The sequence below is a fragment of the Pogoniulus pusillus genome, chromosome 8 (assembly GCF_015220805.1).
Source record: "Pogoniulus pusillus isolate bPogPus1 chromosome 8, bPogPus1.pri, whole genome shotgun sequence".
Lineage (NCBI taxonomy): Eukaryota > Metazoa > Chordata > Aves > Piciformes > Lybiidae > Pogoniulus > Pogoniulus pusillus.
Window position 1 is genome coordinate 24,336,926 of NC_087271.1, and position 101,732 is coordinate 24,438,657.

A 101,732-nucleotide genomic window follows, 5' to 3' on the forward strand; every position below is an offset into this window, starting at 1 on the left:
GCTGCTGCTGTGAACTCACCTGGCACGGCGTGGGGGTTGCGATGTCCCCGTCCCGCTGCTGCTGTGAGCTCACCTGGCACGGCGTGGGGGTTGCGATGTCCCCGTCCCGCTGCTGCTGTGAACTCACCTGGCACGGCGTGGGGGTTGCGATGTCCCCGTCCCGCTGCTGCTGTGAGCTCACAACCACGTGCATGGCCCTGCTGTGTCCTCACCTGACACAGCCCCGCCAAGCACGGCGTTGGGACCACCAGATCGCAACTCGAAGAGGCAACGAGTGATGTTAAGTTCCCGGGGGGGCTTCACACTCACGGCAGATGCTGCAGTCACGGTGGGGGTACCACTCCCCTGCCCTTCTCAGGCACTGGGCAGCCGTGCTGGGCACTCTACTTGGGACGTTCTGGCCTTGGGCAGCCCCACGGTTCTCAAGTTCCCTCTGCCACCCACTCCCAGTACAACCATGGTTGAGACATCTTGTCTTTACAGGCCAATGCTGCTCAGATAGGTATGTCTCCAAAATCCAAATCTACAACTTTCTGGGACAAAACAAGAACAGGTTGCCCAGAGAGGTGATAGATGCTCCATCCCCAAAAGCATTGGAGACCAGGTCGGACAGGGCTCTGAGCAACCTGATCTAATGCTCACCGCAGGGGGACTGGACTAGATGACTTGTAAATGTCCTTTCCAACCCAAAGCACTTTATGATACCGCAAAATAGAAGTAGGCAGAGGTGGGCACAGGGGAACAGCTGTGTGAGATGGTTTGCAAAGGAAAAGCCAAAGCTCCACAGGCTGTCCCTAACTGTTGCACAGGAAGACAGGCAGGAGACAGGCAGGGTGATGGCAGAAGAGGACAGTGACAGCCGTAACAGATGCCAGTGCTGGAGCAGGTCAGCAGAGACCTGCCACTGCCTGAGGGCTGCCAAAAGTGCTTTTCTTTAGAAAGACGCTTTGAAATAGGGCTGGTTTCCCATGGAGGGAGGGCTGCGACAGGCAGCCAGACAGAACACAAGGGGATGCTGTGACCCCCAGCCTGACTGTAGGTGTGGTCCTTGCCCGTCTAGCACACCTTTGTGGCTGGGGGTCTCGTCAGGCCCCTCCCCAGCATCCACACTGTGCACCTTCAGATTGTCATCAAACCAAGGAGTGATGCAGGAAGACAGAGAGCCATCTTCCTGCAAGAGCAGGGAGCAAATTCAGGCTCTGGGTGCTCTGCACACTCCACCCCATGCCCAACTACCCCAAAACGCCCCAGCAAATTCCCTGCTGGCCCGTAATGATACATTTCAGCAGGATGAAGTCAGCTTCACTGGGCTCCAGCCAAAGCCCAGTGGTATTTGGGGGAAACCGTCCACCCTTCCAGGCACCCTGGGTATTAATGCAAGCTGTGCTGAACCTGGGGGCTGTGATCCTTTCCCCCTTGCTGCCTGCAGCCTCAGCCTTTCTTCACAGCAGCTGCTCATCCACTGCTGCCATCAAGTCACTCCCTCTCCTGAAAGAGGACAACTGCTCCCTAAATGCAAATCAAGACCCTCATCATACTGCCTCTCTCCCTAAACTTACCCCATCCCAACATGACCCCATTCACTACATGCATTTCTCCTACCCTGAAGATGAATTTTGTCAAATCCTTAAACATTTGCTGTCGTTCCAAATCATTCCCAGCCAAAGGGAAAACCAAAGGACAAGCTCCACTCACCTCCCCAGTGCCTGGGGTTTGGCCGCTCCCCAACATTGCCGATCAGAACCTCATTAGGAAGCCAGGGCTGGATTTTCCAGCTCTCCAGGAAGGCCTGGCCTGACCACACAGGACAAGCCCAGTGACATTCCCATCCCTCCCAACTGGCAGTGCCTTGCTACCTCCTCACTGTCCCCATCCCCACAAGTATTCTGGCTGGACCCTGAACATGAAACTCCATCCCTGGAGGTGTTTAAGGCCAGGCTGGATGAGGCTCTAAACAGCCTGATCCAATGTGAAGTGTCCCTGCCCATGTCAGGGGAGTTGTAACTAGATGATCCTTGTGGTTCCTTCCAACCCTGATTCTGTGATTCCTCAGGGTGCAGGGATGCCTCTCACTGGGGTGTGGGTACCACAGCTCCACTCCAGTGACTTGGCCCTGAGAAGCTGAAAGCAGGAAAGTGGCCATAAGTTGTCACCTCTGAGATCCTCTGTCCCCAGACCAGCTGCCAACACATACGTGAGGGAGCCCAGGAGTCAGACAAGTCTGGTGTCAGGACTGGGCATGATGGCTGCACCAAGCACCCCTCTCTGGCCTTCTCTTCAAAGAAGAACTGCAAGCTCAGCCCCTAGTCTCATGCCTCTTACAGCATGTGTTCACATTTTGAGGGTTCAAGTGCTGAATTTCCACCTTGCTGATGACCCTGGGCCTTGGTATCCTCTGGTTAATGGCTAGGCTCACCACAGGCATGGCTTCCCTTGCACCAGGACCTTCCTACTTGGGGCTCTAGCAGAGCACACTGCTGGGTACTCTGAGGAGGCATTTCGAAGCAGACACCCATTCGTCTATACAGGAAAAATAGCCTGCAGTGCTAAAAAGTGCTTAGGAATAACAAGGGGGTACCTAAACTGCTACCTCACACCAAGCAGGTCATGGGGCACCCTGGCAGCCCTCCTGCCAGCAGGGCTTCCTGGAGCCTGCTCAGCCCCCTGCATGAATTAGAAAATACTGAGGAGCCTGAGCAATCCAGCAGTGGAGAGGTCAGGTGGGTGCTGAGCTGAGCTTGTGTGACTTAATGCCATCCATGGAGACTCAGCTGGGCACAGGGGACATCCCCACCATGCCTCTGTTTCCCCTTTTGGGGTTAATAAGTAGCCTGGATTGATGCAATTGCAGGGTAGCCCCAGCCAAGTGATCCCATGCAAAGGGCTTTCATGTGTTTGTGACTGGTAGCATCTGTCCAGCTGTCTGTCCAGCTTCCAGTCACCTGGAGAGTGCTGTGCCAGAGATGAACCTGGCTTCAGACTTGCAGACAGGAGTTAGTGAACACTGCAAATTTGTGCTGAATTCATTGCTTGCCATCTCCTGGCAAGGAGAAACAAAAATCTACAGGTGGCTGAAGTTTCTGACATCTCAATAATGAAGTATTTCAGTTCTCGGCTTAAAAAGGACTCAGAGAGTCTTGGCTGGAGAGATGGGGAAATCACCCACGGCCCCACCCTGGGAGGGACCAGGCAGTGGGACCACAGATTTCGCCATGGCTGCAGCTTCCACTCTGGGGGAAATCTTCCTCATTCCTGTGGCTATGTGAAAAACCACAACTCGAGTCCAAAAAACACAGAGCTGTCCCACCTGGTGTCATGATCTGTGCCATGCAGCGCCTATGGTGTAAATATGGGGCTGCAAGCATGCTCCAGCAGTGCCTCCCCTGGATGAGAGTCCCTCAGGGTAAGGATCCAGGCCTGTGCTTTATGTAGCTGACTTTAATCATGATGCTGTTTCTAGCTGTGTGTTAATAGGAACATTAAGGAGGGGCTTGATGTCATCTCCTCTCCCGTGCATCAGACTGGGCTTCTTCCCGTGTATTTACCCACCACACCATGCCTGTCCTGCCACTGGCCACCTGCCCACCTCCCTCCGGATAACATTTTGCTTCTCACATCTGTCTAGGCTGGCTAATCCCTCCCGAATTAATTAACAAGGGCCATGCCGAAGCACCAGCTGCTGTAGAGCCGTGCCGGGTGGGTTCGGGGATACGGAGAGCTGCGCTGCGGGTCACATCAGGACAGCTCCATGCCTGAGTGCTGATGCTCTGGGGGCTGCTGCAGGCACAAGCAGGGCTGTGAAGCTTTTGTAGTTGTTTCACCAGAGAGGAAGACCAGGGGCATCTGCTGATGGAGCTCTCATCTTCTATGTGTCGGGGTGTGGGACCTGGCCCATCTCAGTGCCCAATGCCAGGGTGACTCAGTGCTTGCTGCCCAGGGAGATGATGGTGAAGAGCCGTTGTACCCAGTGCCATGCCTGACACAGCAGTCTCTCTACTGGCAACTGCTTTGGTAGCTCCTGGTACCTCCTGTACTATGAAGCTTCAGCTCTGCAGTGTTGCAGGAAATAGCCCCAGCAACAGTCCTGGGCCATGCTTTGAGCTCTTCTTTATGTTACTCATTTTTCCTCCAGCATCTCCCTCCCAGGGTCAAGGTTTGCCCAGCCAGGCAATGTGGCTGCACTGGCAGAGTGTGGCTGTTGGAGCAAGCAGGTCCCAGCTTCCTGTGATCACCATGCTGGGGAGGTTGTTTGAAAAAAATCACAGAATGATAGGGGTTTGAAGGGACCTCTGGAGATCATCTAATCTAACCTCCCTGCTAATGCAGGTACACTTAGATCAGGTTGCATAGGAATGCATCCAGGTGAGTGCTTAAAGTCTCCAGAGAAGGAGACTCCGCAACCTCTCTGGGCAGCCTGGGCCAGTGTTCTGTGTTCTGTCACCCTTGAAGTAAACAAGTTTTTCCTGACACTGTGTTCCAGTTTGTTGTCACTTGTCCTATCACTGGGTGCCACTGAGAAGAGCCTAGCCCCATCCTCATGAGCTCCACCCTAGATATTTATATGCTTTGGCAAGGTCCTCTCTCAGTCTCCCCTTTTCCATGCTAAAAAGCCCCATGTCCCTCAGCCTCTCCTCGTAAGAGAGGTGCTTCAGTTCACTCAGCACTTTTGTGGCACTCCATTGGAGTTTCTCCAGCAGTCTCCTGTCCCTCTTGTATTGTTCCCCTATGAGGAGAGGCTGAGGGAGCTGGGGTTGTTTAGCCTGGAGAAGAGGAGGCTCAGGAGTGGCTTCATTGCTGTCTACAACTACTTGAATGGAGGCTGTAGCCAGGTGGGGGTCAGCTTCTTCTCCCAGGCAACCAGCAACAGAACAAGGGGACAGTCTCAAGTTGTGCCGGGGGAGGTACAGGCTGGATGTTAGGAGAAAGTTCCTCACACAGAGAGTGATTTGCACTGGAATGGGCTGCTCAGGGAGGTAGTGGAGTCACCATCCCTGGAGGTGTTCAAGACAAGACTGGCTGAGGCACTTAGTGCCATGTTCTAGTTGATTGGATAGGGATGAGTGACAAGTTGGACTAGATGATCTTGGAGGTCTCTTCCAACCTGATTGAGTCTATGATTCTACTGGGCAGTCTAGAGCTGGACACAATACTCCAGGTCCAGCCTCACCAAGGCAGAGTAGAGGGGGAGGAGAAGCACTTGACTGTTCCTAAAACAAAACCCAGAGACCAGAGCTCACTCCTTGGCACCCAGGGAGAAAAGCAAGAGAGGGAGTTTTCCTGTTCCTAAAGAGAAGAGAAAGCAAGCATGGCCCCCTCCAAAGCAGAGAAACAGAGATGAAACCACAAGAGCCAACTCTGAAATGTCAGTGGAAATCAGATATGGTTTCTCTCTGATTTCTCCAGCTGGGAAGGGCTCAGCCTGGTTTCACAGCCTCACTCCAGCTGGGCATGTTAACAACTGTTTATGCTCTATTTGTTCACAGATGTGTGGATAACTTGCCCAGGCTGATGCCAGGAAACATGGGGCAAGCACGGCCGGCACATCTCAGGGCTGGGCAGGATGGTGCTGAGCAGCCACCAAAGCAAAGCAGAGAGCAGTGGTGCTACCCCTGTCACTTTGGGAAGACCAGGATGGGCAGCTGAGGTGAGTGCCTACCAAGCAACCCCTGGAGACTCTCCTACCGAGTGCTGTCCTTCCAGACGGGAGAGGAGAGGTGACTGCAGCCCCTGGGGACTCCATCAAGGAGGCACTGTTGCTCTCCCACTCTAAAGTCCTCCTGGGCTGTACAAATGGCAAGCAAAGGAAGGCTTGAAGGGGAATGTGGCTTGCGAGGTTCAAGGATGCATTCTCCTGCACACCACACAGAAAAGCAAAGTCAAAGCTCTCGTTGCAATGAGTGCTGCTCATTAAGCAAATGAGGAAGGATCTGTAGCTAATCAGGGCCTGACAGGCAGCTCCTCTGCTTGCTGGAGAAATAGGCCTGAAGCATCTTTTAGGAACAGGCGCTCTGAGGGCTGGGGGATGTCTGGAGGCAAACACTGAGCAGGGGCCCTGGAACAGGAGCTGGAGAGGGCTGAGGTGATGCTCAGCCAGCCTCATCTGGTGAGGGAGGATGGGGGACAAGGGGACTTGTCTCTAGCAGGAGATTGTATGTTTGGGGTTTGGGTCCATGAGGTAGCTCGGAAGGGGAAGATGTCTGCTACCTGGAAGATGGGATCCCACAGCCTGGGAAGTGGAGATGGTGGTTACCATGCCAGGGTGTTCCCCTGCCCCAGTGTTCACTTCTGGCCTGTATGTGGGATTTATCCTAGGACAGAATGAATGGTAATATCAGATGGTGATGTACCCACCAGTTTCCCATGCTCTAATCCTCTCCCAGGAGGTGAACACCTCATTTTTCCCCAGGGAGACCCTAAGCACTCTACCACTGTGCCCAGAGCCCCCATGGAACAGGCTGAGGAGACTAAGCAGGGCTTTAGGCACTCAGCAAAATCCCTTTACCCACAGTGGGGCACAGGGGACACAACTGGGGCAGCCCTGAGCAGGAAAGCACAGCCTGGGGGAGGACAGTGTCTAGCTGTTCGCAGCGAGCCCTGGCCCCACCGTGCCAGCTGCAGCAGCAGCACAGTGCCAGCAGAAATGGGATGAGGGAGAGGAAAATCTGAAAGCCAGCAGCTGGGCTGGGTTTGGGCTGGGGAGTGGGGGCTGTGTGCTGGCCAGGGAAATACAGCAGGGGTGAAATCCCTCAGGATGCTGCTGCCCTGCATGATAAGGCCATGCACTTCATGGAAAGGAAGGACATACTTGCTGAAATTGTGGGTGACAAGGGCCATACATCTCCTGGGTTGCTCTACTGGCATCTGTGCCTCAGTTTCCTCATTTCCAAGCCAAGCCCTTCCCCAGTACCTGGGGTGTCTCTTTGGACTTTATGCCACCCTGCACTGCTCCAACTCTGGCCCAGATTTAGCCAGCATGCATTTTCTCAGAGCTTGTGTTTTAGGTACCATCTATTTTTAGGATTTCAAACTTGCAGCAAAGTCAAGGAGCAGCTGCCAGTACAGGGAAGTCAGCACAAGAAGCAAGGATAGAAAAAGAACCCCAAGCCTCTTCACCTCTGGGGAAAAAAAAAGTCAACTGCTTTGTGCCTCATGAACAATCAAACACTGAGACAGCTCATCCACACCCCAATGTATCTAGCTCTGCTGAAACTCACCGAGACAGGACCCACCTCAGGGGTGAGGCACTCCCAGTGTGGGTGTCTCCCAGCTGGAAGAGAGCTGAGAACTGATGCTGTCATCACATGCAATGGCATTGGTGTTGCCACACGCTGGTAATGCATGTATCCCTGCTGTGGCCCCTTCCACATGAGTCCTGCCAACCCCTCCCAAGTTCCACCTCACTGTATTTCAACTGTGTTACTTTTCCAGGAGCCTTTGTTGCATGCAGAAGCTGGCTCAGTACTGCCCTGCACTGTTTTGGGGGATGCCCAGCCCTTACCCCGGGCCTGGGGAACATTTCCGTGCAAATGCTTCACAGTGGAGTAAGGAACAGGAGCATCCTTGAGCTGGGATTCTCCATGGCAGCTCCCGCCTGTCCTGTCCGTTCTCTAGCCTCTGTAGGTGAGTGGGCTGGGCGCTGGGGCAGGGAGAACTGACTGGTATGAGGGGGAGAGTGGCCATGGGGTGCTGGTCCTTCCCTGTCCTTTAGCATCCCTAAGGATGCATTGGCTCACCTATCCACCGAGGCGGCAATCTGGGAGCAGAGATGCTGCATCTGGGGATGAAATCATCCACTTACTCCTACAATTCCCCCACACACCTCTTCCCCAGCAGTCGGGTGCCCCCCCTTCCCCGCCGCGATGCGGCGGGGGGGAGGGGGGGGGGGGCCGCTCGGCTACCGGGGAGCGGGAGGAGGGACGCTGACATCACCGGCGGAGCGCGGCTCGGCAGGGCCGGACCGGCTCCGCTCCGCTCCGCTCCGCTCCCGTTCTCCGTTTCCGCCAGGGAAACCGCCGAGCCCGGTAAGGCTGGAATGGGCAGCGGGAGGGGTCTGGGAGTCGGGTGGATGGATGGACCGACGGACGGCCCCGCGGCTGCTGCTATCGTCCCTCCATCTGTCCCTCCATCCCGCCATCCCTCTTCCACGGGGTCCTGCGGGAAGCTGGGGGACAGTGGGTTGGCAGTAGCAAAGCCATTTCCCCCCCCCCCCCCCCCCCCCCCCCCCATGAAGATCTCTTTCTCGGATGAATATTTCAAAATACACACATAAAAAAATAAAAGAAAGAAAAAAAGGAGAGAGAGAGAGAGAGAGAGGGAGAGAGAGAGAGAGAGAGAGAATACACTAAAAAAAAAGAAACCCACGAAAATTCTACATCTTCATCCATCAGCTCTGTGCAGCAATGCCAGGCGAGAGCTGCTGGAGGGGAGCTGCATGTGGCAGGAGGTTTCTCAGCACATATGTCTATTTTAAAAGCCCATGGCGTGATCTCTTGCCCTACTTTCCAGACTCTTGCTGGTACTTTCCTTGCAGGCAGCGGCCAAGCCCAGCTGGCAGGAGCTCCCCAGGAAGCAGGAGCTGATCGAGCCACTGGGCACTCCCCAGTTTTGGGATGGTGGGATGAGAGGATGAGATGGTGGGGCAGGGGTTGAGAGAGCAGTTTGGTCGCTACCAGGCTGCCTTTCTCTCTAGCAGAGAGAGGGAGGTCCCCAGTACCATGCGGATTGAGACCAGGCTGAGAAGAGGATGGCACATTTGCATCCAGCACCCCAATTAGCCTCATTTGCTCCCCTCCATTTGTCTCTGCAGTGAAAAGTCTCCCAACTCGCACCTGAGCCAACCCTGACGAGCCCTGGGCACCAGTGTGGCTCAGCAGCAATTTTGGGGCTGGAGGCATCAGGAGCTGCTCTCCAACGTGAAAATTTTCCAACCCTGAGATTTCTATTCTGCTTTCGCAGGGAAGGGAGCACTCCCATCCTCACGACACCGCCCCAGCCTGGGCACACCTGCCCTGTGCTGGCACCCCGACCCCCTGATGCCGAGCTGGCTTTGGGCAGCGTGATCCACAGCACGCCATCACCATGGCCTCCTCAGATGGGCTGCAGTACCGTGCTCTCTATGAGTACAAGAAGGACCGGGAAGAGGACCTGGCACTGTGCCCTGGGGATGTGCTGACGGTCAGCAGGGCCGGGCTGCTCAGCAGCCCCGACTACAAGGACGGGGACGAGCGCAGCCCCCAGGGTTGGCTCCATGGCTTCAACGAGCGCACCAAGGAGCGCGGCGACTTCCCCGGCACCTACGTGGAGTACCTGGGTCCAGCACGCGTTGTCACCACTGCCACCAAGGCCAGGCCACGGCCCCTGCCCCCACCGCCCGCCGGAACTCCCACACCCTGGGGTGAGTGCTGGGGCAGCAAGAATGTAGTAGCCCACGGGTGGGCGTCCCCTGCAAGGTGGCGAGGGTGGTGTGGAGCCCAGGTGGATGCTTGCATTTGGGGTGGCTCAGTGGAGATCTGCTCTCGGGGATGGAGATTCATCCCCAGAAGGAGGAGCTGTCCCGGGAATTATCTGCCCTGGTGCATCGAGGCAGCTGCAGAAGGGGCAGAGAGTGTCCAGGGTGTCCCCCTGACTTTCCCCAGCAAATACACTGCAGGCATCGCTCCTTGTCTGTATCCCGGGCTGGATGCTGTGCCAGCGTGGGCTGTCCAAGGGGGGTCAGCATCCATGAGAGCACAGAAGAAGACGCAGGAGCTCTTTGGTTCTACAGGGAAGAGCAGCAAGCCCCATGATGGTCCCTGGGGACCCTTTTTTTACAACTGCACTTCTCACCACCACTGCGGCACCTGATTCCAGCTGCTCTCAGTGCCCGGGTGAGAACTGGCCTGTGGCCAGCTCCTGGCCTCACTGTCACTTTGTGCAAGCTGGGATGGGGGACAAACTCAGCAAGCAATAGGTTTGGTCCCTGGGCACTCCTCCACCCCCAGGGGTCTGCAGCACACTGCTGGGTGAGCTATTCACTGGAACTCTTCCTGGCATGGGGTCCTCCGACCAATTCTATGCTGAGATCTGCTGAGCTTGTGCAGGTAGTTCTGCCCTCACCAGTGACCAGCTGCACTGGGGCTGGGAGTGGTTTCACAGCAGTTCTGTAATGTACCCAAGCCAACAGAAAAGAGCAAAGAAAGAAACCCCTCTTCCAGCCAGACACAACCTGGTGATCCCAGCCAGAACCATGATTCTCTGCTTCCCTGGGATGCGATGGAAGAGAAATGGCTGCTCCACGTGGGTTTGGGGCTAGGACAGCAGCAATGCCTATAGCTATGGCTGCCCAGAGCCCACCTGGCTGCTGGCATGGAGCCTCAGGCACCCTCTTCTCCCAGTCTGGCACCAAGGCACAGTGTTAACTGGAGAAGCTGTTTCCCTCCTGGATTGGCTGGGTGTTGGAGGTACTTTAGTCTTTGATTTAGGGGCATACCCACTGATGAGGAGTCCATCTCCTTCCAAAATATGGTTCAAGGCCCTGTTGCCACCATGATTTAACAGGGACTACCTGGCCCCTGAGCTGATCATGGCAGGACTCAGCTGGTGTAGGGCAACTCTTTTCCCTCAACACCAGCCACTACCACATGTGAGGCTGCCATCAGATCCTGCTATTCATCCCACTCAATAGCATGAGAAGGATGCTGGGTCCCCTGTCCGCCTCCCCTCTCCAAAGCATGGGTGCTCCTCCCTGACAACAATCTGAGTGCACCAAAGTAGCTGCAATCCCAGCAGCACTGGTGAGGATCAGTGAGCAGCTATGTGCTGCCTTTGCAGGAGGGAGGAGATCACTTTTTGGGGGTGCTTATCACACCATCACAGAATTAACCAGGTTGGAAAATACCTCTGAGATCATTGAGTCCAATCTGTCACCTCACCCTTCTAATTAACTAAACCGTGGCACTAAGTGCCCTGCCAGACAAGGTGTTTGAGATCTGAAGCTCACCAGCACATGCGGAGTCCTCTGCCTCTGGCCATTTGGCAGGCAGAGCCCTAGCAAACTCAGTGCTGTAACGTGGGCAACTAGGGTCAGTCACACCCCAAGGGCTCTCCAGCTCTGTTCACCAGGAAAGAACGACAAAGACACCTTCTTGCTCTTGCCCGTTGCTCTTGCCTTGTGCCTGCCTCACACAGAGGGTGGCATGAGCTCCTCTCTGAGGAGCCAGGAGATGTGCTCAGGGGCCCCTGACCACTGTGAACGTGGCAATGTGCCACAGATGGAGACACATCCCTATCTACAAGAGCAGCCTGGCTGGACACCTAGCCCATGTGGAAGGTCTTGACCCTGCATGCACTCCCAATGATCTCCAGTGAAAAATACACAAAGCTGAGATTCTTTGTTCTTTGGGTTTGGGTTGGTTTTTTTTAATAGGGAAAACCCCACCAAAACCAGGTTCTGGGGTAGCCTGGGGAGGGTGCTCCCGTCTGCAGGACATGCTTTGGTCATGGCCTTGTGTCCAGCCCCACTATCCAGGGAGAGAGAGTCATTGGACACTGGAATGGACTGCCCGGGGAGGTGGTGGAGTTGCCGTCCCTGGAGCTGTCCAAGGCAGGATTGGACGTGGCACTTGGTGCCATGGTCTGGCCTTGAGCTCTGTGGTAAAAGGTTGGACTTGATGATCTGTGAGGTCTCTTCCAATCCTAATAATACTGTGATAATTTGGGTGCTGCCTCCCCAGTGCTGTGCCATGGGGTGCCCATCCATGGGATGCTTTTCCTGGGGCAATGCCAGAGTGTGCAGGTGCCTTGGCAGGGAGACATTGGTGTCCCATGACTACATCTTTCTGCAGCAGTGGAGCAGCATGTACTGTTTTATCTCGGTTTAAACCCAAACCTCCCAGCTGGCAGGATTTCCCTTAGACTATAAATCTCCAACTTGCTCTTGGAAGAAAAGGGACTTTTTTCCCCCCCCCTTCTTTTGGAAAATTCTTCAGATGCTGTTCCCATTCCCAAATGGAGGTTTTGAGGCACATTTGTTTTGGCTGTCCCAACTGCTTCTTCTTCTGCAATAGCATTACCCCATCCTGTGTGTCCTCAGTGCTGGCTGGGGACCCCAAGCAGAGTGAAGCCCTTGGAGGAACCCTAAACAGGAGAGAGACACTGCACTTCCCAGCTGTGTGCTGCAGCCAGGGCTGGTTCTGCAGGGTGGAATGGTCTTTTGTCAATTAAATAATATCCTAACGATGGTTCTGCAGTGGATTTGAGTCTCCAGGGGACTTCCCAGAAACTTAGTGGCTGTTTTGCTCCTACCTGGTGTCTGGGAAAGTATCACTGCTGCAAGGCATCACCTCCATTTGACCCAGGGTTGGAGCCAAGCTGCACATCAGGATGGTGGGGTCTAGCCTGGCATTCCACAGGGACAGGATGGGTTAAAGCTCCAACCTGAGCTTGGGGCCATTCGTGATGTTTCCAGGAAGGAGAAACAGATGGCTATTTTTTGCCATTGCTGCCTTTCACCAAACCATTGCCTTGGAGGCTAAAATCCAGTTTTCCCTGAATAAGAAACACACACCACACCCCCCCCCCATATGGTAGGAACATTTTCTGTGGGCTCCCAACCACCTGCTTGACTTTAATCTCTGAAATCTTTCCCATTCTGACCCAGTGCAGCTGCACAGCTCCATTGGGCAGTGGAGAGTCCCCTCTTGCCAGGCTAACAGACCACAGCCATGCCTGTGGAGCAGATCGGCCACCTACAAGCAGGATGCCTGCATCCTTCCCTGCTCTCCAGAGAACACCAGGACATCACCACGGCAAAGATGAGAGCCTGGGTCCCACCCACTGCAGACAGATTGTGTTTGTGCAAAAGGTCAAAGGCAGTGTGGCCCTGTCCATAGCCCCTGATTTTCTCTTTCACTCCTTAAAGCTGTTACGTTGACTTCACACGTAAGCTCTCTGCCTTCTGCCAGGCAGCAAAACCCAAAGGCAGAATGGGCTTAACAAGGCAGCTGACCCAACTGGAGCACACCTTCCTGATGGGGAAAGGTCACACTCAGGCTTTATTTAATTTGCTATCATTTCCTTTTTGTAGCATATTCCAGCAGGATTGATCCACTTGCCACATCAAACAGGCTGATGAGCCCTTGGCACATCAGCCTTTCCTGATGCTGTCTGCACCTCTGCAGCCATATGCAGCTCTGATGAGCTGCAGCCAGTGGCAGCCCCTAAATGTCCCCTACCCCGGTCTGCTCCTGCCCGCTTCCTGCTCTTGCCTGTTGCCTTACTGGAGGAGTTCAAGGCCACTAATAAGAGACAGCAGTTGCAGGGGGAGGGTAAATTCCAGTGCTGTCAGGGTGTCTGTCAAGTATAACAGAGGTGGAAAACTTTATCAGCCAGGGTCATAGGGAGGGAGAGATGAGCAAAGTGTGTCCTGGGCTAGGGAGAGCTGCTCTCACTCCTGCCAGGGAAGTTGCTCCTCTCTGGCAGTCTTTGGTGTGATGTCCTTGGTATAAACCCCAGGAGCCAGCAGCAACTGAATATTTGTGCCATGAGAAGCCTGGCCCACGCTTGGTTGAAGGGCTCCTCAAGGACTGCTGGAAGTTTGTGCTAGCCAAGATGGTGACTGAGTGCTCCCTGGGCTTGTGCTCAACCCTATTGTAGACAACAGAGAATCCAAGTGGATGAAAGCTTCAGGGAGTCGTGTTTGTGCCAGGTGTGAATCTGATGTCCCAGCTCCTGCCTGGTGCTGCTAAGGGCTACGGATGATGAGAGGAGGCAGTCTCCATGGTGTAGGAGAGGTGGGGAACAAGTTTTGGCCTGAAGGATCTCCACACTCAGGGTGGGATGCTTCCTGTGGGCAGGGCATGTACCCAAGTAACTCTTTACATCTCAGCAAGTTCCCAAGGCCCTGATGGTGACTTTTACTGCAAAAAGAGGATAAAATAAGGGAGAGGTTCTCCAAATTGGATGTGCATGAGCTGAAGTGTGGGTTGTAGCTGTGCCAAAGCAGCAGCTTGATCATGTCCTGGGGCAACCAAGGAAAGAAGTTGGAACCCCTGCAGGCAGGAATTTCCAAGCCCATCTCCCTGTCTTTTCTTCACAGGACAGCCCGGGCAGGCAGATCTGGCTGAGCACCCCACCCTCCCCGAGCAAGCGCTGCCAACCGTGGCCAGGCTCATCGAAGCACTGGAAAAACAAGGTACGAGCAACTGCAGTGTCCCTCCACAGGGCGTACCTGGTGACACATGCACACGAACACCCTTGCTCTGTGCCAAGATGCCCCAGGAGCATTGATAGAGTCAAACCTCTCCCCACACACCCCAGTACCTGCACAATGTGGGCAGGGTGAGGGAATCTGGAGTCCCTGCCTGATTCCATCACGTTGGAGGGAGGATGTGGGGCTCAGAACTGACCCCTCTCTTCTTGCTCTTCCCCAGGTCTTGACAGTGAGATGCTCTACAGATCCACCCCTGGTGTGCTGGGGGATGCTGAGCTGAAGCAGGCTCTTCTGACAGGTAAGTCCACAGTCAAAAAGAGAGGCATGGACGTGCTGCCACCTGGGCATAGCAAGGATGGGTTACTGATTCTGACCTCTTTGTAGCCCTGATGACAGCTCTGCCTGCGTGTGAGCCTCTCTCCACTCCCCCCAAACTCCAGTGTGATGCTGCTGAGCAGGATACAGATGTGAGGCTGTGGCTCTTCACTAGAAGCTTTTTTTTTTTCGTAGGGAGAAAATCTTTTATTTTTAAATCCTGCGGGGTCCTATTTGAAAAAAACAGGACAGAGAGAAAACCTCTTGTGGGTGCAATAGGGAAAAGGAAAGCAGGAAGACAAATATCGTTTCTTAAGGGAATGTACAACGTTTTGCAGGGCTGAGGTGGAGGAGGGAAACGACATCTCCCCCCCCCCCCCTAAATTCACGACTGGGATGGCACGGGGGCGTTGGAGACGTGATGGATCCAGGGTGCCGCTCAAATCTGGGGCGGCGGGGAGGAGGCTGACTCGATCATCCCCATCCTCCTCCCGGCCGCGGTGCCCAGAGGGCGGCACTGTGGCACCAAGCACAGTTCGGCCCTGCACCGGACGGTCCTGGCACGGCGTCCTCCTGCCCCGCCTGCCCTTGGTCCCAGCATCCCGGGAGCTGCCGGCCGGGGCACGGCGCGGGGGGAGCGCGGCGGCTTTGCCAGCGCCGGGAGCCGGCGGCAGCCGGGCGGTGTTGCTGGGGAGAAGGGCGATGATGAAATCGCTATTTTAAGCAGCATGACCTCATCGCTTTCCCCGCGCACCGGGAGCCGAGTCCTCGCCGGGCGGGGGACGGGGCTGCGGAGACGGGAGAGAGGGAAGGAGGAATGGATGTATGGATGATGGATGGATGGATGGATGGATGGATGGATGGATGGATGGATGGATGGACTGATGAGAGGAGGGGACGAGCAGATGCTGAGGGTCCTGGACTGCTTCATCCCCGCTGGCCAAAGAGGGCTTTGTTCACCAATGAGTGATTGCGGTGCACCCCACCACCCTGCTCTCCTCTGCCTGCAGAAGCCCCTGCTGCAGTCTGGGGAAGGCAGGAGCAGCAGGATGCACAGCCAGCCCAGATTTCCCAGATGATCTCTGGAGGAGGTGAAAGCATCCAGAGAGCTATCCCTGCGGCTGCCCTGGGCACTGATGCCCAGGCTGGGCAGAGGCAGCAAGAACAGCATCAGAAGGATGCTTTGCTTTCTGAGCACGCAGGAGTTGTGAGTCCTCCGGCCTCCCTGCGCAGCTGGTGCAGCATCCCCATCAGGCACAGGGTTCCCAGCAGCTCCGCAGCGGTCACCTCCAAAGTCCTGCCCAGCCTCAGGGTGCTCCCCAGCCCAGAAGCAAATGCCACTGGCTTTGCCAGAGCCTAGGCTGAAGCTCTGGGCAGCTGCTTGAGTCCAGTCAGGTTTTCACCTCCCACTGCAGAAGCCAGGGAATACCATCATGCTTTTCAAACCATTTGAAAGCCCTCAAAAATTCCCAACAGTACCAAGTGACTTGATGCTCCCAAGCCTCCCATCTTCTCTAGGACCTAGATAAGCTCTTTCATTTGACAGTTCAGGGAGCTGGCCCTGTACTCAGCAACACTGAGCTGGGCAAAGGCAGAGCTCCCAGGAGCTGGCTGAAGGGTGCATAACATCCGTGCATTTGCTAGCTCTCAAGTGGATGATATTCAGTCCTGCCAGAGGGATGCTCTGCAAACAGGATGGGGATGATGTTCCTGCCAGGGCCAAGCATTCCAGCAGAGCCCAGGTTTGGCAGCCTGCTCCCCTCTCAGCCTCCTGCAGATCAGAGACCCAGCAATGCCTCCCAGGGGCACTGCTGGAGCCCAAGTCATGCTGGGGAGGGCAGGACACCATCTCTACTTTGGCTCACACACAGATCCTTTCATTGCCTTTGGTAGGATAAAACACCCCTGCCAAAAAGATAGGTGTTTGCATGCCCCATGTGCGAGGTGGCAGAGTAAGGATCACATTTCTCTTCCTCCATGGTCCACTGCCTCCAAGATCCTGTCTCTGCTAGCAGCCTGCCTACAAAAGTCAAGCTCCATCTTGGGAAACAGGGAGAAATCAGAGCCAGGGCTGGAACCGAACCCCATCTTGGTTGGGAGGAAAACTGGGTTCCCACCGGAGGTTTCAGCTTCCCTGTGAATACCCAAATCATGCTAGCATTTGGCAGTGGTGGCAGGAAAACTGCTAGAGAGTGTAAGCAAAAAGGAGCAGGGCCTGGTAAAGTTTGGATGTCGGTTTTCTAACCCTCAAACGTTAACATGTCAGAGAAAACAGGGTGTTTGCTACACTGAAAGAACATTTGAACTTCTGGTGGGAAGGAGATTTCTCTGGGGACAAGGAACCATGCAGGTCGGAACAGTCTTGGTTGTCACAGAATCACAGAACATTAGAGGTCGGAAGGGACTTCCAGAGATCATCCAGTTCAATCTCCTTGCCAAAGCAGGATCCCCTAAGGTAGTCCACATGGGAATGCATCCGGGTGGGTTTTGAAAGTCTGTAGAGGAGGACACTCCACAAACTTTCTGGGCAGCCTATTCCAGGGATCTGTCACCCTCACTGTAAAGAAGTTTCTTCTGTTGAGGTGAAACCTTCTGTGTTCAAGTTTGTATCCACTGCTCTTTGTCTTGTTACTGTGCACCACTGAAAAGGGCTTGGCCCCCTCCACTTGACACCCACCCCTCAGATATTTATAGACATTGATCAGATCCCTTCTCAGTCTTCTAAAGACTAAACAGCCCCAGGGTTCTCAGGCTCTCTTCACAGGGGACATGCTCAAGTCCTCTAATCACCCTCATGGCTCTGCTGGATTCTCTCTAGCAGATTTCTGTCTCTCTTGAATTGGGAGAACCCAGAACTGGACACAATACTCCAGGTGTAGTCTCACCAGGGCAGAGTAGAAGGGGAGAAGAACCTCCCTAGACCTGCTGGACATACTTCTTGATGCTTCCCCGGATAGTATTGCTCTCTTGGCCACAAGGGCACACTGCTGTCCTGGGGAGCAATGGTGTTCCTGGGGCCAGGTGGCACAGGTGCCCATCTGAGTTGTGCCCTTCCCTGTCTTCAGCCCTTTTGGAGCCCTGACCCATGGGAAAGTTGGCCTGAAGAGGCAGCCAGTGGGTAAAGTGCAGACCAAAGGATGGTTTGGCTCACAGCTGGCTTTACGCTGGCTCCAGAGGAGAACTGATTGGTTTAGGACACTCAGTGCTCAATTCAGACCCTTATGCCTCAAAAGGCAGGCAGGACCATGCACATCACTGAACACGGGAGTCAGAGTCACGTTGCAGCACCAAATGGGGACTTAATGGAAAGCTGCAGCCCCACAGGGAGCTGAGGGGACTTGCCAAAGGGTTGTGGGCAATCGGCCAGTGCCCTACTGCAGTTGCAAGGGAAGAATCAAGGGCAGAAAAGGGGGAACAAAGTAGTGCCTGGGGATACAAGCCCTTCTAGAGCCCAGAGGTGATGTCTTCTCACCCCATGCTTGCTCAGGGTCCTGCCCAATCCTGCCCTACTCTGCCCACACATCTCTTCCTCCAAGGTATGCCAGGTAGCTTTCTCCTCACAGCTGCCACTGAACCTTGAGACTTTTCTGGTTAGTGGCAGTGGAGCCATGGCTGGGCTGGTTGGCACTGAAGCCCTTTGGAGCTGAGGGACCCAAGCTGGGGGGAGGCTTGGCATGGAGATGGCTGCCAAGTCCTGCACATAGTGGCCAGGCAGTGCTTTGCCACCACTGGCTAGGGATGGTCTGTACCCTTATCGCTCCTCTCTGGTGTGGGACAGGGCACAGTCACCCTGCAGGACCTACCCCATGGCACAATGAGTGCCCCATATGGCTTGAATTAAGGGTTGGACTTGATGATCTGTGAGGTCTCTCCCAACCCTGATGACACTGTGATACTGTGCTACTGTGAACGAAGCTGGACCCATCCAGCGCTGAAACCTCCCGGATTTTAGATAACCCTGCCTTAGTCTGGGGTTCAGCTGCAGACATGCATACTGAAATCCTTCCCCAGATACAAGTCTGTTGTTGGCAGGGCCAGACAGAAGCTGCCTGCACCCCAGGGTGCCAGGGCGAATCCAGCAGCAGCAGCAGGAGGCGGATTGGCGCCGGTGTCTCCGGGCGTGCCATGCCTGCGCTGCCGCTGCCCTCCGCCGTGCTCTGATGCCGGCCCCGGCGCGGAGCACTCTGCCTGGAGACGCGCTCACGTGCCCAGCAACTAGGTCAGGCCCCGGTGGGGATTAGCGAGTGGTGCTGGTGGGCGCCGGGGATGCACCGGCGCTGATGGAAGCTGCTGCTGCTGCTGCTGCTGCTGGGCAGAAAGGGCTGCCATGAAGTGAAGAGCAGCCGGGGAGACCTCACGCTGCTCTTCCCCACCCCCCACCCCCCGCATCATCGTGGCATGGATGTCCAGGGAGGAAGTGCTGCCCCATCTTCATCCCCAGGGGTGCCAGAGGGGGTTGGAGGCAGCCGAGGGCTCCGATTTCCCCGCGCCAAGCACCACACACCTCAGCACCACGACTTTACAGCGGCGCCCCAGTGCCTGCCGTGCTGCTTGTTATTTATGCCTGCAGTGGAAAGAAGCCCCATGTCGGCGAGGAGCATGAGCTCATCTCTTATATTTGGTGGTGACGAAAGAAGGGTAAATAAACGGCGGCAATGCAGACGGCCCTGCCAGACCCAGAAGGGTGAAGGCGGGGGAGAGCTTTTGCCATTCCCTCTTATACCTAACTGGGGAAACTGAGGGAGGGAACTGCCCTCAGGAAGCTGAGGTAGGGTAAAGCAGCCTCTTGAAAGGGGATCTCAGCACCCCTGCTCTTGCTGAGGGCAAGCCACGGGTATGCTGAGGTGAAATCCAGATGAGAAGGTGTTTGGGGCTGAAAGGAGCCCACTCCGTGCACGGGCAGGGGGGTGTCAGGGCAGCTGCCAAATTCCCAGCACAAGCAATCAGCAGGCTGGGTGAGAGATGTTCAAATGATATTGAGTCAAAGTTGGGGAAATGCTCCCTGATTTAGTGCACAGTTTGCCAGCAAACCACCACTGTGGGATGCCCAGGAGCCTCAAATTCTTAGTTGTTTCTGGGGGATGTATAGGTGCTGGTGCAGGCAGCACCCACTCAGATGGAAAGGTATAGACCTCAGAACTGTGCAACAAGGACATCATTGCAGCACCAGCTGATGATTAAACCTAGAAAGTCTGGAAGGAACACGGAGAGTCCCAAGTCAGTATTTAACTCACCCTTAGGTATGGGTAGTTTGGGTGCCACTCAACCACGGGAACCAAGCATCTGAGAGTGTCCTGCTGCAGCAGCACTTGGTGCTCACAGTTCAGCTTAGCCTGCAGGGCTCCCTGCTGCGAGAGGGGCCACGGGTGCTGGGCAGAGGCTGCACCCTATTGCTCACATACGGGCACATTCAGGGAACAGCCAGTTACCAGGACCCTCTCAAGCCTTTCCTTCAAACAACACACCCTGCCTCCACCCCACCTCTTGGCTAAACATCCTCCGCATTTACCAAAACTCCGGGCTTACTCACACCTCTCCAGCTGTCTGCAACCTCCAGGAGAGGTCCTGGTGTTTCCTGCCCAGCCTGACTCAGCCCAAAGCCCTGGCATTCCTGTGCCTCTGCTGAGGTGCAGGCTCTGGTTTCCCAGCGGGAGGAGGCTGGGAGTACCCATTGCTTTTCCTCTTGGGCCAGTGATCAGACTGTGCACCCTCTCCTCAGCCCCAAATTTATTCCTGCTTTTCACCTACCACCTGCTGGGCCCTGGCCACTTGCTTGTTCTGCCACCAGGTTAGCAAGCAGTTTGTGTGCTGGAGTGTGTTGGGATGGGTCAAGGTTGAGGTTTTGGGGTGCTCTGCTTCGGGTTGTGGCAGGCGGATGGAATTCCTTTGTCATTCCCCCGGGAGGGGACAAGAACATCTGGAGAGCAGCAGGAGAGCATTGACTCATCCTGCAGCATCATTAACTTCTTACAGCTGGTTATCATCTCCCTCTGATAAGGAGAGAGCAGCATTGGTGGGGTCTGACTGGTGGTAATTGACTGGGAAGGCTCCAGCGTTAACACTTCCCCAGCTGCCAGCTTTGCATCCCCAAGCTGCTGGGGTGCAGCTGGTGCCAGGGAGCAGTTCAGAGCACCCCTCAGCCATGCTTTCAGCTTAACTGGGAGCCCAGCACCCCATGGTGACTCTAGGGACAGAAAGGGAGCTGGGGCAAGATGATGCCACTGCATTACCAGGAGGATGGGTGCCACAGGCTAATGGCTATTGCTAGCCAGAGTGCCAAGGAAAATGGTGCCATCAGCAATCAGTCCCTGTTCAGAGAGGGCAAATCCCCCTGGTCTCTCCATCACGCCTCTCTCTGGATGTGAAGATGTTTTCGAGTCTGGCTTTGAAACCAGCTGAGCCTTCCCTTTGAACACCCCCCAAGCCCAAGCCTAATGATGCAAACGAGCTAATTAGGCCGCAGCGGAGCCCAAGGCTGATCGCCTGGGGCCAGTGCCCGGCAGCAGCCCCTTCACTGCACTGAAACAGCTTGCGGCTGCTCTCCCCAATCCGTGTCAGCATCCTTAAGGAGAGTGACAGGTCCCTGCAGAAAGCTCCGTGGCAGGCAGGGAAGCACAGACGGGCTTGCTCGAGGCAAGAAGGGGTTTGAGGTTTGCCTGGTGCATCTCTCTGTAATGCAGCTACTTGCTCAAGCAACAAGACTCCAAGACTCCTCAGCAGCATCCCTCAGTTTTAGCCATGCACTGCAGGTTTTCAGCCTAAAATGGGGGTTGGAGCATCTCATGAGATCCCTGACCCCACTGATCCCCTGCTGCCCAGTTCGAGCCAGCTTGCCAGCCCGCTTCTCCAGGGCAAGTGCTAGAAAAAACACAGGGAATGGGATGTCATCCCCCTCAAACCCTAGTAGAAATAACCCTTTTTGCCAGCTGAAAAGGTTCAGAAGTGTGGCTGGGAGATGGAAGCATCAGCGCCAACCAGAATGGAGCAGGGGTGCAGCAGTCAAGAGCTGGCACAGCCCTGCCCATGTCCACAATGCCAAGGGCAGAAAGGTCCATTAGGCGATGGTGTGACATCAGGGAGTGCTAGGAAGGCAGCACGCACCTTTGCCCTGGGTTGTGTTTGGCCACACTGGATTGCTGCCCACCCTGGTGCAGTGGCATCTCTCCTGGCTGTCCCCACACTGCCACAGAGCACAGTTCCTGGCCAGACGGGTGCTCGCTTCTGAGAATGAGGTAGTGTCTCCAGCGGCTGGGTTAAAGGCTCTGCTTCGGGCATTGGCCAATCTGTTCTCTCTCTGTTCTCCAAGCCAAATGGTATAAGGGACCCACCATGACTTCTTGTTCCCAAGAAGGCAGAGGAAGAGGCAGACAGGCTCCCAGGCTGCCTAGTCCACACTGGAGACATTCTAAGGAGAGAAGATCAAGGTGGAGGTGCTCAAACCAGATATTGCCAGCAGCTGGGGAGCTGCTCCCCATCCCAGCCCCACTAGCAGAGTGCCTACCAAGACTTGCCCTAGGAAACTGCTGTTCTCTGCTCTTCTGGGTCTATCTCCTGAGAAGGGAGTGCAGCTGCACCTGACCAGCTGAGATGGTCAGAGCCTGGGATGGGGTGGAGACTGGGGTGGAAGAAGAAGCATCTCCCAGAATGGCACCAATTTTGGTGAAGCTGCATTTGGGGATAGAGACCCAGAGAGAGGAGGGGAAGGGGGGCCATAGCAGGCCCACCTTCTTCTTCCCAATCACGACACACTGGACCATTTGAGGCCTGCCATTCCATCTTTAAGGAAGTGCCAAATTTGCTTGTTTGGGTTTTTTTTATATCCTCATTTAGAAGAAGTGAGGATCTGAGTTTCCACAAATGACCCCTTTCAAACCATCCCAAGTATCTTGGGCTTTTTTTATTACTCCCTCCCCTCAAGATTTCTCCTATGCAGAGAATTTCAAAACATTGTGTTTGGCTCCAGTTCGAATCAAAGCTAGATTTTGAAACTTCCAGATCTCTGCAAAAGGGACTATCACCCTCCAGGCAACCACCTCCTGGCCCAGCTGGGCTGAAAGACCTCCAAGACAAACTCATGAGGCAATACTAAGGGATGCTGAAAGGGTTCTTACCCCTGGACCCTGGTGAAGCAATGTCCCCATGCCAGTCTGACCGCAGGGCTCAGACAGATCATCGTGGGACCGTGGGAATGCTATCTCCATCCTGAGCCCAGGGCTCAGCCTCCCCCGGGTGCTTTGCCCCAGACTCTGGAACATCCTTCACCTTCTGCTCTAGAGCAGCTGCCATTCAGGGCTGGGAGAAGTGATGCTGGCTGGGGCACATTCGGAGTGTTTCTGGCTCAGTGAGGGTGGTGTGGGCAACCCACATTGTCTGGGGACCATAACCTTGGTCCGTGGATGCACTTTTCAAAGCAGCTTATCCAGGGCATGTGGTGCCTGGCCCTGATAGCTAGAGGATGTCTGGGGCAGCTGCTTAGCCCATCCCATGGTGGTACCTTGTAGTTGAATTCAGTAAGTTCCTCTGCCCTGTGCACTGGATGTATAATGTAAGTGAATGTAAGAAACAGTGCCTCATGCTCTCCATGGCCATGTGGAACTCATGGTCAGTGGAAAATGGGACAGGAATATTTTCAGTGGGGGTTGACAGTGAAATCATGGGCTGCCATGACCGAGGGATGGGGGCATGAGTGAAGAAATCAATATCCATGTTCAAAGGAAGGTCTATACAAATGAAAGGGCTCCATGTCCCATGGTGGAGGGGCAAAGCCACAGTCTAAGGGTTCCTGCTGGACCTTTCCCTGCAGATGCCTCAGCTGTGGACATGGACCTGTATGATGCTCAGACACTGGCAGAGGCCCTGAAGTGGTACCTCCAAGAGCTCCCATCACCCCTGGTTCCCCCAGCTCTCTACAATGACTTGGTCCACATGGCTCAAGGTAAGCACAAATGGGCTTCCCACACACTTGGGATGTTTGTGTGGCTGGAGGACCTTTGGGAAGCTCCTAGAAAGGCTCTCCAGCATCACCAGAGTGGCTCCTGACCCCGTTTCCTGCCCAATGTTTCACTAAGGGCAGATCCTGAGAAGGAGACAAGGACAAGGAGCAATGGATATAAGCTGCAGCACAGGAGGTTCCACCTCAACACAAGGGGGAACTTCTTTACTGTAAGGGTCACAGAGTACTGGAACAGGCTCCCCCAAGAGGCTGTGGAGTCTCCTTCTCTGGAGACTTTCAAGGCCTGTCTGGATGCACTCCTCTGTGACCTAAGCTAGATTGTATGGTCCTGCTCTGGCAGGGGGTTTGGGCTCAATGATCTCTTTGGGTCCCTTCTAACCCCTAACATCCTGGGATCCTGTGACTTCTAGGAGCATCCCCCTACACTGGAGCAGGCTGGCAGCTTTTGAGAGATGCTCTGGGAAAGACACAGCTTCACTGTGGCTGCAGCATGGCCCTCTCCCACTGCAGTGCCCAGAGGAGGAGATGCTGTCTGCTGGGACAAGTAGCTGCCAAGGCTGGGTGATGTTGGCCCCAGAAGAAAGTGCTATTATAACATTTTGGCTCTCCTGCTAGGGAATCTTTTACTGTAATCTCATTAATGCTTGGCTTTTTATGGGCACAGAAAATTGCCTGCCTTTTCAGCTTAGTGCCATTAGGAACTGGCTTTAGGTCCCTGCAAGTTTCCAGCCTCTGTGCAAATGTAGGAGACCATCAAGGTTTGGGGTTTGGTTTTGTGGTTGTTTTTATTTTCAAATAAACAGGGCAGGCTCTGTAGCCAGGTCAGCAGAGTCCACTCTTCATCCCAGGGGGCAGCCTGGACCAAAATCCACCTCAAATGAGTCCTCACAGAGCTGCTCAGCCTCTCCAAAACCCAAGGCCTCACAGGCATTGCCAGGTACACGCCAAGCCCTTGCCCACCATCTTGGAGAGGATGAGGACTCCTTGCCACCTTCGAAACCAGGATTTCCCCTTTTGCAGCTGTCAATCTCTGCCATATCCTCCATCCCCTGCCCTAAGCCAGATTAGCACTTGGGCAGATCATGCTGTTGGCTGCCTTAAGAGGCACCAAAAGATCACTTGTGGACAGACCAGTGTGGTCTTTTACTGCTGTGTCCTGATGGGAAAAGACCATGGCCTCTTTGTGGCCTCTAACAAGGCAGGAGAGACACAGGGAGAAGATGAGGAATAATTCACACTCCATCCTCCCTGCCCTGTGCAGAGATACAGAGACAGAGAAATACCCCTGGGGCCGGTGGCACAGAGATGCTGCCTTCCCCTCACCCTTTGGAGAGAGGAGAAATCAAAGGCTGCCTCACTTCCAAGGATAAAAACGCAATTAGGAAGCAATTAGCTGGGTTGCCTCGTTAAGCAACTTCAAAGGGAAGCGCCTTTCCCTGTAGCCTGTGCCGGAGTGGGCTCTGCTCCTGGCACAACGGGTGCAGGAGGAGGAGGAGGAGGAGGAGGAGGAGGAGGAGGAGGAGGAGGAGGAGGGGGCAGGAACAGAGGTGAAACCGGTGGGGATTTTTCTGGGGCTTAAAAAAAACCCTTCCAGGAGATGGTGCTGGGTTTTGGCAGCCTGCCCTGCAAGCAGGCTCCTTCTGCTCCACTTGAGGCTTGCAGGCTGGAAAAAACAGCAAGCTGACCACCTGCAAAAAGAGGTGGGGAAACATCTCCAAATCCCTGCTTTAGCCGTGGACATTCCCCCTGTGGCATCCCTTGGGTGCAGAACGGTGCAAAAAGCAGCCAAGTGGGCTGGGGGAGCCCTGGGGCGAAGCTGAACATCCTGTAGGGACAGTTTATTGGTTACAGGGGCACACAAACACCCTGTCACACTCCCAGCTGGGTTGCAGACCTGTTCAGGAGGGGATCCTGCCATCCCTCCAGCTTTGGTGCACCTTAGCCCCAGGTTGGATGCCAGAAGCTGGCTGGGCATCAGCCAAGCCTCAGCCCTGGTGCAAAGAGCCACTGGGAGCTGAGTCAGCCCCATGCCGAGCCAGGCTTTGAAGCTGCCTGAAAGCAACGCAGCCCTGGGGACCTCCGTGTCCTCCACAGATGAAAGGGCCTGGCCAAGGCAGGGATGCAGGATGGTTGTTCGTCATGCTTGGGGCAGGGCTGCAGTCCCAGGCCACTGAGCTCACAGCTCACAAGACCAGCAAGCCTTGGCCAAGGCTGCCAGAGGGCACTGAGGATATGGGGAGATGCTGGTGCGAACACTGCAAGACCCTGAGGCCCTGGCAGCATCTCCATAATGTGCATGCAACACAATCAGGTGTCTGCTTGTACTGACATGGGCAATCCAAACATCACTGGAAGTAGTTGCCCCCCGACCAGTCCTTCCTGCTGCTGCAGTTCAGAGGGCCAGAAGCTGCACTGGGAGGGCTGCACAGACCTCTCTGAACCCTGCTGGTAACTTTCAGCCCAGGTGCAGCTTTTTTCCTCCTAAACCTCCTTTTGCCTCCCAGCTTGCTTTTTCTGCAGGGAAGGGCTGAGCCTTTGAACATAGCTTTAAAGTTAGCAGATCTTTCAGCTGTTTTCCCCCCTCTGCTTTGCTCTGCCTTTTCCATGACTTTGCAGGACAGGGCAGAGCTTGGCTCTTTCTGTTCTCCTCCACTGAAACAGCAGCAAAGAATGCTTAGGTGCAACTCCCGACAGGTGAGCAGCTCAGCCCCTTCACACTCCCTCTCTGGCCGTGCTGAGAAGGGGAGTGTGCTTCTCTTACCCTACAGTCTGACTGGGGATGGGGCAAGTGGGTAAATGGGACTGGCAGCTTTCAGCAAGAGGCAGATGAGGCTCTGCATGCCCTCTGCTCCTTTGAGTAGCCACACGTGCCACAGTCAGACTGTGGGGAAGGGATGAGCTGCAAAGAGTCAGTAACAGCTTTGAGGGGAGAGGTTAAGGTCACAGAAACACAGAAGCATCCAGGTTGGAAAAGATCCTCAGGATCACCAAGTCCAACCTATAACCCTACTCAGTAAGATTCATCTTAAACCATATCCCCAAGCACCACGTCCAAACCACCCTTAAACACATCCGGAGTGGGTGACTCCACCACCCCCCTGGGCAGCTCATTCCAGTGCCTGATCACTCTCTTAGTGAAAAACTTCTTCCTAGTGCCCAATCTAAACCTACCCAGTCTCAGCTTGAGGTCATTCCCCCTTGTTCTGTCTCCAATTACCTGTGAGAAGAGACCAGCAGCAGCCTCTCTCAAGTGTTTTTGTGGCTCTATGGGGAGTAAAGAACTGACACAGCTCATGCCATGTGTGCTGGCAGTTGCCAGTGACAGGCAAGCAAATACCCAAGCCTCCTGAACTGACATTTCTTCCTCTTCTACTCTGCTGTAGAGAGCCCAGGCTTGGAGGAGTGTGGCCAGCGAGCCAGAGCTCTGCTGGCCCCCCCAGCCCTGCCGCAGCCCCAGGCACTGCTCCTGCACCAGCTCATCCACCACTTCTGCCGCCTCTGCCAGGGCACTCGCAGGAGCCGCCTCTCACCCCGGCTCCTTGGGGAGCTCTTTGGAGAGCTGCTTCTCCGCCCCACAGCAGCCAGGTGAGGTGCCCCTGCCATGCATGGGACAGGGTGGGCAAGAGAGTGATGTCTGTAGCCAAGCATGGGCACACTGGACCCAAACCAAGGGGGTTTTGCTGGAGGCCAGCCCCACCAGTGGCTCAGCCCCAGGGTCTTCTGAAAGGGGAGACAAGAGCTGGGAGCCCCCATCCCAACTGTAGTGCTCTGATATAACATTTGTTGCCATGGTGACCAGGCCCGGGGCTGGGATACACAGCACCACCCTAGTCCCACAGGAGTGGATGTGGGGTGGTCTCCCCAGGTGGGCTGAGCTGCTAGAACCCTCACAGACAGCCCTTTTCTTCTCACAGCACTGAGGCGAGCCCTGAGCTCCGTGCAAGGATCCTGGAGTCTCTCATCATGGCCGACGAGGTGGCAGAGGTGCCAGCAGCCCCTGGTAAGAGATGCCCAGCTGGCAGTGGAAGGGGGTGGGTAGTGGCAGTAAAACTTGAGGTGGTGATAGCAGCAGGTCACAGGATGAACTCAGTGGCTGGTGTGGTGATGGGAAGGTGCCTGTGTCCCCGTGGCAGTGCTCAAGCTGCTCTGGCTCCCTGGTCAGGCACAGTTCCCATATCTTTGCTGCCTTCTGAGGGCTTTTCTTCGTGGTCCCTCAGAACGTTTGCAGCTGTTTCCTCGTTCAATGTCTGTGTTGTGTGTGGTGTGAGTGGGTGCCACTCCCCCATTTCAGGGAGCTCAGCAGACCCAGTATTCCTGGTCAGGGGCTGCTGTGGAGCTTGTTTCAGTGAGCAGGGACGCAGAAAACAGTACCAACACTACCATGAACAGGTGGCATGCTGCTTGCTACAGGGTTGGGTTTGACTCGAAGCTAGTGTTTGTGTGTGTGGAATTGCACCATGTCCATCAACACACTGCTGCTTCCTCCATGGCATATTCCCGGGGTGGGGTTGAGGACAAGCACTTGTCCCCCACCTCTCCACATGTGGGCAAGGAGCAAAGAGCAAGAAGAGTGTATTTTTCTGTGGATGTTAATGACTCCTCCCAACCTTCACCCCCAAGACTGCAGTTCTGCCCCTTTTATCACCAACACAGCATTTGCCTCCAACACCTCTTTGTTCTTTATTTCTCCTTTGGTGGTGAAAGTCCCAGTCCTCTGCTGGCCACCTTCTCCTGCTGTGTCCCACTAGCTTGGTGACATCTCACACCCCATCGGTGTTCAGAACCAAGGCACATGCTCCTTGCGCCCTCTGCAGCACTTCAGGAATGGGATGCAAGTGGTCTGTCCAGGCAGGGAGGGATGTGTGAGGGAGGGTGCTCAATGGAGCACAAACTTCAGTCCATCCCTGTGGCATCCCATCTCCAGGCAGCTGCTGAGATTCAACTGTGTCCCCACACCAAGTTTCCCAGTGTCCTGTGAGGCACAACTGCTTCCAGCCCTCCTGCTTGGAGATGTGTCAGCGTTGGTCCCAGGGAATCTCCTTCTATGATCAGGTGACCCGCTTGGTGGATGTGGGGAGGCCTGTGGATGTGGTCTATCTGGACTTCAGCAAGGCCTTTGACACTGTCCCCCACAGCAAACTGCTGGCTAAGCTGTCAGCCCGCGGCTTGGATGGCAACACTCTGTGCTGGGTTAGGAACTGGCTGGAGGGCCGGACCCAGAGAGTGGTGGTGAATGGTGCCACATCCAGCTGGCGGCCAGTCACTAGTGGTGTCCCTCAGGGATCAGTGCTGGGCCCCATCCTCTTTAACATCTTCATAGATGATCTGGATGAGGGCATCGAGTCAGTCATCAGCAAGTTTGCAGATGACACTAAGCTGGGGGCAGATGTGACTGAGCTGGAGGGCAGAAGGGCTCTGCAGCGGGACCTTGACCGCCTGCACAGATGGGCAGAGGCCAATGGGATGGGGTTCAATAGCTCAAAGTGCAGGGTGCTGCACTTTGGCCACAACAACCCCATGCAGAGATACAGGCTGGGGTCGGAGTGGCTGGAGAGCAGCCAGACAGAGAGGGATCTGGGGGTACTGATTGATACCCGCCTGAACATGAGCCAGCAGTGTGCCCAGGTGGCCAAGAGAGCCAGTGGCATCCTGGCCTGTATCAGGAGTGGTGTGGTCAGCAGGAGCAGGGAGGTCATTCTGCCCCTGTACTCTGCACTGGTCAGACCACACCTCGAGTACTGCGTTCAGTTCTGGGCCCCCCAGTTTAGGAAGGACACTGAGATGCTTGAGCGTGTCCAGAGAAGGGCAACGAGGCTGGTGAGAGGCCTTGAGCACAGCCCTACGAGGAGAGGCTTAGGGAGCTGGGGTTGTTTAGCCTGGAGAAGAGGAGGCTCAGGGGTGACCTTATTGCTGTCTACAACTACCTGAGGGGTGGTTGTGGCCAGGAGGAGGTTGCTCTCTTCTCTCAGGTGGCCAGCTCCAGAACGAGAGGACACAGCCTCAGGCTGCGCCAGGGGAAATTTCGGCTCGAGGTGAGGAGAAAGTTCTTCACTGAGAGAGTCATTAGGCACTGGAATGGGCTGCCTGGGGAGGTGGTGGAGTCGTCGTCCCTGGGGCAGTTCAAGGCAAGGTTGGATGTGGCACTTGGTGCCATGATCTAGCCTTGGGCACTGTGGTAAAGGGTTGGACTTGATGATCTGTGAGGTCTCTTCCAACCTTGGTGATACTGTGATACTGTGATACTGTGACTCCTTGTGATCTGTCTGGGTCCTTGTCATCACTCTGCCTCCCTGGGGAGTGGCCTGGCCAGGCAGGATTATGACTCTTAATATTCCTCACAAATCAACCCATTTAGACTTGTTATTTATTGCTCTTCCCTGAGCTCTCTGCCCATGAGTTAGTTGAGATCTGCAGGTTTCTTCCACTCTCTGGTCCAGGTGTTAGGCAGCCGCAGTCTGCTATTCCCCGAGGTCTCTGCTGCCACCTCTGGACCCTATATTGTCACTGGCTGCCTGCACCTCAAACTGAGCAGAGAGGCTGGGGAGCATTTCGGGCTCCTCATGTCCTTTCTGAGTTAAAATCTCCTCTACAGATACACCCTCACACAGGCACCCAACAAGCGTGGGGCAGGGCACGGGGCACCTGGGCTACCCCACAGGCTGCCATGCTGCAGGACTTCAACCAAGCCCTGCCACCTGCCCTTTCTTTGTACCTAAAAACGAGGACGTTATTACTTGACTGTCACCACATTAGGATGTTGGGAAGCTTAATTAAATGCCTGCAAAGCCTTTTGGAGAGCTGCAGATGAACGAGGCTCTATATAAAGTGCACAGAATTATTATTAGCAGTGGGGTCCGTGCCCCGGCCCTGCTCCCATCACCCTGGCCCTGCTCCCCCGTGTCCCGGCACCATGATGATTTCTCTGTGTGTGTGGAGTTGTGGTTTCATAATTACAGAAGTAAAGCAGCTATAAATACCCTGCAACAACACGTCGGGTGTGCAGGCAGCACAGGAATAGGAGCCGGTAACTGACACGGAGGAAACCGCAGTGTGACCTCATTCTGACTCAGGCACAAATATACCTTGTGGGAGTGGGCAGCTGGGGGGCTTCAGGGGGGGATCACTTGGGAGCTGCAGGAACAGTGGCTACTTTGGCAGCAAGGGTCATATATTGGGTGAGTTTTGAAGCCATCTGCTAACCCTGGGGAGCTTCCTGCGGGGTCAGAGTCTCTCCTCTCCCGTGTGTCCTTGTGGCTGATAGTGGAGAACTTGGACGTGAAAATTGTCAAGTCCAAAAAGTGTAAATTATGAAACTTGGCTCCTGGAGGGACTTACTTGGGCAGATTCACTGTCGTGGAGTTTGCAGCATCTGCTCCCCTAGATGCTTCTCCTGGGGGTCTCTGCAGCTGCCTGCAAATGGGTTGCAAAGGGTAATGATGTGAGATGGGTCTGTGACGGTGTTTGAAAGCAGTTTCCAGCAACTGTAGGATACAGCAGTGGGGTCATGCTGGAAGCATTGGTTTGTGTTGGGTAATGCCATGGATCGGTGTGAAAGCTGGGACAAAGCCCATGCAACCACATCCAGGCTACCTCACCGTGCTGTGCTCTCCAGTACCTCAGTGCTGGGCAACCATCCCAGCCTGGGGGCATGGGGACATCCCCCAGCTCCACGGGGATCTAGGAGAGGGGCACACAGAGCAAGCACCAGAACCCCGGAGCCTGAGGCGGAAGGGGGACAGGACTGTTTCCTGAACTGGGTGAGGGGGCAGGGGAAAGCAAAGGGAAGAAGTGATGCACATACCAGCTCAGCTGAAGGAAGATGACTTCATCTCCTTTTCCTCTCCTGGTGCTATTTATAGCCACTTTAATTTACTCCCCTTTGCTTTATTATCTCTCTAGCAAGCCGTTAGCCCTCAGACAGCAGGATGCCTTTACTCACCACACAACACAGACCTCTGCAAAAAGAAATTAAAACCAAAACCAACCAACCAAAAAAAAAAAAACCCAAATAACAAAAGCAACCCCCCAACCCCTACCCCCCCAAAAAACAAACACCCAACAAAAAAAAAAAAAAACCAAACAAACAACAACAAAAAATCAGGTGCAGAAGGCAGGGAAAGGCAGTAGAGCACTGGAGACAGGAGCATCACTGTCCCATGGCATAGGTTTCTGGATAAAATTAGGTGATTTGGGCTCATTCTAGGCTAAATATTTGGACAAGTGAGATGTCCCCTTCCTCCTCCAGAGGAATGGCTAAAGGTGACAGGACCAGTGGTGCCAGAGTCCCCTCCTCACTGTGGGCTGCTGTTCTTCTGGGCTGTGATGAAGCAGACATCCTTTAGTCCCCCAGGATCCTCAGCCCTGCCCCACTTTGAGAGGTGTGGGTGTAATGTCAGTGGATGGGGGTCGGGGTCCAGCACCCAGCCCTGTTCTATGGAGAAACTGAGTCATAGTCCCCATGTGGAAACAGCCAAATGGCTTCAAAATCCAGTCCTGGGGTGGGGGCAATGTTGGTCCACAGATGTTCAGCAGGGATGGAAGCTAGAGGGCTGTGATGGCGTTGGTGGTGGGATGATATCCCATGATATCTCATGGCATGACACACTGGGTACTTCCCAGCCCTCTGTGACAGCATTGCCACATTATAACCAAATTAGAAGTATCTGGCTTGGAGGGTTTTAATTAACTTTTTTTCCTGTTTATTTTCCTCTGAATCCAAGGGGAAAATCATATCCTCTTTCTTTCCCTGGCTCATGTGTCAGCGTGTCATGGTGAAGGTTGTAGATGCAGATATGCAGGGGCTCAGAAGGGATCAGAGGGCTTACCAGGAGGGGCCAGCCCTGGAAGGGGTGCAGACCTCCACCTGCCTAGGATGCTGAGGACAGTGTCTGTACACTGCTCTGCTCAGCCTGGTGAAACAGGGTGCTCCAGTTTGCATGTTTCAGCCTCTTGGGGCTGCTGATGGAGAGATTACAGGGCAGGTTAAAATAGCCAGGTAAAACCCCAGCCCCTAGGTAGAGAGCAGCATGGGGAGGCTGTGGCAGAGTCATGCCAAGACACCTGAGTCCACTTCCCCTAATCTGCAAATAATACAGAGAAAACAAATTAACAGTGGGTAAGGGGAGGAGGAGGCAGGACGGAGGCAAGAGAGCCAGAGCCTATAGTGATGTGAGATATGGAAAGTGGCTAAAAATAACAGACCCCTGAAGGCATGGTGAAGAACATGATGGGAATTCATGCTCCTGCCATTCCAGAAGGCAGCCTTGCGCCTCCCCAGCTGCTATGGCAGTGAAGCAGCCCAGCCCAGTGAATCCGGAGAGGGAAAAGCCTCTGAGATGGGCAGCAGCAGGGAGACAAAAGGTGTAGAGCCAAGTCTTGGAGCAGGGAGTGATGCTTCTACCTGCAGCAAGGTGCCTAGCTGGGAGGCAGCCACTACCTGACCCACTTGCATGCAGCTGGCAGGCAGTGGGATGCTGCTGGGAGACCCCAGAGGTGCTGCCTGTGCAGCTAATTTTAGCCCATGTTCAATTAATCATGGAGCAGGAGGGGACTGTGGCATCACGGCAAGCCCAGCCTTTGCCGGTGCCTTTGCCAGTTCCTCTGCCTGCCCCCTGCTCACTGATAAGGCATCTTGGAGAAGCAGGGCCTGGGGCATACCCCACCTCATGATTTTGGTCTGTGGAACTAGAACTGACACTGTGCCACAGTATTCTTCGTCCAGCTGGCTAGGACAGCCCCAGGAAGAATATCCCATGGCAGCCTAGCAACAAGGGGATAGGAAGCCACCCTCAGCATCTCCTTGTGCTTCAGTTTTCCCTCCTAGCTCACAGAGGTGCCCTTTTCAGGTTGGTCTGTACTGCTCTGGAAAGGCATTTTCCTGGAATGCCAGGGCTCTGGGATGTGTTCCTGAGGAGAGGAACAGTGACACCCAACAAGGGATGTTTCAGTCAGTCCAGACTTCTGCCACATGCCCTAGTGGCAGCTTCTGGATTACCAGATCTGGCACCTTCCCATCCCCAGGCTCTGCAGGTGGCTGTGGCCAGGCCATGGCAAAGCTGCAGCAGGAGCAACTGCATTGCTCAGAGACTGGCAGCTTCCTTGGGCCAAGAAGGGACCCTGGCAATGCCTGGTGATAGAGGGTGACAGGGCCTCTATTCCTTCCTTCTCAAGGCAGCCACAGCCCTGCTCTACCAGTCCCAATGTCAAAAGCATGGCATGGTCCAGCCCTGCTCTGTGACAAGGGGAACAACTCCTGACGGAAATGCAGCTTGGCTGGGATTGAAACCTTTTTCCTCCCTGCACTGCATGGCCAGAGCTGATAATGGGCTGGATAACCCCAAGCATTGTGTGTGCCACCAGCCCATGACCTGCCAGAGCTTCACTGCTGCAGAGGAAATGCTGTCCCTCAGCCAGCCAGGATTCAAAGGGAGCCTTGGTGCCTGTCAGAAGTGGGGTGCTGAGGCTGCCTTGTCTTGCTTTCTTTTTGCCAGCATACCAAGTTTTGGAATGTTTCCATCGGGTCCTCAGAGGTGCAAGCCCAGTCCTCTGTGGCAGCAGTGCTGGCCAGCTCTTGGCTGTATGGCTGTGAAAGGTGCCAGTCTGGAAAACCTAAGAGCTCAGGAAGGTTGGCTGGCACAACCAGGGTTTGCAGGGCTCTTTGGACAAAGCTTTGTCCCTGGGATGCCTCAGCTGCCCCAGCAGGCAGCTCCCAGAGGCCAGGCTGGCTAAGCAAACACTCCCCACCTCGGATGCAGCCACCAGTTTGGCTGTCTCAGCCCGGCCAGTGCCGGCTCACTCCTCATGCCAGCTGCTTGCCGAGCCAAACTGCAGAGTGCTGTGTGCCAGCACACGTGTCCCAGCTCCTGCCCTCGGACACTGTCTGGCTTGGAGTCACTTTCTGCTGCACTGACAGGCTAAAAATCGCCATCAGCTTCACAAAAGAAGACGGGAAGGGTGATAAAGTGCCAATCACACCCCCAGTCACAGACAGTTTTCTAGCGTGGCACCAGAGCCAGCAGCATCCTCTTTTGAGTGGTGGCATTTCTGTCCCCTGCAGCCTGCCTGGCAGCAGCCAGGCAGCAGCATGTTGCCTTGCTGCCCTTTCGGTCAGGAGATGCCAGAAAAGGGCAATGCTGCCCACGGGGGTTTTAATGCTGGAACAGGAAGGCTAAAGGGTGGCTGATCCGTCTGCGATCTCACCAGCACCCCTGCACTCTGCCTCCCTTGAGAGCTCCCCTAGCTGTGCTCCAGAGGGGTGGGAGGAGGCAGGCTGCTTCGCACACAGGAGCGGCTCTGGGCAAAGGCAGGATTTGTGCTTCCCCGAGGGAAAACGAGCCACGGGGGCGATGGCAGGGCTGTGCCAGCAGCTGAGCGGGGGACCAGGGTAAGTGGTAACTGTTGGCTGCTACCCGAGAGGGCAGGCAGAAATGCTCTCACAGGCCTTGCCTGGCTTTAAAATCTATTAACATCATTTTGCCATTCGAGCCGAGAGCCGCACAGGCAGCAGAAGCGTTCGGCACGGCTCAGATCAGAGCAGGATTTCAATTACAGTAATCAAAGGTGACACAGATAAGAAACCCCTGGTCTATGGAGCCATGACAGCTGTCCTCTGGCTCAAACCAGCACCCATCCAGAGCAGTTCCATCAAAACCACTGAAGTGGTACTAGGGTAAAATTGGATTGCGAATCCATTTTCATCTACCGTGGTGGAAAATGGTTTCCCTGTGCTCTTTGGGGAAGAAAGACACCTTGTTAGGGGGAACAGCAAGAGAGGAAGGTGCCAGGCGTGCAAGAAGGGACATTGTCCCCAGCGAAGGCACTGATGGCTGCTCATGAATGATGGAAGCAGCAGGAAGAATAGTTTGGAATGCTGGAGTGTCTCAGCTGAACCCCCTGCTTTCCTCTCTCCTCTTCAGCCCAGTCCTGCAGGGATGAGTTTGGCTGAGGTAGAGATGTGTTCAGCTTGGTTCCAGGCTTCCTGGAGGATGGGTAGCCCTGTGAGCACTTCTATATCCATAACACTCTAGGCTGTACTGCAGGATAGACACTCTTGGCAGTGTGGAGGAAAGAAAGCCTAGGGAGAGGGTCCCTGAAGGGCAGGAGATGGCATATTCTCTCTCATCCTTGCAAATGCCTGGCTTGGTCCTTTTGAGAAAGGTCACAGGCACACTTCTAAGTGGTGCCTGTGCCAGTGGAGGCACAGAGTGCCCCAGTCTGGAGTATGCCCAGCCTTTCCCAGCAGCTGGGAATGAGACTTACAGGGTGATGCCCAGGGAAATTCGCTTTCTGCTCTGGTCTCTGCCGCTGCTTTAATGTGCCCCTGGACACCTCCAGACACTGATTTTGCCTTCCATAATCTGGGGATGCAAACCTCTTGGGTGGCAGCAGCAGAACCGTGCACAGTGTGCTGGATGAGCTCCCCCACCTGCTGCCTCCAACCCCCTCACTACTTTGGGCTCCCACCCCCAGCTACTCCACGGACCCACTGGTGACTGCCACAGCCCTGTGGGACCTGTGATGTGGTCGAGCCATGGGGGCACCCCCTGGGTCCCATGCGTACAAGGGGCCCTTTCTACCCCTGTCCCAGCATGGTGGGGGCCAGCCAAAACACAGCGACTCTTTCTGTGCCCGCTGGCCCGGATCCAGCCTGGCCAGGTGTCAACTGCCCCCCCGGTGCTCCCCAGGGAGTGCGAGCCCTCTCCGGAACACTGCGGGTTTGTGCAGGGCAGCAGGTCTGAATGGCAGGTCTGTGTGGCCAGGGCTGCAGGCAGGGAGGGAAGGTGAGCCGCTTGCCTCATCTGTTTACCTGGAAGCGGAGATGGTGGCCAGGCCCGGCTGTGGCGGCCACTTTCATGCTGGAGCTAACAGGATGGGGAGTGCCGCGCTGTGCCCATCTCTGAGCAGCCTGCAGCATGCCAGTGATGTGGGCAGGGACTTGGTGCTGCTTCTCTCCCTCTATGTGCCAGCACAGCAGTGGAACTTTCTGTCCACCACAGCTGGGGAGCTGGAGCCTGGGGAGGGACATGGAGATGGGGCACAGGCCATCAGAGAGGTGGACCATACTGCTCGTCATCATCTGCCTTGCAGCATGACTGTACCTCAGGGCTCTGCAGAGTCACTCTGCATGTGTCCCCATGCTCACTCTGTCCCTATCTTGGCTGCATGCCCCCACACTGTCCATGGGTGTCCATCCCTTGCATTGTGCCCCTAGACTGGCCACAGATCCCTGCCCTGGCTACCTGTGCCCATATTATCAGTGATCTCCACACTGGCTGCATGTCCCTGCACCATCCTTAGCTCTCTGTACTGGCTGTGAGGACCCACACTGGTTGTGGATGTCTATAACAGCTGTCTCTGCAAGCAGGCTCTGAGTCTCCACACCAGTAGTGTCCCCAGAGGGACATGTGAGCCACTTAACTGCTCCAGAAGAGAGGGGGCATCCACGCAAGCTGTGAGAGTTTTGTCTTTGTGTAAGCCAGGACTAGTGGCCACACAAGAGCTGCTGAGGAGGTAAAGAGTATGACAGCATCTTTGTCAGCACCTGGATGCACAGAGATTAACAAAGCTGGCTCACTGTCCCCAGGGTTCAGGTTGCCTTATTTGTGTGCATCAGTTCCTACCCAGCCACTGCTGGAGCTGCTCCCCAGCCCACACAGCTAATCCCAGAGCCTGCCAGATAGGGCAGTGACACAGAGCTGTGCCATGACCTGCTCTGCCCCGTGGGCTGGCTGATGCTGGAGATAACCAGAGGCCCAAGGCAGAGGTGCTACTAGTTTGGCATTCCCAGGCTCTGGCAGTAGTATGTGCAGGGTTGAGGGGCAAGTGCTTACATTGCCTCTTATCCTGACCTCAAGGCTCAGTGACCTGGCATCTGGGGACGGATGCAAGTGGTTGAGAAACTGGAGTGCCCACAGAGGCTGGCATCTCACCACACAGCCCAAGCACTTTGTTGTCCCCAGGAGACACGGGGCTGGGGCTAGACTACTGGACCTCACACCACACAGACATGGCTGCAGCATCTGTGCTCAGCATCCTTGGCTCTTCCCAAGTACCAGGAGGACCCACAAGTCTTGGCTGCCCGTCCCCAGCTCTGTCGGCAGGGTGCCTTCCTGCTGGCCTCTAAAGCCCCTAATTACCCCATCCTGCATTGGCTCTTTATGCCCTGGGGTGGGAGGAGCATCCGGGGCTGTGCTTCGGCAGAATCCCAAATTTCCGACCTGGCATGCACAGCACCATGGCAGCGCCTTTATTTTTTCAGCTGCTTCCCTGTTTTCTTTGCAGTTGGGCTCTATTGCTGGGTGAGGGTGATCGCAGGGATGACACGGGGAGGGCTCAGCACACCGCTGAGCAAACAGCTTGCAGTGTGGTGCCCAGCCCCAGCACCTCGTGGTGGCCTGCCCTGTCACGCACACACATCTCAGATGACTCTAACTGTCCCTGGCCTTGGCACACCTAAGCTCTCACATGGGCTGAGGATTAAAGCCATAGGGTAGATGGCCTGGTGAAGGCTTTTGAAGGTGACAGTGGGGAATTACAGCAACGGCAGCCCCCCCAGGGGAGAGAGTGGTGTCAGGACTGCGCAATGCCTCATGATCCCTGTGTGTATGGGGTTTGGAGGACTGAAACTCTCAGTGAGAGGATTCTGGTAGCACAAAAAGCACCAGCCCAAGCTGGCCCTGCTTGAACAGCCTCACTGGGCTGCTTTGGGAGCAGTGGCAATAATTGAGAGGCTGCACATTTCTGAGAGGAGCTCTGCTCTGCAGCCTCTGACATCTGTTTCTCCAAGAGCCTTAAACTGAAACATCTGGAATGCTTCAGAAAGAGAAACCTGAGTGTTTTGGGGTCCAGAACAATTCAAGAGATCCAAGATAAATTCATGAGCCATCAGGTTTGACCTAAATCTGGTCTTTTCAGCAAGAAAGCCAAAAGCACTTATCCAAGTCATTTCTCCCAGCTTTTAGTGGGATTAGAACCTGTGCTGGCAGGCGTCCCTGCATGCCAAGCACATCCAGCCCCTGAAATCCCTTTGCACTGGCCACAGACTCCATCTCAGCATCTCAAAGCTTGTTGCTGCCATCACTTCCAATTTAGACCTTCTTGTGGCAGAGACTGGATTAGAAGCATTTCGCAGGGTGGCACTTCCTATCCCCAGGGAGCCAGCACCGGCACTTCACTCTTCCTGCTCACCAGCACTGAGGAGCACCAAGGAGCCTGAATTACTGCTTTCCAAGAAGGGTGGATTTGCTTTGCAGAAAGATAAGGGCTAGGGAGCAGTTGTTCTGCTCTGCTGAGCCTTTTGCCATCTGGAACAGCTTTGGGGTTCTTTCTGGATGCTTCTTCCATGGCCTGTGTTGGCAGAGTTGGGAGAGGGACAGAAGTATTGTTCAGACCCCTAAGGAGGGAAAGTGCAAGGGGATGGTGCTGGGACTACATGGGTTTGCCCCTGCCTGCTGGGGTGAGGGATAGTCAGCCTGGGCAAGTAGAGAGCTAGTTTAGGGAAAGGCTTGGGACAAAACCCACTGTGCCCATCATGGAAGTTCCCCTACCAGTGCATTCATGGGGCATGCCTGCTCTACCTGAGCTGCTGCCTGCCAGTCCTCTTGGCAAGGTGGTGACTGTGAGCTCCTGCTGCTGCTTTTCCTGTCATGTCCTCCACACCAGAGGTGGTGAAAGTCCTATCTTCTTCATCCTCCCTCTTTCCCTCCTGGGGAGAAAGGTAAAAGCGAAGAAGTCAGTGCCAGGGCTGGATCACTCAGGGTCTAAAACAGTGGGGGCTCTCCCCAGGCCCCACAGAAGCTGAGGAAGAACTGAATCTCTTGAGCATGGTGCTCCTTCCAGCTAAAACACAGCTACAGCTGTGCCCAGAGATGGGCATCAACTCCCCCATCTCTCCATGATTGTGAGCTGGTCATGCCTGTGTCACATGTTGTGGTGCCCTGGTTCCAACCAGCTGCTTGGTGCTTCTGCACCAAACATTTCTTATGCAATGGCTTTGATTTGGTGTCCCCAAGACTGACACCCAGATCGAGACCATGCTGCCACTGTACCAGCCTCAGCATCCAGCGCTTGAAACCACAACCTCTCGGTGAGCATCCTCCCCAGAGAGGCTGCTCTCTGCAATTAATCCAGGCATGGTTTATGCTAACGACTCTCCCCACTTTAAATTATAAATGGCCCTTGGCATGTGTGCACACAAACACACATGCGTGCACAGAGATCCTTTAAGGCCATCATTAGCTGTAATTAGTGGGATCTGTCACTCATCTTTGGCAGTTACCGACGAGCCCTGAGTCAGAGGAATCTGTCGGCAGATAAAATAAACACGGTTTCAAACAGTTTGGAGATAACAAGCCCTCATTAATCAGACAAGCCCCAAAGGGAAGCGCTTGGAAAAGCAGCAGCTTCTCTGCCGTTGCCAAAAGCAGGTCTGGGTGGGCTCCGTGCTGGCCCCCGCCCTGCCCAAACCACCTCTCCAGTGGGAGCAAGGGGCGGGATGCTTGGATGCTTTCTCACTTGGCTGATTTCATAGCAGAGCTGAGGTCAGAGCCAGTTAGCTTGGGCAAGAGGTCTGAAAACTGGTAAAACCCACCCAGAAGGGATCCTGCATGACCCCTCTCTGGGTGAAAGCAGCTGAGGCAAGATCTGGCCCCAGGGTGCAGGCAAGGACAATGCTGATGCAGGATCTCAAAGCTGGGTGCAGATGAAGCAGCTCCAGCATAGCAGGATATGGGGAAGGGGCTGGTATGAGGGACATTTCCTAGGGAGCAAGGGGACTGGGAAGGTTTCTAGCTGTCACAGCTGCAGCTAAATCACAGCAAATAGGAGGGGAATGGGACACAGGAGGGTGGATTATATTACAAAGGAGAAGTCCATCATGGGGTATTTGCAATAATCCGCTTAGATGCACAGTAGCAGATTTGGAGTGCTAAGGGAATTGAAGGCGTTGTGACTTTGCAAGGCTGCATCAGATCTAGTTAAGATGCCACTTAGGACAGTACATCCCATCCTGCCTCGCAGCCCCAGGAGACAGGCACATGGCACCCAAAGCCCCTGCAAGGCCACCCCAGCCCCATCACCCTGCAAGGCTATCCCTGCTCCACCAGGGAGGCACCCAAGGTGACACTGGCTGCATGGGTGACAATGTCCTGTGGCATCTCCCTGGGACAGGAGGCATATTTAGATGGTGCCAGTCCCAGAGCATGGAGACACAGGCTGGACTAGGTGCAGAGCAGAGGACTCCCACAAGGGGCCAAGCCTGCAAAACGGTGAAGGAGGTGTAACTGCTGTTCAGGGTCCAAGAAATGCTTCACTCTGAAATCAGCTGCCTGGCAAAACGGCTCAGATGTGGGGATGCCCAAGAGGGAGCTGCACCTCCACAGCCAAGGGATGGGAACCTCTTCTGAGGACATGCATGTGGCCTTTGAAGCTCAGCTGGGGCTAAGACCCCAGCATGTGGGACTCAGCAGGCCAGGATGGGGTGTCACAGGCTGTTGCATGGAGGTCTTGGTACCTGCTTTGGGGAGGAGCTAGGGGTCTGCTCTGAGGACAGATGGCCCCATCTGCAGGAATGCCAGTCAGGTTGCTCTGCCCCTTGAAGGCATGAGCTCATGAGCTCCACAGCATGGCCCGTGGTGACTCCTAGTTCCACAAGCTACAAGGTCCTCTGCTGGAGTCCACAGTCTGCAGTCTGCATGAGTAGGAGTGTGGGCTGCCCAAGCATCATCACACCACTCCTCTAAGCTGGGCTGAAAGCTCAGCCCCAGAGAAGCCAGTTCAGCCAAAGAGTGCAATTTCATCCCAAAAGCTTTGTCCCAGGCAGGCATTCCCCCAGCACACCACTCTTCCAAAAACAGATGGTATCCACCTTGGGTAGGCACTTCCAGACTGCACTCATCCAGAGAAATTCAGCCTGCAGTAGCCCTGCAAAGCCAGACCCAGCAGCAGGCTCTCAGAGCCAGGCAGCATTGCCGGACACAATCCTGGCATGGAGCCACCACCTTGTCCATCCCTTTGCTTCCAGGGAAGACAAGGCTCAGGAACAAGCCCACAATGTCCATGACTGTGTGTCATATTAGGCCACAGGATTGCCTGCCCCTCTCCTTGTACTGAGCCTGTGCCCTCTGTTCCCCTGTGACTCCACTGCAGTGTCACACTCCATGCAAGGGCTCACTCCTGCACGTTTAACCACTGTCCCCAGCTCCCCTGAGCATTAATCCAAGGCAGGATTAAGGTTAACAAGCTCCTGGAGCCACCCAGCACTCATGCCTGCCAGGATAGACCACTCTGTCCCCAGAGCGGGCACGGTGCCCTGCTGTCACCCTGGGTCTTGCTGCTGTTGCTCTTGAGTCCACCAACCTGTCCTCTGCCACAATGCATTTCACTAGGACTGCAAGGCATGTGCTTGTCTGTCACTGAGCTGGGGTCCATGGGCTATCCCTGGCATTTTGGAGACTTCCATGCCTCTGTGATCATCTTTTTTGCTCCCTGCAAGTCCTGGGTGGGGATTGGGGTGGGTGTCATCACCTCCCGCCACTTCTTGCCTTGACCCTGTGCTCTAGGTGCTTGTTCCTAGATAGCTCTGGGTTTGTGACTAGTGTAAATGTGTGAAAAAGACCTTAATCCCTGGTAAGCCCTGATCCCTGCCTACCTCATGCTCCCCATGACAGCCCTCCACTCCAGCCATAATGTCTGAGGAGAGGGCATCTGTGCACTCTCCAGCCCTGGGGACAAGGGACCCTGTCCAGGGCACCCACAAACTCTTGGGGCTGGTGTGCAAGTGCTGGTTAGTCTTGCCCAGGGAGTCCTCTGTCATCTGCAGGGAATGGTGGGACAGGACCCCCAGAGATGATTCCACCATGCGATGGGATGACCAGTCCAGGGAGGGTTATAGATGGAGCTGCAACCTTCCTGCATCCACTTTGGTGCCACCAGCCTTGAAATGGGGGGTTTAGAGAGAACCATGTAACTGCTACCTATTCTTACATAGTTATGATTTTCCTTTATTTCAGTTTTGTGTTCAGTGAACAGAGGACTCAGCCACCTAACACCTGTTCTCCCCTAACCCCTGTCCCATTTGTATACAGGGGTATCCCTAGGGCATGGAAGTGGAGCATGCCAGGATGTCACACCCTGGCTTGCAGGGTGACAAAGCCTTGTTTCTGCCCCCTGCCCCATTTCCCCAATGCTAGGAGCTTCTGCTGCCTTCACCTGCCCTGACCAGCAACCCCATAGATGTAATCCCCTTCCTGCTGCACCCACAGAATCAGAGGCTGCCAGTGTCAAACCCATCCCAGAGAGAAAAGGGCACCGAGCACGTGTGTGTGTGTGCTAATAAACCCTAATGACACCCTGGGGAGAGGAGGAAGGCAACAGGCTCTCCCCAGTCTCTTGGGTCTCTAAATAGGCAAAAGGAAAAATCCCTGTTGGCAAAAATGTCTCCTATACTTATAAGAAGCAAAGACAATGCTGGGATAGAGGCTGAGCTTTTAACCAGCCAGATTACACTTAGCAGGAGCATTTACCTCTGCCTCTAATCCGCCTGCCACAAAGACGCTAACTCCTTCCCAGATTTAACTGCAAGGCTTGAACTCTTCCAAGAGAGAGTTCAGTCTGAGCTGGTGTTGGAGGGCTCTGGGGCCCAGGGTCAGTGCTTCCCCCAGGCATATCAGGTTTGGGTTGGATAACATTTTAGCCACAGACTCAATTTTTTTCCTGGCAAGCTATTCCTGCAGGTAAGATGGGCAGGAGAGGAGCAGGCAAAGGGAGTCCTTTGGTCCCTGGGAGCTCAGGTCTCATGGCTTCAAAACCACAGCCTGTGCCAAGTAAAAATCTGGCCACTTCTGAGCACATATAACTGCTGATTATATGCAGAGCAGAAGTGAGACTCTGAAGGAGTCACCTGGCAGGCACAGCTCCACTTGTTTTCAGCTGTATTTCCTGCAAAAATAGAAATCATCTTCAGTCAGTGCTGAGTGGCCAGGGCAGGGTTGGTGAAGGCTGCTGCAGGACATGACCACACTTTTCACACCTGTAGTCACTGTCTTCTGATTCCCCCGAGTCCTCCACCCCAGAGCAGCCACATCCTCCATCACCTGCTCTGGATCAGGCCCATCAGTCCTCAGATGCCAGATGATCCTCTGGTCTCTAGATGCACGCTGTTGGGCACCAACATCATGGCTACATGTGAGCAGGATGCCATCCCATGCAAGAGGGATCTGTTCCTTTATGAGTATTCCCTCACAGGATGCTTCATGTCCGTGCCAGGGAGAAGAGAGACACAAATGGTGGCCCTTGGTCCCACAGTACACTTGCAGGGCACCCCATGGCGCAATGACCCTGTGCCACTGCTGGGAGCTGCAGTGCCCTGTTAGGGGATTTCAGTGGGAGTCTTTGGGGTAAGGAGAAAGGGACACGGTGCAAGCTGACATCACCAAGCTGGCTGGTGTCGGGCAGCACGTGGCTCTGGCAGCGCCACTGGCACAAGCATCTCTGCGGCAGCTCTCAGCCTGGCGGTGAGATCTGCCAATGAAGATGGCCCAGCTGGGAGAAAGGCCAGGAGAAGGGCTGGAGTGGCTGCCAGCACTGTCACAAGCCTGGCTCTGCACCCAAAGGGCCGCCCACCCTCCATCTCACCCCATGCCGCCAGCACTAAGCCCTGAGTGCCAGGTCAGCAGGCAGAGCGGTGAAGGAAGCATGAGTCAGGACAGTAAAGCCAGGGCTGAAACCTCCCCTGACTTCTGGGAATCCAGCAGTATCAGCAATTTCCCTCCAGGTGTGACTGCAAGGGAGGGGACAGGGAGTCCCCCCAGCCCTTGCACAGTCTCCTTCCATCTGGAAGCACCTCCCAGGGTGCAGCAGGGTGTGAGCCTCCAGCACAGCCCAGTCCAGGGTGACTTGGGTAGCCACTGTGCTGCCACCATTGTGCTGGCACCACCTCCCCAGCACCAGCTCCTCGCATACTGGCCAGAAGCTGGGTGAAGCCAGGGGGTTCCCTGCCAGCCAACAGCACCCAGCTTGGCCTCAGCATGCCTTTGTTCAGCTACTCAAGTAGTTTCTGCCATAGCCACGACTTCCCCTGCCTCTGCTCCATTAGCACAGCTGGCTGTCCCAGTGTTGCCACAGTGGAACCACTATGTGGGGCTGGGGGTCTCCAGGGCATGGCAGCAGAGGTAATTGCTCTATGCAGAGTTAGTGTTCCCAGCATGGCAGTTGAGCATTATTTTGGGTGACAGAAAACACCTGGCAAGCAAAAATCCACCCCAAGTGTTTCTGAAATTGCACTGCTATTTGTGCTGGACTAGAGGGTGCCAGGCCACAGCTGACAGTGATTGGCTGGCCACAATGTGATCCCAGCCCACAGCTGCACCAGCAGGGTAAGACGGAGGACATCAGTCCCCAGTGGATCCCAGCCCCACTGAGACATTTGCTGACCTTTGGGATGTATCTTGGGGCAACTGGCTGCTCAGGCCACAGGGGCCTGGCAGGGACCGTGTCCATAGGGCTGGAGTGGCAGGTGGAGCTTGCCTCTCAGGGCATGTGCCAATCGCATGCTAGCTTCCAGAAATCACCTGGAAACCCTTAGCACTTTGAAGGCATTTAGATTTCAAACCCATGTCTGATTTGCTCCCTGTTTTGGGTGAGTTCCACAAATGCCACACAAAGCATCTCCGGGTACACAAGGGCACTCTGCAGCTCATTCCTTGCTGGGATGGGTGTTGTTGCTGGAGAACAAGAAAGTGTAGTTTGGTCACCATAGCTTTTGGGTGATGAAGACCAAACCTCTTGGGATTGTTGCCTTCGTGCAGGGCCCCTGCCTCTGCCACATTTCATTAGATGCTGCCTGGCACAGGCACTGTGACCCCACAGATGCTGCTGGGCTGAGCAGTGATGCTGTCAGCTAGTGGTGGGTCCCTCCTGTCTGAACTCGTAAGCTGCCCTGAATTCAAGGTGACCTAGCCCTGATGTGAGCAGAACATTAGAACCCCCAAATGACAAGTTTCCACGGCCATGACACGGCATCCCACCCCTTCAGCAGCATTTCACCTCCAGCTCCTCCTCCTATGCACCCAGGCACAGGTGCGTGTGCCCCAAGGGGTCCGGCACACAGAGGGGAGTGCTCTGTAAATTGTGTTTCGAGGCTATGAGATGGCAAATGGCTCTTCACTGTCAGGCTGTGAACAGCAGGACCTGGCTGTGGAGAGAAGGAGGTCTGCAGGCAGGGAGGGGTACATCTCTCCCATGGACACCCAGCTCCCCTATCCAGCCTTGGTGCCTGTAGGTATTAGATGCGGCTGTTACATGGACATCCCAGCAATGGTGAGACTGGCCCCAGATGGAAGTTTTCAGCCAGCCCGGCAAGGTCGTGTGTGTGTGTGCCCATGCTTGTAGGTGCGTGTTACACCTCCCCAGGAGCTCACCCCGGTTTCAGCGCCTGTATCCCTCACCTGTTGCCTCCCTAACAAGCAGCCTTCGCTTAGACAAATAGCAGCCTTTGGGCCATTCCTGCCGGCCGGGGGCTGAGACGGCCCTAGAGGGAGTCCCTCTGCTGCCCTCCTCCAGCCTGGCGGGCAAGGGGCCAGCTTGGCTGCCGCAGCCTTTTCTGCAGACAGGGCTGGTATGTTCCCCACAAGCTATAGATGGCCTTGCTGCTGCTTACAGTAAATCCGAGTAAGTAGTTTCGGGCAGAGCATTTGAAGTCCCGCCGGCAGCAAGCCGGCTGTATCCTACCAGCACAATCGTTTGCCGCAGGCGCCGCCCGTTTCCAGCACGTCCCTTGGCTTCCCCAGCACCGGCCCGCCGCCGAGCGCCAGCCCCGCCACCGCCGCGACGCCGCTTCCCCAGCGCTTCCCCACCTTCCTGGAAGCAGCCCGAGCCCCTGGGGAGCCGAGCTGTGCCTGCTGTCACTCCCCGTGCTTTGGCTTCAGGTGCACAGGAAAGCCAGTGAGGGAGGATGCTCGGTGCTTGCCAGCGCAGTACACAAACCACTGCCCGGCCACTCTCTGGCTGCTGCTTTTTTTCATCTCTGCCCTCCAGCCACTGGCTGCAATCTCCAGCAGAGGGACTGGGAGATTCTTCTGCTTTTCTTGGGTGAACGTGAAATCTTTGTGGCCAGCAGATGAACCTGAAGTGCCACTCATGCGTTTAAGGGCTTATGTGGGATTTCTGTGGTGAAGATGCCTGCTTCAGCCCTCTTCATGGATGGGCAACTCCAAACACTGGGGAAAGGCAAGATCTGGCTTAACCAGAAGAGTTTCTTTCAGCCCTCGGGATTACATTTTGCATTTTTCTCTCTCTTACCCATGAGGATTTTCTCCTTACCCACTTGTTAAGTGAAAAACAATGAGGGTCTCATGTCACTTCTGACTTGGGGGCTGAAATGACTGTCTCACACCTCACTTCGCATCTGCATCCTGTGTCCAGAGGAAAGTGAGGTACACACTGGTGAGAAATTCAACTCTGTGGAATAATTAAGAAGTATAGAAAGCAAACAAGGCATCGAAGACAGATCACCTCCTAAGTGCTGTGGCCTTCCATCCCTGACCCAGATGCCTGGGGACACTGCCGCAGAGCAGCAATCCCAACCCCAAAGCACCTTCTGCATTTGGCCCAACCCTCCCCAGCAAACTAAAGGACGCACAGTAGAATCATAAAATCATAGAATCAACAAGGTTGGAAGAGACCTCCAAGATCATCCAGTCCAACCTAGCACCCAGCCCTATCCAGTCAACTAGACCATGGCACTAAGTGCCTCATCCAGTCTTTTCTTGAAGACCTCAAGGGACGGTGCCTCCACCACCTCCCTGGGCAGTCCATTCCAATGGGAAATCACTCTCTCTGCTAGCGAGGGAGCTTGCTCTAGTCCATTACTTTCAGAAGCAGGCTGAAAGCTTGTGAATTTGAGCTATTTTTCAAGTTGGTTCCTGCAGTGGAAGTAATCAAATAATTGTTTCTATACTCATCTAGCCCAACAGCTCATGCTCATGGAGCAGAAACTTGCTGTCAAGGCTGTGTGGTTTCCCCATGATGTGATAGCATGTTTATAGGAGGAAGATGTTGAGACCACAGGTGCAGAGCCATGCCACAGTCCAGGCGCACTGCTGGCCAGTCACAGGTTTGTGCCTCCTTCCCTGTCCCACCAGTTTGCAACACCGACAGCCCACCTCTGGCTGTCCATGCCTCTCCATGATCCCTGCTGCTATGAGTAAGGACGGAGGATGCATATTGCCACAGGAAAGTCAGTCAGGAAAGTGGTAGCCTCCTCCAGCTCCCAAAGTGACAATGCCATGAATGTTTCTATTTAGACCAACCATTTTTTCAGGCATTTGTAACCCCCTCTAATGTGTTTTTCTTTTTCTCTCTCCTTTGGGGTTGGAATTATTCTGGCTTTGTGGAAAAACCAACTCTGAAGTGCTCAGGGAGTGGAAACCTCCCATTATACTTTTGAAAAATAATATTAATCTTCTCTCTCCTTTTATGAAGATCTCTCTCCCCAGTGGCTCAGGACTGGAGGTAGGCATTTGATGTGGAAATAGCCCCTGCTGAAAGAGCCCTTTTGATGTGTGAGTTTCACAGGGCCAACTCCAAACCAGCTGCAGGAGACATCAGGTGCGGGCAGGGTTGGGCCCCCAAAGGTGCCCAGGAAGGACGCAGGGAAAAGGGAGGGTTGCTGCCTTATCTTGCCTGAGCAACAGGCAGGCTTTCATGACAAAGGGAGACAGAGGCATTCCCACTCATGAAAACTGCCCTTGGCCTGATTCAACCCCAGGACCTAAGGCAGGTACCCAGCTGCAGTGGGTCAGAGTGAGGGATTGTGGCTCTCAGCCATTTGTTTTGCCTTCCCTCAAACAGCTCACATAAGCACATCTATGCTGCTCCTCCTGTTGCTTTTTGCACCAGCCATGTCCTGCACCCTGCCACAGCCCACAGCAGGACCCAGTGGCTCTGGCTAGGAGATGCTCATGTTTCCTAAAAGCAGTTCTAAATCCCTTTGCCCAGGGCAAGAGAGACCTGGCATCTGCTCATCAACCACAGAGACTAGTAGGGTGTACAAGCAGCATTTGACCTCCGGAATGCCAAGGGGGAAAGAGGACAAGCTGTCTGATCCCACCACCTGCTGAGGTGCCCACAATGCCTGTGCTGAAACCCACTAACTGTGCAGAGCTGAGGCCATGGGGCTGTTCCATTAGGATAAGGATGACACGCTTAAACTCAGTGAGTGAGGAGGTGGAAGCAAGTTAGCTGGCTGACCCAGACAGCATCCACAAGCAACAGCATCCTCATCCTGCAGGGACACAGGGCACAACGGGTACTCATTTTAGGACTGAGCCACTGTCTCGGGATGCGTCTGGTGGCAAGGAACCTAACCACTCATTTGCCTTTTCCAGTCTGACATTCCTCCTAGCTCCTTATTTAGGAGTGTTACTAACCACCAACTTTGCCTCTTGTAATGCAGCAGCAGCAGCAGCAGCAAGCTTTTCTGTCCTTTCCCTGCCTCTCCTACTGTTTTCTCTTATTTAATCTCTCAAAGCACCTTTAAGAGGCGTTTTTCTGGGAGGTATCACCTAAAACAAAGTCGCATTGTGCTCGTTTGGTCAAAGCAAGATAAGAGTTTCCAAGCGACAGGGCAGTAAAGGTGGCTTCTTCAGGTGCTGGCGGCTCTCACAGAGCACACAGTGTTTGGAATGCGTTAACCCGCCAGCCAGGATTTGCATAGGTACAATAGCCTCTTCACTTTCTGGCAGCCTCCTGGCCTGGAAACTCTTGTATTGAACCTTAGACCAGTATGTTGGCCTGGTAATCAGTATCACACTATTTACTTTGTCTCTCCCCTTTTTCTTTTTGGAGACAATACCCATTTTATGCTTTGTCAGCAGAAGGCAGAGTGAATGCTTGCCCTCTGGGGCGTCCCACTTGCCCTGGAAGCTGCAAGCACCCAGCCTGCCAGCATGGCCACAGGCCATGCAAAGAGCTTGCACTCAGAATGTCCTCATGGTACCAAGAAACAAAAGGGTTTGTATTATCTCTACCAACCTTTAATGTGTGGACATGACATGGCACTTCAGGACATGGTTTAATGGCCATGGTGGTCTTAGGTTGGCAGATGGACTCAATAATCTTAGAGGTTTAATTCTATGACTGTATAATTTATGAGAGAGACCCAGCTGCCTTTTTACCCAAAAGCTTTGTCCTTGGTAAAATCCAAAGGTGTTGCAAGTTTTGTCTGATCCTTGAGGAACAGGAGAACTGCTGGACATGTGGAAATCCTGGATACAACCACCATACTGGCAGAGCTCTGGTCTAAGATGTGTTTAGCAAGGTCAGTGCTCCCAAGAGGTGGGGGACCAGGCACACACATGCTGCACAGCCCCTGTGTGCACAGGCAATAAAGCTGACGCCTTCCAAATGCTCTGGATTTACTGCTCATTGCAATGACATCTGTGCAGCAGAGACATTGATGGGCTCAAGCTTCCAGCTAATGGCCAAAATATTTACCTGGTGTGCTGAGAAGCTGAACTTCAGGGTGCAGTGGCTGATCTGCTTGCACATGTCCACCAACAGCTTCAGACAGGACTTAGTGAATCTCTGAAATTTTGATGTTCAAAAAGGACAGGGAGCTTCTTGAGAGTCCAGTGCAGAGCCACAAAAATGATGAAGGAAGTTGGAACATCTTCCTCATGAGGAGAGCCTCCTCATGAGAAGAAGAACGTTTCCACTGTGAGGGTGACAGAGCACTGGAACAGGCTGCCCAGGTAGGTTGTGGCGTCTCCCTCTCAGGAGATATTCAAGAATCATCTGTATGCGCTCCAGTGTGATCTGATCCTGCTCTGGCGGGGGGGCTGGACCAGATGGTCTTTTGAGGTGACTTCCAGCCCCTGACATTCTTTGATTCTATGATGGTGATAAAGTTGAATCACAAGATGACAGGATGTCAGGGGTTGGAAGAGACCCAAAGAGATCATCGAGTCCAACCCCCCTGCCAGAGCAGGACCACACAATCTAGCTCTGGTAGTACAAAGCAGTGTGGTGGTTTGCAGGGATGAGGGAGGTAGTTTTCTGCCTGCTTCTAGAGGACACCTAGGACTCCACTAAGCAACCGTGGCAGCAGAGACACAAAGTGAGCTCTCAGTGCACTAAAGTCCCATCTGTCCTCCAGGAAATTAGTATTCTTCTCTTGGGAACCCAGTGTTATTCAACTGAATTCCATTCTCAGGTTTGGAAATCTTCAGCAGGGAAAGAACCTTAATGCAAAGGACAGACAAAAAGAATGTTAAAGAATCTGACCTGCAAATTGCCTTTGCTCAAGCCCTCCCTGCCCATTGCCATGGCTAGACAAGGAAGGCATCACATTCATGTGCTGTTTTTAAATGCTTACCCTACACAGCGCTGTTTGCTTTATTTCCTCGCTTAAGAGTTCTGAGGCTTCTCTTCCTGCACTTATTTACTGCAAAGCAAAGAAAGCCAGGGAAAATGATCTCCAAAGCAAACAGAGCCATGTTTCCATTTGGAAAAACTTAGAGGGAAAGCGTGCGTAGCTAAGCAACAATGCATGATGGTAAATAGGTAATTTTCCAAGGCATGAATTGCATGTGGATAACTGCAAGGAAATCGGCCCCAGCCAGCACACTGTCAACGTTTGAATTCTTGGCCTAAGCCATTAATAAGAAACAAGATGACTTTTCAATACCCCTGAGAGCTCCCTGGGTTTTTATGGGGATTTTTTTTTCCCACTTTCAGTCTCCACCCAAAACCTTGGGTCGAAGTCACCATTACAGTAGCAAAGCAGAACTCCGTGCAGATGCATCGCAGTGAAGTTCCCTCAACCTAAGGAGCAATGGATCAGCTCCATCACAACCCATGAAAAGAGACAAGGACAAGGGAGTCCCATAGCAGGACTGAGGACTCAGCCATGAGAAATTTATTTCTGTTCAGGGCCAGAGGGAAGCCAGCACTCATCTAGGCATTAGTACTGATGCTTGATCTCCACCTCCCCCCAGCTGTACGTATCACAGTATCACCGTATCACAGTATCATCAGGGTTGGAAGAGACCTCACAGATCATCAAGTCCAACCCTCTACCACAGAGCTCAAGGCTAGACCATGGCACCAAGTGCCACATCCAATCTTGCCTTGAACAGCTCCAGGGAAGGCGACTCCACCACCTCCCCAGGCAGCCCATTCCAGTGTCCAATGACTCTCTCAGTGAAGAACTTTCTCCTCACCTCGAGCCTAAATCTCCCCTGGCACAGCCTGAGGCTGTGTCCTCTTGTTCTGGTGCTGGCCACCTGAGAGAAGAGAGCAACCTCCTCCTGGCCACAACCACCCTTCAGGTAGTTTTAGACAGCAATAAGGTCACCCCTGAGCCTCCTCTTCTTCAGGCTAAACAACCCCAGCTCCCTCAGCCTCTCCTCATCAGGCTTGTGCTCGAGGTCTCTCACCAGCCTCGTCGCCCTTCTCTGAACACGCTCAAGCATCTCGATGTCCCTCCTAAACTGGGGGGCCCAGAACTGAACACGTAGGGATGGCTTTGCTCACTTACCTTCCTTGTGAAACTAGATCATCTCTGCTGCAAGAAAAGGGATGTGTGGAGTGGGGGCATGTGTGGCCCTTACCAGGAGATAACATGTTATGGGTACATAAAGAGTCTAGTACCAGGATAACACTAGCTATGGGACCATAAAATTGTTCAGGAAACCAAGAATGGGAGAATTTGCTTGAAGATAAATAGGTAAGGTCATGTATGGTTGAGGGCAAAATGTCCACATCATGTAGCTGCTGCATCATGGCTAAGCATCAGGTGAAGGGAGCCCTTCAGCTTTGCATCATGTGAAGAGAACCTTTCAGCTTTGCATCCATTGTGTCAATTTGGGTAGTGTGTTTTTTTTCATAACAATTACAAATCTACAGAGTGCAAGCTTTGCATATGCAGAAGTGTTAACTTATCTGGGCTTTCCCAGAATTCCTTCTACTAGGAATGGTGCCACCTTCTAAACCAGTGCTGACAATTCAGCCTGAAGGCCATCGGGTGGGATGGAAGCAGTGCAGAGATGAGACCTTGCTTTTCCTAGATGTGCTGTTGATTTCCTCTTCCCGCTGCTTGCATCACTGTCTGTGATCAGAACATGCACTGCCATGTTTATTAAAAAGAAAGAGCTATTGCAAGAAGGTATTTAGATTATTTCTTTCCTCCCAGTTCTACAGATCCTCTTAAAATCAGACCTGAGGAATTTACAGAGCGGTTACTGTACATTCCTTGGGGGAGGAATAGGAGCAAGTAGTTCCAGTGCATTAAAGCAATGAATAGAGGAAGTGAAAAATACTTTCAATTCCTGTACAAGTGTTACATTTCAAAAACGTTCTAGGATAGGGCCCTACAACTGAGGGTGGCTTTTCTCTCTCACTTTTTCCCCCTCTGACTTCACTGAACTTGTTACAAGTCTCCTTCCATTTTGCTCACCATCTCCAAGCAACTAAATAGAGAGAGGCCTGGAACGATGACAGAGATGCGAAGTGCACAAAGGGACTGGAGTGTGGTCCGATAATTCTGTAATTGGAGCTGCTTCAGGCAACATTTTTTTCAAGCTCCTGTAAATGGGGATCGCTGAAACCCTTAACAATCAGTCTGTCAGGCTGCTTCTTTAATGCATTGCTCTGTTTAACTCTCTCTGTTTGTCACTGGCAAGATGACAAGAGAAATTAGTGTGCTGGAAAATATAAGGTAACTGGCAGCTCCACAGCCCAGCTCCACAGCCCCACAGACCCTGGGGTACGTCAGTGCCAGAGTCTGGCTCACCGGCTGCTTTGCCACCTCTATGGAGGAGAAGGAGATGAACTTGCAACCTCCTGCCCTTCCTAGGGGTAAAAGACCTGCAAAAGTACCCTGCAGCACTGTGTGACAGTTTGGGTGTTACCCACTCCCCACACTCTTATGAAATCACCCAGACTGGACTCAGCCAGCTGGAAATTAAGAAATGAAGCTTTGTATTTACAGCTTAGCACAATATACAAGCAGATATTTACAATATATACAGCTCTATACAGAAATATGCAAGTTAAAGGTAATACAGAAACACAATACCCCTTCCAGAAACCAGAGTCCCCAGGAGAGACTCCCAACTACCCTTCCACCTCCTTTCCAACCCTCTACCTTACCCCAGAGTTTGCCTTACATGCAAGGTGAGTTTGGAGGATCGGATAGGGGGTTTAGAAAGCAGAAAGATTAGTTACACAGAAAGCAAGCCAGGGAGAAAAGTACAGGCACCCAGAAACCCACACTGATGACTGTCTTATCTATGTTTAGGTTCTTGTTTTTATACATCTCAGCAAGCCTATGAGTGAAGTAGACATCACCACTGTTTCCTTTTCACAGCCTAATCTAATTTCTCTCACTAAAATAATCCAGATAGCCTCAAACTAGCACACTCTGGGACTCACAAACTGAGGAGTGTGTGGGGAAAAAGAGGTCCCTCCCATGGCTGTGGCCTCCCTGAAGCACCATTTATGCACAGCTGGCTGTGGACTAGGAATGGGGTGGGAGAGGAATTAGGTGTCCTCCCAAGGCCAAGTCAGAAACTTTTGATCAGCTGCAAACTGGCTTTATCTTCTGCTTTACACCATAGATACTTCTGGGATTGTTTAAGTGCTGTGAGTTAATGTCAGTGGTCTGGGGGCACTGGGTGTAGGGAAGGGAGCACTTGCAGTTGGAGAAGATGCATCCAATGTGTGTGTGTGAGTGGAGTGCGTGAGCACATGTGAGTGCGTGCAAGGGTGTGCTGCTTTGGAGATGCTCTGACACCTCCATTGTTCACAGCCAGCCTCTGAAATTTGGCAGCGAAGATGCCCGGAGGCTAGAGATGTACCTTTCGCTTTTCCCATGAAATTCCATTCTGGTTTGGCTGAGTTATAAAAAAAAAAAGTCTGAAAATCGCCATTTCCCTTCTGCTGCCTGCATTCCTCAGGAAAACTTTGGCAGCCTGTCAAAACAATAACTGAACGTGAACTTTCTAAAGAGCTGGCCCCGTGCTGTCTGCCAAAGCAGCAACTCAGCACAGCTCAGTGCGCCGTGTCCTTTCTCTCATCCCCACCACCACCGTGCCTACCCCCTTGCATGCCCATCCCTGGGCACCCTTCAGGGCAGACATGTCTACCCCGGGCACTGGTGGGCAGAGCATGGGGCTGGCTTAGACAAGCACAGCTGCAACAGCCCCATTCACCTCCCCTCCCCTTGCAAGACAGCAGCTTTCCACTTCCAGCCCTGACCATTACTCCTGAGATTTTGGGGGCAGAAAGCTTTGGAGCAGTGAGGAAAGGCCAGTCCAAGCCTTGCTGAGGAATACGTTTGGTCCAGATGCAATAACCTACATTGTAGACATTTATGTAAAAGATCTTAATTCTCTTAAATGTGATTTCCTATGTTAAAAGAATGTTGTTTACAATAGAAAGCCAAGTGCTTTTAAGTTAGGAAATGCCTAATGGATGATTCCTCACAAGCTCAACTCTGCATGCATTGTGCTAGACCTTTACATACGTGAGCCCTTACTTCAGCCTCCTTCCTCATTGGGTGGACATGGGAGGGAAGAAGGCATGAGCAGCTCTGGCAGCTGTAAATGAAACACTTCCCAACATTGAAGTGTTTCGTTTGAATTCTTCTGCAGACTGCACATTATTCTTTAATGCAGGTTTTGAAGGCAATGTATCATTTTCAAACCAAAGCACCCAACTTCAGCACACTCGCCAGAGTTTTTCCTCACCACAGAAATGTGGCCGCATCTAGGGTAGAGCAGGGCAACTGTTTTGCAGCCTATCAGGACATAAAGTTACTCTAAAGCAGAGAGGAGGAAGCACAGTCCTTGTTAAAAAAAAACCATTACATCTCATGTGAAAATGCAGGAGGACGCAGGGGACAAAACTGCCGCTGCTTCACATCCACTGGGGTGACAAATGCTTCGGTTTCTGTGGTATTTTGAGGGCTCAGATAATACAATTCAAGGGGAAGGTGGTGCTTGCACCATCCTCACGCTGCCAGCACTGCAATGGTTCAGGTAGGAATCTCTGCCTTTTCTACCACCACTTCTCCTTCCAGCAAGCCCTAGGTTTAGCTTGCAGCACAACGAGCTGTGCTGAGACACCAGCAGCAGTACCTGAGCAGAAGCAGACCAACCCTCCTGCTTTCCCTTGTCTTCTCATCACCAGGAGGTGAGAAACAGGCAAGAATAATCCATTAACTAAACTAAACCGCTGTGACTGGTGCTGTTACTTGCAAGAGGTGGCAGCCCTCGTGGGAAGGTGGCCACCAATGATGGGAGATATTCTGCAAAGCCTGGTGCAGCACAAGGCTAGAAATTTTGTGTAGCATTTACTGCAGGCCAGGGAGTCATCCCTTCCAAAGTGAATATAGATCTACCTTCTACAAATTCCTCTCCAGCAGCATCTAGACTTGTGATAGGGGTGGAGCTAACACTAGGATCTTGGGGGTGGCCAGGAGTCCCCAGCCTGTCCCAAATATCTCTCATAATTTTGATGTGTTTGACTGTGGATTTCAGCCCCTCTCCACCCCTCCACCTATAAAAGCCCGTTGTGGCCTACATTCAGCTGTCGGATATCACATTATCATGGCTCGGCAAAGAGGAAACCAAGCAGTTTGGCACAAATGGCTTTTCCGTGTTCAGCCTGTTCCAGCACAGGTCCTTTCAGCTCCTCCTGAAGCACATGGAAGTGCTCAAAACTTCAATATTTAATCTTGCCTTGAAACGTAAATTGTCAGATCCAAGGAAATGAAAAGCAAGTGAATGCATTGCCATCCATTCAGGGACATCAGGGAGGCAGGAGATGCTGTGCTTGCTTCGTGCCTTTCAGCCTTAGCACGGGGCATCAGGTCCCTTCCACAAGCACTGTGCCCCTTGCTGAAGCACTGCCATTATCCCCATTATGAATGCAGCTTTTCCTGACTTGGGGTGATCTTGTGCTCAGCCAAATCTCAAGCATCCCTGGGCACTCAGTATGTGCCTAGTTTTGTTTCTGTTCTGCAAGGGCTTGGATGCTTAGGGTTTGTGCCCGTGGAGGAGAGAGACACAAGCAGTGGGGATTTTACAGCGTCTAAGGTAGTACATGCGTCTCCCTCACCGCCCTCTACTGCAAGACAGGAGGTGCGGTAGCGAAGGGAGCACCCCATGCGTGCATGTTGGAATCCAAATAATCCTGGTTATATTATAAGCACAGTTTTGAAAAATAAAAACACATTAATATTCTGTTCTCTCAAGGCATTATCCTACTGTTTACCATTAGACACAATCCTTTTGCCTTAAATTGCATCTTTGATTAAAGCAGCAATGAGAGAAACCAGTGCTAATAACAAAATGTATTCTGCTTTAAATCACTAAAGTGAAAACATCAATAAGCTGTAACCATCAGTGCCGCCATGAAAATGAAGGCAACCACCATGGGAAACAGCAAGGATGAAATCCACTTTGCCAGCATAAAAGCCAAGTAATTAGGTCTTATGTGGGTGGAACTTATAATGAGGTGCAGGAAGGGGGGAAATGAATTTCAGCCCAAGCCTCTCTCCTTCCTCCCCCCACCAGAGCTACTAATCCAAGTTTGGGGACAGTGGTAGGGATGGCAGCCCTGTTTCTCAGGACCACGGGGCTGCAAAGTGGCATCTATATCTCCACCTGCACCCATCAGCTGACCCTCGTGGCACTGCTCTGCAGCCCTGCTCCACTTGCCAGCATTTGCACCCACAGTACCAACCTAGATTTCACTGGGAGGGGGGTATGCTTCAGGAGGGGCATTTCACTTTGAGCTGACACATTGCACTGGCTCAGGAAATCTAATTTAAGAATTAGAAAAAGGAATCGTATCTGGTCATCGCGGATTAACCGCAGTTTGTGGACGGGGATGTAAAATTAATTTATCTACAGCCAGTTATTTGAATCAAAGCCCTGTGCTCCTCTGCAGCTGTCCATCCCTCAAGGAGCTCTATTACTGCAGCAGCAGTGCTCTTAATCGTTTGCCACGGGTCCTCTGTACCCAGCCCTTCCCACGTACCCTTAAGATAGGTATAGCCTTTCAGTTACTTAGTGCTGCAGTCACCATCCAGCTCACCTAAGCCAGGATTGCTTTCAAGAGCTTTCTACCTGGTCCTAGAGCAGGAGAAATTATTCATAACTTTCCCTTCCATGCTTTAAAGTGCAAATAAAGCAGACAAGTTCAGTGCTGGGTTTTCTAACATTCCTTGACATCTGTGCAGCAGATCAAGGTGCCTGCCTGTCTTTGTGCCTGTGACACCAGTTGGAAGTTTCCAAAAAGGACTTTTCCTTAATTTCTCCACAGCTGTCGTTTTGCCTTTCTTTAAGGATGCTTTTGCCACGCTAAGACCAAGGCTGGCTGCCGAGCTGGCTGCATTTCTGCCTCCCGACAGCGCTTGTGGGCTGCGGTCTCAGGGTCTGGCCATCAGGATGTGGTTGGCTGGCAAGCTGAGGTTCAGTTTCAGGGATGTTTGCAGTTCAGATTTACCCCAAAGCTTGTGACAGGCTGTCATCCGGTTTCGTGCCTCTTCCCTTCGTTTCTTTCCCCTGGTTATGTTGCTAGAAAGAGTTCTGCGTTTCCTCGGAGTCACAAGCTAATTGGTGGGCAGTTATGATGCCCACCAAAATGCTCTGGTTATTATTCGGAATACACGGCAGGCAGACGCCAGGGACCTGCAAAAGTAAGGCAGGGGAGAGGAGAATCCGCGCTTCTGTCAGGGCAGGCAGGTGGCGGAGGGGTGGTGTGGCCCACGGCGGGTCGACCAGCCCAGGCCACATCAGGGAATGGGGACAGCGATTGTGCCAGCACAGGGCCTGAGCCCGGGCTCTCTCTCCTGGATCTCAACCTCAAAGCGAGACCCGAGTGTAGCAGGCAGGTCCGTGGCCCGGCCAGTGCCGCTCCCCGCCGACGTGGGCAGCGTTCCCACACGGATAGCATCAGGCCGGCTGAGGGGCGAGTCGCGTTGCCAGCCCGCGGTGTGCCCCGGACGGGGTGCAGGGCAGGGGTGCCCTGCGCCCCCTTCTGCCCCGTCCCCGCTCCGAGCCTCAGCGCTCGCCTTTCTTTGTCCCACTTAGTAACTGGGGCTCCCAGCCAATCGCCATCGAGCCGGCCGGCTTCGCTGCCAGCTGATTGGGTGGCCTGCCCGGAGACCTCTGCCAATCGCGGCGCTCGCTGCTCCCTCAGACAAAGACAGCAGCTCTGGCAACTGGGCTCGACTCCCCCCACCCCCCGCGTGTGCTCCGCGGCAGCGGCCCCTTGGCGACAGACCAGCCGAGGGACCTACCACGTCCCCCGCGCCCTTCGGAACGGAGGGTTCGCTAGGAAGAGGCAGCGAGCAAGGCGGCCGCGGTGGTGAAAGCCAGCCGGGTTAAAGAGAAGTGAGGAAATCGATTCTGGGTTTGTGCCCAGCTTCTTTCTGCACGTGTCTCGACGGCGTGAAGAGGAACCGTATCCCCTTCTACTTTTTTCCTTCCCCCTCTCCTGTGCCCGGTGGAAGCGCCCGCTCGCACCACCCCCTCCCTTTACGCCGTCCTTCTCGAAGGGGTTAAAAAGCCGGCGCGAAGCCCCGCCCCCGGGGCCCCTCCCGCTCCGCGCCGGCTGGGGGCGTGGCCTCGTGTTCGTCAAGAGGCGGTTGGCGACGGTTGGGCCCCTCAGAGCCTCTTAAAATGAAAGCGAGCGGGGCCGGGCGAGCTGCGGAGAGCCCGGGGCTGCGACCCGACAGAGCCGCCCGCTGCCGCCTGTGCTGCGCGGGGCTGCCAGCTGAGCACGGCGGGCCACGACGCCGCGGGCTGCCCGCCCGACGCTGAACCGAGCCCGAGCCGGCGGGGGACCGCGGGGCCGAGCGGCCCCCAGCGCTGTCCGCCCCGCTGTGGGCTCCGCGCCCGCCGTTATTGTTGCCCGCCGCCCCCTCCTTTCTCCTCCGCCGGCGGAAAGAATTCATCCAGAGCCCGAAGTCTTCCCCTTTTTACCCGTTTCTTCTCATCCTCTTTCCCCTTTTATCTCGGGGTTTTGTTTTGCTTTCAGCCCGGTGTTTTGAAAATACCCTGAAAATGGCGATTTTTTAGGGAGACTTGAGGAAAGTGGCTTCTCTGTGGAAAGGTGTCTTTTTAAACAAAAAGAAGCACTCCATATAATATATATATATATAAAATATATCGTTACCTACCAACCTTGGTTCCTGCAGGGCAGCTGCCGGGGCGGCTTGTGTTAGTGGGGTTTTCTGATCTAGCTTAATTTTTAGGGGTTTTTTTTTGTTTGTTTCTTTCTTTTTTTTTTTAATATCTTTTTTTCCTTTGCTAGAAGTGGTATTTTAGAGCGAGGTGGATCCTTCTCGCCTCTTCCCCGGACTCCTCCTCCCCCCTCCCCTCTTTTTTTTTTTTCTTTTTTTCCCCCTTTCTTTATTTTTAATTCTCCATTAAAAGCCGAGAAAGCCAACCTCTTATTTATAAACCTGCCGGGACTTGACTGTCGCGATGTACAACACGGTGTGGGATATGGACCGCGATGACACGGACTGGAGGGAAGTCATGATGCCCTATTCCACTGAGCTGATATTTTACATTGAGATGGACCCTCCAGGTAGGGAGCTGAAGCCTGCGAGCCTGCCTCTCCAGCCCTGGCAGCGGGTCGGTTAGCCTCTCATTCTACCTCCCTCCCCCTGCCCGTCCTCCTCCTTCCTTGCAGACTTCTCCCGTTTGGAAAAGAAGGGGGAAATCTACAGAGGGAGAAGAGGAGGCGGGGGGGGGGGGGGCGGAATCTGTTGTTAAACTTCACTAAACTTTTCAGGGACTTGAACCTGCTGGCTCCTGGGCAAAAGTATTGTAATACTATTTTTGGTTTGTGGGGCTTTTTTTTTTTTGGGGGGGGGGGGAGGGGAGGAAGATAACGGCATTTTATGGTGCCTTTCAGGTGGTGGAAGGAGGCAGGAGAGTTGCTAGCTGCCCTTCTCAGGAGTCTCCTTCTTTTTAAGCTTTTATTGAAAATCGTATATTTGGGCCGTATTCATTTCTAGGGGAGCGTTTTTATTAGCCTCTTCACCTGTGTGCCTTTATGTGCCTGTAACACTTTGATGGTTGTGATTTACCTACATCCATTCAGTTCCAGTTTAATCGCTTTCACAGTCTCTAAGACCCTTTTCTCTGCAGCTCTCTTCCAGCATTGACAGATGAGGTGTGTTGTCGCTGGCTTTCAGTGCTGGGGGGGGGATAATACTTGGGAACAGGCTGGAGTCTATCCCTGGAGACACTGTTACTTTGATAACACTTAATAACGTTGTTCAAAAGGGTTTGATGCAACTTTTCTTTTTCCCTCTGGGATGCCAGTGCTGAAAATAGGAACATGTTTTGTCCCTTGCTCGCATGAAGTTTTTATATCGGACAAAAAGTTTCTTTTGTGCCTGAAGAGTGCAGGAAGGCTTGCAAGGAGAAGAGGTGGAGTCGTTCTTTGGTACTAAATTAGAGTAAGCTTAAATGGGTATGGCGAAACTGTATACCTGTAAGAGTCTAACAAGCTGAGATCAAGTGTGGTAATTGAAGGGCTTTTATGTTCTCAGGTCTCTGATCTGTATAGCCAGAAGTTACAGTAAAATATGCATCAAAAGTCTTAGCCTGCAGAGAAACTGATAGCAAATAAGTGCTTCTAAGTGTTTGACGTAGCATGTACTGCTAGACTTCAAAAATGTGCTTTTCAGTCTGTGCTTGTCTCTAAGTGTGGTGTAGTCTCTTTGTTTCAGTGCAGTGAGCTGCCTTTTTTTCCTATAAGTATATAGTGCTTTAAAAGAGGAGTAGGCAATCATTTTGAGATTTTTGGATCTCAAGGATCTTATGCTTACTACTCCTGGTAACTAATGCTTTAAAAATTGGACAAATCTCTCAGGATGCACAATACTAGTCACTCATCAAATTCTTGCATAGCTGACACTACCTAATTTTAGATGCTGCTCCTGAAAGCCTGAGTTCAGTCAAATCTGTTTTCTTCTGTGAGTTTCAAAGGTTATCCTTCTTGCAAATATTTTTCATTTTAACTATTCATGAGGTTAGTATTTGTATTTGCTTGTGTCAAGTGAATAAAAACTTGAGTTCTATAATAGATGACTTAAAACAGCTGGTGTGGGGTTTTTTTTATTGGAAGAAAAAAACAAAACCTTGAATGGCTTAGTTCGAGGAGGCTGCTGAAAGGGGCTGGCCTAACTGAACTGGTCAGAACACAACTCTCCAATATTTCTGCAGGAATTTGGCTGTGGAACCCTGCAAAGTTTACATTAAGCAGCAGTGCTTCTGTCACTTATAAATGCCTGTATTTCCATAATTGAAGCCCTGTTGTCACAGATCAAGGCTTTACATGGTCCAGACGCCAGTCAGCACAATGACTTAATGTTATATGATGATCCCTGAAGTGTTTAGTAACTTTGTCTTTCATATTTTTAAACTAGAAAAGCCAGAGCCGGAAAGGATGCATGAGATGATCCCCACATGCCTGTCCTGATTTCATAGAATGACAACTTTTTTGCAGGGGGAAGGAGAGGAAAGGGTGACAGAGCTAGTCTGCCTTTCTCCTGTCCAGAGGTGGGGTGGGGAGGAAAAGTATTTTCTGATCTGGAACGATGGATCATCTCTAAGGGGGAGTGTGGAGGTATTTATTTGGAAGGCTTAAGCATGCCTTGGGATAAAGGTGCTGCGTTTGCACCCTGTAATAAATGCAACTCCATTTGGCCTGCTTCCAACAAAAATTTGTGATGGTTTTCAGTATAGCATTCCCCTGCACGGTGACTGGAGTTCCTGAGCAGCTGAATGGTGGCAATATGTTTTCTCAGCAGCACACGAACTAACAATACGCAGCGAGTGTCCCTGCTGCCAAAGGAGGCAGCGCAGTCTTTTGTTCACGGAACTTGCATGGAGAGATCCCTGGCTGGCCTTTATGCTGCAGGACTGGGCACCGACTGATACTGGGAGCCAAGTGTCTCAAATCACGCATGACTGCTCGTGATTACATTTTAGTGCATCTAAACTTCAGGCAGAAGACAAAAGCAAGGTGAACATAATGTGCAGTGTCACCTATAACCTCCAAGTCAAGGGTAGAGATACTGTTTCTTGTTAAAGGCCAGTGGACCTTTAATTTATCTTGGCAGGCTGTCTTAATACCCACCTTAGTGTTGCCCAATAATAATGCAGAAATAAAATCCTGTCATGGCAGGCAGCCTGCAGCACAGCCATAGCTTCTGTCAGGCCTCAGTGCACCTGCACCAGCTTATCAGTGTGCTTGTGTTTTCTGACGAGGGCTGTAGGTGTAAATGGATGCTCAGAGCAGATCCTGAAGCCTTGCAGCCAGAAGACTTGCTCAGAAGTTCAAAATAGAAATAAAGTTGATGCCTCTTTCACACAGGAGGTTTTCAGCTCCAGCAGAGGCAGGGCCAATCAGCAAGAGATTGCTAGCTTTTAGTCTATCCCAAATGTAGGAGTTGGGACAGTTTTCCTAAATAAAGCCGTGGGAGTAGAGGATCAGTTCTGCCAGTCTTGAGCAGCATGCCTTGGAGCAGTGTGCAGCTAATACAGGGGCAGCAGTGGTGACAACCAGCAGGGAGACTCCTCTTACCTAATGCTCTTTCCTTCTGCTTGCATGGCTTTTGGCATCATAAAGTGTATCACTGGCATAAGGTAGGATCTAGGTGCAACTAAACTTCCAGTGCCTGAAGGCATAACTGGAGCCATCACTTGCCTATAGTTAACGTAGCTTCTACACATCTTAATGAGGATTAACTTGGGTTATTATGGCCATAGCAGCATCATATATGCTGGTTCTGGCATTAGGAAACTGGCTGTCAGGGACTGACTTGCATGTTTGTTCCTATTGTGGGTAGTGGTGTCTGAAAAGACAGGGAAATAGGTTACTGGTTTGAATTTAGTTTTGATTACCTTTGCTCAGGTCTGGAAAAAAAGTTATTGCTCTAAGTTAAGTTTTTGAACAGAGGATGTTGAACTGGACAGCAAAAGTTACCAGAGCACCTAAAGTATAGCTACCTATGTACCATCTTTCATCTGGTAAGTAGGACTAAGTAATGTCTTTTCCTCTGTAGATCTGGGATGTATTATCAGTTGTGTTGATGATAAAATGTGTAATCACTGAATACATTTTGTCACAGTTGGATGAAAATCAGTAAGTGTTCCACTGGGATTTCAGACACAGATGTCAGCAGAGATATTTGGCTCAACTACAAATTAGAGGTTAGTTTCATTTGTGTGTATTATGAAGAAACCCACAAGTTTGAAGGAGGTTTACTAGTGCAGAATTGGGCTCTATCTGTTTACAAATAGTGTTTATGAACAGAATAGGTGTTTGTCCTAAAGATATACAAAAACTATCCTTTGTAACCCTTTTAGGCCTGAATAAGACCATCTGCACTTATACTTCCACCCCACTGTCTTCCTTGCATTATGTGATGCACCTGACTTTAACAAGGCCACTGCTAGATTTTTTTCTTAATGATGGAGAGGGAGAGCAATGATCTGTAGGCTTCTTAATTTAGTCTGCTTTACAAAAGGAGCACTGCCATTGTATGAGTGGGACAAGTACTGAAAGGAAAAAGTGATTTATTCATTATAGTTTCTATTTTCTTCTCATATATAATTTGACAACCCTTGTTTTAGAGGAGTGATACTAAAATTGTAATTTGGAAAACATAGGGTTCTGCTCTCAAGGGCAATGTTTACTCATACCAGTCATGCTGTATCATTATCAGTGTTAGAGTGGAAACTGAATGTGGCTTCTCAGTTGGGGTTTGTGGTATGCTTAGCCAGATGCAGGTGATTGCTGTGTATCTATGCCTAAGTAGTTTTCCAGTAGGAGAGTAGTTGCAAATTTTAATAGTGTTGTCCTTTGGCTTATCAAAGAAAAGTTCTGGTCTTACACATCATTAAAAAACCCCACCCAAACAGTATCTGTACTAGTGCATACATCATGTAATCAAGACAGCAGCACTGTGGCACCAACTGTCTTCATTGCAAATTTATGTCTTGTTGAAAGTCAGGTTTCAAATAAAAGCAGATATTGGGAGTTGAAGGTTTCTTCATTACAGAAGGGAAACTTCTGCAGACAACTTCTGGATAGAGCAGGGAATAAATAAGGCTCAGTCAGTTGTATCTGCGTATCCTGGAAAATGGTTTTGAGTCTCAGTTCCTATGAGTACAGTGATGTGAAATGCTTGTATCCTGCTTGTTAGACCTTGATTTCTTTACTGTCCTTTTAGTTTAATGCTTGCTGTAACATTTTTTTTTCATCTGATTGCATTTTCAGGCTTGCTTTTGTGTTCCTTATGTTTGGTTTGGTGGCTCTAACTCTTAAATTGCTCATCAGCTTTCAGTTAAATACAGGAACACAAAAATCATCATTAACGTAAAATGAAACAATGCTTTTCTTGAGTTGGGAGAACCTGCTGTAAAAGGTGGACAGTTTTGTTTATCAAGGCTTTCAGATGATGTAGGAATAGTCGAGGGGGGAAGCTTACTAAAGGGAATTGTTCAGTTCTGTAAAGCTGTAGGTTTATGCAAACTGAAACATGGGAGAAGGTTCTGAGAAGCAAGCAAGCCCTTCACCACATACTTGAAGGCAAACCCATCAGGTGTTATATTTGCAATTATTGTTCTGAACTACTTTGTGTTATTGTGTGGTGCCTATACCAAACAGGAGTTAGTCACTACCTTGCTTCCTTCTACCTCACCTGCATAAAAGAAGACTTGTCTTGGAGTTTCCTTTGGGAAAGACTGGTTTCTCAAGAAGCAGAGTCTCTGCCATTGCCTGCATGGTATCTTATTACAGAATGAAGCTACTTGGGCTTATCTTTGCTCTACAGCTTGGGAAAACAGAGAGACGTAGCTGGTTATACACATTTGCACCCAGTACTAAAAGCAGTTGGGTGCCTTACATCCTGTCATGTTGGTTGTTTATTGAATAATTTTTTGGGCAGAGAACTAGAGACTACCGGAAACAGGAGCATAAAGAATACTTTTATCAGTATTCTGTATGTTTTAAAGCTTAGGCTTTATTATTGTTAAAAAGGCTGTTAACTGTGTTGAAACAGGTTGCTGTAAACTTGGCCCAATTAAAGCAAGAGGTGTGTTCTAGCTGGATTTTTGGAAACTTGTTTTTGTAAAGTAGGTTGCTGAGTAATGCTTAAAGAGCAGTCTCTGCTCGTGTTCTAAGTGCCCCTATGGAAATGAGTCAGATTTTCTTTTTTCTTCTGCTTTTTATCTCAATTTCTCCTGACAGGTTAGAAACTGCACAATAGCTAAGTAAGCAAGAATTCACTTCACAAATAAAAACTACAGTATATGAGCTGGTGCTGGGTCCCCAACACTCTGAATAGATCTTACCGCTTCAGAAGGTATTGTCCTTCATCTTTGCTGTGTCCTCTACTCAACAGACAAAGATTTTGCAATGTTTCAGTTAATATATTCCAGTACCTTAAGTTCTTCTGAAGAAAAGTGGCTACATACAGGGAGTTTTATAAGAATTCATACAGTTCTTTGAAAGTGGAGATGAAATACTTCAACTGCTTCAACCTATGACTGCTTCTAACATTTACCTGACTCTACTAGTTTTTGTGAACTGCAAAAATCATATTTAAATGATTACTTCCTAGGACTGTTACTTTATGTAAAATCAGATATCCCTGAAGCTGATGTGTGGTTATTTAGGAAAGGCTTGAAAATGTCAGGTTTCTCAGCATAAATGTTGGGGTTTTCACAAATCAAGAAAAAGCCTGTATCCCCTTCATCTTGTTTGTTCTTTCAATACTGAATAACTTAAGGTTTGGACTCCTGTACTTTAGCTCAGTTTTTGCCTTTTAAACATCAGCTTTCCATTTCATTCTATTATCTGCTACTTACTATCCATTACTTTCCTTTTCCTTGTGGGGAAAAAAATATCCCCAGAGGCTTGTTTTATTCAGGGTTGTTATCTTCTGTAGCCTTATTTTATTCTAAGTTTCAGCCTCTCTAGATCCTAACATACAATGCTATAGCTGATCATCTTTGTTTCTGGAGGCATTATATCTTTCCTTGCATCCCTGCCCTCAAAAAAACTCTGAAATCAAAGTTGCTGCAATGGAGCTACTAGAAATCACTGTGATGAAGGCACACAGCTCACTGCTCAGTGGGTGTGTTTTTCTACGTGGGCAGTAGAGCATACACTTCAACAGCTGCACCAGGAATATGTTTTAGAGGTGAGATGGATGAGAAGTTCGTTGACATACTGTGTATGTGAGCCTAAGTTTGCACATTGCAATTAAATCTCCCAGACTGGCAGTACTCACATTGCATTGCACTCTATAGTCATCTTGGGGACATTAGAAGAGTCTAGACTGTTGGGCCTCTGAGCAACTTCTCCCAAGTGTCAAATTATAAGTCTTTAAGTTTGTGGCATCTTTACTCTGATTCATCTCCTGTCTCTGAAAGTAGTCTCTTGAAGGAGATACAAACAAGCTTGTATCAATGAGATGAATGTTTAAGATCCTTTCTGTTTTGAAGGGCACAGTACAGTCTCACTGGTCAGCTTTGGGACAGTGAAAGAAGTTAAACTGCTGCTGTGAAATGCATTCCATTATATACTTTGGAGATCACCGTGCACTCAAGTGAGGAGATTGAATCCATTTCTTTTGTTACACCTTGAGATCTCAGTATGAGCAATGGCTCAGCGGTCTAAACCTGGTTAGACAACTTCACAGAATCGCAGAAACATCCAGGTTGGAAAAGACCCTCAGGATCACCAAGTCCTACCTATAACTCTACAAGATCCACCTTAAACCATATCCCTAATACCACATCCAAAAGACCCTTAAACACATCCAGGGTGGGTGACTCAGCCACCTCCCTGGGCAGCTCATTCCAGTATTCTCTGTACTTTGCTCAGGGTACTGTGTAGAACTGCATGGGTTGGGACTTCTGCATTGGTGGAACTTCCTTCAAGATGAAGGTTCTTTAGAAAAGATGAGTGACACAAAGTACAACAGTTTTCCTCTGAATACTTGTCAACTTTCAAAATCCTTCTAGAGTGTTGATTTGAACTGCACCTTTTGATCTTGATTTAGATGGCTCTGTTAGCAGTTTAGTGTTGAAACGTTTCTGCTTTAACTAGAAAATAGTTTGACATAAGCACAAGAGCAGGTACAGCATGAGGAACAGTTTTGCATACTGCTCTGAGCTGATGGTAAGCTGAAACAAAATGCTGCTTAGAGCAGCAGGTGTCACATGTTATTTACAGCTGTATTATTGTTATTTTTAAGTAGGCTCTTGTGCAGCAATCTTCTCAGTAGTGTCAATTATTTCTGTGATTTGGCTCTCTTGTGAGGCTTCTACCTGACGCTGGACAGATGGCTAGTCTTTGAAATACCTGGGGTAAACAGCCCTGGGCTGTTTGTCTTTAGAATGGTTTTTCGGTTGGCTTTGGTGGGTCTCCTGATCTAGTGTATCACATAGGCCTGACTTCATTCTCCATCTTCCACAGTGAAAAGTTCTTAGGTCTCAGTCACTATGCTTATAGTAGATTTTATGGATTTTCCCAATGGCAGGACAGGGGCAATGGGTGGAAGCTGAGACATAGGAGGTTCCATGTGAACATGAAGAAGAATGTTTTCACTGTGAGGGTGACAGAGCACTGCAACAGACTGCCCAGAGAGGCTATGGAGTCTCCCTCTCTGGAGATATTCAAGAACTGTCTGGATGTGTTCCAGTGTGATCCTGCTCTGGCAGGGAGGCTGGACCAGATGATCTTTCAAGGTCCCTTCCAGCCCCTGACATTGTATGATTATGATTCCTTGCTCTTACCCAAAACTCTCTGTATTGTCCACAGTATTTTTTTTATGGCTCTTTGAAAACCCTACCTGTGAAGGGGCAGGCAACATGATGTGGTATTTCTTTAAGTGAAAAGGACAGTCTGCTTGCTCCTTGTGTTTTATGTTTATTCTTATTGTATAGTCTTCTAGGCCTTTCACTGAATACCGTCAAGTACAGCTGTTCTTATCAAACAGCTGAGATTTTCATGGATGCTAAAATGTCTGATGCAGATTTTCATCCCAGGAGTTGGTAGAATCCTGAGTCTGGCTATGGCATAAAACTGTTTCTTCCTGAGGTGAGTTGATCATGTGATGCTGAATAGTGACAGTCTTTGAGTGATGAAACATGGCAAAAGCTCTAAAAGACTGTTATTGTTTTGATAGCCAGCTTATTAGTAGTGTGCTAATTAAGCTTGGCAGGTAAAAGAGCACTTGTCCCTTTTTATCCTCTTCATGTTAACTTCGGGACAGTCACTTCAGTCCTTTTGGTGATGGTACAGCTGTTACACTATGCTCTGGGTTAAAAGGAAAATTGCGTTGATAGAACAGTGAAAATAATTGGACAGTTGAGGGGCTTGGGCTTTGCAACTTTATGCAAAGGCTGGAATGAAGAGGAGACACTGTTACAGTGCGCAGGTCCAAGATCCCAGTGCTGTTCAGTCTGACAGCAAGCATCTTCCATTGTTTCCACCTCAGCCAATGAAGTAACAAGCCTTTTGAAGTGCTCGTGAAATGCCCTGAAGAACTCTGAATTTGAGCCAGCCTTCTCTTCGTGCTGTCATTCATTGTTCTGCAGGTGTCTCATAGTAGATAATATTTTAACCTGTGCAGTAGCTGTGGATGCTCATGAAGAACAGAGTGCAGCAGAAGTCTGGCAGGCTGTAGGAGGTGAAACAGTGATTGGGAGGTGTGGGAGAGGACTGGATAGTTGAGGAGTTTTCAAACAAAATATACCTTTATCAAAAAAAGCCAATCAAAGCTGAAATACTTCTTAAAGGTGTTGGTTTTATGAAAGTTCATAGAAACACAAGCAAAACTATAATGGAAGTGTTTTCATTGGAAGCCTGCCTGGCTGTCTGCCAACTTGTCTGCTGGTTTTTTGTAATGAGATATTGAAAGACTTCAGTTCTTTGAATGTGTCTTATTCTTTGGCATCTTGCCTGTTTTGGGGGAGGAGAGTGAAAGTATGAGCATGCCTGAGGTTCTGTGGCCAGCAATAATGCGATCGAGTGGCTTCCTTCTCCGTCCCTTGAGAAGCCCTCAGTGCATGCTAGCTGCCCTTTGAGGAAGGGCAGCTTCGAAGGGCATTGGCACTCAGTACTTTGCAAGAGGGGTCTTGGCAAGAGAACTGAGAAGCCGAGATGCAGAGCTGCCAAGATAACTTACCTGCCAGTGGTGGAGAATGAACTGCTGTCAGCAGGTGTGCATGACCCTCCTCTTTGTCAGCTGTGAAATCTGCAGAAGCATGGTGCTGTTGCCCTGCCTTGCACATGCAGCACACGGGTACTCTGAAATTAGGTGCAAAAAGCACATAATGCTTTTTTCCCTCAGATGTCTTCAGGGAATCTCATGCAGCTATGACAAGTACAGCACTAATGAGGGAGAGAAAGATCTTGAGGCTTTGCCTTGAAAGTGTTAAAGATAAGACTAGAGAGAGTAGTTAAAGACTGAGGGGATTTCTTTCTTAATTAAAATATTTTTTTAAAATACAACAACCCCCCACACCAACAAACTATCCTGCATTTATGTTCCAAAACCTTATCTATACTTCCAAAGGGAAAACCCTACTGCCCTTAAGGGCTATGTCATTAAAAAGTTAACCTAACCATGGATCACTTGTGTGTTTCCATAGTAATGACACTTTCTAGAGCTTTGTATTACAGTTTGTAGGGGATCTGCTGCGTGTCAGGCTTTTTGAAGCTGGGTAACTCGTTCAGAAATCTTCTGATCAGTTTTCTGCTTTTCACTGTACAGTGGGAGAGTAGACAGAGGGCACCAGAAGGAAGTCTAGCAAACAAGCTCATCGAAGTGTTGCGTGACTTTAAAATTGACTTTGAGTAGCTGGTAGCTGTGATTATTTGTAACAGCGAGGTAGAGTTACTGCATTTTAAGTTGCTATGCTTTTAAGTACCTGGCCTGCAAGTATTGAGAAATACTAGAAGATACACATTCTAGAGACGTTCTTGAACTAAGTGGCATCTGCCTTAAAACTGCAAATCATAGTTTAATTGACAGGTTTATCTTGTATGTGAATATTGCAGATGGAAGAAGCAGGCTGCTTGAGTGAATGATGGGTGGGATGTAGTCCTTGAAGACCCAAGGCATTCTACTTAAGTTAGTGACGTTGAATAGGCTCTCACAGGGCTCAGTGGCTCTTATATGATATAAACCTGTGACGTTTCCAATTCAAATCCTGACTAGGAGGAGTGCATATGTCATGGAAGTCATGGTGTACTTGGAAGTGAAATTCAGGATTAATACAGGGCAATGTTTTTTCTACAAAAGGCCCAATTAAAAAAGAATTACAGTGCTAAGCATCAGACACTTGCCAGCTTTTCTTTATTGTCTTGATCTTGGAGGTGGTTTGAATTTCAGGGAATCAAGGCAGTTAAATCTTGAGTAGCTTTTTAAAAAGCAATTGTAGGCACTCAAGAAATTATTAGAAAAATTAGCCTGGCAAAGCCTTGATCAGTAGGCTTTTCTGCGTGGTCCTGCACGGCAGCTCTGCGGAGCAGCTCAGATGAAGCTACCTGCTGGAGCCGCACGGCAGCCTTCGGGCCCTGACGTCACAACATCCGATTGCGGAGCTGGCCGCATTGGCTGCCGCTGCCTCTGCTCCATCACCAGCTCCTTTTTATTTCCACCCCCCCGCCCCGCTTCCTGAGTGACACCAGTCTCGGATTGGGATTTAGCTCAAACTGGGCTGTTCGGGGAAGCTAGAGGAACTAGAGCTGCTGAAGAAAGAAAAACCAGAGATGCTCGCTAGTGCATGAGGGAGAGCCAGTCTGCTGTCAGCACTATGCCAGGTGGTCACTGCAGGCTGAGCCTGATCTTGGGAATGGATGGGTCCAGCTGAGCTGTTGCCTTGTTGCCTTTTGGGTTTTGGAAAGATCTGTGCTGTAAAGCTGTCCTAGAGACACTGTAGGGAAAGGATGCTTGTGTATCTGCTGCTAACAGCAGAGTTCTTTATTAGAACAGATAGATGCATTGTGCTGTTAATCATTTGTGATCAATGTTCTTTTCTGTCCCAGGAAAAAGGAGGCAAGTAACCGTTAGAATCTTTCACTCTGATTAAAGCTTGTTTTGAGATAAAGTAAGATTATGCCTGTGGCTAGATCAGAATTGGACCCAGTGACATGGAAAGAAACACGTCTGCTCTTGAAAGCATTTCTGTTGACTTCAAGCCAACCTTATTTTGCTGTAGAATTTTAGCTCTCTAATGTTCATCGAGTACAGTACATAAAACTGTTGATTTTTGTATAGGGTATTCTGGTTTTGTTGTTGGTTTGGGGTTTTTTAATTTAAAATCTTTAGGCTTTCTGTAGGTTCTCATAGAAACATCAAAATTTCTCCTAGCATGGTGGTTAGTAGTGTCTAGGTACTAATAAAAACTATTGTAGAATGTCTCTTTTAGCAGCCCACTGGGCCCGTGTTTTGAGAACAGTTGGGTGGATGCTGTGTTGCTGGCAGCAGACTTGCCATGCTGTTACAAATGTTTCACTTGTGTCATCACAGCTCCTGAACTATGCTACCTTGGTGCTCAGTTCTCCATTTGTCCAGACTACAGTCCTATCAGGCTAAGAGGGCAGGCAAGAAATGCTGAAATGGGTGGGTATGTTACTCTGCTGGGTAAAGCAAAAGTAAGGGCCTGGTTCTGTATCCAATACAGGGGAAAATCTATCACAACTCAAAGAGCTCCAAGTATTAAAAGTAAGGAATTAGATCCATAGCTCTCTGGAAACAGGATCCACCCTTGCAAATACTTCTGTATTTTTAAAATGTGCAAGCTATTAAAAAGCCTTTTTCAAAAGTCTATTGTGAAAAGAGCTGGCTTCCATGAGTCAGGTTTTACAGGAACTGATCCAAGCCTTATTCTTTTCCCTGGAAGAATTTCCTTCCAATTTTCTCATGCAGAATGAAGTTCTGCAGACACCCCCCGCCCCTGTAGCGGGAACTGATACTTACCTATTAAGGGAAAGAAGGGAAAAAACCCCACCTGTAGTAAGGATACTTGGTGCAATGTCTAGTGCTCCGTGTCAGTATGTCAAACACCCGTTCCTTACCCTTCTGGTCTTTGTTAGCTTGCTTTTCTGTGCCCAGTACCTTGGAGTGAGTCCTAACAAAGCTGCTAAATAATTCCACAGTATATAAAGGAGCAAGACTTAATCTTACAAGGAGGGCTAGAGAAGTATTCAAGTACTCTAGAGAATACTTGAAAGACTCTTCTGAAAAGCCCCTATTACCATTGTAAAACAGGCTTTTACACTGAAAAATACCTTGAAGTTTTTGCTATGTCCAAGCCTTAACTTAAAAGACCCAGTGAAATAATTGCTGGTGTAGTTTTCTAAGAATTCTCCACACAGTTTTATGTTTTCACATGGATCTTCATGTGCTTGTTCATGACTCAGAACCTACAAAAGAGTCTGGAGTAGATCATAACATCTATAGGTTTTCTTAATGAATTACTGCCATGTGCAGACACTGATGAGACTCCAAACCCCTTTGTCAGTCTTGTTGCTAGCTTAGAGTAACAGAGTATCACAGCTGAGGTGGGGAAGGAGGGGAAGACATTCTCTAATTCAGGATCTTTGAGTGGGGGAGATGGGAGAACATATGGCATAATAAATAAAATGGACTGAACAGATTTAGCCTGGGTATATGCTCCTCTGACCCCAGGAAAGTAGGATGGGGCTGGGAGCTTCAAGCAAAGTAGGGTTAGCACTGTGTCTTACTCTGAATTGTGCTTTGTGCAAATACTTAGGTGCTATGCAAACAGCTGTAGTTAACCTAGGAGTAACAGAAGCCTGCTAACCAGGAAGCTACCTCACAGAATCCAAAGGTTTTTGCCTTCCTTTTATAACAAGACCTGTTATTGCCTCACTAGATATGTGCACACCTGAAAGGTCCCAGCTCACCCCATAAAAAGAACCTGTATGCTGTGCTTTAATGCTCAGTCCCACAGAATGAATGCTGCTATCTGAATCAGGTGTTTGGTCAGCAACCCCAGGGTGCAAATGTCTGGGTCAAGGTTCAGATTTAGTTTAGATTGGCTCGATTAAAGTATCTACTGGTTTGTCTGAGAACAGTGAAGTTACTGTGTTGGATATTCACCATGAAATGATATTTGGAGCTGCAGTTGGAACACTGTTTTCTCTCTTCTTTAATGTGGGAGGTGTGGCTTGGCGGTGAGCAGATGGAAGGTGCCAAGTAGCACACCTCTCAGTGTTAAGCCATTCAGCACTGGAAGCAGAGATCAGAATCCTCTTTTTGCTCCCTTTATTTGTACCTCTGCTTGTACACTTGAATTGTGTGCCTCTGAAAGATGGCTGTTGTCAGTGTGTCAGGCCTGCTCACTGATGCTTGTGTAATCTGATGGCTAGGGCACAGGGCCGGGAGCATAGATGTTCAGGATCTGACTTAAAAATGTGCTAGTAGCAATCAATGTGTGTAGCTACTTTCCTACTCTGAATTCAAATGTGACCTGTCCCTGTAAAACACTGTCTTGTGAAATGCCTGAAAAATGCTCAGTTTCAGAGGTAGTGTTCTTGATGAAGCGTTCAGACCCTGCAAAGCAGAGAAGAGCACTCTGCACATCTTTATTGAACAAAATAGTGTAATGTGTAATGAATTTCTGCTGACAGACAAGTCTCTGCCAATATATGAGTGTGCCCATGGCTGCTGAAGTACTCCTGATGTAGGACTTACATTCAAGATGAAGATAAAGTTGTTTGAGCAAAAACTGACAAAATGGAGCTTCAGTGTGTTGTATGGTCTGACATTATGTAACCTGTTTTGAGAACAGAACTAAAGCTCTGAATTTGGAATAGGGGAATTCTGAACAGTTATGTACTAGGCCTACGGATGTACAATTCTGCCTATCTTTCATGTATTTGTAGCATCTCTTTTCCTGTGATAAACACTTCAGCAGTGTAAAGTGGTGCAAGCATTCTAGTAGTGACTTGATGTCCCCATGCCCCCTCCTTTATCACCTCATGTGTTGTAGTGTCCAGTCATAACTTTTGTTCCTAGCAGGAGCCTAAATGACAAATCCAGTATGAAACATGACCTTCAGGCCTGTGATGAGTATACCACTGCCCAGCTACTACTTCTGTCATTAGCAGGGTTTTTCTCTCTGCAGATGAGTCCATCCATTTACTCTTAGAGCTTGGCACAAGGATGGGTGACACCTGTGAAACTGAGGTTTTCCTGTAGTGGTGCACAGTGCTCTCCAGGCTGTGGCTTTAAAACAATACACCTTTGTAACTCATTTGGGGGTTTAGGTGGTGATTGTCCTTGCGGTCATGCCTGAGTCAGTCTTTCTTTTAACAAAAACTCATGTTTCCTCATACTCCTGCCTTTTCCTCTCCCTGAAGCATGTGTTTGGTTTGAAAACTAGGAAATCTGGGATCACAGTGCAGCTGCTGACTTAAATTACTGGAAAATTAAAAATTCCATTTACTTAGAACTTGAAATCCAAGTTAAAGGTGCACATTTTTTCTTGCCTTGTCACTGTCGTATTTCATTAGCAGTTTAGCTGTTTCCCCCTGTTTACCTTTTTAATCTGTTCTTCTTTTTCAGCTCTTCCTCCAAAGCCCCCCAAACCAATGACTCCAGTCAATACAAATGGAATGAAGGACAATTCCAGTTTCTCACTGCAGGAAGCAGAGTGGTACTGGGGGGACATCTCAAGGTATGTAATATTGCTGAAATATATATCTTAAAATAATAGATGTCATTGAAAGTAGAATAAACCTGTTAGAATTAGAGAATAGACCTGTTTCAGGCAGCATTGTATAGGAGGAAAATGCTTCACGACTGTTCTTGGCAAAGCATCTAAATAAAAGTCTTCAACTGGATCCAAGACTTGAGTTTAAGTTGTCACTGTTCTCCTGCAGACACTGCCAGTCTTGGTGACTATTATTTCAGGTTTCTAATTTTTTCCCAGATAGAGTCTTTAATAGGGGAGAAAATTATTTAGTTCAAAAGAAAAGTGCTTCTGAATACACTAGCTAATAAGTTTTTGTAAGCATACAATGCAGTTCAACAACGTTTCAGTAGGAGACTCCGAATGAAAGGGGTTGCATTCTTATTTTGGGTTTCTTTAACATTTGGTTAAAATTGTATCCATATTCATTTCTATTACATGGTGATATAAATACAGCTCTTACAAATGCTAACCATCACCAGGTCTGCTGAGCAGATGATACAGACATGAAACAAATTCAATTTTACCTCTTAAGGAAACCCTTTTCTGTGTACTTGAGAAAATAGATGGCTTGGGTTAGGTTCAGAAAATGAAGTGCCAGTTTTTATATACCTAATTGCATAAAAGAACTGAAGTGTCCAATCATACCTTTCCCTCTTAAGGCATTTCTGAAAAGTCTAGGAGTTGGAACTGTAAGGCAAAACATGAGCTTGGGAGTATGTGCAGGAATTGCTCAGTCTTGTGCACATAATAGTTTGAAATGCTTTGTCAGATAGAGGCATGAAAAAAGTATTTGCCACAATAGTTCATTGAAGATCTAAGAAAGGAAGTAAAGTTTCATATCTTTATTGTGCCACTCTTATCTTTATAAAGCAAAGTCATATAAATCTTGCTTTTGAAGGGCTTTGGCATCAATGCTTTTCTGTTAATTCTAACTTGAGGCAGTGGCAAAACCTGATCACAAAACCCACTAGGCAAGGTTTGTTTAAAACTGTTTGATATTATATTAGTATCAGTTTATTGACTCTGGATTTATTCTTCAGCTAACAGTGCACGTGATGGCAGGAGCTAATGCAGTACAAATCATGCTGAAGTGGCTTTACTAGATTAAAATGTGGCACACACATGTAAAGATGGAATTGTTTATGACCCTAATTTGACAGCGAATAGGTATGGGCTGCATCGAGCTGTCAGGGTAGGGGCCATCTCTTTCAGTCAACAGTTTGTGATTAAGATTTTGTCACAAACTCCAGGGTGCAACTTGCAGGCACAAACCCAAGGCCTTAGATCATATCTATCCATTCAAACTGTAGAAGGCCATTTGAGTTAACCAGGTCTGATCTGTAAAGTGTTGAGAAGAGTAAGCAAATAAGCACTTGATGCTTAACAGGAGTCAGTTCGTCTTAGTAGCTGCAGCAGAACTAGAGCTGTTTCATGACAGTGCCTTTGTACCTTGGTATTTGAACAAAAAAGCTGTTGTTGATTTTTCTTTAAGATTCTCATAGGCTTCATACCTCACTTAATATTGAGGTTCCCTCATAAACTTGTTTTCTAAATGATCATATTAAAAAGTGCTCACTGCTTCTAAGAACCTACAAGGGAGCTGTTACAAAGTGAGATATGTAATCTGGGTGAAATGGTCAAGCCTGGCAAGACCCTCAGCTCTTCAGCTGAGATAATTTTCTTAGTGCTTACAGATACTCACTTGGACTAAAATTTTTTGTTTTAGCTTAGGGCTCTGGACTGCATATCCTTTTGCTTCGGCTGCAAAGAAGGAAAAGTTGCAGTGAGGCTAGCAAGGTTGTAGTGGTTTAAAACTGCTGTAAATAAGATCAGAGCTAAGCCAGTAATGAGTGTCTTGAGACTAAAATTGTGCTAAACTCTAGACACCTTTGAGCTGTGATGCTAGAGACCATTTCTTAAGATCATGACTGGTTTCTCAAAGGATACCTGCTTCCAGTGTGGACTTAAACCTGAGCAGATTACAGGGAAAGGATGAAATAGACACAGCTGCTATGCTTACTTAAACAGATTCTTCTGAAGTGATAGCTGACTGCAGCTGTGTTTTAATAGAACTATACAAGTTCAGATTCATTTTAGATCTCCTAGAAAGACTGGAGAGCCTGAGTGTGAAAGATGTCCTGATATTTTGAAGACTGAATTCCTTATGCATGCTGGTGTTATGGGCTTCCATATTGACACCTGTTGCAAAGACAGTCATGTCTTTACCTCTTCTGTTTGCCTTTCTTTCTGTTCTCCAGGGAAGAAGTAAATGACAAACTACGAGACATGCCAGACGGAACCTTCCTGGTGCGCGATGCATCAACCAAGATGCAGGGGGACTACACTCTGACGTTACGGTAAGCATTGGCAGTTGTAATCCACACAGTAAACCCTCAAGTAGCTAGCTGCTGTACCAGTGGCAGCAGTGGCTATGTAAAGCTGACATGGATCAAGTTGAGAGATGTTCCTAAAGCTACTGCAGATCACAGAATGGACAAAGAGTTTTGAGAGTCGGTTGTATTCTGCACGTTGAAGCCTGTCCCTTGTGAAACACTCCTGTAGGGATCTCCATGTAGGTTAGGATGAGACTGGAGTAGGAGAGCCACTCATTAGTTCTTCATAGTTTTAGAACTGCTAAGGTGAAACATATTTACAAACTAGGGCTTTGAGTAATAGGAGCATGTCAGTGTGCAGCGCTGGAGAACTGAAGGCAGTGTCTTTGTAAAGAGTATCTTGTGCCTTCCGATCTAAACTTTAGGAAATAGTGAATTGGAGCAATGTTTCTTCATTAAAATTGTCTGCAAGTGGCAGGCTTCCCAGAGCTGCCCCAGCCCTGTCTGCTGCAGTTAGGCAGTAGATCTCGTGTGATTAGCTGCTGGTGCCTTGCCCAGCCTGTCCAGCCACTTGCCTCTGCCAGGCTTCTGAGATTGGTTGTTAGAGGCAAATGGGTGAAGTGAATAAGCTACTGCCTCATAGCGCAGCTTCAGGAGTTACTGTGATACAGTAGATATTTGACCTTGCCATGAAATTCCATTGTCTAAATGGCAGGTTTGACCCTGAGGGGATAGTTTAAATTCTGCTTTAACTTCTGCCTTGAAGCTGATGGCTTGTGCACTGCAGTTTGGTTATTTTGCTGAATGCAGATGTCTTTAGGAACAAAATTGAGAGTACAGGAAGGATAGGATATTGTCTAAACAGTCTGTTGGTGAAAAAAGCACTGTATTTGTGGAAACTGCTAGAATGTATAAATCTGGATAATGTAAAGCCCTGAACTTGCAACCATCTTGTAGTCCTTAAAGGATTTTTTGTTCAGGTTTCTATATCCTGTGTGAGCATCCATAATTCAACAGACTTGTTAATCAGTGTATAAATGTATACTCTGTTGTATACTATTACTTGACCCCAAATTGCAGAAAATTGAGGGTTTGGGTTTTCATATGGCTACTTTTGTTCAGCCTTCAGCATCCTCTTTCTTCCTTTGCAAAACTTCTGGCAAAGCTAGAATACCATAAATACCATAAGCTTGCTCCAAAATGAATGCAAAGGAAGAGATACGCTTTGGGCTTTGCTACTCTTCAGATAGTATCTGATGAGAAGTCTGTGTGTACTAACTCAAACCACCTAGATTCTGCTGGTATGTAAGGAATTGCTTTGTGGGTGCACAGTCTCGAAGCCACTTCCCGAGGAGCTTCACTGGTGTCTTTAGCAGCCTTAGGGTTGACGAGGGATGAGGCACACAGTCAAACCTTTCAATGACTGTACCACTTTACAGGAAGGGTGGCAACAACAAACTGATAAAGATCTATCACCGGGATGGCAAATATGGCTTCTCTGATCCACTGACGTTTAATTCAGTTGTGGAACTGATTAACCACTACCGCAATGAGTCTCTGGCTCAGTATAACCCGAAGCTTGATGTGAAGTTGATGTATCCAGTGTCCCGGTACCAGCAGGTAAGATCCTTTGTTGCACCGCAACAGCTGTTAGCTTAGACAAGAATGAAGCTGTGAATATGTAGGTGACTGGTTTCTCTATGTGAAGTCTGACTTATCTTTGGGTTGAGTTTTCACATTTGGCCTTACTATGCTTTTAATAATGGATCTTCCAAATTGTCTAGCTATTGAAGCTGCTTCATTTTATGAAGCTTCCAGTCTCTGTATGAGCAGTCCATAGAGAAGTGGAACCTGACATGCATCATACTTGAACCTCTAATAAGCCTTTGTTTTTGGCCTTGGGTCCTTGTGGACACTATTGCAGCTGCTCTGTGTGCATAGCTGTCTATTTTTTTGAGAGGTTTTTTAATGAAGTCGTTTTGAGTAGCCTGAGACACTGTCCTGCATTAAGGAAAAGACTGCAGGTTTATTTTGAATATAAAATATTCTGGTCTCTAACTTCATATTCCAAGCAATACACTTCTTCTTTCTCCAATAGGGAGGGGATAGCAATGCTGAGTCTGAGTTGTAATGTTCTGGAAGCTTAGTGTTTTGGAGTAGTTCTTGGTGTAACCTAGTTCCAGTTCCTGCTGTCCATAGCACAGTAGAATGTGTTGCATGGAGGAAGGGGGGCTTGAAATACAGTGCCTGTGTTCTGTAGAAACCTGACTATAGAAATTATGCTAATAACTGTAAAATGCAAATGTGTGTAAGTGGGCATATGAATGCTCTTGAGGAAAAGCTGCTTTGTTTGATGACTTAACAGCTTTCTGTATGTACAGGATCAGTTGGTGAAAGAAGATAATATAGATGCAGTAGGTAAAAAGCTTCAAGAATACCATGCTCAGTATCAGGAAAAGAGTAAAGAGTATGACAAGTTGTATGAAGAATATACCAGAACATCACAGGTTGGTTCTGCTTTCTCTATCTTTGGGTCTGTTTCTTGTTGCTTAAGAAGAAAATTATTTTTACTTTTTATGGCTAACAAAGGCAGTCCAAGGTCATAAAATACAAGGAGAGCAACTTAGTAAATGGTGGAATAGAGCAAGATGGTTTCAGAGTTGATGGAAACTCTGGTGACAAAGCTGGTGAGAGGCCTGGAACACAAGCCCTGTGGGGAGAGGCTGAGGGGCTGGGGTTGTTTAGCCTGGAGAAGAGGAGGCTCAGGGGTGACCTCATTGTGGTCTACAACTACCTGAAGGGAGGCTGTAGCTAGATGGGGGTTGGCCTCTTCTGCCAGGCAACCAGCAACAGAACCAGGGGACAGAGTCTCAAGTTGTGCCAAGGGATGTATAGGCTGGATGTTAGGAGGAAGTTCTTCACAGAGGGAGTGATTTGCATTGGAATGGGCCGCCCAGGGAGGTGGTGGAATTGCCATCCCTGGAGGTGTTCAAGAAAAGCCTGGGTGAGGCACTTAGTACCATGGTCTAGCTGACTGGCCAGGGCTGGGTGCTAGGTTGGACTGGATGATCTTGGAGGTCTCTTCCAACCTGGATGATTCTATGATTCTGCGAAACAGTGCATATTACTTGTCACTGGAGGTATGGAGTTGGGCAAGGAAGAAAGGAGATGATCTTGCCAGTATAAGGTAAAACAGTAAAGAAGACCAGCTCCTACAAGCTTTGCACTGCAGAGTCCTTCAACAGCTGTTGAGTATTTCCAGCTGCTATGTGCTGCAGTGAGGGTTCTAGAGGGGTTTGTCCAGGTTTTGCATAGTCAAGTCCAGATCAGATACCAGATATTATGCACTAAGGAAGTATGAATACAGTATTTGGACTGCTTCTTATAAAATAAGATAGTTCATATATGGGGAGGAGGCTTGCTGGCAGTCATCCTGCAAACTAAGATGGAAAATATGACTAAAATATTCAAGGGGTTTGCAGCCTAACAGCATCCTGCGGAGGGAGGAGGGCAGCCTTACAGGGAGCAAGCCTTGCCTGTACTTCTCTGACTCTGCTCAGACGTTTGCCTAAACTTAAAACCAATTAATCGCACACTGACTTGTCATCTGTACCATGAAGAAATCAAGGACTCTTTCTTCACATAGGAAATTCAGATGAAGAGGACAGCAATTGAAGCCTTTAATGAAACTATTAAGATATTTGAGGAGCAGTGCCACTCACAAGAGCGGTACAGCAAAGAGTACATCGAGCGGTTTCGCAGGGAGGGGAACGACAAAGAGATAGAACGGTAGGTAGGCTCTCAAGTTGTGTTTGCATAAAAGGAAAAACTGATGCCCACCTTCACCCTCCCATCACATTGGTTTATATAATTCTCCATAAACCACTTCGTACACTCAGTGTTTTCTCTCAGACCTTCCCCCATGGTGTCTGAACGTTCACTAAAGCCCTCTTCTGTCGAGAAATTGCATTGGAGACAAGCGAAGGCAGGAAATGTCTGGATTGTTCCCTCAGCTTCAGTAAATCAGGATACTGTGATGAGGACCAGGAAAGGATCAGAAAGTTAGAATTTTATTTGCTTATCCCACTTTGGTTTGGATTTGCTCTGGATATAATTCAGAAAAGTCTTTACTTGTGAAATGTGCATAGATCTGGTGAATCTCAATCTATAGCAATTTTTAATTAGTTTCCAAGGAAATCAGTATTTGTCTCTACTGAGCAGTGGATAGTAGTCATCCCACAGAAGTTCAGCAAGGGCCTCTGTTGAAGTGGCCCTGCTGTGAAGGTACAGCCCTTCCGGATGCTGTGTGGGCCTTTGAAGAAACGCCTAACTTGACAGGGTGCTTTGAGCCACAATAGGGTAGCCTTAAGGAGACTTCTAGATTCCAAACAGTTACCTGTGCTAATCTTCCATGATTGTGGTGCTTCATTCTGACTTAAGATAAATTAACAGGTGAAATAGGTAATTTTCCTTAACTGTACCAAACCTGCAAACTCTTCTGGAATGAAGAAGCACCTGGTAGCTCCTCATAAGCACTGGGATCATGGTACTAGCAAGATTTCAACTCGCAGACTTCAGACTGCATTTGAAATCTTGCTAGCATCACAATTGCAGTGGTGGGATTGGGTAATTGGTGTACAAGGAGAGTCTGACAATGCATGTGTGCCAGAAATACAGGAAGGTAAAATGAAGGTTCAAACTATGCAAAAAAGGCTGGTAGACCTTCTGGCAAGAGGGCTTTTCTGGCAGCCTTACTGTAATTCTCCTATTAAGATGAGGAGCTGATGTTATGGTAGTTATTGTGATACTACCTTCTAGACTGGTTTGACCTCACCTCAATTATTACACTTGTTTTCAGGATAATGATGAACTATGAGAAACTAAAATCACGTCTGGGTGAGATCCATGATAGTAAAATGCGCCTGGAACAAGATTTGAAGAAACAAGCTCTGGACAACAGGGAGACTGATAAGAAAATGAATAGTATCAAGCCTGACCTAATTCAGCTCCGCAAAATCAGAGATCAGTATCTTGTGTAAGTAAGCCTGACCTGTACCTCAGAATAGTCTCTGATGAACCTGATTAATGACTGTTTCCATCAGGGTAATGAGAGCTAAATTATTTTCATAATCAAAGTTCTGACAGTGTTAAGGTGCTACATTTCAACATGGAGTGCCTGAGTAATTGGTTGGCCTCATCATGACTGCATTACTTAGCATCTGCCACAACTTAGATGTGTATTCTGCAACTCCTGTAAATAAAACATTTAAGCTAAATGAGTTATAAGCAAAGTCTGTGCTAATGAAACAGCTTAGTACTTTTTTGTCCTGCATGTGGCAGATGTTACTTGTACCCACTCTTGATTTATGACACCTCTGTCCCTGAGCTCCCAATATCTATGGGCTGGACTCGGTGCACTAGGATTCTGGCCGAAGACAGAAGGAAACACAGTTGCAGAAGGTGACGTTAGGAGGTTAAAAGCCAGTGGCAATACTACTTTTGTTATCCTGAGAGAAACAACCTGCTGTCACAGCTACTATTCTGCTTCCTTTGTGGATGCACTGTGCAGTCAGTACCTCTTTCTTAGGCTCCTTTTCACTCTGTGCACTAACAAAGGCATCTCAGAAGATGATGCAGGAAAATGTTCTTACAGGATCTTTGGTCTTTCTGCAGCTTTTCCTACTAGAGTACAAACTAAGCTCCAGAGTGGGTTGGTTTTTTTGAGACCTTGTGTCTGAGCTTTAGCTTGCTCAGTAAGGAAACCCATACATGTACTTTGAAGTAATGTATTAATGTTTTCTTCTTCTGGCAGATGGCTCAATCACAAAGGAGTGAGACAGAAGCGAATAAATGACTGGCTGGGGATCAAAAATGAAAATATCGATGAGTAAGTGCTACTATACACAATCTTTTACTGAGAAGTCTTCCATTAATAAGTGTTTTCTCTTGTGAGGGTTGGTAATACAAAACACCAGATTCTCAGTAAAGAGCTGTAGAAAAAAGGAAGGACTGCAGAAAAAGGGAGAAATCCTCTAGGGCAAGTAATTCTGCTAAAGAATTTAGGATTAGATGAAGTTGGAACAATTAAATCCAAAGTCAAAGCCTTTACTACATGTTCATGAGCAGTGTGCCCTTCCAATTTTAGTGTGTTCTAGTATTTCTTTGAATTTCTGCAAAAATAAATCACTCTGCTTGTTAACACCTTTACCAGTTTCTGGTTAACAAATGTATCCTTTCTTTCAGCACATACTTTATGAATGAAGAAGATGAGAACCTGCCACACCACGATGAGAAAACTTGGTTTGTTGGGGATCTCAACCGTATCCAAGCAGAAGACTTGCTCTGTGGGAAACCTGATGGAGCCTTTTTAATTCGTGAGAGCAGCAAGAAAGGATGTTATGCTTGTTCTGTGGTGTAAGTATTTTCCTTCCGTAGCTACTTAGTTCATAACATCTTTGTTTTGCAGCACAATAGGCAGGTTAGGCCTAACCTTAGCCTGTCCATTGGCACATGTGTTGCGTATTTGCAGGAAGACTACTTGTGGTAAAAACTCTGTTGCTGTGAGTGTGCAATAACTCTAGTCTCAGCAGCCTCTTCAGTCTCCATGGTAGTTAGCATGAAATTCTAAAGTGTCCCCACAGTCACAAAGAAATCCCATCCTTCCCTGCCAAGGAACACATAAGAAGAAGTGGGGCTGTAACATCTTCCATTCTCATTTTCTGACATCTCCAATTCTAGATGGCTTCTCTTGTATGCTAAAGATAACAGTGATGCTTCAGAGGAGATATTACTTGCAAGCTGTAGTTTTTGACATTCACACAGCCCTGCATTGATTTCTTGTTTCACTTCATTTTATGCTGGTGTAACAGAGGTCAGAAATAGTCTTGATTCCATTACCTAAAAATCCTTCAAGCCTGCTCTGGAGTGCAAAATGGCTTTCCCTGATTTATTTCACATGAGGTTAATTGCTTCTGAGCGTAAGTGAGGAATGAATATGTGATGGTGTATTGCCTCAAGGTAACTGAAGATCGTAGTATCTGCCATGTTCGAGATACTGTTCATCAGTCACTCAAGTGATGTGTTCATCAGATGCTTCTGGTTAGTGTCACTCTGCAAGCTAGCAAAGGCAGGGCACAAAGTAACTTTGTTCCTACATGTGACCTGGATCAGAACAGGCACCAATGCAGGGGTTATATAACGCTGGATCTTTCTGGTGGATGAGTGTTTCTAGCAGCTTTGGCAATACTGTGTTGCAGTAACTGCTTTGCCAAGTTAGGGATTCGGTCACTATGGCTTCAGATAATGAACTGTTTTGAGCTCCTGACATGCTTAACACTGAAGAATGCACTTGGAGGGCTAATGTTGCAACGTTGTAGGGTCCTAAGAATTTATTGGGGTTTGGTGGCTTTGCTTAGAAAGGTTTCCAGTGCACCGTCGTTGCTGACTTCAGGTGTTTATCTTCATGGTCAAGAGTTTGACTTTCCCCCCGCCAAGAATAATCTGGAGAACAGTGCAGGAGGGAATTCTGGGCTAGAAGAGGCCCCTTACGTGGGTTATTATGCAAGAGTGTTGCCCCAAAGCAGTGATTCTTCACAGACTATATTAATCTCTACTTGCATCTGCTGGGTCCCCTGTTATGTAATTTAGTGACTGACAGAGCTTCTGCATTAGTCAATTGTTGAGACTGTCACTTTGGGTTTCTCCTTTGACATTCTCCTCTTTCCTTTCCTTGCAGAGCTGACGGAGAAGTGAAACACTGTGTGATCTACAGCACTCCAAGAGGTTACGGGTTTGCAGAACCATATAACCTGTACAGCACACTTAAGGATTTGGTTCTTCATTACCAGCAGACGTCCCTTGTCCAACACAATGATTCCCTAAATGTCAGGCTTGCCTATCCTGTCTACGCACAGATGCCCCCCTCTCTCTGCAGATAAATTTGGAGGAGGAGGAAAGTGTTGGCTATCTTGGATTCTTTTCTACAGTTTTTACTAAACCTTGGAGGGCATTCTTTCTCCTTAGACTGCTTGTTTTGCACAAGAAGAGATTCTGTGAATGTGAATCAAAAAGAGGCCTAGCAGCAACAAGATGACAACTTGGGTGTAGGTGTCCTGGTGCTACTTTAAAAGCTCAGCTGTGCTTTTACACTGATACTTTCGTTTCCTTATGAGGGGAATAAACTCAACACAACGCATACAAAAATACCAGAAGCGAAACATCGTTTCATGGAGATAATTTTTTGCCAGGCACCTTCAGTGGAACTTCTACTTGGATTTTGTTTTCTCTTGTTCTTGTAGAGACAACTTGAAGCCTCTGTTTGAGGCATCGGTAATGTCTTTCAGTCTTAAACTCCCAAGAAACTAGGGGGGGGGAAACTCTACCACAGCAATTCTTCTCTGTTAATTTTAGCAGCTTCACTGCGATTCAGCTGAACTTCCAAAAGAGGGCTTGTCTTGAGGTAGCATGGCATTTGGTGAGAAGACCAAAGGAATTACGGGAAAGCTTCAGGTGTTTAAGTGGAGAAATGCTTGTAAAGCAAAGTTGCTTTATTTTTTTTTTGTCAACAGTAACAAAGTTTTGGTTCCAATGGCATTACAGGTCTTCACTGAAAAGGAAAAGTCTATAACCAAACTGAACACACCAAAACTTTGCTTGTTGCTAGATTGGGCACTTACAGGGAAGGTTGCGTTAGCATCCGCACGTACTTTCTACACCAAAACTTGAAACAAATAAAGGAAAAGCTAAACTTTGTAGCTTCGAAACACTAAATTTGTCTGATCTGGTGTAATTGCTCACTCTCCTCTTCCTTGACCCCAGTTCCTCCCATTCCTCAGCTTGGGATTCTGTTTTCAGTTTTCGATGATACTGTGCTTCAGAATGTAAACCAGAGTGAAGCTTGCACTCTCCTGTTGCAGTTCTTGCTGAACAATGACAGACTCTTAATGCTTGATTTTTGTATAGAAGAGGTAGGTGCAGTCAAATGCTTCTGGATGGCTTATTGTACCAAATTCTTTTGTGGGGTGTAGTCATTTCCAGTTGTACAGAAACAAGCATGCTAATTATAGATCTCCTCTGATTTGTTCTTTGCAAGCTAAGCTCTGAACTCTCACACTGCTACAGCTGAGCAAGGTTTTACACTGGTATAATCTAAATTCCCTTGTAGTTATTTTGGCCATGGTGCAAAACACAGGGAGGGAGGAGAGCCGTGCTCAGTTATTGGATGTTTGGTACCATCCTTTGGCAAGGGCTGCTGATAAAAACTGGAGTGGATAGTCCTGGGCTTTGTCAAGTATAGCGATCACCCAATAAATCCCCTCTCTGGAAAGTATACAAAGCAGCTTATTTCCATTCCTTAAGCTTCTGAAATGAAAAAAGAGCTAATCTGGCAAACTCAACCCTTTGGCATCAAAGAAGACTGGCAAAGCAATTGTTCAGTGTGCAACCTTGAAAGTTACTTTAGTTCCTATTACTGGAAGCGGTTCCCTTGCATTGCACCCATTGTGCAGGACAGGAAGCAGACAGCCATGCAGGGCTGAGAATGCTCTGGACCTTTTTCTGACCCCGGGGCTGATTTCCTGTTCAAATGGTGGGGTGTGGGTTTTTTCCTATAATGCCTGGCACTAATGCCAGGCTTGTTGATGGTTACTGTTTACACTAGAAGTATTATTTCTCTGAATGTCATGAATTTACAGGCAGGGAAGTGACAGGGCTGGGGCACTGACAGCCATTGCAGGAAGGGAAGTCTGGTTGCCTGGCATGTCTGTGAGATGTTTTGCACTAATGACCCTGATACATCCCAGACACTTTCTAATCAGCCAGGATGCAATCTTCAGGCAAAGAATTCTGTAGATGCCACTTTTCTAAGTAAATGAAACGCTACAAAACTTCGCCAAAACTGAGTGAGAGGAGAAGATTCATGCAAGCTGCTATGTTGAAGTGACCCGTATCTGCTTGTGTGTCCCTTCTCTCCTGTTTCCCCAAGGAAAGGAAAACCAAGATGTAGCCTTTGCTTTTAGTGAAGCTATTGAATGGATTCCTCAGTGGCACATGGACATGGAAACGTTTCTTTTTAAAGAAACTTGCCCTACCTCTTGGATCATTTGCAGTTCTAATCTGGTAACTGTAAAGCTGTCGTTCTCACACCTTGTGTGCATCTAATGTTCCCTTAGCACTGAGCTGAGTCCAAATGTCCAATGAGGGAAAATCAGTTCAAAGGCACAAATGATAGCCAGGTGCTTCATGCCTGTGGAAAAACTCCTCCTGTACAAGAGGAGTGTCTGATTGTTTTCTTTGCCCCTGTGATCTCTTATTTGCAATGTTAACGTTTGAGGCAGCTGGGGCAGGTATTTCTGATCCCTGCTTTTGTGACAGAGACAATCTGGCTGAAGTGTTTCACATCTGCCCCGTTTTTAGGTAGGGCTTGGTTTTGTTTGTTTTAAACAAGCACGAGTCTACTTTCAGGCTCATAAATCCTGGCACACCCTCTCAGTACTGACAGCAGCGGGACAGCAAAGCAGGGCTGTGTAAAGTTTCCCTGTAGTGGAGTCTAACTGATCCTGTGAGGTCTTGGTCCAAGCTCTGACCCTGTCTCTGCCAAGGTAAATACAGTGTAATTCCATTGGCATCCATGAAGGTAGCTTGGTTCTACAGTGGTGTGAGGTGGGATTCTGGACCCTTGCTCTCCGAGATCTCTTTGCTAGTTGTAGGTGATGTGTTTGCTGTGAGTGATGTGCTCAGAGCCAATAAGCCATCCTGAAGCATTCTTTGGAATTGTTTTGCCCAGACAGGGCTATGGGCAGACTAAGCCCACATTCCTTGTATTTGGCTCTTATCAGCAGTCTCTGAGGCTGTGTTTTGCCACTGTATCTCTGTGTTTGGTTTAGGCACCTGAAGTCCCAGCTGCTATGATTGCCTGCTCCCCTTTGACTTTCATATGCAATTGCACAGATTCTTTCTGCATCCATTTTGCACTCCTACAGCTAATGAAAATTGGTGTGTAGCTGGCATGACCCGTGGGACAGGAGCTTGACGCTGCTGCATTCACTGCTCAGCCTAGTTCTATTCTGTAGCATTAGACCTGTGAGAAGCTTCCAGGAGCTATTCTGCACTTGCATGACTGAAAAAGGAGAAATGGGCCTATGAGGTGCAGGCTTCAAACCCTAGCATGAAAAGCAGCTGTTAAGCCTAAAACAAATGCAGGAAACGTGAACAAAAAGGCAAAACAAAGGAACTCAAGTCCTTTTAAACCAGTAAGATGTGGGAAGGTTTCAGCTTCAAGAGTCAAAACATCAGGGAGGAAAAGGGGGAAGCAGTCTCACTGTTGTATGCAGCTGTCAGTTAGCAGACTGCAGTTAGCGAAGTACTGATCTCATTGACCCATATTGTGTTAAATATATATGTAGAGTTAAATAAATAACTTTTGCACAGTATTAAATGGGGGTGTAGGGGGGTGGGTGTGTGTTGAAACTCAGATATGCACAGTTTCTTCTGATCTGTTTTGAAGTATACTTGCAGGGATCAGGGGTGATCCAGTATTTTGTACTTGTATGGATGGAAATCAGGTCTGCTTCCACAGTTGCCATTCAACCCCCTTGCATCAGCCACGAGTGCCATCTTTTTGAAGTTAGTAAGTTAAATCTTTTCCCACTTGTTTTCTTTACTTTGATTACAAGTAACCTTAGAATGGGAAGAACAAACCTAGAAGCACAGGGATGTTCCAACAGACTCTAGCATGTGCAGCAGTAGTATGTGATCAGCCACCTTCTGATACTGGAGCGCTCTAGAGTTGGGGGTTGTATTTTTGCTGGGTTGTTTTCACTTCCCATCAGCTGCTTTGCACTGTTTGGTGGTTGCAGCCTAGAGTTATATCCAGTACAATCCCCTGTCTTATGCCAAAAATAAAATTATCTTTCCACACTCATCCCTTGATGTGGCAGATGATCAAGATGCTTCCCACTTAATGTGGTGGGCCTGATTCTTGTCTTGCCTGCACTAGTGTAAGCAAGGCTTCCACAGCCAAAAGCCATTCCCAGGAAAACAGTTTGTTTAGTCATACCTGAATTCAAGTCTCAGCTGGGCAAAAATCAAACTTTGTCCTTCACAAAGCCAGGCAACTGTGATGGGGACTGTGGAAAAGAACACTGACACTGACTGCTGTTTTGGGGAGGACAGGGGCAGTAGGTGGGTCTTGATTGTCCCAGATGTGAGGCTGTCTGCAGGCTTGGGTGGCACCATGCCCTTAACTGAACACTGTGGCTTTTTGGAACAGCAGAATTGCTATAGAAGTGTCCCAGCTGAAGTTTGGAAAAGCCTCTTATTTGGTACTTGAACAATCTCACTCCTGGTTTTGAATGTCTCTTTATTTTTTTTTTGGTGTTGTTACACTAACAGGGAATAAAAATCTGGAATGTTAGTGAGTCTTGTATGCTTGCTGCATTGTGCAGACATGAAACAGGTACTGCTTGTGGGTCGGGAGGGGTCAGACAGGTTCCAAATGCAGTTGTACAAAGCACTCTGATGGGTTGGGAGTTGAAGTTGTTTTTGTTGTTGTTCAAATCACATTTAAAATCATATTTTATTACCTGTCGTTTCCTTATGTTGACTTGCAGCCTCTGCTTTTGGAACAGAAAGAATAACATTCCCAAAGAACAAAGATGCTGTGAGGGAAGAGGGGGGTTAGGCTTGCTCAAATTCAAAGCAAATAGAGGAAGGGTCAGCATCCTATGGCATCCTTGTGGTTGTAATTTGATGGAGGACCGGACAGGCCATCAATAGGACTTCTGCCTTAATCCATGAAAGCAAGAGAAGCTGCCAGAGCAGCCCTTTTCCTTTGGAATACTCAGTTGTACTCTCCTTTAACGTGTGTGCAAGGAGGTAGGAGGTTAGTAGAAGTCCTTAAAGACTTGCTCCTCTTTCGGTATTAGATGGGAACTTGCACTGCTGATCCCTTAAGCCGTGCAGCCAGGGGAAGGGAGCAGTTACCAGCTCAGATAAACAGCAGCCTGTTTGTGGAACAGCTTGGCTGGTTAAGTGCTGCGTGAGGAGTAGCTTTGGATGGGGTTAGATGAAGCTTGGCCAACGTTTCAGTGGCTCTGGTGTTCTGTGGGCAGAAATACTTTCCACCAAAAGGGAAAGGGTGGGGGGAAATTCTCTTAATCTCTTCAATTCCTTCCTGTTTGTTCACAGGGCCAGATAGGGAGCTTTAGCTTAACTGTTTAGATGATGACAGTGCTTGAAGTGCTGGTCTTTGGGGCTGGCTCCACACCATTAATGCAGGACTAACTGCGTTTTAATTGCTATTGGCATCAACTTACCTTATTTTATGACTAAACTCATCATTTGTTCTAAAATTTGCCTTTAAAAAAATGTGATGTGAGCTTCAGAGGCAAAAATTCTTACTGATCTAAAACCTTGTTGATCAACCTGTACTAGAGAAAGCAGCTTTAATTGATGCACGCCCCCCAACACCTCCACCACCTTCCCTTGGGATTGCTGCTGGCAAACAAGGAGGGAATGTTTCCCCCTGCACTCAGCGGCGCTTTCCAAGTACTCTCAACAAGGGACTTGGGATCATTTGGAAAAATTATTGCATCCAAAGACAAAAAGTCTCCAAGGGTGAATATCAGCCCCCGGCATCAGGGGAGTTGCAGGATGCTGGGGCCAGCCACGGGCTGCCCCGCGCCGGGTCTCCATCGGCTGCGGTGGGGTTTGCGTTCGGTCGGCTTTCGTGGGCTTTCAGTCTGGTTTTGGTTTTGTGAGTGACTTCTACATCCAGCAGAGAGAGGTTTGATGAAACCTGTTAACTTTGTATATCTGGCTGTTTATTGCACCATGGGATTGTGACGGTCTGCATCATCTGTGCGTGTGTGTGTACGTGGGCGTGCGCGTCCGTGTCTGTACTGTATGTATATAGATCTGTGTAAGATATATTCACGTACACCTTTATAAGCATTAGCTGTAAGTGGCACTGCCCCTTAAAGATAACACAAAAGTCCCTGTTAGCACATTCTGCAGTGTGTTTAGGCAGAAGTGCATTTGGGTTTGGTTTAGGTTTTCTGTTATTTTCTTTGTGTCAAATGAAAAGGAGTTTATTGTGTTCATCTTGCATATGTGCTTCTGAAATGCTGAACTCTGGATTTCCTTGTCGGGGGTTGGGGGGGGGGGGAAGAGTTACTACTTTATCTGTAAACTGAGTTGAATCAGAGCATTATTTACTTTGGGACAAAGCACTCAGCTTTGTGCCAAGCAAAGGTGTTTAGCTCCAGAACCCACTCTTGTTCTCCTGCGGGATGCAGTGGACGTTTACATGTTGCAGTAGGTCCCCCAGCCCCCCTGTCCAGAGCTGATGTGCAATGGGTGGTGTTGGTACGTGTCCCTTTTTGTGAGTGGACTCTTTGTATAAGATGTGGTTCAATGTAAAGCATGAGTGGGTGTTTGACCTTGTATCGAGGGCTGAAATAACAGCACACTCCTTTGTACAATCTTTGCATTAATGTTTCTGCTTTTCCTTTTGACTTCTATTTTCTTTAAGGGAAACTGCATCTGTTAAAGAACCTGCTTCTCCAGAAGCTATTGACTTTTTGTTTTCCAGATGAATTCCAGCATGTAACTTTGGTACTCTTGTTTGTTATTTGTGTAAAACCTGTTCTTCTGTCGTTTATGGTGTAGTTAGGGGAGGGGGGAGGGGGGGGGGGCATTAAAAAAAAAAGGAGGAAAAAATGAATTAATGTAGTTTAACTTTTAAAGAAACAAAGCAAACTGCTTCATAAGGAAACCAATTGTATGTTAGTGTTTTCAGACAAGTCATCCTGTAGTTTCTAGCTCAGTAATGCAAGACTGTACTTGTCACCAGGTGTGTTACAATTTTGCTGTATTCTTTTACTAGATGGTTGAGCTTTTAAATCCCAGACACTAAGCATCCTGGGCCTACTTGCTCTAGATCAAAAAAAAAAAGAAAAAAAAAAAGAAAAAAGGAAAAAAAAATGCAATAAAAAAATTGCAATAAAGCACATTGACATGTAATGTTTTAGAAGGATGTACTGACAGCTGTTTCTAATAAATTCAGAACTGCAGTGTGGTCAGGCTGCCGTGGTCTTAGCTGTGTTTGTGTCTCCTGGCTGAGGCCGTGAGCATCATCTTTAATAGAGACCTCTGAAAGAAGTCTCACAGAGGTCCAGTTTGCTCTTGGCCAGGCACTGAAACCCTCTTGGGGCTGAGCTGAGGGAGGAATACATGTAGCACTCACATGTTCCTTAATGGAGCCTTTCCTCTCTTCCTCCTGCAGTGTCTTCAGAGAGAGTGGGAGCCATGGCCACTGCTCTTGCATGCCTTGCTGCTGTCAGGGAAAGCCATGTTTGATGCCGTTCCTGGTGCTGGGAGGAGAAGAGGGGCTGAAGCAGCCTATCTTGGTTGGATCAATTTGCTTAGATCCTTAATTTTTCAGGAGGTTTGGGATTCACCATTTGGTTTCACAATTTCTTCTTAAACATCAGGCACTGGGGCCACTAAAAATGAGTGAGTCTAGGGGCAGCGTGGCTGATCCTCTTCCATTTGAACCACAGGTGTTGGCAGGAGGGTCCTGGCATGCTTGTGGTGCAGTGGTGGTGGTGTATGGCTGAGCTCCAGCTGCTGCAGCTGTGCAGCCTCAGGGATATGATGCTGTGGGTTCATTGTACCAGGCCCCTGGGAACTCAGGGAGAGGTCTACTGCAGCAGCCCTCTCCATGTAACACAGTTTGCATTTTCCAGTAGAGGTCTTGGGAGCTGTTGGGAGAAGCCCAAGATGCATGGGGCAGCTTGAGGGTAGCCAGACAAGGGATTTGGGCAAGCTCAGTGACTGGCAAGAGCAAACCTTATAGGGCCTCACACCCTCATCCCTTAGGTGTGAGAGTCAGATGGGATACCATAGCAGCATCCTTGGCAAACTAGGACAGGGGCAGAACTGGTCTGTGTGGCTCAGCTCCCTGGGGTTGCAAAGGGCTCTGTTTTACAACTCGAGGAGTTGACATTTTTCCACCCTGCTGAGTTGACCACTTAACAAAAAGTGCTGCACCAGCATTTTCTCACAAGGCCCAGGAAGGCTTTTTGGCCACTGAGCCAGCATTCTCTCCAACCCTGGAGCTGCAGGGAGCACCCAAAGGGGCAGAAAGGGTCCTGTCATGGTGCAAGGAGGCACCCATCATGTGGGTCCTAGGGATTTGCTGAGTGGCCTCAAGATCATGTCCCCTTTGGCTGCAGTGTGCTCCTCCCTTCTATCCCTGCCTGCAGGCGTGGGGCACAGTGGTGGGGAAATGCAGATGGCCTAGAGACAGCAAGAGCCACACAGCTGCCAATGGATGAGCTGTGGGCATCAGCTATGCTGGGCACCCAAGCAGGAGGAGAGCAAAGGGGCAACCTGAAGAAGGAAGGGTGAGGACTTCGCCAGGCACTCCTGGGGCCTGGCTCTTTATTATTATTATTATTTGATTTTATTTTTTATTTTTTAATAAAGGCTAATGAGGGGGAATTACAGGAAAGATGTAAGGCACTAATTGGCAAATCACTTTCCAGGGCTCTGCCAGACGGTTCATTTCATTATGAAAACATTACAGCCAGCAGCCGGCGTAGGAAATTTCCAAGCGGCTCTGCTGACTGGATGGAAAGAAAAACACCTCCCAGCTCAGATGTCTTCTCAGAGAAAGGGCAGATCCCCGGGATTTTTCCATCTTCAGCAATGCTGTGGAGCTTCCTGCAAGTCCCCTAAGTTCCCCTCTAACCACGCACGGAACCCATCCCGTGGGCAGTCAATGCCTCAGCACTCCCCAGGCATGGCACAGCAGGGTGGGGATGTGAGATGGATGGATGAGTGAATAGGTGCCCCCAGGGTGCTTTCCTAGGATTCCTCTTCCCCCAGCTCAGGAGCTGGTTGTAGTAGGAGATTTGTGGAAGGATCTTGCCCGGGGTGGGGGGGATTAAAATTCTTGCAGCTGATAGGCTGTAAGCCAGGGGCCTGTAGCAGCATCCAAGCTGCTCCACTGCTTTTCGGTTTCAGAGCTCAGATTTAATTTGGTCTAGCAGTTTAGTTTAATAGATGCTCTGTTGCTGGGCAGCAGGAGCAACAGAACCACCAGCCCTAGCTCAAAGTACCACAGATACATCCATGCATAAGTAGTGAGGCAGCTACGATAAGCTGCATGCCCCTTTCAGCTGCCCAAGCGCCTGGGAAGTTCCCTATGGAAGCTCTATGGTATGTGGGTGCCTGGCCACACGTGTTGAAACGAGATTGGAGGAGACAGTGTGTGGGATCCATCAAGCTTGTCTGCCATGAACAAAGCAGCTGAGCATGGAAATACAACGGAGATGGCTTCTCACACCAGTCCCTACCATGACCCAGGTCCTGAGTAAGTGAAAAGAAACATATTTCCTGGGAGTGGGATGCACAACCTGGCCAAGCTGGTCTGGGTAAGTGAAAAGAAACACATTTCCTGGGAGTGGGATGCACAACCTGGCCAAGCTGGTCTGGGTAAGTGAAAAGAAACACATTTCCTGGGAGTGGGATGCACAACCTGGCCAAGCTGGTCTGGGTAAGTGAAAAGAAACACATTTCCTGGGAGTGGGATGCACAACCTGGCCAAGCTGGTCTGGGTAAGTGAAAAGAAACACATTTCCTGGGAGTGGGATGCACAGCCTGACCAAGCTGGTCTGGGTAAGTGAAAAGAAACATATTTCCTGGGAGTGGGATGCACAACCTGGCCAAGCTGGTCTGGGTAAGTGAAAAGAAACACATTTCCTGGGAGTGGGATGCACAGCCTGGCCAAGCTCCAGGGAGAGGCAAGGAGGACAGGGGAGTGTTCACCACAGCCACAAGCCATAAGTCCTCCCAGTGAGATGAGATGCAGCATTTTGCTCCCTGGAGGATCAAGCCCAAGTTTGGAGGAGGGATGGGCAGCTTTCAAAGGAAGCCAGCGCATTAGGGCTGCACACAGACCCAGAGCCCCCCCTTTCACAGCAGCTCCTGTCAGCTCACTTGCCTGCTGCCAGTCAAATGGGAACAAACTGTTGAAAGACAACATTTGGACAATACTTTCAAGGGGGAGGAACCCAACAGGACCATTTTTGTTCAGCTGGCACAGTTCCAGGGCAGCGTTAGTCTTTCTCTGCCGGCGCAATCCAGATGCCCAGGCAGCTTTGCAGGCCTGAGGCTACCCTCACTGGGCAGCCTGAATTTTTGTCAGAGCTGCTCTTCATGATGGCAAAACTTTCTCTCTGGGGAAACCAAACCTGGCTTTTGTAGAGAAGTGATGGGTAGGACGCAAGCTGTTGGGGCACTGACTGCTTGGTATGTTTGTGGTCCCTGGGGCAGATGACTCCAAACTCATCCTTAGTGGTGTTGGTGGCTCCTTGGAAACATCTCAGTCACAGCTGCCCGGCTGCCCTCCCCCAGGCTGACCACTGGCTTGTGCAGCATGGGGTAAAGGGGGTGACCTCAAGCTGTATGAGGGGTGGTGTAGGATGGACAAGAGGAAAAATATTTCCACTGATACAGGCTGCCCAAGGAGGTGGCTTGAGTTACCATGCCTGGCTGTATTTAAAAGCCACACAGATATGGTGCTTGGGGATATGGCTTAGTGGTGCACTTGGTAGAGTTAGTGGTTGGACTCTATGATTTTGATCCTTTTCCAACTTAAAGAATTCTATGAAAGCCTGACTCCATCTTCCCTGTGCCTGCAGTGCCCCCAGAGCCCTGTCCTTTCCCCATCCCCACCAGATGCAAGCCACTTGCCCCAGCCATGGGGCAGAGCCTTAAACTTTCCCTTGGAACAGGAGGAGGAGCATGGGCAGTCTTAAGCTCAGCTCCTCACACCCCCCCTGACTTGGCCTCCACGTTCTGATGCAAACCAGAGCAACCCAGGGGCCAGTTCCCAAAAGAGGGATAAAGAGCAGGAAGAGGAGAATTAACTGTCACAGGACCCCAGGGCAGGAGCAAAGGCATGTACTGGGATGGAGCATTTTGGGTAGGCTGGGATGCCAAGAGGACAGGAGCCAGAAGGAATACCTCCATCCCACGGGTGCTGCAACAGTGGGCTGGACTCTTTCATAGGGTCCTGGGAGAGATCCTGGCTTTTCAGGCTGCTGTCACATGTCTCTGCCCAAACAGGCACTTGCTAGCCACAAGCAGAACTGGTGCTGGAGCATTTCCCAACCCTTTTCCCTTTCCTCCCACTTTCAAGGGAAGAGGCTGGATGTGTGGTGTGCTGTGAGCAGAGCCAGCCCCAGGCAGGTGCTGTGCATGCTGCCGAGGCCACTCTGCCAAAGGAAACACAAACATCCTACCCAAAGAAAGCACTTTTCATCAGCAACACAGGTTCCCATTTTTTGCACAGGGCCAGCCTGTCCTGGGCAGCTTTCCCCACCACACTGCTGAGCTGAGCAAGAGCTCAGCTGAGCCTTCCGGGCTGGGCTTTGGCCAGAGCCACCCTTCCCACCCTGTGCTAGAGCCACCAAAATGAGTCAGTGTGACCACATCCAAGACCTGGACAGGCATCGAAATGGCCTGATGTGAGACACTTTGGAGTTAAAGGGACTTACCCTCTTGTCCTGGGCAGGGGGGTAAAGCTGAGGATGCATGATCTTGGAGATAGGACACCTGGAGATGTGAGTTCAGAGAGGTGCAGGACCTTGGGGATCCAGGGGCATGTGGGACCTCAGGATGGATGAGGCACTTAGTGCCATGGTCTAGTTGATTGGTTAGGGCTGGGTGATAGGTTGGACTGGATGATCTTGGAGGTCTCTTCCAACCTGCTTGATTCTATGATTCCATGATGCAGTACCTTAGGGTCGTGGCTCTGGGCAATGTGATTCCAGGAGATTTTGGACCTTGGAGATGTGGCACTTGGGGAGGTGGATCCAGAGGGATATGGGACATGAGAATTTTGGGCCCAGGAGATTTGGAAGCTGGAGGGTACGAGACCTGGAGGCTGTGGGACCATGTCTCTCCCTACTTCTGACACAGGGAACTTTGGCCAAACCAGCTTGCTCCCAGCCCTGCAGGGGCAATGAACCCTTGTACCTAGAGGCAGCTGTTGGAGGGAAATTCTCGTTCCACAGAGTGTATGCAAAAGTCCAAGACACCAGAAATACTTAAACCCAGAAAGTGTCTGTGTAACTTTGGTCTAAGGTTGGGAAGATGTGAAGGCAGGAATCGGGGCGGAAGAGGGGGCGAGGGCGCTTGGACTCACATCGCTCACGGCATAAATAGCTCTGGGCGTTTCATACCTGCCTGCAGCGGTGGGCGGGCGGCCGGGAAGAGGAGCGGCGGCGGCTCCTCATCCTGCTCCTCCTGCGCCCATCAAAGCGCTGCCGCTGAGTCGGAGCCCGGCTGGTCCCCACCGGCCGCCAGCACCTGCCCCGGCGGAGCCGGCACCGCGGCCAAGCGCAGCCTCCCCGGCGGCCGCGGGGACGAAGTCCACAGGGGCAAACGTGAGGCCGAGGCCCTGGGAACAAAACGGCCTTTCACAGCGGCGGCTTGGCCAAAGGAACCGGGGAATTTCTTTCCAAGGGCTTCCAAACGGCACCGAGCTTTGATCTCAGGCATGGGGAGGGTGGTTAGGTTGGTTGTTTTCTTTCCTTTCCTTCTCCATATTTCTCTTGTTTTTATATTCCTACTTCAAGGTATAATTTCTTGTGAGTGTTTGTAATTCCTAGGAGAAACTTCTTGCTGCTACAGGAAGGAAAACTCTTGCTGGGAGCAAGGTGCAAGCAATGAATGGTCTCTTCACATCTTTTCGCTGCAGAGCCAGGCTCTTTCTGCCAGGGATTCCAGGTGCAGGGTCACAGCATCTGGCTCTCTCAGCTTCTCTGGGGACATAGCACCTTCCTTTACACCCAAGAGTCTTCTCAAGGGAGAGAAATCCCTAATTGCAGGCACAGGTGGCCATCACCATGATTTTCATCTCAGAGCTTGGTTTCTGAACCCATCTGATAAATCACACCCTTGCTTTGGGTGGGACACCCAAACGGATCCACTGCTCTGCACCTTTCTCCCAAAGCATTCTCAAGAGGCCTTTCAGCCCCTCTCTGGACGATGAGGACCAGCACTTTCCTCCTGAGCAAACCCCAAACCTGCTGGATGTCCAGCCAGCTTTTCTGTCACCTGTCTGAAGTCTGATCTTCCATTCCAAACGCAGAGGGAGGGGACGGGACCCTCCACCCCAGCCCAGCTGAAGCTGAGGCAGGGAGCAGGAGACGTGCAATGTCCCTGGGTTGTGCCTGAGCTGTCAGGACTCGGCCACAGAGAGGCTATGACCTCAGGATCTCAGCAGGGAGTTGGATGCTGAAAAGAAAGGCCATTTTAGAAGGTTAGCTCCTGGCTCAGTGCCAGGAGCTGGGCTCGGGCTGGGAGATTAAGGACAGAGCTGGGCTGGTTCAGCCGGGAATGCAGCCTTCTGCTGCCGCTGACCTGGGAAGGCAGGATCTTTCCCGGAGACATTCTCCTCCAGGATTAACAGCAGTTGTTAGTGCAAATCCCAGATTTATTCCTAGTCCAGCGAGACCTGTGACCTCGCTGGCAGCAGTGGGGGTGGCTTGGTCATACACTTTGGAGGACTCCAAGGGAAAACCCCTGCAGGATGCTGTCCCTGTGCTGCGTTGCCTGCAGAGACTCCGGGGAGTCAGTCTTGGAGAGGGTTTAGCCTTTCAGTAGCAAGGAAGAACAGGCTGCTGACCAGAGAGCAACCATGGGGTTAGTCCATCGTCATCTGCACCCCTGTCTGCTGGTACCCAGTGCCCTTGCAAAGGAGCAAACCAAAGAACTATGTATCTGTATAGATGTATATGGATAATGTGTTAGAAATGCAAAGAAGATGCTAAAACCAGCAGCCAGATCCGTGGTGCAGCTTAGGGTTCCACCCAACTGCCCCACTGAAGGATAGCAGCACCCGATGAAGCTTTAATGGCTTAAATATGACCTGACACAATGCCCCAGGGCAGCATCAGGGAGGGCTAGGTGAGATCTGGGGGAGCAGGATGTTCCCCTAACCTGAATCCATCAGTTTGAAATGGGTTGGCCAGAGAAGCTGTAGATGCCTTATCTCTGGAAGTGTTTAACACCAGGCTTGGTGAGGTTTTGAGCAACCTGGTGTAGTGGGGAGCTGTACCTGCCCATGGCAGAGGCGTTGGAACTCGATGATCTTTAAGGTCCCTTCCAACTCAAGCCATTTTTTTTAACAACAGTCCCACACAAGAAGTTCCCTGGGCAGCAGACTCAGCCCAAGGTAAGCACAGGGCTTTCAGACCCAAGGGGGAAGGGCAGGAGGGATAAGGCACACAGGAAAACCTATCAGCCTGTGTGTCTTCCTGTCCCAGGGCTTCACCGTCCCCAGCTCACAGCTCCCCAGCTCCCACCTTACACGTCTCAAGGCCAGCAAGAAAGACGCTCCCCGCTGCCACCCTGCGCCCTGGTTTAACATCGGGCAGCCTCCCATGTCAGGCTTCCCAGCAGCCCGCGGCCAGGCCGAGGTCCCAGTCTGGGCCGGCTGGGATAAGCCAGCAGGAGCTGAGGCTGCTCCGGCGGGCGGCGCGGGGGAGGCAGGTCGGGGCAGCCCTCTGACGGGAGCGGGGCTGAGCGGGATTAGCGAGCAGACGGACGTGACTGGGCGGCAGTCGCCTGGTGCTAATTAAAGAAGGGCTATATTTAGGCACTCGGTTATCCCTTGCGTTTCACTTGTTTTAGCTCCCAGGGTGCCGAGCTGAGGTGGCACATGGGGAAGGGCACGGCCACGGGCAGGATGGATCCACTCCGGGCTAGCGCTCCCTGGCAAGGGCTGGAGGGGCAGGGAAGGACCCCAGCCCCATGGCCCATGGCCAACACCGAGCTCCCATGGCAAGGAAACCTTTGACCCTGTTGATTGTAAACGAGGAAGAAACCTTTTTATTCCACCCCCCCACCCCGAAAAAGGCAGTAAAGTGGGTTTCAGGGAGCAATAAAAGCACCCTTGCTGTTTCTTCCCTGGATTCATCCATCCACAATCCTGACACTCACCCCCCACCCCCTCCACGCAGGGTTGAGCGCCCCCAGACCCATCAGTGGAGCAGAGCCCAACACACCTCCCCAGCCCTTGTGCCCTCCTGGGCCAGAACAGCCAATTAGCTCCGTTCTGTCCCCGTTTACTGCATTCTCACAAGGACTCTGGGATTTGGTTCTCAGTGTTTGGGGTTTTTTTTTCTTTTCCCTTTGTTTTTGTTTCATTTTCGAGCATGAATTATTGATCAGGTCACCCTAAGCTTTCCCCCCCCCCGCACCATCTGGCTGCCGAGCTTCCCTGCTGGAGTAGAGGATGGGGGAGTAAATCAAAATAACAGAATAATTAATGACCCAGGGAGCTGAAACCCAGCCGAAAGCTGGGCTGCTCTGACTGGCCCTGGAGGAGCTTCCCAGAAGCAGGGAGGTCACACTCAGGAGCACTTTTGCAGGCAGGTATTATTCTGGGGAAGGGCAGGCAAAGATAAAACAAAGATGTGATGATGATGAGAGTCTTTCTCACCCCCTTTGAAAGGCTGCTCTGCAGGCTGTTGCTGGCAGTTGTGCCAGCTCAACTCCCATCAGATATTATTCTTGACTCTTCAGAGTTGGTCCTGGATAAAGTTAGAGGGAAGTCTATTAGAGGGCAGCACCATGAAATTAGCTGCAGCTCCTGCTGTGAGCCAAACACAGGGCTGAGATGTCCCTATGTCCTTGGGGCTTGTCACTAGCTCCAAGCCACAGTGCTGCCATGAAGTTCCAGCCGCCCTGGAGCCAAGCAGCATCCTGGGGTAGCCCATCAGGTAAAGACTCCTGCAGAGCAGCAGGGCTGGGCAGGGCAGTGTCACTCATTACATTTCACCTAGAAAACATAAAAACGGTATTTTAAAAAAAAAATCAATTTGTTTAATTATTTAAATCCTTTGGCTCCAGGAGCAGGTGCCCTGCACCCTTGAGCCTGAGGAGAGCACCGGGGGCTGTGCGGGGCCATAGGCTCCTATCGCCTCGGCCGCGGCTTGCCCTGGTTCCCTGCTGCCCATCAGCATTAGGCAGCCCGTTTGAGCGGGTTTACCATAATCATCAAATGAGTGGTTCATTGACAGCATGTCAGGCTGAGAAGACTAACTGAGCCCTCGTTTGCTGATTGCTAATTAACTTAACATTCCGAATCCCTC

General features: G+C 50.1%; 1 protein-coding gene and 1 long non-coding RNA gene across 3 annotated transcripts; one reads left to right on the forward strand and one right to left on the reverse strand.

Moving 5' to 3' along the window:
* The first annotated feature begins 7,934 nt into the window (after nucleotides 1-7,934).
* Nucleotides 7,935-92,645, forward strand: PIK3R3 (phosphoinositide-3-kinase regulatory subunit 3). Of its 2 annotated transcripts, XM_064147643.1 has the most exons (16): nucleotides 7,935-8,021; nucleotides 8,956-9,394; nucleotides 14,075-14,170; nucleotides 14,409-14,486; nucleotides 23,307-23,438; nucleotides 26,840-27,041; nucleotides 27,371-27,456; nucleotides 75,100-75,211; nucleotides 77,488-77,586; nucleotides 79,002-79,182; nucleotides 79,944-80,069; nucleotides 81,209-81,351; nucleotides 82,421-82,597; nucleotides 83,375-83,449; nucleotides 83,806-83,976; nucleotides 85,298-92,645. In XM_064147643.1, exons 2-16 carry the CDS (start codon nucleotides 9,079-9,081, stop codon nucleotides 85,497-85,499), a joined length of 2,196 nt encoding a protein of 731 aa, XP_064003713.1. In that variant the 5' UTR covers nucleotides 7,935-8,021; nucleotides 8,956-9,078; the 3' UTR covers nucleotides 85,500-92,645. The 2 variants fall into 2 exon arrangements, with proteins under 2 accessions (XP_064003713.1, XP_064003714.1); XM_064147644.1 differs by lacking the exons at nucleotides 7,935-8,021; nucleotides 8,956-9,394; nucleotides 14,075-14,170; ... (2 more) ...; nucleotides 26,840-27,041; nucleotides 27,371-27,456 and adding an exon at nucleotides 59,100-60,056.
* On the reverse strand, nucleotides 54,964-58,987 carry LOC135177531 (uncharacterized). The gene is made up of 2 exons (XR_010303089.1): nucleotides 58,762-58,987; nucleotides 54,964-58,150 (listed from the first exon to the last, which is right to left on the reverse strand). It is a non-coding gene; the product is annotated as an uncharacterized LOC135177531 (long non-coding RNA).
* Nucleotides 92,646-101,732: the final 9,087 nt, after the last annotated feature.

Excerpts from the sequence above, each read along its gene's own strand:
- PIK3R3 (XM_064147643.1), top strand. The coding sequence starts at position 9,079 with ATGGCCTCCTCAGATGGGCTGCAGTACCGTGCTCTCTATGAGTACAAG. Across the intron at positions 9,395-14,074 it reads CGGAACTCCCACACCCTGGG|GACAGCCCGGGCAGGCAGAT; the intron begins GTGAGTGCTGGG and ends TTTTCTTCACAG. Across the intron at positions 75,212-77,487 it reads TACTGGGGGGACATCTCAAG|GGAAGAAGTAAATGACAAAC; the intron begins GTATGTAATATT and ends TCTGTTCTCCAG.